Source organism: Anguilla rostrata, chromosome 14, assembly GCF_018555375.3.
Source record: "Anguilla rostrata isolate EN2019 chromosome 14, ASM1855537v3, whole genome shotgun sequence".
Lineage (NCBI taxonomy): Eukaryota > Metazoa > Chordata > Actinopteri > Anguilliformes > Anguillidae > Anguilla > Anguilla rostrata.
In genome coordinates this window covers 28,383,746-28,510,056 of record NC_057946.1, presented here as the reverse complement: position 1 = coordinate 28,510,056, position 126,311 = coordinate 28,383,746, and the positions used below count along the sequence as shown (strand labels likewise).

The 126,311-nt window shown below is 47.6% G+C and overlaps 6 protein-coding genes across 11 annotated transcripts in view; 2 read left to right on the top strand and 4 right to left on the bottom strand.

Annotated features, from left to right (window-relative positions):
* Positions 1-2,945, bottom strand: part of LOC135239702 (myosin regulatory light chain 2, ventricular/cardiac muscle isoform-like) — a 6,503-nt gene extending 3,558 nt beyond the window's left edge. Inside the window, exon 1 of the mRNA XM_064308571.1 lies at positions 2,876-2,945. Within this exon, the coding sequence (XP_064164641.1) occupies positions 2,876-2,878 (3 nt within the window). The 5' untranslated portion in view covers positions 2,879-2,945. The remainder of the gene's footprint in view (positions 1-2,875) is intronic.
* A 4,234-nt stretch (positions 2,946-7,179) lies between these two features.
* Positions 7,180-27,106, top strand: LOC135240196 (myotubularin-related protein 3-like). 4 transcript variants are annotated; one of them, XM_064309563.1, is made up of 21 exons: positions 7,180-7,355; positions 8,641-8,748; positions 12,178-12,250; positions 12,436-12,519; positions 13,076-13,192; positions 14,536-14,618; positions 14,853-15,019; positions 15,539-15,635; positions 15,741-15,854; positions 16,197-16,948; positions 17,342-17,473; positions 17,780-17,891; positions 18,589-18,784; positions 18,926-19,111; positions 19,694-19,864; positions 20,180-20,325; positions 20,663-21,755; positions 22,575-22,679; positions 23,112-23,200; positions 24,104-24,130; positions 25,269-27,106. In XM_064309563.1, exons 3-21 carry the CDS (start codon positions 12,239-12,241, stop codon positions 25,405-25,407), a joined length of 3,822 nt encoding a protein of 1,273 aa, XP_064165633.1. In that variant the 5' UTR covers positions 7,180-7,355; positions 8,641-8,748; positions 12,178-12,238; the 3' UTR covers positions 25,408-27,106. The 4 variants fall into 4 exon arrangements, with proteins under 4 accessions (XP_064165633.1, XP_064165630.1, XP_064165634.1 ...); XM_064309560.1 differs by having other exon boundaries at positions 25,230-27,106; XM_064309564.1 differs by lacking the exon at positions 24,104-24,130.
* On the bottom strand, positions 26,655-94,471 carry LOC135240195 (citron rho-interacting kinase-like). Its single transcript, XM_064309559.1, is given in 44 exon segments — positions 26,655-30,388; positions 32,146-32,470; positions 36,378-36,548; positions 37,156-37,234; positions 37,444-37,524; positions 38,037-38,165; positions 40,297-40,405; positions 40,802-40,894; positions 41,105-41,244; positions 41,442-41,577; positions 42,181-42,261; positions 43,505-43,549; positions 44,913-45,082; positions 45,173-45,277; positions 45,436-45,527; positions 45,656-45,830; positions 46,045-46,182; positions 47,402-47,425; positions 48,186-48,350; positions 49,019-49,253; positions 49,429-49,536; positions 51,640-51,780; positions 52,452-52,556; positions 52,748-52,883; positions 54,183-54,376; positions 54,773-54,970; positions 55,465-55,518; positions 56,056-56,253; positions 60,132-60,306; positions 61,260-61,369; positions 62,663-62,779; positions 63,274-63,369; positions 64,098-64,223; positions 65,048-65,188; positions 65,767-65,820; positions 65,955-66,008; positions 67,184-67,354; positions 70,118-70,237; positions 73,720-73,799; positions 73,802-73,862; positions 74,530-74,635; positions 86,445-86,625; positions 91,338-91,445; positions 94,338-94,471. Coding segments are annotated over 43 exon segments (5,331 nt in total). The 5' UTR covers positions 91,426-91,445; positions 94,338-94,471; the 3' UTR covers positions 26,655-30,364.
* A 10,544-nt stretch (positions 94,472-105,015) lies between these two features.
* On the top strand, positions 105,016-107,881 carry LOC135239930 (myb-related transcription factor, partner of profilin-like). The gene is made up of 2 exons (XM_064308933.1): positions 105,016-105,583; positions 106,413-107,881. The coding sequence occupies exons 1-2, from the start codon at positions 105,016-105,018 to the stop codon at positions 106,931-106,933; spliced, it is 1,089 nt and encodes a 362-aa protein (XP_064165003.1). The 3' UTR covers positions 106,934-107,881.
* A 342-nt stretch (positions 107,882-108,223) lies between these two features.
* LOC135238943 (ras-related protein Rab-35-like) lies at positions 108,224-118,474 on the bottom strand. Of its 2 annotated transcripts, XM_064307136.1 has the most exons (6): positions 118,155-118,471; positions 116,366-116,416; positions 112,700-112,823; positions 112,035-112,159; positions 111,608-111,732; positions 108,224-111,151 (listed from the first exon to the last, which is right to left on the bottom strand). In XM_064307136.1, exons 1-6 carry the CDS (start codon positions 118,204-118,206, stop codon positions 111,023-111,025), a joined length of 606 nt encoding a protein of 201 aa, XP_064163206.1. In that variant the 5' UTR covers positions 118,207-118,471; the 3' UTR covers positions 108,224-111,022. The 2 variants fall into 2 exon arrangements, with proteins under 2 accessions (XP_064163206.1, XP_064163207.1); XM_064307137.1 differs by lacking the exon at positions 116,366-116,416 and having other exon boundaries at positions 118,155-118,474.
* Positions 118,475-122,713: 4,239 nt separating this feature from the next.
* Positions 122,714-126,311, bottom strand: part of LOC135238831 (paxillin-like) — a 34,405-nt gene continuing 30,807 nt past the window's right edge. For both annotated transcript variants that reach the window (XM_064306935.1, XM_064306934.1), the window contains exons 8-11: positions 126,166-126,311; positions 125,494-125,575; positions 124,415-124,563; positions 122,714-123,836 (exon numbers count right to left, since the gene is read on the bottom strand). The exon at positions 126,166-126,311 is cut by the window's right edge and continues 28 nt beyond it. In XM_064306935.1, coding sequence (XP_064163005.1) covers positions 123,570-123,836; positions 124,415-124,563; positions 125,494-125,575; positions 126,166-126,311 — 644 coding nt within the window. In that variant the 3' untranslated portion in view covers positions 122,714-123,569. The remainder of the gene's footprint in view (positions 123,837-124,414; positions 124,564-125,493; positions 125,576-126,165) is intronic.

Below are 126,311 nucleotides of genomic sequence, written 5' to 3'. Positions count from 1 at the left end.
ATAACTATAGGAACAGCGGGCGATTCTGAGCCAGGGAGAGAAAAAGAAAAGAAAATCACCGAGCATCGCTTTGTACAGTCACCCCGCCGTTTCTCCGGTGCTTTAAACGCGACAGCATGGCAATCTCTGCTTCTGTTCGGCTTGCTGACATTCATAATTATGAGGAGACATGTAATACCATGTCAGATTAGTAGTATCAGCCTGTGAACGCATCCCAACGCATATCATAGATACCTTCGTATGACACCCAGCTTTGAAGTCACATCTCAAGCCAAACAAGTCTTCAAAATATAATAGACAATATTTTGGTTAATCCCAGCACGTGTACGATGCTTAAAATAAATATCGGGAAGGAATGCATATTCTCACAGGCTAGTGAGACATTGGACATGGCTTTTTATTTCCAGACGAAACTGTAATCAGCGTTTTGTTGTAAAGACGCTGTTAGATCTGCCATACTGTGTCTCGGTCGGGCTTGGTTGCTAAGATACATTTTGACCCGCGTTTCATGGGGAATTGAATGAAGGCATTGATTGCGCGGAGCCGCGTAGCCTCACACAGATCACACGGGACGCGAAGACAGCGAATGCGGTTTGATGAACTGAAATTCCCTACATTCACCGTCTCTAGACAGCCGCTCCATATCGCCCTGCGGATTAGCCAGCAGCGGTTTAACGTTACAGTGAAAGGTCATTTTACTTTCTGACATTTCGCACGACTCACTTTGGACTCGGGACAGCCTCCTATAAACCCCTTATCATTATTATTAGAAGTATAAGCATAGCTGGAAGTCTGCATATGTGTGTGTGTGGAGGGGGTACTTTTATTCTTTGAATAATTTGATCTGTATCTTTATAGCGCATTTATAATTCTGCATCATCACAAAGTGATGAATTGAGCCAGCAATGTTTTTCTTTCCCGTGAGGTAAACTTCCCAGGGCCAGCTGTGTGAAACCACAGAAATGGAGGAACTAAACAGAGTTAAACAATAAAAGTAATAATATGCCTTATTTAATATAGCTCATGTCATTATTCTGAAAAAGTTAATTTAAAACAATGGTATAAATCACCACATAAAATGTGTTAAATTAATAATACATAATTAACAATTAATTAAGTAAATATGCACTGGATTAAAAAATGCCCAGGTTTATCAGATATGAAATGAAGAAAAAAAGGGACTCTGATGCAGCTTTGCTGAACTCTCAAGTTGCACAGAATGGAAAACAGTAACAGCAAGGAAAAAACCTATGGCTACATTTCAAGTAGAGAGGAATAAAATAGTTATTTTACTGTTTAAAACCAACACACTTCAGCAATAGCCTCTGTCAGGTTTAACCCTCCTGTTCTGTTCATTTTTTAGGTACAGCAAAAATGTTCCCGGGTGATATAAACATACAGGGGGGGTTTGCAAATACATGAAATGAACCAGTTTCATTAGATGTTGTACACTAATTAGCCAGTAAGAAGTTTCATACTGAAAAAATAATTTTAAGTATTTTTCCTAGATTTTCAAACTTTAAAAAGGGTCAATTTGACCCGCAACATAACAGGAGGGTTAAATCACACAAATTAAAGAGGCAGTACTTATTAAGAAGTCAATTTTTTTTTAAGTAAATAAAAAACAACAACCATCTAGTAGAAATATGATGTGGGTTGTGAGACATGGAAAGATATGTGGAAATCCTATAAAACGTCAACACTCTGTCTCTGAGCCTCCTTTCTTCCCTCTGTCTACATGTCTGTCTCTCAGTGTGCATCCACAAGTCCATCAGAATACAACCTCTGTTTGCCTGTGGTCACATGCTCAGCTCTCCACTGAAACTCTCATAAGCACAGCTCTCCATTGAAAAAGGGAAAACTCCACTGCTCCTCTCCAACTCCACTTTTCCTCTCCAAGTCTACTCCTTCTCTCCAACTCCACTGCTCCTCTCCAATCCCACTGCTCCTCTCCAACTCCACTGCTCCTCTCCAGCTCTACTCCTTCTCTCCAACTCCACTGCTCCTCTCCAATTCCACTCCTTCTCTCCAACTCCACTGCTCCTCTCCATCTCCACTGCTACACTCCAATTCTACTCCTTCTCTCCAACTCCACTGCTCCACTCCAATTCTACTGCTCCTCTCTGACTCCATTGCTCCTCTCCAATTCACGCTCTCTCCACTATACTCCTTCTCTCTAACTCACTGCTTCTTCCACTCTCTCCTTCTCTCTAACTCCACTGCTCCTCTCCAACTCTACTTCTCTCTAACTCCACTGCTTCTCTCCACTCTACTCTTCTCTCTAACTCCACTGCTTCTCTCCATCTCTCTCTCTCTAACTCCACTGCTTCTCTCCAACTCTACTCCTTCTCTCCAACTCCACTGCTCCTCTCCATCTCCACTGCTACACTCCAGTTCTACTCCTTCTCTCCAACTCCACTGCTCCACTCCAGTTCTACTGCTCCTCTCTGACTCCATTGCTCCTCTCCAATTCCACTGCTCCTCTCCAACTCTACTCCTTCTCTCTAACTCCACTGCTCCTCTCCAACTCTACTCCTTCTCTCTAACTCCACTGCTCCTCTCCAACTCTACTCCTTCTCTCTAACTCCACTGCTTCTCTCCAACTCTACTCCTTCTCTCTAACTCCACTGCTTCTCTCCAACTCTACTCCTTCTCTCTAACTCCACTGCTTCTCTCCAACTCTACTCCTTCTCTCTAACTCCACTGCTTCTCTCCAGCACATCCCCATCCCCTCATTCCCCCAGCTGTGCCTTTATCACAGAGATTAAAACGAAGCCCTCATCCATGATTCAAACCCGTAACCCTTTTCAACACTGAGGCACTGATGGAGAGTGCCCATCACTGCCCCACCCCCCCCACCACCGCCACCACTCACCATGACTGAAGCTGGAGGCGTGCGTGACTGAGCTGGACTCCCAGAAAAACTATGGGGATTGCGGGGAGCATTGGGGTGTCCTTATGTACTCCCCCACACAGTTACCAGGTGATATAAATAACCCATGCCTTCTTTAGGAAGTGACAGGTAAACACTCCTCGCCCCCCACCACCACACCCCCCACCCAAACTCTGTGCCTCTGGGTTCATTGTCTGTGTAGACTGTGTAGAAAAACAGTGGCAGCCACTGAAGGTTACAGGAACATCACTCTCTCAGCCCCCTCCCCTCCATCCCGTTTCCACCCTGGCCCCCCGCCCCCAAGGGGCCTCAGCCCCGGCTCACTGGCTGAGCTCCTAAAGCAGCCGAAGAATGCTGTTCCCTCCGTTCCCCACCCTGACCCCCCCTGGGTGGCCCTGTCTGAGGCATGTGTAGAGGATGTTATGGCTGTTGGTGGAAAACAAAGTCAGACGGACACCTCAAATTCATGCATACCCATTCCTGCCTTCCTTTGTTTCTGTAATTTGCTCTTGACCATGTTATGGGGAGGAAAAGGTGGAACAGAACTGGTCAATACCGGTCCTTAAGGGCCACAGTGGCTGCAGGACTACTCCTAAGCTTCTTTGAAATAGACACTGTGACACATTTGAGTCAAGGCTCAGTATCCCTGGTGGATCCAGTAAGCAAGTCGGCTAGAAGCTACGCCCTGAATTTTTCACCAGGAATTTAACACCACATCCCCCACGGAACTGGTTATAATTTATTCCAATTAGTAGGAACGTTGCATTCCAGAGATTTTTTGGGTGCCTCGGGGAACAGTGGCTGCTGAGACCGCACTTCTCTGTGAAAGGAAGAAGGAGTCCCATCCCAGGACGGGTGGAGTCACAACCCCTCATTAGAGGTGTGAGAACCCCCGGGACCTGCCATCGGTGGACCACAGCCAAAATAAGAACCAGGGATCTCCTCCAAAATATATCAGCACACCAATGTTCTAAATAGACACAAATACACAAAGGCAGCTTTACCCGTATCGCAGTATTCCGCTGTGTTTGGAAGCTAGCAGAACTCATGCCCAAGTTCAGAGGTTTTGGCGACCAGGCTCTGAGTGCACATTTATAACACACCTGTCCACAGGGGGACAATTAATTGCCACTTTAGGTGTGACATCACAAATATGTGATTAGAATGTTCTTAACCGAACATTCCAGTGCTGATGTAACAATTACTACTGGTAATTGAAAGCAATGGAGCTCTAGAACACCGACTTGCCAAAAAAACATTCCAAAAAGCATACACTTCAAAGGCTTCATTTATTCCATTAATTAATGCTCTGTTCATAGGCCCCCAGGACCATGCCCTGCAGATGGGGCTGTACCCTTCATATGGAGCCCTATATAAAGGACCAGTCATCATGTAGAGCCACATCCTTCATTTGGGGCAACACCTGGCACATGCACAGACAGACACCAACAAATACTGAAGCCTCTGCACTAAGATAGCAAAAGCACCTTTTGGCTACAGCGGTTTTATATGGTCAAGCTTACCACAAGTGCCTTTTATTTAGTAAAGTAAAGTTGGTGCCCGACGTGGGGCTGAACATGTCCGACCCTAATTTAGAATGCCCAATTATCTGAAACTGCGCGTTCACGTTCACATCTGCGATTCTCATCCGAAACACGTGGTCACCAGCTGCCCCTTTTCTCTCCGCAGACTTTAAGCACACAAAGAGTGGAGTCAGAGGAGGACCATTTATATGCGGCTTTGAAGTACAGTCCACAGGACAGGTTGAGAGTGATGAAATGCAGACCCCTCACTGACTGAACCCTCCCACACCCTGGCCAACTGCACCAATATTGCTGATACCACTGTCACAACTACCTGTCACTGCTACCTGCTACTACTGATACAAATTACTAAATCTTATACAAATATACAAGTAATACTGTCTTTGATTACTATAACAGCAAATGCCTACCACTAATATATGATTATAATAAGCTCTCTCTCGCTCGCTCTCTCTCTCTCTCTGTCTCTCTCGCTCTCTCTCTCTCTGTTTAGCTCTTCAGTTCCCCTCTATACCTGCAGCTGGCTCCTCTCTCAGTGTTATTCTGAGTTGAAGACATGAACAGCAGCTGTTCCTGTGAGAGAATAAGTAAGAAAGGCCCAGTACCCACACTGAGATGAAAAACATGTACTAACACACACACACACACACACACACACAAACAAGCGCACATGCGCGCTCACACGCATGCACACACACACAAACACACAAACACGGGCACACGCGTACACGCTCACATGCGTGCACACACACAAACACACGCATATGCGTGCTCACACGCATGCACACACTACACACAACACACCAACACGTGCTAGCTCACACGCATGCACACACACACACACACACACACACACACACACAAACACGCACACAAACATGCGCACACGCTCACACGCATGCACACACACTCATACATACAAATGCTGTGAACGCTGCTGTGCGTGTGGTGATGGATCTTGTGAAGTATTATTTTTCCAAAGTGGTGTGGCAGACATATGATTTTGCCATAAAACTTTAATACCCTTTTTCCCCAAAATTCAAAGTCAAGATGTAACTACTAACTAACTATTATTTAGTATATAAATATTGAGTAGCTCAATATCTAGAAATATACTGTAGACCCACATATAAATGCAATGTACCATTTTCTTTATCTTAAGGAGATTAAATGAACAGATGGCTTGCCATGTCTGTCTTTCTATCTCTCCAGCACTCTCTCTCCCACAGTTTCTCTTCCCAGGAGATGGCGCTCAAAACTAAATCTCAGGAAAGGCCCAGCTAGGGCATTCTGTTTGGAGTTTGCACATTCTGGGCACTCCGGTTTCCTCCCACAGTCGAAAGACATGCAGGTTAGCTCAATTGGAGAGTCTAAATTGCTCCTGTGTGAGTGTGTGAGTGAATGCTGAGTGAGTGCCCTGTGATGGACTGTTGACCTGTCCAGGGTGTATTCCTGCCTCTTGCCCAATGTATTTTTGGGATAGGTTCCAGCACCCGCCTTGACCCTGACCAGGACAAGCGGGTTAGACCATGGATGGATGGGTGGGAGTGTCGGATGCATCCACTCGCATGAACACGTTGCGTTTAACTAATGCCAGCCCTCGTTTATTTTTCCCAATTTAGAAGTGCGATCATATTTTTGTTGGGCTGTCTTAGGTGAATGGAGACCGACACGCTCTGTCCTCTGTACACTCCGGTCCTGACAACTCCTGTCTGTTATTCTCATTTTCCTCAGAATTGTTTGCTTCTGCCACCTAGTGGGCTAAACTGCCAAACACAATGGCACTTAAAGGGAGCATTCACTTTTTCTGTTTATCTTTTTTCTTTTCTTTTCTTTAAAAACAACAACATTTTTTCAGTTAGTGATTTGGATTGGTCCAGTTTGGCATTTATATAGCCTGTCAGCAAACAAAGGGGGAATTTTCCCCCTCCTATTTGTAAAAAGCAGTGCTCCACACATACCAAAAGCTCCACATATCTTTTTCAGTAGCATATACCAAAAAAAGATTTTAGGATATGGTAATACAGAGTCATTTAGATAGGGGACTGGAATTTTGGCAAGGCCCTAGCTGCCAGAAACCCACTCCACCCCACCAGTACTAGACACGCACCAATTAGCAGTCGTCACACATCTGGATCTCTACCCAACCTGTACATCCACAAAATCACGATGATGTTGGCAACAGCTTCATGTAGGGTGGTGAAATTTTGGATGTGTAACTTGACATATATATATATATATACACACACACACACACACACACACACACACACACACACACACACACACATAATATTTGCGGATAGATTTGCACATCTTGCTCTGAGGAAAGTGTGAAAAAATCCACAGATGAATGCAAGTGTTACACACCTACTAGGTGATGCGTTAATGCACATTGATCAAGTCATTGGCAAATGAATGCCCATACACTGTCAAATCGTTTCCCAAAAAATAACTCGTGTCAAGAAATTTAAATAATGACATTTATTAAAATGATTACATTCGTCTGTTCAGGGGAGATTTGTATGTGAGTGCAAAACATATATGTGACCGAGTTATTTTTTATTTTTGAACCAATTTTGCTTGCAAGATTCGAAAAATATGTATGAATCCTGTTTTATGTGTATAGGGTGTTTCGCATTCGTTTCACGTTTGATGAACAGTAATAACTCCAATGTCAAAAGGTTTGGTTTATGCTCGCCTCGTGCGAGTACGTATTTACGCAGCATGTACGTCACGATCCACGTCACGTAAAATCACCAGTGCAGCGACTCAGGGTCGGTGTTCTCGGTTCTACATCTGGACGGGTTGTGAGCTAGAGTACTGGGTTTGGCGGCTTATTCAGTGCATTGTTTGGTGTTTACTGCAAAAAAGACTGCATACCATCGATGGAACCATAGGATTGCTTCGTCTCGAAGGTAAGGTTGAGGTGACTGCTCCGTTAGTGTCCCCTGCATCGGTTTGTTTTGGCTGCGGCCTCCGTCAGGGGTCCGCCCTCCGTCTCGTAACAACAACAAAACAGACAGGGAGCCCGGCACAAGGACCTGTCGGACAGAGCATGGTGGCCAAAGTGGGTTTAGCCACCGAGTTAGCTTTTTCTGTGGACATAATGACAGGGCAAAATATTCACCCTGGTGCCACACGCCCGTCGTCGGACGGAGCTAAACTGCTAACTAACCAAATGTTTTGGTAGCTTAGCTTGTCAAAGTTGTAACATTGAAGAAAAAAAAGAAAGTGAAAACGTCAAAAACTGGCTAGCTAACATAGCTAGCTAACGTTAGCTAGGTATAAGCACGGCAGACCTAGCTTGTTTCCAATGGAAAGCGAGCAAAGGCGGATTGCGAGCAATTTAACAAATGTTCATAATATTATGAAGAGTTAGTTAACATAGCTATACAAACTAAAATATCCTCGTTAAAAATAATCTGACTTAACACGGTTAATTTAGGAAAGTGCTAAGTGTCTAGCTAGATTTACTAGGGTAGTTTGAAAACGTTTTATAACATCGAACTAGCCACTGGCTCGGGGTTATAGCAAAGTTGGCTGACGTTTCCGAATGGATTTGCATAGCTTGCGTGGTAGTTTAATGTAACATTTTGGCACCTGCTTGGCTAGCTATATGCCAACCTGTCAACTTCATGAAACCTAAACTTAGTGAACGAATATGGCTAGAAGATACGTGATTAGGTGGCTAACGCCATGTAGCTAGATTTGAGACATTATGAATTATGTGACATTAAGTTGATAGACGTAGCAATGAGTCGATTTAACTGCACAGATTGGAAGCGCGTTTCAGTGTATGAATGAGCGATGTATTCGGCGCGGTCTGAACCTGGCTGCTGTCCGAATTTCAAGGTTTGTGATAATATCACGAACCTTTACACGGGGGAAACTATTCGGTATTCACCATTATAGAGTGTTTTGATTGTGAACAGAATTCGTTTTTTTGGGGGAAACGCTCAAGTTATTTTGACAACTAGTTGTACAGTAGGTCTTAACGGCCGTACAGCAATAATTTGTTTCCGTATTTGCTGTGTCAAATGAAAATTATTTATCAAGTACTACAAAATAGAAAACGCAAAATGTTTACTAACATCTGGAAAGTCACATTGTGCGAAGCAGTGAGTGAGTGGGTTTATTCTGAAGACGTTTGAAATAGTTTCATTTTCAATAGTTCTGAATTCTTGTCGTTTTTCCCCGCAGATGCCATCACACCGCAGGGACAGACCATGGTGACCAATAAAACAAAGTGAGGCGTTGTGGCAACTCCAGTTTTAGAGGATCAACGTTCTTTCACTTTGCCAGTTGCAGGTATCTTGCCGACAACTTCTGACATAAATAGTTTCTCCTCACTTACACAAGACTGCTAGAAGCATTAATTGATGTGAAGGTCTGTTTTCTTAATATGTATGTATGGTTTTGGTTTGTGTCGAAAGCCTTTTTTGGACAGCATTATTAGCTTGTTTGCACCTCCTACAATGCACTTGCGCTTACTTGCACGGAGTACAGGCTAGTTTCGCGGATGACAAATGTAGAATTAGTTCAAAGCACACTAAAATACACAGTTAATCTGTCACGGAACCGAGTGGCCTAATGTAAATATTAAACAAAACAAACAAACAAAAAAAAACGTTCCTTTGACCTGTTTTGGGGGAATTTCTCGTGATAAGCTGTTTGCCCAAAGCCCTTGTTGTGGCCGCGTGAGTGTCATATGATAGCACGCCTGTTCATTCATTCATTTATTTATTTTTTTTTTACAATTGTAAGACCCTTTTATGGAAAACTCGGGCTACTGCACGTTTTTAAGGGAAAGTAATTAGTTTGAGGTATCATCTGTATGTTTGAATGTCTGTCTGCTGCAGAGGTGGGCTTTTAGAGAACTAAACACCTGTGTGAACTGAATGACCACTGTGCTCTCCTGAGGAGGTAGTGTGCCCTGGAGGGGAAAGGTGGGGGGGACGGGGGGGGGGGTCTGCCTTTACATCTGGATACTATGCTCTGTTATGGGTGAAAATTCACCTGAGAGAGGCTACTTTCTGATGCGCTAGCTGACCCATGTCCCAGACCAAAATGTTGTTACAGTAGGCCTGTCTTGGATCAAAGCTGTGTTTGTGTGGGTGTGTCCTGGAATAGAAGCTGCATTGGTGTGGGGGCGTGTCCTAGATCAAAGCTACGTTTGTGTGGGCGTGTGATGGATCAAAGCTTTGTTCGTGTGGGCGTGTCCTGGATTAAAGCGGTGTTAGAGTGGCTGTGTCCTGGATCAGTTGGTGTGTGTGTGTGTGTAAGGGTGTGATGCGAGGGCGTAAGTGTGCAGTGCGTATTTTGTAGGGTCGGTTGGTACGGATCCCAGGGATCGAGAATTCCGAACACTGCAATCCCAGATCGCATTTCACCTGCCAGAGGGCGTGACCTTTGCCGCAGAGCGCTGTGGTGCCCTAATGCGGCTGGCTGGGGTGGGCACCCTGTGGGCACACTGTGGGCACGCTGGCAGGAGGGTACATGTGGCCAGATGCAGGGGAAGTGCTTTTCTCTGTGTGTGCAGAGTGCCCGCTTCTGTGTGTGTGAATATTTCTCACTTTATTTGATGCATTTTTGGGTGAATCTTTCCTTGTGAACTGTTGTGCCTTTAGTTTTCTGTGTTTGAACGTGCCTGCGTGTGCGTATGTGTGTGTTTTGTGTGCATGTATGTGTGTGCGTGTGTGTTTGTTTGTGTGTGTGTGTGTGCATGCACATGTGTGTGTCTGTGTCTGTGTGTGTGTCTGTCTGTGTGTGTTGGTGGAAGAATATGATGTTTGTGTGTGTGTGTGCATGCACATGTGTGTGTCTGTGTCTGTGTGTGTGTGTGTGTGTCTGTGTGTGTTGGTGGAAGAATATGATGTTCGTGTGCTTCAGATGTAGGTTTGGTGCTCGACTGTGGGAAGAGCTGGTAGCAGTCCGTCACACAGCTGCCACACCATCAGATAATGCTGCAGTTGTATCATGGTGAAGATATGGCACTCGTACACCATGTCCTGTGTGTGTATCAGTGTACAGTGTGTCAAGCTCTGAATTATTTCAGGCTGGAGGCTCCTGGCAGGCCTAGCGTAGGGTCAGCATTTTTTACAAAGTTGCTTGCCGTAAAAAAGTGGAGTGGAGTTAGTCGAGCGTTCTTTGATTCTACATGCTAGACAGTTATCACATCATACCTCCCCAGTCAGTCATCTGATCAGGGAAATGTTTTACAGCAACGTTCCCACACTGTCCCCATGCCCCATTCAGTGTGATTAGAACCACAGACGTTTGCCAGTAGCATATTTTTATAGTGCCGTGCTGTATCCTTACTCTTTAGTCTGTGGGAAGTAGCCTTCATGCACAAAAAGTGCTGTTATATCCTCAACAAAATAAAGATATTGAGAAAGCTGTTATTAATAATGAAGTTATTTGCAGCAGGGGCTGGCTAATAAAAAATGAAGTGTATCAAAACCAGACCTGGGTCAAATACGTATTTGTTTTGGATTCAAATACTTTTTTGCGCTCTATTGATCTTGCCTGGTGTAATTGAGCCTGCCAATATGACCAGAAGGCGGGGTTTGCACTTTCTGAGCTTGTTTCATTGGTTCCAATACACCAGACAAGATCGATAAAGCATAGAAAAGTATTTGAATCTAAAACAAATACGTATTTGACCCAGGTCTGAAAAACAGATGAACTGAACTGAAATGACAGTGTAAGGTTTAAACTTTGTGATGGGAGTTAGTCACACAGTCATTTTTTTAACAGTAGCCTCTGTCATTGCTTGGTGGATTACTTATGTAAACTTGTCCATATAGAGATGCATCTTTCTGCCTGTGTGGAGTTGGCTGAAATGGACGGGTATAATTTTGCTTTCGGTATTTGCTAAGACTTTCTCATCTCAGTCTCAGGACTCCTCCAGTGCTTTTGCACTGCTGCTTTCTTGTGCAAATAATTTGTAACTGACAAGTGTGGGAAAACGGTTAAATTGTGGTCTGGAGGGTGTTTTGTCAAGTCAGGTGTGCAAACTTGCTTGGGGTCAAAAACCATACCCTCACAGCCTCAAGGTGTTCTGGCACTTTCTGAAAAATACGGTTTCTCTGTAGAGCGCACCACAGATCTGATATGCTGTGAGTTTGACTGCAGCTTTTCGGAGTGCTCTGATGCATTGGCTGCTGCTTTGTGCGTCTGCTGAGCCAGGTTTTGGTCTTCGGTTTTTGCTCAATCTTACTGATTATTGTACATTATATATTCTCTGAGAGGTCTCTGCTCCCTTATCAGATTTGGCCTCGTCTAACTTTGGCGTACGCTTTCAAATCAAAGTTCAGCATTAGGGCTTCAGTTGGAAAAGGCTGTTATGGTCAGATGAGATCAAAATTGAATGTGAAACATAGCAACAGCCTTGTTGAAATGATCTGCAGAAAACATCATACATATAGCCATATTTCTTGAGGTTATGTGTGTGTGTGTGTGTGTGTATTATATATATTATATATATATATATATATATATATATATAACCGGTCCTTGTGTGCTCTGTATTAATACCTGGGGCTACCTTGCATAACTGCCGGTGTATTGGTTTCATTTCCTTCACCGTTGACCACTTCGCTTTGTGAGCTGTGAACAGGATGGTGGACAAATTTCATAATTATCATACTTCTATGATCCTCACTTCCCAGAATTCCTTTTTAGAAAATGTCTGAATTCATGTTCATGAGGCCTGTCCTCTCCTCTCTTTCACCACAGATCGTGCCTGAGGCCCAGCGGAGAGGGGTGAGAGGGACATTTCTGCAGGTCACACGCTGCCATGGGGGCCAGGGTAAACCCCCCGACTCGTTACCCCCCCACCCCCCCGACACACCCCGGATTGGTCTGAACGTGTATTAGAAGTGTCGTCTGTTTTTTTTTATTAGCTGTGGCCTGAATGTGTGCGGGACGTGTGTCAGGTGTGCGCTAGACTGCTGCTGATGTGCTAAAGCTAACGCGGTGATCTCTGTGCGGCAGGACGAGGAGGTCTGTCACAGTCCCGCCCGGCCCAAAGGCACCTCTCCCAGGACGCCCCCTGTCCTGGAGGAGGACAGCCTCCAGGTGAGGAGTGCGCTGTGCTGTCCTGCGTCCCCTCCACACAGCTGTCTAAGCATGGTTTTAACACGCTAACGCTGGGGGTCCTCAGTCTTATGTGAAAAGGGCCGGTGTTTGTTTTAGCCCAGCAATACGATGCCTGATTCAACTAATGAACTAATCATGGTTTTCAATCAAGACCTTGATGAGTAGAATCGGGTGTCCTAATACTGGGCGAATCCAAAAACCTTCACCCACACCGGCCTTTCCCCTATAAGATTGGAGACCCCTGTGCTAACATGTCTTTCCCTCCCCCTGGTGGAGACCTGAAGGCCTGGTGGAATGCAAAATGCATTCGCATTTAGATAAGGGCATTTGGCAGGTGCTGTTTTCCAGGGGAACTTACACAGAGTGCATTTTTACATGAAGTGTTTATACAGCTGGATTTTTTTAGTGTAGCGGTTCTGGTTCAGTATTCGAGGGCCCTGCAGAAGTGCCCCAGCCAGGAGAGGAACCTGTGACCTCTGAGTCTCCAGCCCCGGCCCCTAACCCAGCAGGCGCTTGTGTCTGACTCTGATGGCAGGTGCCCTTCCTGGAGCTGCATGGCGAGGTCACGCAGTACGTCGGTCGGGCCGAGGATGCCGTCATCGCCATGTCCAGCTACCGGCTGCACATCAGGTTCAAGGAGTCTGTGGTGAACGTAAGTGTGTGTGCTGGTCCCCAACCCTGTTCCTGGAGTTCTGCCGTCCTGTAGGTTTTCTTGTCAACCCTAATTTGGCAGACCTGATAATTAGCACCTCAGCGAAATCTCTAGCTCCTGAATGAGGTGTGCTTTGTTAAGGTTTTAGTGAAGGCCTACAGGAGTGCAGATCTCCAGGAACAGGGTTGGGACCCATGGTTGTAAATTATTATGTATGTGTATGTTTCTGTGCCCGTGGCGTGAAGGACGTTTCTCTGTGTTCTCTCTGCCCTTCCCCGGTGTGGCTCCACTGCACTTAAGGGAGACAAAATAATTCTCAAAAAGGTCATGAAAAAAAACAACTGTGTCTCCAGATAGCACTGAGATGGTGACCCTGGAGCTGCTCTGCACTTATCTATAGAGCCCTTAAGGGCCAGTCAATCAGAGCTGACCAACGACCATTAGCCAGGATTGCTGTTAGGTGTTGCTGCTAGCTGTTAGTGCTAGCTGTTAGCCAGTAGTGCTGATGCCTGATGAGGACACAGCTAATGATCAATTTTTACTTGCAGTTTGTTGATGGTCCTCTGTTGAAGTGCTGTGGACCAGTGTGTGTTTGTGTGTTTGTGTGCATGTGTGTGTGTTGTGTATGTTGTGTGTCTTATGTGTGTGTCTGCGCGCGCTCACGCCTGCGTGAGTCAATGTGGCTGTGTGTATACCTGTGTTGAGTGTATGAATGTGCGTGTGTGTATGTGAGTGTGCGTGAGTGCTTGAGTGTGTAGGACAGCTGTGATGTAATGAGTAGCATGCTCGTGTTTGTGGCGGGACCCGAAGAGGCAGGAATAGCCTTAGGCGTGGCGGGGGAACCCAGTTGGGTGGTTAGCAAACTCCTGTGGAATCCCAGCGGGCGGCAGGATTACTCGGGCAGATTAGCCGGGTGTAATTAAAATAGTCACGCAGGGTGTGACTGAGAGGGCCTATCACAGCACCAGGAGCAGCGTGGCGAGTGAGGTTCACTTGCTACGCGTTCGCCCTGTCTCTCAGAGTGCGCCGGGCGTGGCCTGTGGGCGTGGCAGGCGTAGATACGGAATTCCTAGATGGGTGCCAGCGTTCATTCACAGGCGCATTACACTGTTCTGTGCTCTTATGAGCCTACTGAATGGAGAAGACACACACACACACATACGCATAAGCACACACAGGATACTTGATGTAACAGGATCCTAGCAGCTCCTGTTCTGGATGAATGGGTTGTCATTTAGATAGTGTTTGAATAATAAATAGACTGACTCTAACCCACAGTGGCAGCCTGGCCCTTGTGTATGACTGGCTGTAGCTCATGGTGGACCTGCACCTCTCTCCCCCAGGTGCCCCTCATGCTGATTGAGAGCGTGGAGGTCCGGGACATGCTCCAGCTCCACATCATCTGCAAGGACTGCAAGGCCATCAGGTGAGGCTTGTGATGTCATCAGGTGTGCTGCAGAGGTAATTGCAGTGCACCAAATATCGGTACAGACCCCGCCTTCCGCCAAACCCCACTTCTACTTCAACTAGATGCCTCCTACTGCTAACAAATCCCTCCCTAAACATTTTGATTCTGGTTGCAGGTGTGGGTGTGTTGTGTGTGTGATTGTGCATGTGTGTATGTGTGCACGCCCTGTTTGAGCTTTGCGTTTCTGCTCAGGTGCCAGTTCTCCAGCGTGGAGCAGTGTCAGGAGTGGGCGAAGAGGCTGACGGGCGTGGTCCGGCCCCCGTCCCGCCTGGAGGACCTCTTTTCCTTCGCCTTCCACACCTGCTGCGAGGACGTCTGCGCAGGGGACATGGATCAGCAGGGAGACACGTGCAGGCCGGGTACGCCATCCAGAGCCTCTCTCCTCCCTTACCCACAATCCTCTCTCACCCGCTCTCCTCTTTCACTCACCCTTACCCCTCTTTACCCACAGTCTGCACTCACCGGTCACTCTCCACCCCCCTTAATCACAGTCCACACTCACTCTCTACCCTCCCTTGCTTACTTTCCTCTTTCGCTTGCCATCCTCCCTTTCACATACTCTTCTCACTCACTCCAGCCCTTTCTCTACTTATTCCTCCAGTCCTTCTCTCCTTGTCTCTCTTTGGTTCCTTGTGATCGGGCTGGGTTTTATTTATGGAAAACCGTGATTCCTAACTGGTCCTAACTGATTTCCTGCCAGGGCCCGGGTCTGACAGTACTGCTCTAGCAGTGAGAGGTTTGCAGCAGGCTTTGCTCAGTGTAAGACCACAGGACCAGGTTGTTTGCACACAGAGTGATTTTAACTTCTTTTTCCTGTGGCTACGGAGTCTTTCAGCGCTCTGGCCATTGGCTAATCTGGCTCTCTTTCTTCCTGCCAGGTGACCATGTGACCTCGCGATTCAGAAATGAAGTGGAGCGGATGGGTTTTGATACTCAGGGCGTCTGGAGGATATCTGAGATCAACAGCAATTACAGGTGACCTGCGCCCCTCTCTCTGCCGCAGCACCCCTCTTTCACTTTTCACCTCTTTCTAATGCCACGCCCCTCTCTCTAACTCCGTGTCCCTCTCTCTCACCGCAGGCTGTGTTCCAGTTATCCGCAGCTGCTGCTGGTTCCAGGCTGGATCACCGATGCTGAGCTGGAGAATGTGGGGGGCTTCCGCTCCTGGAAGAGGTTTCCGACTGTAGTGTACAGGTGTGTGTGTGTGTGGGCCTGCGGGTGTACTTTCATATGTAAAAGTTTTATAGTCGAAGAGCACGACAGGTGCCAGTATGTTGCTGGTTCAGATACCAGGTGGGAAACTGCTGCTGTACTGGCATACCCATGCACTGGCTTACTTAACCACTGTATAAATGAGTACCGTTGTGCAATGCCACCCTGTACATGCTAAGTGCTAATGTAATTAATTGCCTCTTAATGAGGAATTGAGCTGTGCTGCGTATGTAGTTACACTTGAATAGCCTTTATTAAGAGTGACGTGATGGGCCACATCTGACCATGCCTGACCGTATCCGACCATATCCGTCTAACCGGCAGGCACCAGAGCTCGGGGGCGGTGATCGCGCGCTGTGCCCAGCCGGAGGTCAGCTGGTGGGGGTGGCGCAACGCGGACGACGAGCGCCTGGTGCAGTCCATCGCCAAGGCCTGCGCCGCCGACCGCTGGGTGCGCAAGCACGCGGCCAACGGGACTGCCGCGCACCAGCACGGCTACAGGAGCGCGTCGCATGAATGGGCCAATGGGGGTGTCCCTCCCGAACGCACCAATGGGGGTGTCCCTCACCAGCATGGCCACAGGAGCGCCTTGCACGAACAGGCTAACAGGGGTGTCCCTCATGAATGTGCCAACAGGACTGTCCCTCCTGAACGCACCAATGAGGGTATCCCTCATGAACGCGCCAACGAACGCGCCAATGGGGGTGCCCCTCCCGAACGCACCAATGGGAGTATCCCTCATGAACATGCTAACAGGATTGTCCCGCCCGAACAGGCCAATGGGGGTGTCCCTCATGAACGCGCCAACGAACAGGCCAATGGGGGTGTCCCTCATGAATGCACCAATGGGGGTGTCCCTCAGGAATGCGCCAATGGGGGTGTCCTTCACGAATGCGCCAATGGGGGTGTCCCTCTTGAACACAGCAACGAACGCGCCAACGTGGATCTCCCTTACGAATGCACCAACGGGGGTGTCCCTCACGAATGCACCAATGGGACACACGCCAGTGGGAACTTCCCCAACGGGGCCTTCATTGACGAGCACACCAACGGGACATTGTCCCACCGCGAATTCGGTCAGTAAGGCTCACACCCTGCAGGCACATTATACCCGTGAGTGACGCAATAGGTCAACTTGTTGCTAAACTATGCAGCAGTGATTCCCAGCTTTGTTCCTGGAGGTCTAGCGTCCTGTAGGTTTTCATTTCAACCCTTACAAGGCACACCTCATTCAGCAGCTGGAGATGTGGTTGAGCTGCCATTTAGTAAAATCAGGTGTGCCAAATTAGGACAGTAGATCTCCAGGACCAGGGTTGGGAACCACTACTATAGAGCTGGAACTCAACAGTCTTTACAATTTGACATTGAGACCTGTGTTGGTATGGGTTCATGTAATAGTCCTGCAATGGCACGGGTGACCATGAGGTGGTAGCGAAGTGCCCGGCTCACCCCTGAATACTCTGTTCCAGACTCCTCCATAAGCCGGGGATTGGAGGGCGACCTTGTTGATGCTCTCCCTCAGAAGCTGCTGATCCTGGATGCCAGGTCTTACGCGGCTGCTGTGGCCAACCGCGCCAAGGGCGGAGGCTGCGAGTGCCCAGGTAAGCTCACCTGGGGGGAAGTTTCCATGGGAACCTGCCAGAAGGAGGGGGCCTGAATCTACATGTTCCTTCCTTACATGTTTTCACTCGTTACTTGGAAATTGTTATATTTATTTTCTGTGTAATGTCTTCTCTGATTTTGTACCTTTCATTGTAGCTTGCCGTTTTCAACTTTGGAAATATGCACATTCTACGTGTGGCACACCAGTAAAGCAGTTTGAAATGGAGATGCTCATTTTAAAAAGTGATCTCTTCCCCTAACCGACCGTGTGTGTTACAGCGCCCCCTTGTGTCCTGTTCCCCCAGAGTACTACCCCAACTGTGAGGTGATGTTCATGGGGATGGCGAACATTCACTCCATTCGCAAGAGCTTCCAGGCCCTGCGCTTCCTCTGCACACAGATGCCTGACCCTGCTAAGTGAGCCCCACTCTCTCACAATAACCCCACCTACCTCACACACTGACCCCGCGGACCACACAATGTTGTTGGCTGTGTTTGTGTGGCTATTTTTCAGCTGTGTGTGGTGATTCTTTGTACAGCTGGCTGTGCGTGTGTGTGGTGATGCTCTGTACATTTGGCTGTGTGTGTGGTTATTCTCTATACAGCTGGCTGTGTGTGTGGTGATTCTCTGTACAGCTGGCTGTGTGTGTGGTAATCATCTGTACAGCTGGCTGTGTGTGGGGGTTCTCTTTACAGCTGGCTGTGTGGGTGGTTATACGTGGTGATTCTCTGTACAGCTGGCTGTGTGTGGTGATTCTTTGTACAGCTGACTGTGGGTGTGGTGATTCTCTGTACAGCTGACTGTGTGTGTGGTGATTCTCTGTACAGCTGGCTGTGTGTGGTGATACTTTACAGCTGACTGTGGGTGTTTATATGTGGTGATTCTTTGTACAGCTGGCTGTGTGTGTGGTGATTCTCTGCACAGCTGGCTGTGTGTGGTGATTCTTTACAGCTGGCTGTGTGGGTGGTTATATGTGGTGATTCTCTGTACAGCTGACTGTGTGTGGTTATATGTGGTGATTCTCTGTACAGCTGGCTGTGTGGGTGGTTATATGTGGTGATTCTCTGTACAGCTGGCTGTGTGGGTGGTTATATGTGGTGATTCTCTTCACAGCTGGCTGTCTGCGCTGGAGAGTACCCGTTGGCTGCAGCACCTGGCCCTGCTGCTGAAGGCAGCGCTGCTGGTGGTGACCGCGGTGGACCGGGACCGCAGGCCTGTCCTGGTGCACTGCTCCGACGGCTGGGACCGCACCCCTCAGATCGTAGCGCTGTCCAAACTTCTGCTGGACCCATACTACCGCACCATCGAGGTAGGCCTCGCCCCCTGCCTCTGCCTCTGGGTCAAACTGTAGGGAACTTCTGCTGACCTGGTTATGTTGTGGTCTTTCTGACTTGGCTGTGTTGTGGTCTCCCTGACCTGGTTCTGTTGTGGTCTGTGTTTTCTTTTGCAGGGGTTCCAGGTGCTGGTGGAGACTGAGTGGTTGGACTTCGGTCACAAGTTTGGTGACCGCTGCGGTCATGGGGAGAAAGCAGAAGACCTTAATGAACGCTGTCCCGTGTTCCTGCAGTGGCTGGACTGTGTGCACCAGCTGCACCGCCAGTTCCCCTGCTCCTTCCAGTTCAACGAGTCCTTCCTGGTGAGGCCCCGCCCTAGCCCCACCCCTCTACCCTAACCCCACCCCTCCCACCTGACTCTGGCCCCTGCCAGTTGTGCCAGCATTTTTAATACACTTTTAACACTTATAGTAAAGGGGTAGTTCACCCAAAAACAAAATTAAGGTTTCCTCTTTACCCAGAGAATGTGATGAGATATTTTCTGCAGCTCACCCTGATAAAAACAGACCTCGTCTTTGTGTGTCTTCAAAGTGCCAAAAATTTGCATTCGAAAAATTAAACAGTGACATCTATTTCAAAATATAATCCTGTGGTTTCTCACGAACAGCCGCAAAACTTAATTTTTGCACAGTTTCATCAAACTACTACTACTTTTAACCAACTGATGTTGCATGAAATCGTATTTTTTAAAATAACTTATTATTATAAAATATGTTCTCGTTATTATTTATTATTATCAAACATGTTTCCTTCATTACATGTAGTCTCAGCAGGCTGAGTATTCAGGCTTGTCACGTGGGTGAGGCTGACTCGGTCTGCAGGAGAGCGGGGTGTGTGTGAGGCGCGAGGTCTGAGGCGTGCACCTCCCTCTCTCTCCGTCCCAGGTGAAGCTGGTGCAGCACACGTACTCCTGCCTGTTCGGGACGTTCCTGTGCAACAGCGGCAGGGAGCGGGACGAGGCCCGCGTGCAGGCGAGGACGTGCTCCCTGTGGTCGCTGATGCGGCCCGCCAACCGCGCCTTCCAGAACATTCTCTACTCCGCCCACTCCGAGGCCGTACGCTCCCCTCCGCCGCGTCTCTCTGCCCTTTCCCTCTCTCTGTCTCTATGCTTCCCTCTGTCTGTCTGTCTGTCTGTCTGTCGTCCTTTCCTGCTCTCTTTGTCCATTCTTCAGTCCTTTTCACTTTCATTGCTACTGTTTATCTTGGTAAGATTACCATAGTAGCAGTTGTGTGTATGTGTATATTTCCATAAAAGAAGGCTCAGGTGTATCACATATAAATTTGTTTATAGTCCTTTTATACCTGATGTTCTGAGTTGTCATAATTATTTCTGGTCCTGTGTTTTCCGGATGCTTCTCTGGGCCGTGCAGGTGTTGCGGCCGGTGTGTCACGTGCGGAACCTGATGCTGTGGAGCGCGGTGTACCTGCCCAGCTCGCTGCCCACCACGCCCTCCGATGACTCCTGCGCCCCCTACCCGTCGCCCGGCGCCAGCCCTGAGGAGGTGCACCTGGGCCGGTGAGCTTCCGCGGCCGCCCGCAGCGCGGACCAAGGCACACAAGCATTCTGTACCAACAGAGTGCTGCCACAAATTTCATGTCTTTTAGCCTCACCTGAAAATACATTTTATGGTAGTGACCTATGCTGTTGATGAAAGGCATGGTAACAGCATGTGCGCAAGGTGGAACACAAATTTTTGTTTGTAATTTTGATTGGATACAGCCATATTGCTGTCTAATTAACAGCATTGTGACATTGCATATATGTAAATATGCAGTCCAGCTGTTTTTCTCTCCCTGCTGGATATCCAGTCAGTATTAATGTTTTATCTGTTGTTGTTTGTTCTTCCCGGCAGACTTCCAAAGACGAGGTCCTTTGAGAACCTGCCCAGCGAGGCGGGGGGCACCGCTGTCCCAAACCGCCGCTCCAGTGACCCCAACCTGAAGAACAAGCAGCCGGACCCCCGCCACCCCTCCCAGGAGCTCAGCGCCGGGGCGGGGCCCGACGGGGGCGGGGCCGCTGACCCTCAGGGGGCGGGGCAAAGGGGGCGTCGGCCCTCGGTGGAGATGGAAGACGTGCGAGTGGCAGGGGAGGAGCTGAAAGCGGCTGCCAGTGAGGACGAGGGGGTGGGGCCTCCGGTGGAAGGGTGCGCAGAGGAGGCGGAGCTCTCTGTGGCTGTGGGCGTGGCTGAAGGACAGATGGAAAACATTCTACAGGAAGCGACGGAGGAGGATGATGAAGAGGTCACCGCTGAACCCAAGTGCCCATCAGAGCCTTCTGTGGCTCCACCCTCTCCCTTACCAACAGCCCCGCCTTCTCCTCCACCCATGACCCCGCCCACTTATCTACCCTTGGAGGGTTTGGAAGGCCCCGAGTCTCAGCTGTGTGAGCGGCAGGTGGGGGAGGCAGAGCGGGCCCCAGAAACGCCAGTGGCCCCTGAGAGGCCGGGGGACCTGCACGCACTGAGCACCGACACCATAAGGACTTTGACTAACGGGCACGCTGAAATCGCGGAAACCATTACAGAGGAAGGCGGGGTCAGGCCAGCGTCTGTAGAACAATTATCCCCCTGCAGCTCTCCTCCTCCTCCCTGCTGTGAGGCGGAGCCAGAGGAGGGGCGGGGCCTCCACAGGACTCCAGACGGCGTCAAGGGGCCGCCCCTCAGCCCTCCGCCCCACGCTCCTGTCTGTAACGGGGTCCCCCGACAGGACGGGGGCCACGGCCAGCGGAGCCCTCTGCGCCGGCAGGCCTCCCCGACCTCGCCCCCCGGGGCCCCCCCGCGCTGCCCCCAGGACGGGCTGGCCCTGCACAGCGACGCCGTCCAGCTGCGGCTGCGCCAGATGGAGGCGGGGCATCAGCTGCAGGTGCACACGCTCAAGCGCCAGGTCCAGGAGCTGTGGAGCCGCCTGGAGAGCCACCATGGCAACGGTCACCCCGGCGACCAGCAGGTAATGTAGTCACATGGAGGGGTCCTCACCTCTAAGCAGGGCTATTACTGTATATCAGAGTACTTGAGTACATGAAAGGACAAATCGGCTTCTGATCATTTAGAGAAAATTGTAAAATGTCCAAGCCGTACTGACGATACAAAAACAAACATGTATCTTAGCCAGTATGCAGAATGAAATTTTACTTTAAAAATTGTTGACTGACTGACTTTGGTCAAAGAATGTATTGCTTAAAATTGGGAAACTACATTTTTTGAGTCTTACTTTCTTCCTATTTGCTGCCAGGGCCCAGGTCTGACAGTAAGTCTCTGACAGAGGCAGGCTATCCTGAGGCCTGTGCACTGATTATCAATTGATCATCATGTGCAGTTAATTTAATTTTATTAGAAGTTGGGCACACATGCTGCTTTGTAATGTATAGGTTTCATGCATTTAAAATTTTTTTTTTTTTTAATTTGGTCACAAAAAACTTGTCTTCCAGATGTGCAGAAGGTTACTCTTCAAATGAGAGCTTTGTTAGTGTTATACCTGCATGCTGTGGCCGCTGTGTTTCTGCATTATTCAGAGTGCATGCTCAAGTGCCTCACTTAAAGGAAGGAAGGACGGTACACATCCTGTTTTGGGTTCACTTTTTTTTTCTTGTGTCATATCTTAATCTTTTACTGCCTTCCTTTCCCTCTGTCTCCCTCTCTCCCTCTGTCTCTCTCTCCTTTTCTCTCTCTGTCTCTCTCTCTGTCTCTCTCTCCCTCTCTCCCCCCTCTCCTCCTTCCTCCCTCTTTCCCTCCCTCTCTCTCTCTCTCCCTCCCTCTCTGCCCACAGCCCTGCAGTCCAGACTCAGACGGCGGTGCTGATCCTCCCTGTCACGCACACGCAGAGCTCTTGTCTGAGCCCAGCTGGGGACGGCTGGAGCAGCAGGACACAGAGGTGAGGGGCGTGGCCAAGCAGGCCCAGGGGCCTGCTCATTTAGGTATGGGGGAGGGGTTATACAGTGATAGGGCGTGGCAGTGCAGGCCCAGGGGCGTGGTCATTTAGGTGTGGGGGAGGGGTCATACAGTGGTAGGGTGTGGCGTGTGGTTATGGTGATATCTGCAATTCCGTGTAATTTCATTGAAAGATATGCATTATATACATAAATGTATATGATTTTTATATTCCTGATATTCCAATATACATTGGGATATAATCTTTACCTATAAAACGGCGTATATAGCTTTACATTGTTCTACCGTTATTTATTTTTATATATTTATACAAAGCTACGTACATCGCTGACACACGATGATGTCATCCCTGGGTTATGGGCTGTGATTGGCTGAGTGTTGAGTGGGTGGAGTGTGACTCTCTGGTCTTCTGCAGGTGGCCCAGTGGTACCCCGACCGCCTGGCCAGCCACTGCTACGGCTGCGAGGGCCGGTTCTGGCTGGCCAACAGGAAGCACCACTGCAGGTAGACCACCTTCACGTGTGCATTTACAACAGCAGTGCGTGGACATATACAGCTTAATGCTAAAGTATTGCAACAATTGGTTGTTTTTTTATACTAATCAAATACTTCAAATCAAAGAATAGCTCATGTGACTATGAGGCAAAATTTACAATGTCAGCATTTATATGTGTTTTTAAACAGACATTGACTATACTAGAACAATGCCATTCATTGAGTCAAGTATCTGATAATATCATAGTACAGAGGAGTCAAGTTATCTGATAGTTTAGAGGAAAAACAACCAATTTGACACTACTGTCCCAATTCTTGCATTTAACTGAATCTTTCTGTACACCATCTGAAGAATCTGGCTCTTCCTCACTGCCTGCTCTGCGTAGCTCCCGGTCTGGTGCTCTCACGCCTGGGCTATTGCTGTTCCCTTCCTGCTGGTCTCCCTGCATGTGCTGCATAACCCCTGCGGCTCATACAGAACGCAGCCGCATGACATCGTCTCCAGTCTTCCCAAGTGTGCTGATGTCACACCTCCCCTCATCTCACTTCACTGGCCTACTGTTACTGTTCTCATCAAGTCTAACGCTTTGAAGAGTAGCTTTTTTGGAATGTTTTTTCAAAATTTTAAGCCAGTGTTCTAGAACTCCATTGCCTTCAGTTACCAGTAGTGATTGTTAAATCTAATCACACAGCAATGTACACAGTTTACATTTTACATACAGTCCATTTAAATGGCTGGATATTTACCTACCTGCCCTGGGTATGTACCTAATGCCCTACTTACCTAACCCTCAGAGTTACGAGCCCAGTTCCCCAACTAAATTGAAAATAGCCTCTCTTTGATTGTTGTTCCTCTTCCTTCCCTTTCTCTCTTCTTTCTCGTTCACTCGTCTGCCTCTCCCTCTCTCACAGAGGAAAACAGCCTGCTGAAGAAGCCTGGTGAGCCCCCCCCCCCCCAGAGTCACACTTACACTCTCACATGTTTTTATCTCCATATCATTGACCTCATTCTCTCGCCCTTTTTGATGAGATGCGTTTCTATGACTCCCTTCTCCTCCAGACCTGCATGGTGCTCAGGCAGAGATCATTTATGAGAATAGAGATGGTTCACTTCAGGACTCTATCCTGTCCCCATTAAAATGTCCCTTATCACAGAGCATGCATCTGTAATACTGAAGTGGGAATGGTACCTAATTTAATATTAATTAATTTATCCCCGTAAATAGTTATGCTATTGTTCAGTGAAATTATGACAGCTTACCTTGCTTGCCATGTATGCATTTTAGCAGTTTTGTGATTGCGGTTCTTGATCAAATCTCACTTGTCTCTTCATATTAATGAGGGGGGTGGGTGTAACTGGAGTTACTATGGTAATTTTTACCCATTAACCCTCTCACTACCAGTGTACATTTGGGTAGAACTCAAGTAGTAATACTGTATTCGAAATACTGGAACTATTTAGATGTTAGTGAGATTTCAGAATGCTCCTACAGATTCCTGAGAATTTTCCATGAAACATTTGGCAACCAAAAAAATAGTTATGCGAAACAAAAGGTTTGTTCTGAATATTGTTGAAAATGTTTCCTTTAAAAGGGACGGTAATATGCAGGACCTACTGAAGGCTAAACGGTTAAACTGTTTCATAGAATGTGTTAGATAATCCGGAATGAAAACCCACACATTTACTTATGCTCCAAAACAAGATATATTACGTAATTTATTAAATTTTATATTAAACCATGGTAGACAGCATTTCATACCATAGGTCTTCATCAGAACCATTTGATTTCAAGTTGACTACACAGCTACAGCTGACATTAATTTCATAGAGTGTAACTTTTTACATGGTTGAATAAAATATAGATCTTTTTTTTGGAGAATTTGTATGTTTTCATTCTGGATTTTCTGATGTGACCGGAATCCTTTGGTGTGCATGTGTTTATTTTTCTTATATAACGTATCTGACCCAGCTGTGGTTGTTGTCTCTGTAAACACCCCGAGTGTAAAGGCTGTACACTGCCTGGTTCCCCTCTCTCAGGTGCCTGAGCGCTCGCGGTCTCTCTGGTGCCCCCTGCAGGACCTGCGGGAATGTGTTCTGCGCCAGCTGCTGCGAGCAGCGGGTCCCGGCGCCCAGCCGCGCCTGCCAGGCCTGCCGCTCCGCCCTCCCCCCCGTCGACCTGGAGCTGGAGAAGCCAATCACGGCCAGCTCCAACTAGGACCCGCCCACTTTCGCCTTCCTGATCGCGGCCAGTTCCGTCTGGGTCCCGCCTACCCGCTCCTCCAATCATGGCGAGGTTCACCTTGGTCCCGCCTACCCGCTCCTCCAATCACGGCCAAGTTCACCTTGGTCCCGCCTACTCGCTCCTCCAATCGCAGCCAGCTCACCTAGGCCCGTCTCACTGGGAGAATTAGAATGCTGTATGAGGTTATGATGTGTAGACGTGTGTACGTGAGGTGCATTGTATATATCTCATTTTCGCAGTTTAATGTATAATGGCGCGTGTGTGAGAGAGACGCTTTGAGTGGATTTTTAAAGGCGCTAAGTGGACTCACGGTGGATTGGACAGACTGACTTCTCACGGGCTGCAGTGGGTGGGGCTAAACCGAAGCCACACCCAGGGGTGGGGTCAGACACCACTGGGCTCCGCCTCCTTTTTGGATTTTGCTTTCAGTCTTTCAGACGGAACTTCCGAATGCTGAACGGGGGGGGGGGGGGTTTGGGTGGGGGACGTGGAGCACTTAGACTGTAAAGAATAAAAGGCACTTCTGGCCCTAACAGAGTCTGAGTGTTGGTGTCGGGTTGGTGGGCGGCTGTGTTTGTGTGTTGTAATATGACCTGACAGACTTGTTATGTCGGCCTCAGGCTGCTCTGGCGGGATTCGTTTTTTTTGTTTGTTTTTTTTGAGGTTTATGACCACCCACTGAATGTGCAGAGTGCGCCCCCCCCCCCTTAACTACCTAGTTCATCCTGTTGTGCAAGGCATGTGTATGTTTGAATGTTTCATATTTATGATCATATTTCATTTTTGGTTTTGAAACTGTTTTTAAGTCCAAAAATGCAAGAAATATTTCCACATATTAAATACACCTGCTGTGTACATATTTAAATTCATGTTAGATGTAGCTGAAATTGAAAAAAATTTGCCGGCAAATAAATAATCCTAGTGCAAACTCTATTTGGGGTTTGGAAGCCCAATGTGGCAACACTAGCTTCACAGATTTGCCTTTGCAGAATTTTCAGGGAAAAGCTCCTGAGAATCCCACTGGTCCAGGCTCCAGATATGGAGGAGAGATCTGTGATCTTTTCCGTGCGTACTTTTCAGTGTACATTCATACTCTGCTAGGGCACTCACAATTTTCGACCTATTTTTGCCGTTTGGACTGAAAATATCTTTTTTTTTTTTTAACCGGAAGCATATTATAATTCAACCAAATGCAGGACATCCACAAAAGAACAGGGACATTCTATACATGAGGGTAGCTCAGTCATGTTTAATGCAGTCTTAACATTTAGAAAAAAATCAGGAAAAACTACAGTAAATAGCAGTTGTCAAGACATCACCATCTGTTTTTTTTGTTGTCATATATAAGCAGTGAATACAGCAAAGATAGGAAAAGCCAAAAATAAACAATGTAAAGACTAAATAAACATTATGAAAAATAAACGTGACCCCGATGTGGGGATTTTTCTGTGAGGGAAAACTTTTTTAATGAGACTTGCTGTGCAGCTCTGCCATTTCACCAGGACTTTCGGCCATGACTTTTTCACCAAATAATTTTGTGCGTTGTACCTCGAAACTGATCCAAGATCAGGGGCCTTATCTATTGCATTTTTGTACACATACAGTATTTTATTGTAAATTGTGTGTATGATGAAATTCACGTAGGTGTGATGTAAAAAATTTTTTTTTTTTTTTTTAAACATGAAAATGTGCTTGCCTCTAAGCAAGCTCCAGACCATGTGTATAAACTATCCCTTGTGGCTGGTCAGCTGTAATGCAGGTATAATGCTTGCATCACATTTTCAGTTGCAGCTTGTACACGGTAATTGCTAAATAATTTACATGGGGAAAAGGAGACGGGGAAGTCCAGCTTATAAAGCTAACTGAAGGCATTCACTGGAGAGAGAAATTGAGCTTGTTTACGGTCACAAGAGTTCATGGTCACTTGCGATTTTTAGGTGAAACATGCAAATGTCGGACGTATGAATCTTTATTCAAATATACAAACATTATATAAATCATTCTTACTCACAGTACAATAGATTTGAATATAATATCAAATTTAGCATGAAATCCAAGCAAATTCTATAAATGAGGCCCCAGAACCTATATTCATAAAGCATTGCAGAGGAGTATTGCTGATATTTTATTATATATTATGTTTTTTTATAGTTTATTATATGAACGGTAGACCGGTCCTACATCAGCGCTATTGCTCGCGTGCTTAGTGAATACAGGCCCTGATCTTGAATCAGCGCTGCATTATAGCTCAGAATAGATAAGGTTGGATGTGGATACTGGAAAACAGATCCTAGATCAGCACTGCTGTGAATAAGGACCCAGATGGTAAAAAGAAGAGGGTAACGGTCATGTCGAACTGTGGGGGCCCTGGTGCGGAGAACTGCACAGAGTGTGCTAAAGCGATAGGAATACAGCAAGCTGCAGGGGGCGCTGTTGAGTCTTCTGACCTGCTGCAGTGTTTGATGTCGGTGCTGTCACCTTTATTCTTCAAAATAAAACCTCTCAAAAAAATAAATAAACTATTTTGGACATTATATATATCACACAAGCTCTTAGCAAAAAACTTGGTTTAGTTCACAGGAAAGCAGCATTAACGCAGCGCATGTTTGTCTTTTTTTTTTCGTTAGCGGCTAACCGGTTCAGCACCTGGCGCAGGTGAGAAGCACATTGTACCATGACACAGGTGGGCAGCTGGGACTCCGTGCCGTCGCACGGAGGAGAACAACAGCATTCCTTCTGGCGAGAACCGGGACGTGGGATATTCTCAATGGAACAACATTCAGGTCACATGTTAGAAACACTTATTTAATAAAAATAGACACGGCTGGTCACCAGCCTCATACTCCATTTAATCTCTACAAAAACCAGAGTCGAGCTATTTACAGAGGCCATCGCAGAAAGCCACACTGTGGAGGTTTGGCTGAACACTCTGGCCCCAGTGAAGCCTTGCTAGGTAGGTTATGGGGGACAGGGGAGAGGAGAGGGTAGACTACACTCACTGGTCACTTGATTAGGTACGCCTGTCTTGTACTGGGCACCCTTTGCCTCCAGAACAGCCTGAATTCTTGGCAGCATGGATTCAACAAGGTGCTGGAAACGTTCCTCATGAAATTTGGTCCATGCTGACTCGATAGCATCACTCAGTTCCTGCAGATCTTTTTGGTCACACATTCATGCTGCCAATCTCCCGTTCCTCCCGCTCTATTGGATTGAGATCTAGGGACTGTGCAGGCCATTGGCCGAAGTCACTGTCATGCTCACAGATCCAGCTTGAGATGGTGGTTGCTTAGTGACACGGTGCATTCTCCTGCTGGAAGTATCCATTTGAAAAAGGGTAGACTGGTTGTGAAGGGATGCACATGGTCAGCAACAATGCTGAAGTATGCTGTGCCATTCAAATAAAGCTCAATAGGTATTAAGGGGCCTATCATGTGCCAAGAAACCATTCCCCACACCATTACACCACCACCACCACCACCCTGCACTACTGACACAAGGCAGGCTGGATCCATGCTGTTTATGCCAAACTCTGACCCTCATCTGCATCTCTAGAAGTTGATATTTGTAAGACCAGGCAACATTTTTATTGGCCAGCTTTGGTGAACGTGAATCTCCCGGTTCTTAGCTGACAGGAGTGGAACCCTGGCGTGGTCTGCTGCGGTAGCCCATTTTAATTTCCCTCCAAACCACAACCCCCCTCTCTAAAAACACACTAATTGGTTACATTTCTCAGGTGGGAGCAGGGAACTTCCTATATGTTGGTCAGGATAATGTGAGATAACGCGATTCATCAAAATTCTGCCTGATGAAACTGCTACTGAAACACACAGCGGCTTCGAGAGTGGAGGTTGGGTGTGGGTGTGTGTGTGTGTGTGTGTGTGAGAGAGAGAGAGAGAGAGAGAGAGAGAGAGAGAGCGCAGCGAGGACGCACAGCGAAATGCGGTCGTAACAGTGGCCGTAGCGGCGCGTGGAAGGCGGCTCCACCGCGTTGGCATGGCTGCGCTCCGGTCGAGCGCTGAAGGGCTGCGGTCAAAGGGGAGGGGTCAGACGGTCACATGATCCTCTGTTTAGGAGCCTACAAGGAAGTGTGCACTCATCTCCATCCACCAATCACAGCAGACACAGGTGAGGGCAGATCACCAATCACAGCAAAGATTTATAATCTCCAGTCCCCAACACAGTGGTTTTAGTTGTATATAGGGGCTTTCATCTTGGTATTTCAAAGAGCTTACAGTGAAGTGTGGTGGGGAAAACAACCATTACTCGTGTAGCCACATCTAAAGCAGAGAGTTGGAGATTATTAAGCCAATTCAGCTGGGGGTTGAATGGTGAGCGCTTTGTTGGGAATTTGACCAAAACATCATGGAAACCCCCAATTGCTATGGGGTTTCGATTGACCACAGTGAGTCAGGACATTAGTATAATGTCTTATATACGAGACGGCATCTACCAAAGCTCAGTCTTCCTGTCACTGCTCTGGGACATTGGATTTTATTTGGTCCAAAGGGAAGACTGCCCCCTACTGGCCAACTCCTCTTCCAACAGCAACATAGTTTTCCCAGGAGTTGTCCCATCCTAGTGCTAACCCTAACAATAACAGTAGCCCTAACCAAGCCCCATCCTGCTAAGCTTTAGTCCTCAAGCTGGTGCAAGTTTCACAATGATAAGGCTGCTGGTTGAATACTACTCTGAACTCAGACAGACACTGCTGCAGCTGAGAGTGACTTCTGTTTTGTGCAGGCAATGCATTTTTTTCCAGGCACTTCTGCTGGGCTCCTAAAATGAGGCCCGATATTAATCTGACCTCTGACCCACTCTGCTCTAAGAGCAACCCTTGCAGGACCAGAGAAGTGAAGTTCTGTCAGACTAGGGGCGGGACCAGAGGTATGAGTCGTTCCACTGATTGGATGAGGTGATGGAATTGTCACAGTCAGACAGACGATTGATCCCACACCTGCAGGGAGAAAGAGAATGTGACAATAGGGCAATTGGCAGTACGGAGTATTTTTGGAATCCTATAATCCAAAATCCTATGGTAGAATTATTTTTAATTTGTAACAGTTGTAGGTGGGTCCTTGGCCTTCAGGACTCCACTTGACTTTAATGAAAAAATTTGGCAACATTTTTTTAATGATAAAAAAATAATAAATTATGGGATATTGTTAATATAATAGGTAATATAAAATAACTTGACATCCAGTAAATTAAAATGCCTACAGTAAATTTGTATGAAATTCATGTCAATCATAACTCACATTGTGTTAAAGAATCCACCAGAGTGTGATGAAAACAATTGGAAAATATGAAGTGTTCTCAAGTGTACAGAAACAGTTCAACCAAATACCTCCAAACTCATTGGACAACGCTTCATCCTACAGCAAGACAATGACCCCAAACATAATGCTAAAGAGACAAAGGAGTTTTTCAAAGCCAAAAACTGCTAAGTGAATGACTGGCCAAGTCATTTCCATGATCTGAATCCAATTAACATGTTTTTCATATGGTGAAGAGAAAACGTAATGCAACTAGCCATAATGCAAACAAACAGGAGCTGAAGATGGCTGCAGTACAGGCCTAGCAGAGCATCACCAGAGAAGATATTCAGCACCTGGTGATGTCTATGGGTCACAGATTTCAAGCAGTCATTGCATGCAAAGGATTTGGTGAAATGGAAGTGAATAAAAATACCCTTAAATAAAAATAAAGGACACGCAATTCAACCACATGTGAATTGTTTGATTACAAATCTAAAAATGCAGTTAAGGGCCAAATCAAGAAGAAAAATGTCTCTGTCCAAAACATGTAGTCTACTTTGTATGTATATACTGTATATATATTTTTTTTATTTAAAAAAAAAAATTTTTTTTTTAATTTTTAAGAGGGATATTGTAGAATTTAGCAATTCCGTAATTACAAAACACTAGACTAAAATTGTATAGTCATAGTCATTACTTCCACATTAACTTTTACAGGGAAAAGCTGTAGAATGTTCTTTCAAACAAAGCGTGTTAATTTGTCAAACAAGTGCAAGAAAGCGTGACTTGCTTGTCTGTAATGGGAACTCATTTTGAAGGGTATGCAGTAACTTTCTGCCGCATTGCTGGCAAGTCAAAGAAGGGAAGCATCTGGCATGAGGATTTTAAAGACAGCTTCCACTGAAAAGTAAATAGAACATTTCCTTCTTTGCTGCTAAATCAGGCATGTTGTGCATAGCTGTTTACCGTGAATTGTAGTGTAGATTTGCACTAGAAGTGTAGATAGCTTGCACACAACAATGGCTCTCCAGCTCAGTTTGTTACTTGCTACTGTCTTCTGTTACTGACAATATTATCCACAACAATACCTCCATGGGCAACTCAAACGAATAAAGGGCATATTCACACAGAGCATAATATTAGCCCACTAGCGTACACTCAACTGGGTTGACACTGACTGCAGGGAGCTGAACAACAATTTGTTTCCTGTGGTTTATACCTCAGCTAGTTGCCGAAATGGCAGGCCAATGTTAGCCAGTTAACAGGCATGCAAGAAGTCTCTAAGTTGTATGTCATGTTAGCTTGCTGGAGAGATGCAGGATGGATATCTGCATGCAAATAAATCTTGAATCTTAGCAGCCTGTTAGTTAGCCTCTGTAGAAATTTAGTCTGCAACCTTCAGAAATTTAGCTGTCCCTCGCTCGCACCCCAACTCCCACTCCCACCCCCCCCGCACCTTGTTGACGGGCGTGAGCGGCGTGCGGACGGATCCCGTGTGGAGACGGGGCCGATCCTCGAAAATCCTCCCGGGGGAGCGGTCCCGGCGGCTCTCCATGGCCCGGCCCGGGGACTTGTCGTGCTCGAGCGGGCGGGCGGGGGACTTGTCGCGGTCCAGCGGCCGCGCGGGGGACTTGTCGCGGCGGAATTCGGTGCGTCCCTCGCGGTAGCGGTGCGGCGTGCTGGGGTCCCGGTGCAGCCCGCCGTCCAGGGAGCCGGGGCTGGAGGCCAGCCGCTTGGAGATGTGCTCGGTGTAGCTGGGCGGGCCCCGCTTGGTGGGGCTGCTACGGAGACCGGCACAAGGGGCGGGGTCAGGGGCGGAGCTTGCACAGTTTCAATAAAGTGATTATATGTATTCATTAAAGCCTATTTTTTTTACCATTGCAACAAGGCACTAGACAAAGTTTAGTTAAAAAAAAATTTTTTTTTAGCAAAGGTAAAGAAAAAGAAAACAAAAAACCCAGAACCTAAACTGGGAATAGTCAAGAAACTCCTGGCATGTGAGGAAATTTAATTCAAACAAACAAATTCAAACACTGTGTCCATCATTTCTCTGAATAAAACCAGAGAATTTGAAATACCTGGAGAAAGGTGCTTTGGTAGGCCTTGGTGGCCCTGGTAAACTCTGTCTCTCTCTCTCTCTGTGTGCGTTTTAAATTGCTGCTCTATCACACAGCTCCAGCTACAGAACTGGGACGCGATACTTCTTCATGTGCCGCCATAATGGGTGGACCAATGTGCTGTCAATCACCGAATTCCCTTAACTAATCCAAAGCTCACAGGCCTTTTCTCTCCAACAGGAAAAGGGTACAGATTCAAAGCATTAACTCACTGACTCATGCAGAGTTCGTAAAGACTCATTACCCCAGTTCTTTTCAACTAGCCAGTTTGATCTCCTCTCTTTTAAATGTAATTTTCAGGCCGACTCCTCAGATCAAACACACTATCACTCATCTTCACATCAAAAACAGGGAAAGAGGAGGACAGAAGGATGAAATGGATCAGCGGAAAAAGTCTTGCGCTGCTCTCCCACTCATAATAGTGACATAATCATGCTAATGCAGGTTCCTACATGAGAACTACGTAAAATCTTCAAAAGCCTCCATTACACTTTGTACCGACATTCACAAACTTTTCAAATGAGCTACAGCTAGTGGATAAAAATTAAAACAGCAGCATTCCAACTTTCGACGATTCTGACGGTTGCATGATAGTGCGTAACGCACTTTCCTGGAATGGTTGGAGTGCACTCATACCCTTGGAAGGCAAGGTGAATGTCTTAATCTTCACTGCGTGTTAAAGATGCATTATCCTGCCGAGAGGGGTCTCTTCCAGCATGACAAAGCTCCGGTCCGCAGAGCGTGAGCAGAAGTCCGGTGGTTTGAGACAGTGACCATATCTACATGTCAGCTGGACGTGCTGCTGTAGGTCACCAGATCCAATCCAAGTCCAATCAAGCATTGGAGCCAAAGCATAGTCATTATTAAGAATCAAGTTTATGAGTTACAAAATATTACGGAGAAAAACTTCCCGTTTATAAGTTACAGTTTTGGCCTATTCCCTCACTATAAAAAGACTAATTTTTTATTGCCAGGCTGTACTGCCAGCGTGTGGTGGCTCAGCACCCCGTTGAATAACATTGATAGACTTCTGCTGAACGAGAGGACCAATGGGTGCAGTGTTTATATATAGACACGCCCACAATGAGACACGCCCACAGAACCCGGGCAACAGCTGTATCTAATCATGGGAGTATGAGGCATGGTGACACCAAAAGTGTGTGGAGCTACAGTATGTTCAGCTGTCAATCACCCACTTGTTTGAACCAAACAAAAGGTTTTGCTCTCCACAATAAAACACAATGATTAGTTCAAACGAGTGAATTAATAGCTATATATGACAGCATCACCCATTTTTGGTGTCATATACAGTACTGTGCAAAAGTCTTAGGCACCTGTAAAAAAAAAAAATGCTGTACAGCTAAGATGCTTTCAAAAATAATGAAATGAAAGGTCATAAATATCGAAAAAATAATATAATGTGCAGTAAATAGTTAAAAACTAAATAAAATCAGTGTTTGGTGTGACCACCCTTCGCCTTTAAAACTACATCAATTCTCACAGGTACACTGTCCGGCAGTTTTATAAGAAAATCGGCTGGTAGGTTGTTCCAAGCATTTTGGAGAACTTGTCACAGTTCTTCTGCAGATTTTGACAGTTTCGCTTGCTTCTGGCTCTCCAGGTAATCCCAAAGCTCTACTCTGAAAAGTAGTCTATTACTTAAAATATTACAAAAATGTATCTGTAAAATTTAATTTTTTGGAAAATTAATGTTTGGAAAACTCAAATTTGCTCTTTTCTACTGACACTAATGCAGAAACCAAAAAATAAACATCTAAGACCAAATATATACTATATATTATATTTATAAATCTAGGGTGCCTAAGATTTTTGCACAGTACTGTATATCTAATGTTCCCATCACCAGCTGTATCTGTATCTCCACCCTATCAGTACAGAGAACTAACACCGTGTTCTAGCTGAAGTTCACACTCTCCCAGTCAAACAGCAGGTGGTGCCGTTGGGACGGTAAAATTCTAAGCTGTCTGCTAATCAGGAGTCTGAGAGTGAAACAGATTAGCACAACTTTATTTATTTCACACCTCACATTTCAACAATCAACACAAGCCCAATAAAACTGCCGTTCCTCACACATCTCTCCCCACCCTCCTCAGCGGGGATTATGACAAATGAAAAATGGGCTCCACTTCCTGCAAAGGACAAACACATCATTAAACCCTCTGAATCTCTCCAAGGCATAGAACTCTTTCTGATGAAACGCAGTCCTTGTGCCGTACCCAGCGATACACCACTCCTGTGATCGCACCCCAGTCTCGTGTCTAACGCACCCCTCACACCTGCGAACACACCCAAATTCCTGTGAGCAACACCCTTGTTCCTGTGTGTAACGCCCTTGCTCCTGTGTGTAACGCCCTTGCTCCCGTGCGTAACGCCCTTGCTCCTGTGCGTAACGCCCTTGTTCCTGTGAGTAACACACCCCAGGCTGAGGTTGCCGCGGTGGCAGAGAAGACTACGCTCTGAATTCAACCAAACATCGACTTCACCCCACCACACTAGGGGTCCGCATCCTGACCCGAGCACAATTTTGTCCGGCCTATTTTTAGCTCTGTGATGTCAGGTCAGATCAGGTACAGGCCCACAGACCTTTTTCACGTAAGCGCTGCCAACCTGGAAGTTTACTAATGTTAGCATAGCAACAATAATGATTAGCCGTTAATAATGACTGACAACAAAGGCACGAAGCTTCCAGGTTTCGTTATGCTCGACTAGCAAATTAGAACAGCCATATTTGAGAGCACAGGAGTAGGAAACTTATTAACCTCTTTTTCAACAGAAGGAACAATGGCACTAAAGCAAGCTGACTTGCCTGTTCTGATGGACACAAACTGATGGACATTAAAATATAAATGATTCCTCTATTTTACAAGCATACTTTATGCAAGCACATACTGAAATAACAAGGAGATCGTTCCTGTTTTAAAAAGCATGAAGGCTCAAATATGGATATTTTAATTAGCTAGCTGAGCATTGGTACACTACAAAAACTAGAAGCTTTACTTATTGCCATCGTTGGCAATCATTGTTAACAGCTAGTGGACGTTTAGAGTGTTGTTGGCTTGTTATTTCAACCACCGGGCTGTATCTGGTTTAAGATTCAAATTTGACTAGTGTTTGTCGGGCTGGTACGGGTCGGGCTGGGACGGGTCGGGTTTGATTTAGGCGAGCTCAGTCCTCATTTCCGGCCCCATGCAGACCTCTACACCACACTCACTACAGCCCCCAAAACCGAGAGAGGAAGACAGGAACAGAAGAGAGGGAAAAGAAGAGAGAGAGCAATAGAGGAAGAGTGAGTGTGAGAGAGAGCAGGGCTCTACACTAGCATTTTTTCCAAGGGGCATGTGTGCTCCAAAAATTTAGAACTGCATCCCAATTAGTAGATGTGCACGAAAATGATCTTTCCAGTCAGCACACGTCAGTTTTCGGAAGCACTGTGGAGCCCTGGAGAACAGGAGATAAGAGAGCGGAGGAGAGCAGGAGGAGTGCGCGAGGAGGCAGGGAGGAGCCGAAGGAGACGGACGGCGTGCGCCCAGCAGAGGGCGCTCCCGCTCACCTCCTGCCGGAGGAGGTCCGGTGCAGCTCGGACTCCCGCACCAGGTTGCCCTTGCAGCAGATGACCCGCAGCTTGTTCTGGTAGGAGGAGGCCAGGTACACCGCCCCCGAGGAGATGGCGGGGCCAAGGTAGCGCGGGCTGGGGATGTCCAGGTGAACGTGGGCCGGGGGGCTGGAGGACCACAGGGGAGACGGGAGAGGAGGAGGAGGAGGAGGGGGTCAGCTCAACGCTGAGCACAAACATGAACACTCACACGCTACAGGTCACCTGCAGTGCGACATCAATCAGAGGACCTGCGGCATCGCGCGCTACAGGCTAACTGTGTCATTATCTTCCCAAATCCTCCTCAGGGTTTGTCTCCACGGTAACACCGATGCTCATCTGGCCCCAGAGTATGGGCTCCTCTGTGTAAGGGTTAGTGTGAGTGCCGATTGGGTAAATGAGAACTGACTGTGGCTGCAGTGCGCATCGTGTGGGCTCACAGGCCGGGGGGGAGAAGGCACGCACTCATCTGAATTTCAATTCCACAGCTTCGGAACCCCAGCCATATTTTTTTCCCCTCGTCACCATGGCAACCAGAGGCGGCAATGCTCCGCCGGGCAGGGCTCGGCGCGGATGCGAGTCGCCCAGGGAGGGATCTCTCGGTGCGTTGCCATGGTGACAGTTACCCCCTTCCTCTGTCAATCACCACGCCCCTCCTACTTCAAGGAATATGCCCCTCCTTCTCCAAGGAATAGGCCCCTCCTCAGCCAATACTGGGCCCGTTAGACTGTCTTACCCCAGAGCACCGTGCGGCTGGATCTCAATGATGTCCAGAGAGTTGAAGTACGTCACAAACAGGTACGGCTCTCTGTAGGCTGCAGGAGAACAGAGGACCGTTACTAAACCCTCACACCATTACAGCAGTGCACCACCGCACTACTGCACACCTTTAAACTACTGTGTAGAGGAGAGAGAGAGCAGGAGAGAGAAAGAGAGAGGAAGCCAGATAGAGAGATTGAGCAAAGAGAGAGAAAGAGAGAAGCGAGTATAAGCGAGAGAGATGGAGAGTGTTGTTGTTTCTCACCGAAGGACAGAGGCAGGCGACTCCATTTAATGTCCTCGCTGCGGCTGCGGCGTCCGTACGCGTCCACAAACAGGCCGAACTCTGAGCACAGGGACACACCACACACCCCACAGCTCAACTGCACCGCACACCTGACCACGTCCAGCTCGTACTATCAACAGCACAGCATGAGGCAGGCTCCACACGCGCGCCAGATGGTCAACTCCCTGCTCTGAACATTAAAAGTTCTGTCTGCATCATCGAAGTGAAACATTCCAATACTTATGCATATTATGAATAATCATGAGGGGAGTGGCCAGCAACAGCACCGGTGGCCAGTGGAAGCTCTGTCACTCAGGCACAGCTCTTCATACATATTCATAAACCGAAAACTCATGGCCATATGCTTAGCGCAGAAAATGTGTGTAATAATCATTTAATCGAGCCCTGTTTTTGTACAGCACCGTTTACAAGCAAGTTGTGTCACAGCATTTCACAGCTGGCCTGCTAGTTCTCTGGCTGTAGCTCAGGAAACGGACAGCGGGGGGCTCGGACGCTGGGGATGCTGAGGCGGTTTTTGCGGCGCGCGTGAGAGCAGAGGGGGCGGGGCTTACCGTGGAAGCACAGCATGTACTCGTCCTTCTGGGGGGCGCTGTTGACCTGCATGATGGAGATGGGGAAGCTGTGGGTCGCCGCGGCGAAGACGGCCGAGGCCAGCGTCACGTCGCCCTTGTCCAGGAACTCTGACCGGCAGGAGAGAGAGAGAGAGAGAGAGAGAGAGGGAAGGAGGGGGGAAGGAGAGAGGGAGAGAGAGAGAGGGAAGGGGGGAAGGAGAGAGGGAGAGAGAGAGATAAAGAGAGAGAGGGAAGGAGGGAGGAAGGAGAGAGGGAGAGAGAGAGAGAGAGGGAGAGGGGGGAGAGAGAGAGGGAGGGAAGAAGGGAGGGAGAGAGAAAGAGGGAGGGAGGGAGAGAGAGAGAGGGAGAGGGGGGAGAGAGAGAGAGAGAGGGGGAAGGAGGGGGGAAGGAGAGAGGGAGAGAGAGGGAAGGAGGGGAAGGAGAGAGGAGAGAGAGAGAGGAGAGAGAGAGAGGGAGGGAGGGAGAGAGAGAGAGAGAGGCGGGGGAGGGGGGGTGAGTCATTAATTACCTGCATCTGGCTGGGGGTATTCGAGGAGAGCTTTGGGTACCACTGTACTCTAAAAATGACAGCAGGTTTCAGTAGAATCCAAAATGGGGCAGACTGACACCTGAGAAATTAAATTTAACATCGCTAATGTTCTGCATGTGGGAAATAGCCATGTAAGGCAGGAGTATTTTATGGAAGGAGCAAAATTATGCATTTAATTTGAGAGATGTGCAAGTCGTTAACTGAAGTCTATCAGGACCTAGAAGTCAATCATCTTGTGACAGTAAGAACGAGCCAACAGGATGCTGGGAAACACAGCAGAAGTATTTAGTGTACTTCAAAGAGACCTTATTGATGTTACACAAAATGTATTTTTCACACACATAGAGTACTTAGGACACCACACACACTGCAAAAAACGATAACAGGTTTTTAGGAAAGTGAAAAAAGGTCAGTAAAAGTAATTTCAGGTAGGAAAAGTTCTGAGGAAAGACTTGAGATGCTTAATCTCTTCAGGCTCAGAGCGGAGGGTTTGATTGAGGTTTTTCAGCTCCGAACAGGATTAATGAAGCAGATCGAGCCGATTAGCGGAGACCCAGAATGAGTTCTGGCGGCGGAGCGCTGCCATCTGTCTGTGACTGGCTGATCCGTGCCGTCGTCTGATTGGTTGGTGCAAGTCAATGACAGTGTTAGAAAAAACAAACACGCCATAAAACTAGCGCTAGGCGCCGGGTCACAGGTAACGAGCGATAGGAACGCAAAGACCCGCACACCCGCTTGATGCTCCAAAAAACAAAAAACAATATAATTGTATTTATTTATTTAGTCATAAGAGCGGTTAACGTTAACCTCACCGGTCATCATCAGAACGCTGGTTACTATTCAGATGTGTCCGTTTAAAACTCTCCGTCTCCCATGGATACGCCCCTCCCACGTAAACGGCAAGGGAGGTGCAGAAGCCATGCCACGATGTGGTACAATGCATGGTAATAATACATATAACACAATAAATATAAACAGTTCTATCTCCCAACAAACCACCTTTGAGACAGTCCACAAAAATCGCGCCATGTTCTCATAAGTATTCCTTCTTTGGGAAACATGCCCAAACATACTCGTGTCAATTCAAACAACTCACATAAAAGGCATAATATCAAATTCTTCATCAAGTCCCCATGGGGTTAAGTATGTAAAAATACATATCCAAAAACATTCCGTCCAAGAGAATAATTTTGTCTTTATCGTATCCATGTGGGCAATAGCCAAAACTGAGGCTGTTCATTTTTCGACACATAACCACCCCAGTTCTCGCCTTAGATATTTGGGCACAGAAAAAATTAACATTCTATGCAGGGGAACAAAGACCGATGTGCTCCAAACATTAACCGGTCTAATGGCGAAATAAATACAATTATTCGTCTTTGTGGAGCATTGAGGAAGTGTTCGAGTCATTGGCTGACAGCACAGAGTAGCTCTGCCCACAGCTGAGATTCATAAGGGCTCTCTCTCCCTCCACAGGCTTGGGTTTGCTTTCTTAGCCTCCTCCTACGAGCCAATGCAGAGCTTCCTCACCATGAACCCGCCATGGATGAGAAGCTAATCGAACATGACAAATGTGACAGTTCCACTGGGAAAGACGCATTTAGCTACTCAGAAACACACCTCAGCGTTTTCTAACTCAGACATTCGGCGTGATGGAACTAGAGAGGGAAACCCTCAGCGGGACCACGGGGCCCGTCACTGTGCCGTTACCTTCCAGGATGTACTGCTTCATCTCGATCTGGTAGAACTTGTTGGTGCCGATGATGATGCTGTACCCTGTGAAGTGGATGCAGCTGCAGGGCTCCGACGTCTCGATCTCCTGAGAGAGGGGGGTGGAGTCACAGGGTCAACTGGGGATTGGTGAAGTCACGTGTCATTAGAAGAAGGGGTGGAGTCACAGGTCATCATGAGAGGTCGGGGCTGCAGGATCATTAGGGGAGGGGGGTGGAGTCACATGTCAGTAAGGGAGGGGCAGAGTCACAGGTCATTAAGGTAGGGATGGAGACACGGGGTAATTAGGAGGGGCTGGAGTCACCACATGGGGCATTAAGAGAAGGGCGGGGTCACTGGATAAGGGTGAATTTACAGGATGTTTTAGAGAGGGGTGGAGACGTACAGTCAGAGTGACAGCCCTTCAGGTGAGGTGTGAGGCGAGCTCACGGTCATGCTGAATCCTTTAACGGTTAGGGACGAAGACTGAGGAGCGGCGGCTGACCTTTCTGATGCAGAACTTGTTGAGGCTGTCGTTGTAGCGCAGGATGATGATCTTATTGTGCAGCGCGGCACAGATGCAGGCCCCGCCCTCGATCTGCAGGGGGAGCGGAGGGGGGAGGAGGGGGGGGGGGGTATGCAAAACCACAAGACAATGTATGAGCACCTTCTTCAGGGGGATTTTCCACAAATGCCCTCAGGAATTGAGGAATTAATTTACAACAAACACTTTTGCCAGGGGAGTTCATTTATTTTCTGAGACAAATTGGGATTTTCTGGCGGTGCGTAAGAAGCCGAGGCAGCCCACCTTGCCCGCAGCGAAGAGGTGGCAGCCCTTGACGGTCTCGAAGATGAAGGGACAGAGCTCAGACTGGGCCGGGAGGTGAGACTGGGCCAGACACTGCTTCACTTTCTTAATCTCAATCATACACAGCGCCCTCTCTCCGCCTGGAGGACTCAACGCAAGCCGCAAGTCAAGTTGAGCACAGGCACACAATCGCACACAAGCACTAATGCACACACACATGTACACATACATCTAGAACTGCTTGATAAGAAAACTGGTGGACTGAAGTGAGCTACAGTAACAGAATGCACCTTCTGGTGTGTGTGGAATGGGTTGAAACCATGGTAACGGGACTGACCAGTGATCATGAGCAGGCAGCCGTGGTCCTTCAGAATTTGGATCTGGAACACTGAGCCCAGACCTGGCAGGTGCAGCAGAGAGTTCTTTATCACATTCAGAGCATACAGACCCTCCTCTGCACCAACCAGCACTATCTGTGAGAGAAGAGTGAGAGAGAGAGGGAGAGAGAGAGGGAGGGGAAGAGCGAAAGAGAGAGAGATAGGCAGGGGAGGGAAAAAGAGAGAGGGAGAGGGAGCAGGGGGGGAAATAAAGGAAGAGAGAGAGAGAGGGAGAGGCAGGGAGGGAGAGGGAGCGAGAGAGAGAGGCAGGGAGGGAGAGAGAGAGGTGGGGGAGAGAGGGGGAGAGAGAGAGAGGGAGAGGGAGCAGAGGAAGGGAAAGAAAGGGAGAAAGGGAGGGAGAGGGAGAGAGAGAGAGAGAGAGCAGAGGGAGGGAAAGAAGAGGATAATGTAAGCTTTGTGCCTTACCTAGTCTGTATGCACACTCTTTACCAGAGAAAACTACAATATAGGCTGTTGTAATTACAGAAGTTACATTAGAGTTAATTACAGTTAGTGGTAAGGTTGTTTGGTTTACCTGGTCTGTTAGGGGTAAGGTGTGTGGTTTACCTGGTCGGTTAGTGGAGTGGTAAGGTGTGTGGTTTACCTGGTCTGTTAGCTGTAAGGTGTGTGGTTGCCTGGTCTGTTAGTGGTAAGGTGTGTGGTTTACCTGGTCTGTTAGGGGTAAGGTGTGTGGTTTACCTGGTCTGTTAGGGGTAAGGTGCAGTTTATGTCCAGCCGGTCCTCTCCCTCCAGTTTCAGCAGTGAGTTGCCCAGCAGTTTCTGTGAGGAGGGAGGAACGGTAGATGAGGTAGTTTTGGCACCAAAAAGACAAGCCCCACCCCTTTTCCTAAAACCAGCCCTCTGTACAGGGCAGGGGCGAATGCCAAGCATGCTGGGAATGTTCTGTAAAGTGTGGATGGGCAATGGGACTCCTAAACGGTTGGAAGGTCCTAGGTTCGAATCCCTGGTTCAACACTGCTGTGGTGACAGGTTTCTAAGCACGTTCCAACAGTGACAGAATTTCATCAGGAATTGTCAAGGATCCAGATGATGGAAAAAAAGTAAAGTACACTCTTCTCAGTGCTGCAAGGTATACATTCACATTGCACAGAAAAGCCTTTCTACTGACAGAAGAACACCCTAAAACAGCAGTCTGGTCCAACCTAAGACTAATGACATCATCCCTAACAACCACGAATTCTAGCAACGGTAAAGGAGAGTTCTTTGATCTGGGGAGCCTTACAGAATTAGAACACCAGTTAAACTTGCACGCATAATCCTTGTCTCCATGGAGACGCCTCTCTGGTGCCTAGCTGGACAACAACAACAACATCGATATCAACATCAATCACCAAAGGACCAAATGACCACACCCACAAGAGCTGTGACAGAGCGAGGTGGGGGACGCTGAACAGGAATGAGAAGGGGGGGGGGGGGTGGGGGGTGGGGGGCAGGCTGGCTAGGTCCTGCAGCTGCAAAGAGGGGCGTGGCAGGGCCATGGCAGTGCACTACATGGATGAATGATGCTCAGGGATACATGCAAGTGACAGGGGATGAGGATGCATCGATGTGTGTCTGTGTGCGTTTGTATGTGTGCATACCTGTCTGTATATATGTGTATGTGCGTGTGTGTATCTGTGTGTGTATGTGTTAGTATGTGTGTGTATGTGTTTATGTATTTGTGTGCATGTATCTGTGTGTTTGCTTGCATTCGTGTGCATGTGCGTGTTTGTGTATATCTGTGTGCGTATGTGTTTGCATGTGTGTGTGTTTGTGCCTGCGCGTGTGTGTGTGCATATATGTGTGTGTGTGTGAGTGTGTATCTGTGTGTATGTGTTTGCGCGTGTGTGTTTGTGTATGTGTGCATATATGTGTGCGTGTGTGTTTGTGTATGTGTGCATATATGTGTGTGTGTGTGCGCGCTGCAAGCATGCGTTTCCCGTGGGCGTACAGCAGGCCTGCCGTTGCCATGGTGACGGGGGGGTGGGAAGGGAATGGGCCGAGCAGCAGACAGCCTCATTACCTGGACCAGGGGGGACAGAGTCTTCTGCCTTTTGGAGACAGCAGCCTACAGTATGAGCACAGCAACACCCAATACAGGACAGCGGAGGGGCGAACCCACCCCGAAATACACAGGCCCAGTGGAAACACAGAGTGAGAGAGAGAGAGAGCACGGAGAAGCGCCAAGAGGAGACAGAGGAGAGAGGGAGAGGGAGAGAGAGAGACTATTACCAACAGAGCCAGACACACAGTCCTTTCGCCTGGACAGACGATTCTCTCTCTGCTGTGACAGGGTCGAAACTGGGGCCGTGTGAAAGTCACGCATCCCATAATTTAGTTTTTTTTTTATTTTTTTTTTTTAAAACCTCAACACATGAAACCCAAAGCATAATAATGAATCACAGAACGGTGGTGGTGAGTCCACAGAAAGGATGCCACGTGACAGTGCAAAAACGTAAAATGGAAACCTAAACCAGGAACTAAAGACAAAATGATGAAAACACACTTTTCAAACAGTTACTTTCACTGCACTGAAGAGGCAATAAAGACGTTTATTTCTTTAAACGTATCTATTGCCACTGCCAGGTCATGAGCTTAACTAAGCACCGTTATCCAGTGACTGAGTAGAGGACAGATTTATAACACAAGCATTTAACTGTGCTGCACCTTCAAGGTTTTCCCAGAGTGAACTCCCTCCCCCTAAGTAGGTTATTTGGAAGGTATGGAATGTTAAGACAGTGTTCTAGAACTCCATTGCTTTCAATTACCAGCAGTCATTGTTACATCGGCATTAGAATGTTCAGTTAAGAACATTCTAATCACATATTTGATTGTGATCTCGCACCTTCAAGGGTTGAGGATAACTGTACTCCTAAAATAGAAGTGTCAAATCAATGTCTTAATGTTTTAGTAAAAATGGAAATGTTTACTACATTTTAACACCTCTAGCTGCCGTTGTGGCAGGGAGTGAAGTACTGTGAACTTGTAATTAAAAACACAAATGTTTACATGTTTAAAAAAAATAAATAAATAAAATGAAAAAGTAACTACATGAAAAATAGGGGTAAAAAGAAATAACTAAGGAATACAATATTTCACAGTATTTTGTGCAGATCCACATCATTGCCGTGCTTTATGCATATGTTAATGTGCAGTATGTGCATCTGCTTTGAAACAAAGACTCATGTGGCACTGCTTTATGACTAAACTTGAAACCAGCTAAGAAAACTGAAATGCTTACACGTCAAAACCCCAACACTACAGGTTCAAATGTTGTAATATTAAAAGAAGTGTTAAAATGTCCATAAACTGCATGTGAAAGCCGCGTATTGAAAGGTCCTCCTCTGACTCCACTCTATGCGAGCTTAGCTGTAGTCTGCGGTGTTTTTCCAGGGCGCTCTTCAGCACTCTGGGTTTAGCTCTCCACTCACTGCGTCAGCCTCCGCCTTCTCTCGCGAGCCCCGCCCCCCGGCAACCACCGACTCCAGCACGGCAACCCAGCGCTGTTTGTCCGGGAAGCTCGGAGCCATGAAGTACAACGCCTGGCCCGGCCAGTAGGAGGCGTGGGAATGCGACTCCAGCTTCAGCACGTAGGGGATATCTACCGCGAGGATAGACATCCTCAAGTGAGAAGTGGGGGACATCGCACACATACTACACAGCGATTGGGGGAAGGCGGGAAGGGGCTCACCTGACTTGGCGGTGTTGATGAGCTCGGACGCCCCGACCGCACCATGCACCGTCACGTCCCCGTCAGGCGGGCACAGCTCGATCTCCTCCTGCGGCCTGGCCGAGTCTGAAACACAGAGCTGCTGTCACAGTGCTGCAGGACACGGGCCCTGGCAGAAAAAACAAACACACCTGCAACAAACTGAAGTCAGAACGCTTCGACTGAACAGACGATCAGTCGGAATGCTTTTCAATAGCACAAAAGGAGTCGCAGGACGTCCGAACCTTCTCTGGGCTCCGTCTCGTAAATGGACACCTTGGTCCCGTCCAGAACCACGTACTTTCTCTCCCATCCCTGCTGGCCTCGTTTCCCATTCCTACGAGAAAGTATTATCACGCACACAGTATGACATCATATATACACAGGTCCCTCTTCTCTAGCCCCACCCACTGCCTTACTCTACCGCTCTACATTAGCCTGGCCCCGCCCTGCGCTCCGACCCACCTGGGCTGCTTCATCCAGCCCTCCAGCCTGACGTGCCCGCTGGCCTCTTTGGGCTGCTGGGTGGGGGAGCTGGGCTTGTCCCGGGACAGCCCTTCTCCAAAGCTGTACTCCGCAGGCAGGCCGCAGGTGGAGGGGAGACAGGGGGAGCATTTTGGATGGCACAGAGCTTGGCACTCTAAAGCCGGAAGAGAGAGAAGGAGAGGAGAGGAAGAGGGAGAGACAGAGATGAGCACCTTCAGTGGGATTTCTCATAAAGGCTCTGAGAACAAGGAATTAACCCCGACAGACTCGTGCACCAGAAACGGCGCCAGGCTATAATGCCCAGAATTCCACCCTAAAAATGCCTGTGGGGGGCGGAGCCAGCAGGGCGCTGCACTGGGGTCACCTACCCAGACAGGTGGCCGCCTGCCGGCCGAAATGCACGGTGTCCAGGCACACGGCACACTTAGCCGCCCGCATGTTGAGCCCCACGGTGAAGCGGTGCGGAGTGCTGTGGTGACTCCTGTCCTTCCCCCGCCAGCTAAACTCTGTACAGAGAGAGAGGGGGAGGGAGGGGGGTAGAGAGAGAGACACAGAGAGAGAGGTAGAGAGGGAGGGTGATATAGAAAGAGAGTGAGAAAGAGAGAGATAGAGAAGAAGGGAGGGTGGGAGGGAGTTAAAGAGAGAGGAAGAGGGATGGAAAGAGAGAGGGGGAGAGAAGTAGAGAGGGAGGAAGAGAGAAGGAGTGACAGAGGGAGAGAGGCAGGGAGGGAAGGAGAGAGAAAGAAAGGGAGAGGGAGAAAGAGTGGGAGGGAACAAGCGAGAGGGAGGGATGAGAGAGTAAGAAGCAGAAGGAGAGGAGGAGGGGAAAGGGACACAAAAGAGGAGGGAAGGGGGAGAGAGAAAAGTAGAACAGTATCACTCACAGCTACGCTTGCACGCTGTCTCCAAACACAAACCATCCCCGCTCGTTATTGCCGGGGGCAACCCAAAATCAAGACAAAACATTTAAAAATGCAAACAGGCAGGGAGTGAGCACAGGCTGAACCCCATCGCACACGGGACGGCACACAAGAGGAGAGTGTCCCACTGCCGTACGGGACCATTTTCAACGGAGGGGAAAATTGAGCGTCATGCAGAAGCATCAGGCAGCACTGTGTCCCCATCGGCAGGATGCAGAGCCCCTTTAAACCTCTAAACAAACAGACAGGACACAGAGCTTCCTGTGACGTCTATGTCATGCGACCACACAGAAGTGATTTGATTGGTGGTTGATGGTATGGGACACGGGTTTGGCGAACTTCCTCAACCTCACACTCAAAAGTCAAACCTCTGTTCATATTTTGGCTCTTATTATTTTACTCATCTGATGTTGAGGTATTGTCTGCAGTGTTTCAGGTCAGGTCTCAAGGGCCTCACATGCTATTGGCCAGCAGACCGAGTGCTAACCAATAAGAGTGCTCAAAGTACTGAGGAAAGGATTGTGGCTTTTAGTTTTACAGGGCTGGCATTGCATTAAAATGGCTGCCTGCTTCTGCATTGGAGTAACTGCTTATTATTATGCTTCAGTAGAGCGAATACCCTTCCATACAGAGTATTTTGTAATGGGTCAGAGCTTCATGAACCTGTCCAATCACCTGAGGAGGGGGAAGAGAGGAGATGGAAAGCTATGGCCTGTCACAGCTAGGGGGCGTGGCAGGGCATGGCACAGGCGTGGCAGGGGTGGGGAAGGATGCAGCAGGGGTGCGCTTGGGTGGACAAACTTACTTTCAAAAGTGACCCTCCTCTTCTCTGCAGGGAGTAAAAAAAGAGAGAGAGACACAGAGTTCTAAGGCACGAGAGAGAAAGAGAGAGAGAGAGGGAAGGAGGCGTGTACTGGGAGAGGAGAGAAGCTCGAGGGACTCATGCCACTGACAGTGGGACCACAGTGGAGGACCACTTAGGGGAAACGGCATAGACTGATTGACTGACTGACTGACAGACCGACAGACAGACAGACTGACAGGTGGAACAGAGACAAGCTCTCGGGCATCAGAAAGGGGCGTGTACAAATCCATCCATGTTCAGCTATCTGGAGTGAAACCATTAAAGATAGTCTTGTAGTCTTTGCAGGAGGCTAATGGGCAGGTGTGAGGGGGGGTGAGGGGCAGGTGTGCAGAGGGGGGTAAGGGGTAAGTGTGCAGGAGCTTTATGGAACAAGTGCTGGAGGGAAGGGACAGGTGTGGGGGGGTAAAGGGCAGGTGTGAGAGGGGGTTAAGGGCAGGTGTGCAGGAGGGGTAAGGGGAAGATGGGAGGGGGGTAAGAGGCAGATGTGAGGGGGGTTAAGGGGCAGGTGTGCAGGAGGGGTAAGGGAAGATGTGAGGGGGGGGTAAAGGGCAGGTCTGTGGGGGAGGGGTAAGAGGCAAATATGAGGGGGGGTAAGGGGCAGGTGTGCAGAAAGCCTTCATTCAGCTACATGTTTACATGTTTAAATTAGGGAGGAGAGTACCAGTGAGTGGCTGGGGGTGTGTTAGAGGGGCTGTCAGGTTTCCCACGATGCACCCTGACTCACCCTCGGGCGTGGCGACGTCCTTGCGGCGGGCGGAGCTGGAGGGGGCGAGGAGGCCCCCGGGGCTGGCCTGCCGCTCGGGGGACCTGATGGAGGACGCGAGGGCCTGCGAGCGGGCCAGGGCCGGGGTGGAGGGGCCGCTGTGCTCCTGCGCTTTGAAGTGCACCACTGGGGAGGGACAGAGCGGGGGAGGGGGGGGTCAGACGACCCCCACTCCCCCCCACACCTACACCATGTCCTCAGGGACACGGCACAGCGGGTGAAGACCCAGGCTTCACGCATCACAGAACCACAGAGCTCAGAAGCACAGCTGCTACGTATAAGTCAAAGATACTCCGCTATGAAGCAGTACGGCTTTCACATGCAGAGGACAACGCCTCTATTCATTGTGTCCGCCATACGCACAACCTTTGACCTTCAGCAAGGCCACTAAGTGCATTTCGTGGCAAAGCCTGTCCATTACGATTTACCCGTTAATGCTAGCTTGCCTGCCCACAGGAATGTGTACCTGTAAATATAAACCTGATGATCTTATTAGATTGGATGGGAAATGTCATTTCCACACACAGGGTTTATTGATGGGAGGGTGCCATGACCAAATAGCCAGAAATTACATATGATGACCTTGCGAGTTATTTTGTCTACAACTCAGGGTGCTATGCTAAACAACAAAAGCAGCGATGCAGCAGTAAAATCGGTAGTGTTGCTATCGGCTATCTAACTACAATCCAGGTCCTGCCAGCGATGTTTCGGGTTTTCATTCCACTCAAACTTATTCACGAAAGTTTGTTAGAATGTCCAGAGCCTCACCGTCCCCTGCACCCCCACCCACTCACCGTCCCCCCTCAGAGAGCGCAGTTCCATGCGTAGCTTCTGCAGCGCCTCCTCCAGCTCGGACGACCTCGCGCGTTCCTTGTCCAGAGCCGCCATCATGTCGCTGTACTGCAGGGGTACCGGGGTGGCCGCTGAGGACTGAGGGCTCCCCATTCCTCCACCCGAGCCTGCGGCCCCGCCCGTGGCCACTCCCGCACCGACGCCCACCAGGTCCTCCCGACGACGCCCAAAAATGCTCTGCAACCAAAAAAAAAACAGAATAAATCGACCAAATAAGCAGTCTGCAGACTTGTATGTACATGCAAGTTTTTACGCATTTTTTACTGTGTGTGTTTGCGTTTCAGTGAGTATGCCCTGAACAGTGACAGTGAGAAGCGCTGCATTCTGGGAAATGTAGTACTGCAGTTCTCACCTTTTTCTTCTTACTGGGCTGGTCAGCTTTGGCCTGCAGGAAGTCAATGAGCTTGGTCTGCTGGGAGATAGTGCCCTCCATCTTCACCTTCTCATGGGAGTACACCGCCTGCAGGGGGCGGCAGAGAGTGAGCGAGCACAATGGATCCTCAACACCAGGGGCGTCCAATCTTACCCAATAAGGGCTGGTGTGGGTCCAGGTTTTTGTTATAGCCCAACACTAAGACACCTAATTCTACTCATCAAGGTCTTGACTGAACAATATTATTAGTTAATTAGTTGAATCATGTGTCAGTGGACCAACCAAAATGTGCACCCACATTCGCATACGAGTAGTGATTGTTACATTTGCATTTGAATGTTCAGTTAAGAACATTCTAATCACACATCTGTGATCGTCCACTTTGTTCTGAGTAAACTACATCCCTGTGTTATCTGCCTCAAGACAAATCACTGATGCTCCAATAACTAGACTGATGGGGGCATTGCACTGCATTATCAACAGCTTGTATAGGCTCACCAGATCTTCTTAGTTCTGTCTGCCTAACATTAAAACCGAACATTCCAATTTGACAGATCTTGTGGTTGTGGCAGATCGATTAAGGGTCACGGCCAAATACAACACGGCAGTGACAGAGGTTCCGTCCTGTAATATATCACAGTGAACTCCCGTTACAAACCGGAACCTCCTGCAGTTAAGAAGCAGAGATGGAAGGAACGCGAGAGCTGTGTATCTGGTGAGTGTAGAGCATCTGTGCTATGACTCAGTCGTCACATGGCCTGCCCAGTACTAGCCACACAGACAGAAAAATTCATGAATGAATCCGGGACTCTTTCCTGTCTGCAGGGACCGAGGTGTTCTGTCTCTCACTGAAGGGTTTCCCAGGCTTCACACAGCCAGGCTTACAGCATTAATACACCACGAGGCATTACTAAAAGCCACTGCAAAAAAAAGAAAAGAGTAGAAATATTTCTAAAAATGTAAAAAATGAACAAACGCCTTCTAGTGTGACACACTGGATGAGCAGTCGTTCAAGGATAAAGGACACTATTTCGGCATTCAGCGATTCGCATCTCCGACATTAATCCCCCGAGCTCCTGCCAGCAGTCACAGCATTCCTTTCCTGCAGAGGGGAATGTGGCAGGATTCATTTCCCGCTCTCAGCTGAGCGCTAATTAAAACCGTGTTCCAGCAAATTCCCATGGATTCCAGAACAAGAGCTGAGCGCTCAGCCACTGCAGAACCAGCACACACCTACACCCACACACACTCACACACACACTCACCCACACACACACACTCACACACACACACACACACACTCACCCACACACTCACCCACACACACACACACCCACACCCACACCCACACACACACTCACACTCACACACACACACAAAGAAACACATACACACACATGCAGCCACCCACACACACACACACACACAAAGAAACACATACACACACATGCAGCCACCCACACACACACACAGCCACCCACAAACACACACACAGCCTCACACACACACACACACACACACACACAATCAAACTACATACTATTGGCTTCTAATAGCCCGCTTGAGATGCCATTATGTGCTCAATTACTCAGGCAATTTGCTTACATTCTAGAGCTAATTCAGACCTTCACTCAAGTGTGATTATGTGGAAATGCATTCCTGGTGGGGGAAAAAACAATCCTTGTATTCATTTATCAGTTCATTATTCATGACACCAATAAACTGCACGTCATCCGCATGCACATACATACAAATATGTGCTGCTGTCTTATGCAAGAATGTGTGTGTGTGCATCATGCGTGCAAGTGTGTGAGCAGTCGTGTGTATGTGTGTGAGCTTGTGTAAGCACTCGTGTGTATGTGTGTGCACAAGCTTGTGTAAGCACACCTTTGTGTGTATGTGTGTGTGTGAGTGTGTGTGACACACACCTGCATGTTCTCCAGCTGGTACTCCAGGTCTGTGCGCATGTGTGAGTGAGCGTGTGTGAGCGTCTGTGTGTGTGTGTGTGTGTGTGAGTGTGTGTGACACACACCTGCATGTTCTCCAGCTGGTACTCCAGGTCTGTGCGCGTGTGTGAGTGAGCGTGTGTGAGCGTCTGTGTGTGAGTGTGTGTGTGAGTGAGCGTGTGTGAGCGTCTGTGTGTGTGTGTGTGTGTGTGTGTGTGTGTGTGTGAGTGTGTGTGACACACACCTGCATGTTCTCCAGTTGGTACTCCAGGTCTGTACGCTCGGTCTTCAGCAGGTCTGTCTGGTCCAGGGCGTCCTGCAGGCCCTGTGTCAGGCGAAAGATGTGCTGCTTCTGCGCGTCCATCTGCTGCTGCAGCTTCGCTTGCTGTGTGAGCAAGGGACAGGTTAACTGTGCTGTGCTGTGTGTGTGTGTGTGTGTGTGTGTGTGTGTGTGTGCGTGTGCATGTGCATGTGCTAATGTGGGCATGTATTACTATCTTTGTGAGAAGCAAATGTCCCCACAAGGATAGAAAGATGAGGAAAATTACACAAGGTGGGGACCTTTTGCTGGTCCCCACAAGTTCAAGAGGCTGTTTTAGGATTAGGACTTAGGGTTAGGGTTACAATTAGGTTAAGGTTAGGGTTAAGGTTAGGCATGTAGTGGTTGGGGTTAGGGTTAGGGTTAAAGGTTACGGAATGAATGTAAGTCAATGGGAAGTCCTCACAAGTATAGCAATATGAACATGTGTGAGTAGGTGTGTGGGTGTGTGTGTGGATGCGTGTGTGCGGTGTGTGTGTGTTAGTAAGTGTGTGAGTGTGTGTGTGTGTGTGTGTGTGTGAGAGAGGGTGTGTTAGTGAGTGTGTGTTTGTGTGTGTGTGAGAGAGAGGGTGTGTTAGTGAGTGTGTGTGTGTGTGTGTGTGTGCGTGTGTGAGAGAGAGGGTGTGTTAGTGAGTGTGTGTGTGTGTGTGTGTGTGAGAGAGAGGGTGTGTTAGTGAGTGTGTGTGTGTGTGTGAGAGAGAGGGTGTGTTAGTGAGTGTGTGTGTGTGTGTGAGTACCTCCTCCAGCAGTCTCTGTTTGAGCTCTCTCTCTGTCTCCAGCTTGTGCTGCAGGCTGCGGGCGTTCATCTCCAGCATGGCGTGCCTCTTCTCCAGGTCATTCAGCTGAGGGGGGAAGCGGGGGGTGTGGGGTTAGTGGACTGTGCGGGAGTGGTCTGTGCCTGTCATGTCATGTCATATGAGGGTCTGTCCTCACAGTATCAGACAGACAGACAGACTCACTGTATCAGACAGACAGAAAGACAGACATACAGACTCACCATATCAGACAGACAGACTGGTACAGACAGACTCACTGTATCAGACAGACTCTCAGCCTTCAGTTTCTGGTCCTTCAAGGCCTGCTGCAGAGCCATGATCTCTGCCTTGTGCTCCCGCACTGCTAGCTCCACCGCCTGGCGAGACTCGGAATTGCGCTGGTCCGCGCGTAGCCTGTATACACACATACACGCGTGATGAGGGATGGGACAGTCAGAGTGTATGATGTGATCGTTGTCAAAAAATAGGAAGGGGCAGTACCATTTGCAGCATGATATGCCAAATAACCTCAGCCAATGGAAAGGCTCCAAACAGTCTCCCACATAACCTTAGTCTATGGCAAGCCTTCATACAATCTATTACACAACCTCGACCAATGGCAAGACTTCATACACTCTACCACACAACCTCAGTCTATGGCAATGCGATGAGCTTTTCTCTTTTCATGGTAGGACAGAAAACATTTTTTGGATCCGGGAAAAATGTTCCTGCTTGTTTCTATTGATTACCATCAACAGAAATGAATTAGCATGAGCCTTTGGTGCCTAAACGGGATTGTGTGTGAACTCGATGAATTGTGCAGCGCTCCTAGAGAACGGATCTCAGAGCTCGTCGGTTATCACATTTCCGGTCGGCGGCAGCCATCTGGCCGAGGCGCCGCTGGGGGAAGGTGCCAAACGGGACAGGGCTGAACGGAATCACCTGACTCCGCTTCCCTTCCAGTCCTTACAGCCGCGCGGTCTTATATAACAGGGCACCGTGTGTGTGTGTTTGTGTGTGTGTGTGTGTGGTGTGTGCGTGCGTGGGTGTGTGCTGTGTGTGTGTGGTGTGTGTGGTGTGTGTTGTGTGTGTGTGTGGGTGTGGTGGGTGTGTGTTGTGTGTGTGTGTGTGTGTGTGTGTGTGCGTGTGTGTATGTGTGTGTGTGTGTGTGTGTGTGTGGGGGTGTGCGTGGGTGTGTGTGTGTGTGTGTCTGTGTGTGTGCGTGGGTGTGTGTGGGTGTGTGTGTGTGTGTGTGTGGGTGTGCGTGGGTGTGTGTATGTGTGTTTGTGTGTGGGTGTGTGGGTGTGTGTGTGTGCGTGGGTGTGTGTTTGTGTGTGTGTGTGCGTGTGCGCGTGGGTGTGTGTTTGTGCGTGTGTGTGTGCGCGCGCGCATGTGTGTCTGCATGTGCAGACAGATGTGTGCGAGTCTGCATTCGTTGTTTGGAGCATGAATAAGTGTACTGTATGTAAAAATACTGACACTAGATTCATCATGGTCTCAATTCACACTTTGGAGCGTGGATATTTAAAATGTTTATACATTTTTATTTATTTATTATTTATTAAGAAACCCATCAGTTCATTGGATCTTTTTTCCTTCTGTCTTTCTCCAGAAAACCTGAGGGTATGAACCAAACAAGCAATCAAAGTTAAAGTTGAACCCTGGATTTGGGGAGACCGTTGCGCCCCATGTATGTACAGACGTGTGCGTGACCTGTTCTGCTTCTCCGTGTCCAGCAGCCGCTGCGTGTCGCGCGTCCTCCTCTCCGCCTCGTTCTTGTCGTCCTCCAGCGCTCCCCTCCAGGTCTCCCAGTGCCGCTCCTTCTCCAGGAGCTCCTCGTTCAGCGTCTCCAGCTCCAGCACCTGCTCCTCCAGCATGGAGCACGTGGTCTTCAGCGTCTCAATGTTCTGCAGGGAGACCGGGGTCAGGAGCAAGGCCAGGGCCCAGGGGGGCGGAGCCAGGGCACGAGAGTGAAACTGTGTATGGGGGGCGGGGTTCATACATGGGGGCGGAGCCAGGGCATGAGGGTGAAACTGTGTATGGGGGCGGGGTTCATACTTGGGGGCGGAGCCAGGGCATGAGGGTGAAACTGTGTATGGGGGGGGGTTCATACATGGGGGTGGAGCCAGGGCATGAGGGTGAAACTGTGTATGGGGGGGGGTTCCTACTTGGGGGCGGAGCCAGTGCAGGAGGGTTCAATTGTGTGTGGTGGGTGGGGTTCATACATGGGGGTGGAGCCAGGGCATGAGGGTGAAACTGTGTACGGGGGGCGGGGTTCATACATGGGGGTGGAGCCAGGGCACCTGTTTCTGGTTGTTGAGGTGCATCTCGCGGTCGGCCACCTCCCTCCGGAGGCGGTCCACCTCCTGGCTGAGCTGCAGGCGGTCCTCCCTCTCGTCCGACAGCTCGTCCAGCTGCTTGGACAGGTAGAAGTTCTGCTGGTTCAGCTCAGCGTTCTCCTCGGACAGCTGCGTGAGCTGGTCCTCCAGATCGGTGATAACCTGGGGGGGGGGGGGGGGGGAGATATAAAATTAGGTGCTGCAGTGTACTTAACCTTCAAGGTGACACACGCAGAGGTGCCATGCTAGGGCTGGATGAAATGCCGCTAGTATAATTATCAAATCATTCTTTTGTCCTTTTTTCTTTAATCAAACCTGATATGGTAGTAAACGCCCAGGTATCATAGTCTACGTGAAATGCTTCCAAGAAACATCACCACATATCTATTTGGTGTTGATAAGACAGCCAATCAGCAGCAAGGCTTGACAAAAGCACATCACATGATCACATGGAAGTGTACAAACTTGCTGTTGACTGGCTGTCTTATAAACACCCGGTAGACAACAGCGGTGATGTTCCCCCAGAAGAATCTCACGTGACCTCCGAAGTTTGGATGTTCACTCACCTGCAGTGCACCTGTAACAGTAAGAATGGGGCAGAGGGCAGGGGTCAGGAGGTAGGGGTCAAAGGGCAGGGGTCAGAGGGCAACACTTACAGAGCAGCTGTCCCTGAGCGCATCAAACTTCCGCTGAATCTCGTCCCTGTGAGCCTGCGAGACAGAGAACACGGTCATTACACCACCACAGCACTATACACCACCAGTATATGTCTCATCAGTGCAGTGCTGTGGTACAGGGGTAAAATCGTGTGGGAGGCAGTGCAGTATAATGGGTAAGGAACTGGTAAGCCTAAAACTGTAGCCTAAAAGTCACAGGTTCGAGTCCGGGGTGGGACACTGCCGTTGTACCCTTGAGCACGGTATTTAACCTGCACTGCTTTAGTATATATCAAGCTGTATAAATGGAAAGATGTATGTAAAAGGTTGTGTGAGTCGCTCTGGATAAAAACATCTGCTGAATGCCTGTAATGTAATGTAATGTACTGTAATGTAATGAGGTGTAATGTAATGTAGTGTAATGTAATGTAATGTACTGTAATGTAATGAGGTGTAATGTAATGTAGTGTAATGTAATGTAGTGTAATGTAATGTGATGTAATGTAATGAGGTGTAATGTAATGTAGTGTAATGTAATGAAATGTGATGTAATGTGATGTGATGTATGGGGGTACAGGGGCGTAGTCTCACCCTCAGCGCGGTGATCTCCTCCTCGGCCTCGGTGGTGGTCTCCTCCAGCTCGGTCTTGGCCTGCTGCAGCTGAGCTTCCAGGGCGCTGCGCGCGGCCTGCAGCCCGCTGATCTGCGCCTCCCTCTCCTGCAGCGACAGCGTCAGCTCCGTCACCTGCCGCTTGATCTCCAGCTTCTGCTCCTCGTGCTCCAGGCCCATCTGATAGGGAGAGAGGGGTCACATGACCATGTAGTGCAGAAGTTAGGGGGCCACATGATAATTGAGGTAGAAGAAAGGGGTGGTGGGGGGGGGGGGGGTCATCGGACTGTGAGCTGGGGGAGCACAACAGCCCCTTGAATCACCTGGGGCCCCTAAGGGAACTGGAGAGGAATGATATTGATCAGCAGAACGAGCTAAAGACCCAGGTGGTCTGGGCCTGGCTAGCAGGAACAGTGCTGCAGCCTCACTAAGGCCCAGCAGGGGGGCACTGTAGCTGCAGCAAATTGGGAGAGAGGAGAAAACTCCTTTTCCTCTGCACACCTCTCCCATCTCATAGTCAACTCAGATCCTTGCAATTCTGTTTGGTGGTTAGTTTTAAGAAAAAGAAAAAAACAGTGTCAGCATTCTGGAGAGGGAGTGTTTGTTTGGTTCGTAATTACATTTTATAGAATTCTGGGCTCATCAACAGTCCTGATGTGTTTAGTTTTTTAGCAGTGGTGGTGCGCTTGTGTTAGCAGTACTGGTGTGTGTTAGCTGTGGTGGTGCGTTTGTGTTAGCAGTACTGGTGTGTGTTAGCAGTGGCGGTGCGTTTGTGTTAGCAGTACTGGTGTGTGTTAGCTGTGGCGGTGCGTTTGTGTTAGCAGTACTGGTGTGTGTTAGCTGTGGTTGTGTGTTTGTGTTAGCAGTACTGGTGTGTGTTAGCTGTGGTGGTGCGTTTGTGTTAGCAGTACTGGTGTGTGTTAGCAGTGGTGGTGCGTTTGTGTTAGCAGTACTGGTGTGCGTTAGCTGTGGTTGTGTGTTTGTGTTAGCAGTACTGGTGTGTGTTAGCCATAGCTGGCTGCGGGCATAAACAGTCTCAGCTATCCGTGGGCCACACAATTCAGATTTTACGTTTTCTATTTTTTGAAAGACATTTTAATTGTTCCGAGGGCACGAAAAGCCATTTAAATGCTTTTGTTTTTGTGCTGGTTTGTGTGTTTGTATTAACAGTACTTGTGTGTGTTAGCTGTGGTTGTGTGTTTGTATTAGCAGTGCTAGTGTGTGTTAGCTGTGGTTGTGTGTTTGTATTAGCAGTACTTGTGTGTGTTAGCTGTGGTTGTGTGTTTGTATTAGCAGTGCTTGTGTGTGTTAGCTGTGGTTGTGTGTTTGTATTAGCAGTGCTTGTGTGTGTTAGCTGTGGTTGTGTGTTTGTATTAGCGGCGTGTGTGTGTGTGTGTTAGCAGTGGTTGTGTGTTTGTATTAGTGGCGTGTGTGTGTTAGCAGTGGTTGTGTGTTTGTATTAGCGGTGCTTGTGTGCATCTTATCTCTGCGGGTGTGCATGTGCGCTGTAGTGCGCTAACGCTTGTTGATTATTTTACTTGGTTGCCATGTGACCACGGGGGGTTGAGCTCTCAGCGTTTCCTCTTTGAGACTAAGTGCCTTAAAATACAGCGTGTCTCGGGAATTTGATTATAGATCCACTTAGTATAACCAGGCCTCTTTCTTTGGGTATTCATTATAGCAGTCAATTCCTGTTTCTACAGAATTCTGCATGTGGGATTTCTGCTGAATTTTGCTCAAAATATATCCATGAATGAATGAATGGCACCACATTTTAATTCCATGGAGCATACTGTAGCATAGCAACAATGAAGAGTTATGATCAGACTAACTGCTATATTAATTCCATAAAAATATATTTTTAGTAAGCGGAGCTCTTTGTTAGCCTGGTGTTCGCTACCATGCAACAACTCCCTGGTTTACAATATCCACACCAATTTAAGGGCAACTGAAGTGTGCTCTAGGGCAGTATTGCCCAGAAGGAGATGTTATCTGTTTTCATGAATTCTGGCTTTTCTCGTAGAAGATTATTGCTCACCGCCAGGGCCCAGGTCTGACATATCTGTAAGGTGTTATATTGGTTTGTATAAACACTTACTACAGTCAGTAGTGTGAAAGTCATACACACACTTATATTGAAGCTGTTAAACGAGACTCTAGACTAGAGCTTAGGATGCTACAACAAAATGTTACAGGCAGAATGATCCTAAAATAAACGGCATCTATTTCTGGAGCTCAAATGATTGCCAGTTTTACACATTGGGGGTCCAGGCGCTAAGGAGCGCAGTCGGGCCACAGCCAGTGTATGTAGCTTTAAGCACAGCCCTCTGCAGCTCTGGGGCGCTGGGCTGAAGCACAGCCCTCTGCAGCTCTGCAGCGCCGGGCTAAAGCACAGCTTCTGCTAATGACAGATCCGGACTCCAGGAGCGCGGCTTTGCTGATGTACTTCAGATACGTCTGTGATACCTGCCAGTCAAAAGAACTCTCGTTCACACTCTCCTGGATTATCCTCTCTCTCTCTCTCTCTCTCTCTCTCTCTCTCTCTCTCTCTCTCTCTCTCTCTCTCTCTCTCTCTCTCTCTCTCTCTCTCTCTCTCTCTCTCTCTCCCCCAAAACACACTTTCATTTCCCAAGTATGAAATAAAATGTGGAACACTGCCATATTGTTTCGCACACAAACACGCGCAGGAGAACATGGCAACAATAATTACAATAACATGTGTTATGCAAAGCGGGTACAGGGAAATAAGACTGATAACTAACAGCATAAATATTCAGCAGCGGTTAATGCTGTTCTTTGTAGTGTCTGTAGTCACTATTTGGTGCACACAGTGTCCCCTGCACGTCCCCCACGCCGTGGCACGGGGCCACATCTCCGCCTCGGGCCCTCTCTGCTTTCAGGGTGATCGCGGAACCGGTTCCGCTCGGTTCCGCCCGGTCACCCAGGTCCGCCCGCGTCGGCCCGTTCCATTGGCCAGACCGCGATCGCAGAGGCGGTGTTCGGCCAGGATCTCCCCCCCGGCCTTCCCATTATTTTAATAATGATAAGGTCTTACGCCAATGCGCATTTTCTGTCCGGGGCCGATAACATTCTTGTTTGTTGTGTGCCAGTGTTTGCACCCCTGTGGTCTAGATAAGAGTTTTTGATGTGTCATTGACTCCAACTGGAAGTGTTGCAGTGCTATCCCAAATGTGCTGTTGTTCTGCTCAGTGATTGTCATGGATAACTGGCTGAGTGGACTCTTTTCTGGGTTCTTCTCTTAGTAAAGGAGGACCTTATAATGGACTGAGTTTGGATCTCTGTGTTTCAAGTGAACTTCATTTGTGTATTTTAATTTTTTTATGCCTTTCCCCCCATTTTCGCCTCAATTTGGAAATGTCCAATCATACACAGCTGTGTGCATGGTGCAGTCTCTGCAGCCGATGTGGGAGAGTGTGGAGAAGCATGCGCTCTCTCTCCATTTCCATGTGATGTCACCAGCTGCTTCTTTAAACATCGCAGCCCACAAGCCAAGCGTGTACAGCCATGAGCCGGAGGAAGACACTTCATGTGCAGCATCAGCAAGCAGACCGCAAGGCTTCGATGGACCAGTGGGGGTCACTAGAGAGCGGTGAGATATATACAGATACGGGGCTGTCTGATCCCTCCCTAGCCCTAGGCGAATGTATCACCAATCACGCATTGCCCTGTGGGCCTATCAGTCACAGCTGGCACTGGCATAGTCAGAACTCGATCCCAGGACACGGGGCACACACACAATCACAGTGCCTTCACAGGAAGAGCCAACCAGTAGCCCCGAAACCCAGCATGCGTTGTTTGATGTTCTTCTTCTTCCTTCCCTCTCACCCCTCTGCACGTATCCCCCCTGCTATCTCTCTTCCCCTCTACTGTCCTCCCTCCTCTCTCTCTCCTCCCCCCCTTCAACACCTCCCCTCTCTCCCTCCTCTTTCTTTCTCTCTCTGTCCCTTCCTCCTCCCCCCCCTTCACCCCCTTCATCCCCTACCCTCACCCCTGTCCCTCCCTCTCTCTCTCCCTCCCTCCCTCCCTCTCTCTCTCACCTCTCTCAGCCGGGTCTCCAGCTCCAGCAGCCTGCTCTTCTTGCCCTGCTCCTGCTGGCTCATCTTCTCCAGGTGCTCCTCCAGCTTGGCGTTCTGGGCCTCCAGCTTCCCCGCCTGAGACTCCAGGTAGAACTTCTGCTGCCGCAGCTCAGAGATCATCTCCTCCTGGGCTTTCCTGTGGGGGGAGGGGGGGGGGCAATGTCAACCCGAGCACCAGAGCCAGCTTACTGCTAGACCAGTGTGGTTGTGTGGTTGTGGTGTGTGCGGTTGTGTGGCTGTAGTGTGTGAGGCTGCGTGGCTGTGGTGTGTGTGGTTGCGTGGCTGTGCTGTATGAGGTTGTGTGGCTGTGCTGTGTGCGGTTGTGTGGCTGTAGTGTGTGAGGTTGTGTGCCTGTGCTGTGTGCGGTTGTGCGGCTGTAGTGTGTGAGGTTGTGTGCCTGTGCTGTGTGCGGTTGTGTGGCTGTAGTGTGTGAGGTTGTGTGCCTGTGCTGTGTGCGGTTGTGCGGCTGTAGTGTGTGAGGTTGTGTGCCTGTGCTGTGTGCGGTTGTGTGGCTGTAGTGTGTGAGGTTGTGTGTCTGTGGTGCATGAGGTTGCGTGGCTGTGGTGTGTAGCCCTGGGGCGTGTAGCTGTGCAATTCTCTCATGTGTGGTTGTGTGTGGAGTGCAATTTTGCAGTGCAGATGTGTACTGGCTGTATGTAGTAAGGCACAAAATGGCAATGGGCCACAACCTCAATATTAATTAAATTATAAGCGGTTTATAATTATTATAAAAAAACAAAAACAAGACAGCAGGGGTTCTATTAAACTTGGTGAGGATTTAGGCAGTATCACAGAGAGATGGTCTTTTAGTGTAATTTGTTTTATAGTCATCATTGTCTTCAATTTTATTTTACTGTTTACAGAATAGCACAGTGTGTGCAATTTTCCTGCCAGAATCTCCCAGCATGTTCCTCTGGGTGTAATCTCCCAGCACTGATCTGGGATCACAAGTACACACACACACACACACACACAAACACACACACACACACTCTCTTACTCACACACACACACACACACACACACACACAAACATGTTACTCTGGGTGTAATCTCACAGCACTGATCTGGGGTCAGCAGTGCACTCACATGTTCCTCTGGGTGTAGATGCTGCTGTTGGCCGCCAGCTTGTTGGCCTCAGAGAGCTCGGCGATCCTCTGCTCCATGCTTTTCATCTTAGAGTCCATGGCGTTGATGGTCTGGAGGGGAGACACAGCCACACGCTGGGATCAAAGGCCAAATGCACACCTGGAACATTTTAACTCTGTTGCCACTATAGTGTGAAAGCACTGCTGCAGGTCCCTGGGAATGTGCAATGAAATGAAAAACGCTCAATTGTATTAAATTATTTTGTTGTGCACTGCAGGAATTTACTGATTACTAAAAGTTCAAAAGTTTTTTTCCCTGAGTTATACACTGCCCAAGAAAATACTCCCTCCCAATGCCTCAGTGGTATGATGCCACCCTGTAGGCCATAGTGGGTAATGGCATGGTCAGGATACAGTGCTAGACCATAGGCACACATCACCACATTGAAAACCAGTTGTGTTTCACAAGGTGAGCTGCCAGACAACCACTTTCTTTTAAAATTTACTAAAAACACAAAAGCATAATTCCACCTCTGGACATTTTTGATAAAGTGGTTGAGGGGTCACAGGAAAGGAGCTTGTTCATAAACCGGCCTGTGGGGTTTTAGAAAGTCTGGGAAACACCTGCAGTGCATTGAATGGTGCAGAGCTGTCCCACTGGGACCCAGGACCGTGCCATACGGCTAAAACCTCAGCCAGTCCCATTAAGCCAGACAAACCAGGGTTTTTAAAGCCCTTCTCCACACCAGGGTCCCGGTAATTACCTAAGCCTCTGCACAGCCTCCGCAGCAATCGATTCTCTCAAAACAACCCCAGTCCCACAGGCACTAAGAGCATTTGCGTCATGGCCTAAAACCAACACTTCTTTTTATTTTTTACAAAGCTTCCAGCTCAGACGGACGCAGTGAACTCTGCACTCCGCTGTGTGAGAGAGTTACAGGTTTCACAGGCTTCTGGGGACGTGGCATATAGGCTTCCTCATCTCAGGAAAATGTGCAAGCCTGTTCCCTGGAAACCTGTCTGCTGCTTTAAGCCTCTGTCCTCTTACTGCGGGGCCCATGTATCCAGAACTTTACAAGGCAGACAGAGAGGAAAACTTCCATGTCACCCTAACCAAACTAAGCTCAGCCAACCCAGGCTGAAAATGAGACTGACCCAAACAGAGAACCAAACTGACCCAAACCGAGCCAAACTGGGCTAAAAGTCAGGATGAAAGTCAAACTGAGGCAAGCTGAACGAAACCAGGCTGAAATGAGCCAAATTCACCCTACTGGGCTAAAGTGGGCTGAAATCAAACTAAGCCAATCTGGGCTGAAATGAGTCAAACTGAGCTAAACAGGGAGCCAAACTGAACCAAACCGGTCTGGGCCGGACTGGGCCGGTCTGGGCCGGACTGGGCCCCACCGCTTTGTGCTCGCCAAGCAGCTTGCTCTTCTCCCGCGCTTCCTCTTCCTGTTCGGCCCGTTTGGACTCCAGAATCTCTTTGTCAGCCATGTCCTCTTTCATCTGAGCCTCCAGAACCTGGGGGAACCAGAACCAGAACCAGAACCAGAGGTCAAACCCTCCACCCAAATCTCTCTTCCAAAACCACCCACACAACACCCTCCCACACATAGCTCTCTCTCCCAATAAACCTCCTTCTGTGCTCTCTCATAACAGGAGTGTTCGAGTGTTTGTGCGTGTGTGTGTGTGTGTTCATATAGTGTTTGAGTGTGTTATAGCATGCATGCATATGAGTGCGTGTGAGGGTACATAGTGTTTGAGTGTGTTTATAGCATGCATGCATGTATGTGTGTGTGTGGGTGTGTGAATGTTCATATAGTGTTTGAGTGTGTTATAGCATGCATGCATATGAGTGTGTGTGAGGGTACATAGTGTTTGAGTGTGTTTATAGCATGCATGCATATGTGTGTGTGTGAGGGTACATAGTGTTTGAGTGTGTTTATAGCACGCATGCGTGCATGTGTGTGTGTGCGAGTGTACATAGTTTTTGAGTGTGTGAAATGTGAGTTCACCTTGAGCTTATCTTCATACATTCTCTCCTTCTGCACCAGATGAGCCTCCATCCTCTGAGCAGTGGCCTGAGTTTCCCGCAGGTTCTCCTCCAACTCCTATACACACGCACACGCACACGCACACACACGCACACAGGCGCAGACACACGCACACACAAACAGGCGCAGACACACACAGGCACACACACACACACATACACACATAGGCAGACAGGCACACACACACACATGCACACACACACACACACACACACACACATACACACATAGGCACACAGGCACACAGGCACACACACACATGCACACACACACACACACACACACACATAGGCACACAGGCACACACATAATTCTTTGTAGACTAAGGATGACCAATGTCTAATCATAGTCCATATGGTTAATGTCAATTGGAGTCAAAAAAAGAAACCGCCAGCTGGAGTCAGATATATAAATTAAGGTGATATTTGCTCAATCTCATTCCTGAGTCATACTGAAAAGGCTACGCACCATCCTTCACTGCTCAGACACTTTGGTGAGCTAGAGTGCAATACTACCATTACACTCACCCATACACACCCACAGTAGGTGTGTGTTTGTGTGCTTGGTTCATACCGTGGTTCATTTGGGTGTGTGGGGGTGGTCCCCAGCACCCCCACACTGAGCTGTGCCCAGCCTGGGACCGAGGTGGGAGGGGCGTGTCCCCAGCACCCCCACACTGAGCTATGCCCAGCCTGGGAGCGAGGTGGGAGGGACTTAAGGACAGGGGGTGGAGCGGGGGCGGGGAGGGGGAGTGGCCTCAGACGGCCTCATCCCTCCTCTCTCACCATGATCTTCTCGGCCATCTGCTGGATCTGCTGGGACTTGGTCTGGATGTCGTCCTTCAGCTTGTTCTCCCGCCGCTCCACCATCTCCAGCCGCTTCACCTGGTTCTCCAGGGACTTCCGGCCCTCCTGCACACGCATGCGCACACGCGTGCACGCGCACATGCACATGTACACGCACAGCCGCACAGGGGCATGTCCGCACAACAGACGCAGAAAACACATAAAATAAACACAAAGCTTAATTTATTACAGAGCTGATTAAAATGCTGAGTGAACAGCTCAAGTAAGAAGCAGACATGACAGGAATAGGTACTACTGTATTGCTGAACAGGGGAGCTGACTGCACTGTAGGACAGGGCAGAGGGACTTTGCGTAGGGACAGTGTGTAATTATGGTGGACAATATGTAGGGACAGTGTGTAGCTCTATGGTAGAGTGTGCTGGTACAATGAGTACCTCTATGGTAGAGTGTGCTGGTGCAGTGTGTAGCTCTATGGTAGAGTGTGCTGGTGCAGTGTGTAGCTCTATGGTAGAGTGTGCTGGCGCAGTGTGTAGCTCTATGGTAGAGTGTGCTGGTGCAGTGTGTAGCTCTATGGTCGTGTGCTGGTGCAGTGTGTAACTATGTAGGTAGGATGAGCTCAGGCAGTGGAGCACTGGTCTCTCAGGCGGTGCAGTGTGTGAATCCTTGGTAGAGGCTTCCAGTGCGTACAGATCTTTGGATGCGTGTCTGCTGCAGCTGTGGGTACTCTTAGGCTGGAGAAGGAGCGAATGCCAAACTCACTAGACGCGTGGTGGCTGCAGGTGTAAACTCTATGGTAGTGTGAGCTAATGCCGTGTGTAACTCTATGGTAGCGTGTGCTGGTGCAGTGTGTAACTCTATGGTAGCGTGTGCTGATGCAGTGTGTAACTCTATGGTAGCGTGTGCTGAACTCAGTCGGGGGCATGGCGCACCTCGGTCTCTCTCAGGCGGCGGCGCAGGGTGTCGCTGGGGTCGGCCTTGTTCCGCAGCCTCTCCAGCTCGCGCTCCAGCCGCTCTTTGGACTGCCGGATGTTCTGCAGCAGCTCCGTGGCGTCCGAGCTCGCTTTCACCGCCTTACCGCCATCGCGGGGGAAAGGACAGACGAGCAAACACAACACGAGCGGCTGCATCTCAGACGCAGGGAGGCTGCGGAGTTAAACTCCAGGCCCGGAACACGCTCACGCCCCCCCCCCCCCCCCCCACCCACCCACTTGTTGCCTGGCTGCAGACCATGGATATTATAATGCGACGTGCGCACGGAGCTCTGCACTCACTTTCTCAGAATGTGGCTGCGCTAACGAGCTACTAACGAGCCGCTGGAGGAGGACTCATTTGGAGTACCTTTCCCACAGACACCTGGCCATGATGACATCATAATGACATCACAGATGAAGGAACGGGGCAGGAGAAGAGAGAAGAGGGCTCTATTCACACCAGGTTCGCAAAAAATAAATGAAGCCATATTCTCTTCTAATCAATGATGTCACACACTCCACTGGCTGTATTGAGAATTTGATTGATCCTCTATTGTGCGTTTCTGTGAAGAGCTTTCAGCTTGCTTCAGCTTGCTGATATTCATGTGTATCAACTGTAAGTGGTCCCTAAGAGACAAATGAAATAAACAGAAGTAAATATCACGCTCGTGTCTTACCTTGGCCAGCTTCTCCTGCAGCTCCTGTATTTTTGCTTGTTGTTCAGCATTGGTCTGAAACACAGTGTGGGTTAGGGTTAGCACAACACCATCAACCAAAAGCTGCTGAGCATGCATGCATGCACGCACGCACAAACACACATGCACATGCACAAACACACACACACACAGTGATTAAACACACTTACCTTCTCCAGCTTACATAGCAGCTCCTCCACTTCTGCCTTGCCCTGCTCCTTAGCCTACAGGAAGAATACAACCATGAACACACTGACCAGAATACAACCATGAACACACTGACCAGAACACAACTACAAACACAGACCAGAACACAACCACAAACACAGACCAGAACACAACCACAAACACAGACCAAAACACAACTACAAACACACTGACCAGAATGCAACTGTGAACACACTGACCAGAATACAACCATTAACACACTGACCATAACACAATCATTAACACACTGACCAGAACACAACCACAAACACAGACCAGAACACAACCACAAACACTGACCAGAACACAACCATGAACACACTGACCAGAACACAATCCTTAACACACTAACCCAAATGGGACCATGAACACACTGAACAGAATACAACCATGAACACACTGACCAGAATGCAACCGTGAACACACTGACCAGAATGCAACCCGTGAACACACTGACCAGAATACAACCATTAACACACTGACCAGAACACAACCACAAACACAGACCAGAACACAACCACAAACACAGACCAGAACACAACCACAAACACTGACCGGAACACAACCATTTAAAGACACACCCAAACACAACCGGAAACACAAAACTGACCATGAAACACAACAGACAAAACACACTGACCAGAACACAGCCACCACACTGGCTGAGGGCAAACCATGAAATTATACCCCTGACTTAGAAGCTACAAAGACAGCAGAACAAACATGCAAGAGCCTTAAAATCCACCCATCTTGAGGTAATATATATATCATAAGCTCCAGAGAGCAAAGGTGGACTTAAGCCTCACACCAGAATGGAAGGAGGACATCAGCGCCTGACCTCATTTAACCAGGAATAAAAAGGGAGATTCTGATCTTCTGCTACAAACAGACATGCCGACTGCACACATAAACAACCAATAAACCTGATTTATTTACCCCTATAAGTTAGTAATACTTAACCCTTTATGACTGAGACCACTCACACACACCCCCACACCCACACCCGGCAGGACACCCACCTTCTGTATGCGGTTCTGGTACTCCACTGCCTTCCTCTACACCCACCCCCACTCCACCCACACCCGGCAGGACCACCACCTTCTGGATGCAGTGCTGGTACTCCACAGCCTTCCTCAACACCGAACCCCCCCCCCCCCCCCACCCCCAAACCCACACCTGGTAGGACACCCACCTTCTGGATGCGGTGCTGGTACTCCACAGCCTTCCTCTTCAGCTCCTCACTGGTCTGGCGCGAATCTCGCAGCTCCACCTCGTACAGGTCGCTACGGCGACGGGCGGCAGACAGGTCCTCCTCCAGCTGCCTGATGACCACCTGCATCTCCTCCAGCTGGGCGTGGTACTCCTGTGGGCGGGGATTAGAGGTGGGCGGGGTCATTCTACAACTGGGTGTGGTACTCCTGTGGGTGGGGTTATTCTACAGCTGGGTGTGGTACTCCTGTGGGTTTATCTACAGCTGGGTGGGATGTGGGGGGTATTCTACAGCTGGGTGTGGTACTCCTGTGGGTGGGGTTATTCTACAGCTGGGTGTGGTACTCCTGTGGGCGGGGTTATTCTACAGCTGGGTGTGGTACTCTGGGCGGGGTTATTCTACAGCTGGGTGTGGTACTCCTGTGGGCGGGGTTATTCTACAGCTGGGTGTGGTACTCCTGTGGGCGGGGTTATTCTACAGCTGGGTGTGGTACTCCTGTGGGCGGGGTTATTCTACAGCTGGGTGTGGTACTCCTGTGGGCGGGGTTATTCTAAAGCTGGGTGTGGTACTCCTGTGTAGGGGTTTATTCTACAGCTGGGTGTGTACTCCTGTGGCGGTTATCTAAGCTGGGTGTGGTACTCCTGTGGGCGGAGTTATTCTACAGCTGGGTGTGGTACTCCTGTGGGCGGGGTTATTCTACAGCTGGGTGTGGTACTCCTGTGGGCGGGGTTATTCTACAGCTGGGTGTGGTACTCCTGTGTGGGGATTAGAGGTGGGCGGTGTTACATGCACTCCGTAAAGGACACTTCCCCTTACACTGGATGACTTCCAAAATGCACATATTTACACATTATCAATTTATACAGCTGCAAGAAGGTCAGGTTTAGTGACACAATCTCGCTACAGTCCTTCGCTACCCCCACTCAGGAGTTCAGAGCCATCAGGACTGCTCTGTCACCAATTCATCACATATGTGCTCATTCCCCATATTACCGCACTTGCAGTGCTCATCGCTTCCAATACAACGTACAGTAGTGCAAAAGACACCACTTTTAATCCGCACTGAACCTTGCAGGATATGGTTGAAGAGAACTGGCATCAAGCTGCAGCGGGATGTATCTCAGTGTAGCGGGTGTAGCTTGGCTAATTACCTAGCGAGCACAGTGAGGTGCAGACACGCTAAAGCCTTGTGGCAGGTTACCGTGACCTGCTGGCGACGCAACCCTCAAATAACAACGCTACCCTTAGCTAGGCGCGATTTCACCTTTACCGGACTGGTAACACGTTCGTCTTCAGAGCGAGCGAGAGGCGCAGTTTCAGATATCACCTCAGGCGAGCGCTTCTCACTCGTTACGTCTGTACGCTACGAGCCTGCCATGTGCAGAACGCTCTGAGCATGGGATATGGTCATCTGCATGTTACAAAAAGGCGTGTGTGTGTACGCTTCCCTGAGCTACATGCCAAGACATTTCTGCTCAAAACAAAAAAACAATTTCCTAACATAACACTGTTTCTAGAGAAGAGCAACGGGGAAAAAAAGGGCAGGAGAGAATGAAAGAGTGAGAGAGGAGAGTGAGGGGAGGGACACTGATACAGGAGGCGTGAGAAAAAGGAACTAATAATGAAAGAGAGTGATGGGGATAGAGGGGGGAAGAAAGAAGAAGAGCAGAAGAGAAGGCAAAAGAAGAGAGATCTGTCCAGCTTGCAGAGTTTCTGTATTTTTCTCCTCTCAAGTAAAGTTTGCAGTAGACCTCAGCAGCCGGATGTCAATCACTCACAGTCCAGGGTCTATGGCTCCGCCCACCGTTCAGCAATGTCTGTGCCATTTAACCAACTAAAACTCACTCCATCATTAACTGCTCACCTCTTAAGGACACTTCATTTAAGCTGTCAATCAACAGCAGGAAATGGGAGGGGCTTTCACTGCACCTCGCAACAAAATGAAACAAGTTTGTTCTGAATACTGGTGAAAACTCTTAAATTGGTCAACAATCTTCAGGAATTTTATTTTAGTCTAAAGGTGTATTTGACTCCCGCGAAGGTGGCCAGTGCCATTTCCTGAGACTCAGGGATCTGAATCAATCACACAGGCAGCATACGTGATTGGCTCAGGCCAAGCTGTGATTGACAGTTGGTGGACGTGCCCACCATGGGAGTTCTCCCGTACTCTGTGTGCGACCTTGGCACGGCCGGGCCGAGGCGGACCAAAACGGGGGGTGGCAGTCGCCATGGCGAGGGTTTGCAATTAATCGAATTAATCTCTCTCAATTAAGTTTGGATTAGAGTTCCTGGCATGACAAACCATGTCCCTCAGGGTGACACCACCAACTCTCGCCCTCAGACAAGGGCAGCTATTTTTGGCTGGGTGAGTCGCATGCATTTAGGACAGTCACAGAGGTGACGACAGCATTAAATTAAGTTACAGGCATAAGTAACAGACGCAAAAGCACCATTAAAACAAGCTGCCGCTGTTACAGCAATGTTAAAGTCATGGATGTTACGTCAGCATTAAAATGAGTCACAGAGAGTGAGGTAATTACAGCAGTTAGCCCCCATAATTAATTCTTCTCATTAATTACTAGCTACTGTAAACAGATGCGCTTTTCCCAGGTGCCACATTCATAATCATGTTTCACATATCACCCATGATGCATTTGGTCAGAAGGGGTAATATAGGGGCTATTAGAGACTCGGGGGGGCAGAGAGGGTCAGTAGGGGTGTAATAAAGGCTTAGGTGGTCAGTAGGGGATGTAAAAGCGGTTTAAGCAGTCAGTAGGGGTGTAATAACAGCTTAGGGGGTCAGTATGGGTGTAATAAAGACTTAGGGGGTCAGTAGGGGTGTAATAAAGGCTCAGGGGGTCAGTAGGGGTGTAATAACAGCTTAGGGGGTCAGTATGGGTGTCATAAGAACCCTACCTGCTCCTTGATCTCCTGCAGCTTGCTGCTCTGCTCTCGTATGTCATGAAGAAGCTGTAAGGCCTTATCATCCTCCTCAGAAACCTCCATCCGAGCCTGCTCCAAACTGCGCTTCAGGCTCTACACACAGAGAAGCATACACCAACACCAGGGTTATTACAGTTCCCAACTTTTAATTCATTTTTGTTTTTATTTAGTTTTCCATTTTGATTTCAATTTCAGTTTAGTTTTAGTTAATAGAGTGGGTTTTGCTAGTTTTAGCTAGTGTTTCTGGAAAGACGTAGTATGTACTAAGTAGCAGGTAGTAGGGATGATGCCGAAAACAAATACCATATTTGGCAGTACTCGGATAATGTGTTCTCCCCAAATGTTTTCTCCTCGCGAATTTGACCATATTATTCAGATTCTGATCTATTTTCCCATCTCCTTGATGCATTTAACTCAAAAGTATGGATTAAGAAGTATGCACTAGGTAGTATTCACTAAGTAGTATGTACAAAGTAGTATGACTTAGGTAGTATGTACTAGTTTGTATGTACTAAGAAGTAGCATGTACTATGTAGTATGTATGAAGTAGTTTGCATTAATTAGTATGTACTAGGTAGTATGAAAGTATTATGAGATTCCCTCACTTCAGACCACTAGTCACTAACTACTTAATACTCACTACCTAGTGCATATTACTGAGCACCTACAACTTAGTACGTACTACCTAGTACATATTGAGTGTATGTCCTATGTAGTATGCACTAACTAGTACCTAGTACCATGTAGTGCATGTTAAATGGTAGGTACTAAGTAGAATGCCTTATGTAGTGTGTACTACGGATGAGGAAGATACCACTATATGTATTTGTATCTATTTGTTTAACCAAAAAATTATTTGTATTTGGGTAAAAACCCAAAGTGGTAATTTTATTTTAAAGCTATGTTTAACAAACAGTGACTTATATGTTATATAGCCATAACAGGCTTTTATAATACTTCTGTAAACAAACAGTCAAGCTTTTGTTGAGGGACACTGAAGTCTAAATGCTTCAGCGCTGAGTGTGTCATTAGCCAGCAACCAGTTCCTGTAATGTTTTAACTCTGAAAAGGTCGCATTATTTTTTACTACGTAGCCAACTACCGCTAAGCTGATGGCCAGCAGCGTCAGACGTATCCAAGATTATAGCACTGATTTCTGCACCAGCAGTGACCTAATTACATAAAGATTACGTTTGTATTTCTAAATTATAGCGGTTTTGTCATTTAGTCTAAGGGGAAAATGCATCGAGGCATATTACAGGAACACTGAGAAAAGTCCTAAAACGTGCATGACAAAACACAAAATGGAAAAGTAGTTAAATAAATACAAAGTGCAATATTTTTTAAAAAGTAATTTCTTTGGTCACTCAGTACACTCCTCCCTCCCTTCTCCTGGGAGTGCGCTTTCTATGCACAGTCGCTCTCAATTCCACAGAGAACGCACAGATCTGGTGGTTTGCTGAAAACGCGCACACAAAAATCTGTTATATTTCAGGCAGTTGTTGTGTAGCTATTCTGTTCGGTTTATATAAAGTCTCAGTTTCAGAGAAGACTCGAAAATATGTAGGTGGCATTATAAGCCTATCGTTTCTATAACTACAGCGTCCACAAGTATTCATCCATACCAAATTGTTGAATAGAGCGCCGAAATAGACAGTAAAAGCACTTGTTGTTGTCTATTCTGTGCCGGGGAAATTTGTGAAGAAAATGGCACAGACTGGCACATTTCTTCACCGAGTCGATTTTTTCGAATTTAAAGCCTAAATATTTCGGAATGTCGTAGAAGGATGAGGATATAGCATGTATGGCATTGGAGTAATTTATATTATAAAGTCTCCAAAGCACAATGGCCATCGTTCTGGCCTATCTAGTGTTAAAGGAAACTCTCACTCGCTTCTGTCCGCAGTTTTGTTTCTCATTGAGAAACTTTGTGCCGATTTCTAAGCGAATCCCATCAAAGAGATGGGAAAATAGATCCAAATTCGAATAATATTGGTCAAATTCTGGAGGAGAAAACATTATTTGAGTGTTGCCAAATATGGTATTTGTATATGGCACTATCTCTAATACACAGACAGACAGACAGACAGACACACAGACAGACAGACAGACACACAGACACACAGACACACAGATGTATAGACAGTTACACAGACGCGCAGACAGACACACAGACGCACTGACACACAGACACTCACGCTGCAATCGGTGATGTAGGTGGCAGTTACACAGACGCGCAGACAGACGCGCAGACGCGCTGACACACACACACTCACGCTGCACTCGGTGATGTAGGTGGCAGTTACACAGACGCGCAGACAGACGCGCAGACGCGCTGACACACACACACTCACGCTGCACTCGGTGATGTAGGTGGCAGTTACACAGACGCGCAGACAGACGCGCAGACGCGCTGACAGACGCGCTGACACACACACACTCACGCTGCACTCGGTGATGTAGGTGGCAGTTACACAGATGCACAGACAGACGCACAGACGCGCTGACACACACACACTCACGCTGCACTCGGTGATGTAGGTGGCAGTTACACAGACGCGCTGACACACACACACTCACGCTGCACTCGGTGATGTAGGTGGCAGTACACAACTGCGCACCGGTGAGTAGTGCAGCCAGACGCGCAGACAGACGCAGCGCGCTGACACACACACACTCACGCTGCACTCGTGATGTAGGTGGCAGTCTGACACACACACATCACGCTGCACTCGGTGATGTAGTGCCAGACCGCTGACACACACACACTCACGCTGCACTCGGTGATGTAGGTGGCAGCAAGACGCTGTGACACACACACACTCACGCTGCACTCGGTGATGTAGGTGGCAGTTACACAGACGCGCAGACAGACGCACAGACGCGCGGACACACACACACTCACGCTGCACTCGGTGATGTAGGTGGCCAGGTCCTGTGACACACACACACTCACGCTGCACTCGGTGATGTAGGTGGCCAGGTCCTGTGACACACACACACTCACGCTGCACTCGGTGATGTAGGTGGCCAGGTCCTGTGACACACACACACTCACGCTGCACTCGGTGATGTAGGTGGCCAGGTCCTGTGACACACACACACTCACGCTGCACTCGGTGATGTAGGTGGCCAGGTCCTGTGACACACACACACTCACGCTGCACTCGGTGATGTAGGTGGCCAGGTCCTGTGACACACACACACTCACGCTGCACTCGGTGATGTAGGTGGCCAGGTCCTGTGACACACACACACTCACGCTGCACTCGGTGATGTAGGTGGCCAGGTCCTGTGACACACACACACTCACGCTGCACTCGGTGATGTAGGTGGCCAGGTCCTGTGACACACACACACTCACGCTGCACTCGGTGATGTAGGTGGCCAGGTCCTGTGACACACACACACTCACGCTGCACTCGGTGATGTAGGTGGCCAGGTCCTGTGACACACACACACTCACGCTGCACTCGGTGATGTAGGTGGCAGTTACACAGACGCGCAGACACACACACACTCACGCTGCACTCGGTGATGTAGGTGGCCAGGTCCTGTGACACACACACACTCACGCTGCACTCGGTGATGTAGGTGGCCAGGTCCTGCTCCAGGATGGTCCTCTGTGTCTCTGAGGCCTTCAGCTCCACATCTTCTGCTGCAGCACCGTCTCCAGGTCAGACATCTTACGCTGGAATTTGGATATCTCCTGCTCCATCTGCCAGGCACAAACTGACCTGAGAACAGCTTCAGCGCTCACCCAACAAAAGGGACACGGCAGAGAGGCACCATCTACAGCAGGACCACACCCTCTGACCAGTAATACCCCCTAAATTAGCCAATGCCCTCCACTCCGCCACACCCTTTAAATTACTGATCTGTGGTACCACAAAGTGGTATGCAAATCCCTGTATTGCCCTCTTGGTATTGGACAGCAGATTTACAGGGTTAAAAAGAAGTCAGGAAAAACTCAGGGCCCTAATTATGATAATTCTCATGATTGTCATCAGCAGTAACAACAGTAGTGTCACACTGCTGTGCCTCTCATCATTCTCAACATTGCTTTGCTGTCAGAACCACAATCTGCGTAATGTATGACAGCCATTTTGCGTCAGGATGTTCACTACCTACATAATGTATGACAGCCATTTTGCGTCAGGATGTTCACTACCTACATAATGTATGACGGCCATTTTGTGCCAGGATGTTCATCACACGATAAGATGATAGACTGCAGATTTGGTAGGACACCATAGTCTCTCCGATTATATCCCCAACAGGTTTTTTACAGTGAGGGAGTCTGAACATCTCATCTGACAAACAACACCTCCTACAGCACTGTATTCCTATCCTAGCCCAGCACACAGCGACCGCAGCCTTCCTACCTTGTGACATTTATCTTGCGTTTCTTGTAGTTCTTTGCTTCGGATGTGAAGCTGTTTTTCCATGGAGGTGCTCTCGGCTGAGGTGCAGAGGCCAGTGGCCCCTGATCTGAGGCCAGAGGAAGAGACAGACATCACAATAATTTGGCCCTTACTTACGCACTTATCCGGAGCAGCAAATGGCAGTGGAGAGAAAAAAAATGCTATATCGCCAAAAAGGCACAGAGGCCATTTAACAGTCACTAAGGGTAATATTAACCGAACAAACAACAAAGCCTATGTACATTATCCAAAAGTAAATTCATAGGGAAAAAAAAAAAGAATGGATATCTAAAAGGGGTCAGGGGAGCCATGGAGTATTCTGAAGTCTTCAGTCTGCATTGGGGGATGGATAGGGTTGGTAATGTTGTGACTGCAATGGAAAGCTCATTCACCCACAGGCAAGGGGGTGGGGTTGGGGGGGCGGGGCAAACCAGACAGGAGACTTGGAAGCGCAGTCACTCGGGGGGGGGGGGGGGGTTAGGGTTAGGGTTAGGGGGGGGGGAGCAGACACCCAGAGGTAGCAGAGCACGGAGCTGTGGTAGGTATGGAGGGTCCGATGATCATTTGAAGATACGACTGGCCGGTCCCTATAGCTGCCTGATAGGCGAGCACCAAGGCGCTGACACTGACGGATGGAGACGAGGAGAAGAGTCTTACGCACTGCAGAACCCACCCTCTCAAATCATAACTCGGAAAAAACATTTTCCATCATCACGGCCCCACGTCAAAGCATCGTTTAAACGTGCTGACACCAGCGTATCGAGGAGGTTTTCATTTAGAGGCAGAGACAGACTCTGGCCTGGACCCAGCGTTCCGCACCGCTCCACTGTCCTCAGGGAAGGATCCTCCAGCTAGCTCCCAGCAGCTCTGGGGGGTTTTCGCCATTTTGTACTCCTGGATAACAGCCGCAGGGCGTGTGCGCCTCAGGTCGCACCGAAACCGCAGATGTTAGTTTCAAAGCGGTGCAGGTGTTCCCCCGAGCAGATTCAACACCCCGTGTTCCGCCTGCTGTGGGGACGCCGGGTGGAACTCACCCCCCCCCCCAGGGGTCACCCCTCCGGGGAAACCGGAAACACACTCCATCTCTCCCCATGTCCCTCTCTCCCTCTCGTCCCTTCGCTATCCTACCCCGTTTCTCCCGCTCAGTTCAGCCGTACGAAGCCAGTTAGCAGGAAGCAGGACGCAGGACGCCACGCTAGATTTATGCAGGTAAACACATCGGCGGCACACGTGCTAATAAGAGCGCGATTAGAGGAGAAGCCGCAGAGAGCCCATTCGCCGGCACGCGAGCGGCTCAGCGCGAGTCCCTCCAGCTGCACCGCGAGGCTGCGTGTCCCTCCAGCGCGAGTCCCTCCAGCTGCACCGCGCGGCTGCGCGTTCCTCCAGCTGCGCGTCCCTCCAGCGCGAGTCCCTCCAGCTGCGCGTCCTCAGCGAACGCGCGGCGGCGTCCTCCCGCTGCACGCGGCGGCTCAGCGCAGTCCCTCTGCGCGTACCGCTGCCGGCGCTGCGCGTCCCTCCAGCTGCACCGCGCGGCTGCGCGTCCCTCCAGCTGCACCGCGCGGCTGCGCGTCCCTCCAGCTGCACCGCGCGGCTGCGCGTCCCTCCAGCTGCACCGCGCGGCTGCGCGTCCCTCCAGCTGCACCGCGCGGCTGCGCGTCCCTCCAGCTGCACCGCGCGGCTGCGCGTCCTCCAGCCGCGCGCTGCGCGTCCTCCAGCTGCACCGCGCGCGCGCCAGCTGCGGCTCCCTCCAGCTGCACCGCGCTGCGGCATCGCGCGGTCCCTCCAGCTGCACCGCGCGGCTGCGCGTCCGGCTGCGCGTCCGGCTGCTGACGGCCCGCGTGGGTTTGTCCTCCCAGCATTACTGATACCTTCTCATTATCTGTCATGTTTCCCCAAACTGGGCAGGACGGTGTGGTGGGTGCACCGTTAAAGAAGATTTCCGGTTTCCCAGGGAGCATGTCTCACTTTTATGTAACCAGAAGCGAACGTCTATCTCCGCCTCTCTGCTATCCGGGGGTTAGCTCACAGAAGCCTGCTCTCTCCCCCCCCCCCAGCTCGCCAGGTTTGCCTGCGACGGCCTTTTTTTTCACCGGGCCGGCCTGCGACAGCCGTCGACGGCCGGGCACTCTGCTGCCGGGGCCCTTTTCTGGTTAAGGCCCGATAGCGCTCCAGAGTCCTCCGGCACTCTCCGCTGAAAAGGGAGGGAAAGGGTTTGAAGTGCGAGCGAGAGAACGAGCCGCGAGAAGAAGAAAAGCCGTCGACCGTCGCCAGAGAGATACGGAGGCAGCTAATTAAATATAAAGAGACGGAGAGAAAGGGGGAGAGGGGAGGGGGGGCGGGGGGGGGGGGGGGTGGGCGAGCAGAGGAGTGACACCGCTGAGCTTCAAAGCCTTTCAGTGCAGACGCAGAAGTCTCCCTAAAGCCAGTCAGCCAGAAACGGCCCCCAAAAGCTTTTCTTTTCTCTCTCTCTCTCTCTCGGGGTCAATGAGGGACAGGGCGTCACTGCCAAAACCGGCTCATCGTGCCCTAACAGGACGTCTGCTCCGTCACCCCCGGCGACAGAGACACGGCGTGGGAACTGAGCTGAAAAGTCACGGTTATCGGGCTTTGAAAGTCTGCCCCCCCCCCCCCACAATGACAGGGAGGGCTTAAACTCTGCAGAGGTTTTTGAGGGATCCCTGCAGACCTGGAGGGTGTGGGGGGGGGGGGGGGGGGGTGAAAGTGCTGACATACAGACAGTTATGGGCGCTTTAGCAGAACTCCGCGCTGAGCGGCTTTCAAAGGCATTTAGATCCAGATGGCAGCAGTGGTTTTTACATACTGCGGCATCATCTCTGAGCACAGTCATTTCACAGCTTGCTATGCGGGGACGGCAAAGCAATATTTTCACAAAGAAAACAAGGCATACGTTATATTTCCATTAAAATTTCAATGAAAGGATCAATTCCATTTTTTATTTATTTTTAATCTCCTCTTGATTGTTTCCCCAAGTTTTGGCTGCGTGTGTTTTGAAAAATATAGCATTAGCGGTGATGGAGGAAGTTACAATAATGTGACGTACAATTGCGATAAGAAACTCCAGATTGCAGCACATGCCTGTGTGCACAATATCCTGAATGATATCTCTGCAAGACAAAAATTCAGGCTAACCGGCATATCTTCTGTCAAATCATACATTGTCAGCTCTTAACCCGTACAGTTACAAATATGTGATTAAAATTAACTGAACATGCTGATTAACAATCACTACTGGTAACAGAAAGAAATGGATTTCTAGAACACTAACTTGAAATAAATAAAAAAAAAACATTCCAAAAAAAGCTACTCTTCAAAGATCCAATTGTAGAGTTCCACATTAGCCCTTGCGATTATGACATCATAATGGGATATCAAGCAGGAGTTCCACCTGCAGTGGGGCTCCTAAATCCTCAGTTTCCCATCAGGCAACAGGGAAAAAAAACACATCAGAGATTCCCAACCCCTCTCCTGCTCCTTCACCCTCTATGTCTCTCTCTCTCTCTCTGACTCATGTTTGGTCTGTTCCAACATTACCATTCACCTCACAGTCGCCCAACATTCTGCAGTGTGCAAGCTGCTGCCCAAATCTATATTTTACTAAAGTGCAGACAGTGCACTGCAATGGCCTTTCTATCAAATTAGTCACTCCCAGTCTTCAAATAAAGCTTATTCAGAGAGACGGCCAACAAACCTCGACCCGTCAATCAGCTCCTGCTTTGCATCACCATTGCAGTTGGCCACTTAGCAATTATGAATTTTTTTTCTGAGCCTTTACATTTCAAATGCAGAAAGAAAACGGAGCGAAAGCATGCGGGCAGTTGATTCACGAGAGCGTTCCCGTTCCAATCCTCAAGGCTCAACGCTCCACACTCTAATTACCGCCCTCACGAGCCTCGCTTCAGAAGGAAAAAAAACACTTCACATAAAGTGCAGTAAGAATGTCAAAGTGAAATCTGGCGTGAGCGACCATGTGCCACACGTCGTGCAGGGCGGTCAGCCAGCCGGCGTGTTCGGGGTCCACGGTCGTGTCCCGGACCGAGCCGGGGTGGGGGAGAACACCCGGACCGAGCCGGGGTGGGGGAGAACACCCGGACCGAGCCAGGACTGGAGCAATTATCCCCAATCTATTAGAACACATTCAGCTACAGAGTCTGTTACAAAACAATCTATTCTCATTCCTCCCTCCCTCCTTCACAACCCCCCCCTTCCCTCTCTGCTTCTCTCTCTCTATCCTCTTCACTGCCCCCCTCCTGCCCTTTTTCCTTGTCTTTCAAAGCCCTCCTTCCCTCTGTCTCCCCTTCCCTCTCTCTCACTCCTCCAGTACCTCACTCCCTACCTCCTCTCTCATCCTTGCCCCTCCCCATCTCTCTCTCTAACCCGTATCCCTCCCAAAAGTAAAGACGTGATATTAAGATGCCTTGGGAATTAATATTGGCAGAGTGCCTGCTTCCTCCCCCCCTCCCCCCCTCAGGAAATGCAACAGGTCACCTGAAGGAGGCGGTAGCACATCCTCCGTGGGCTCTACCTCAGGTGAGCCTAAACCCTGACCCTTGACCCCTGACTGCTTCCCGCATGGTCAGAGGTGATCCATCCCTGTATGCAGTCACAGAGGGTTATATAGTGACATCATCTCCTCCCCCCAATATGAGTCAGACTGCATATTCCTTCCAACTCACTTTAAAAATATTAACACGGTTTCTCCATGCCTGATCTTGTTATCAGTAAAGCCATTTTCTAAGTTTGTCCTTTGTAGTTTGTGCAGGGGATTTAGATCTGCCATACGTTTGCCTTTTATCTGTAGTCTTTCTGGAAAAAAAACGCTTTCAGTCTTAAGTTCTGTAAAACAACCAGTAAGCACATAAACCAGGACTCTTGGGGGTTGCGGATGGGATGGAGTATTCAACACAGGCCCTGGTGTTTAGTATGTGAGTAAGTGAGCGAGTGAGTGAGTGTGCGAATATGTGAGCAAGCGAGTAAATGTGTGAGTGAGTAAGCAAGCCAAAAAGGGACTGTGAGCATGTAGGTGAGTTAGTGAGTAAGAGAGTGAGGGGGTGGGACTTCCTTGTTTCCATGGCTGCACAGTCACCATCAGTGATGCACCGTTCTCAGCCGAAGCCTTCGGTGGGAGAGTCAGTCATAATCAAAGGACCTTAAAATACCAACATTAAGATCAACCAGTTGCATACTGGCCAGCTCACAGCCTATCAGCCAATCACATACTGGCCAGGGCACAGCCAATCAGCCAGTCACAGACCAGCCAGTTCACAGCCAATCAGCCAGTCATAGACCAGCCAGCTCACAGCCTCAGCCAGTCACAGACCAGACAGCTCACAGCCAATCAGCCAGTCATTAACTCAAATACTTCATCGCTCTCTAAAAAAAACAAAAAACCTGTCACCTTGAAGACATTCAGTAACACCAGCGTTTACTGCAGCCCTGAGTTTGTGAGTCAAAAGAGACAGACGAGGCGTGAATGAGAAATAAATGAGACATAAAAACCGCGGACAGGAATAGCATCGGGGCAGAATCTTTACACATCCTTACTCCCGGCTGCTCGGTCATGAATATTCATGAGAGAAAAAAATGACTCTGGGGCTGAAGAGGGGGCGGGCGGTGGTGGGGGTACAGGTGCCATATCGATCACAGCTGGTCTCCAAGACTGCGGGGGCTGAAGAGCCAGGCAACAGGGGAGAAAGATCCCCCCCCTCCCCGGAACGCTGGACCAGGTACAGCGCACATCGGCTAGAATCAGGGCTGGCAGCGAGAATGGGAACGGTCAGAGGAAATCGAAAAACGAATCCCCTCTCTCTCTCTCTCAGACAATCTGGACGTAAGGTGACCATCCGAAGACAAAATGGCCATCGTGCACCGCCGAGGCAGAGGCCAGGCATAGCTGCAGTAAAAACCCAAAGTATTATGGGTAATATTTCTGATTTCACAAAATTATACTGTACTTGCCTAAAGCATGATGGGTAATGGCACTGCATTCATAAAATGATAATCTATGCAAAAGCATCATGGTTAATACTCCTGCTTTTCAGGAAATGCGTTATCGATCAAGTTACTAATGCCCCTTCTCCCTTCACGCATGCATGAAGTCTTGTTGAATTCAGATTTGATTGTTTGTAAAATAGTTCAGCAGAAAGCTTGATACAGTGGTCAGCTAGCAGGACACCTACCTTACCAGACCATATAAATGTTAAATTCATTTTCTAATCCAATGCGCTGGAATACAGAGCCAAATCAACTAAAACTGTGTCACTGTCCAAATACTTATGGACTGCACTGTATTTCTGCATAATAAAAAGACAACAATGAGAACTGTTAGTACCCGCTGCTGCTGCCTCCCACTCACAATGCCTCACTCAGCACACTGGCTATTTCAGGCAGCACCGAACACACACACACACACACACACACACACTCCAACAAACACACACACACACACACACGCTCCAACACACACACACACACACACACACACACACACACACACGCTCCAACACACACATACACACACGCTCCAACAAACACACACACGCACACAGACTTCAACAAACACAGACACGCACACACGCTACAACAAAAACACACGCACACACACATACACACACACACACACACACACACACTCCAACACACACACACACACACACACACGCTCCAACACACACACACACTCCAACAAACACACACGCTCCAAAAAACACACACACTCCAAGAAATACACATATGCATGCATGCTGACACGAACATTTGCGCACATGAGTGCACACACACACAGTGCATAGTGCCATGGGCCGAGAAACTGGCAACTGCAGCTATTCAAAGTCCTAATTCAAACTGGTCAATCAATCAATCAATCAATCAGTAATCTGTATGTAACATAACACTCTTAAAAAATTACAGAGCTCAGTCTGTATAATGAGATTGATTACTGTGCCACACCACACACAGCGTAGATATTTTGCAAACAATAAAAATTACTTCCCCATTCCTCTGACAAACAACTCCTCTCACAAACAACAAAAATTGCTAAAAAAAAAAAAAATTTTTTAAAGTGAAAATAGGTGAATGTTTCCTCTCATTCCCAACAAGGTCACCGCAGTTAAATCTGAAGAGAAAATCTATTTCACCTATTCCAACGGATGAGAAAATGAAGTTTCCCAAGGCTCACACAGGTGGCGGTGATGTCAGACGGTAGAGAGAGAGAGAGAGAAAAGGGGGAGTGAGAGAGAGAGAGAGAGAGAGAGAAAGGGGAGTGAGAGAGAGAGAGAGAAGGGGAAGTGAGAGAGAGAGAGAGAGAGAGAGAAAAGGGGGAGTGAGAGAGAGAGAGAGAGAGAGAAAAGGGGGAGTGAGAGAGAGAGAGAGAGAGAGAGAAAGGGGAGTGAGAGAGAGAGAGAGAGAGAAGGGGGAGTGAGGTGAGACATTACACCTCCTTAGATAAAGTCTCCTCATGCTGCCTCCATCGCTTAATTTAGCTCATTTAATGCTGTGTGTCAGCCTGCCAGCCATGGCATGTTTCTGAATTGCCTACCAAGTACGCCGTCCCCAGATAGAGAAACACATTTCCCTTCATCTGATAATGGGTGCATGAAGTTTTTTTAAATTTATTTTCCTGACTGTACGCTGTCTATAAATGTATCTGTGCTTTGCCAATATGGAAACAGAATGAGAGAGAGAGAGAGAGACATAATGAAAGAAGTGAAAGAGTTGGAGAAACAGAAAGATGGAGGATCGGGGAGAGAGTGAGAGAGCGTGGAGGAGGGCATCTGCTTGTTGCTGCCTCCTCTGAGGAGAAGCCAGTGCTGAACTCCTGCCCACACCCTCACATGCACAGTACAGAGTCTTTAAATGTGTTTAAAAATTCACAACGTAGGTGTTCAGACTTAAGACGCGCAAGAGTTCTGGATCAATACCCACAGTGCTGTAACGCAAGCGATGCAGACATAAGGTTACGGTTTCACCTGTTGCTCAGGAGGATTCTCAAACCTGAAATCCAGATTCTGCCTCACCGGGAAGCTGTTTTTCCCCCGACACACACAAATGAAGAGTATTGACTAATGGGGGGGACATTTTGCCATTTTCTCTAATCGATCACAAGCGGATCCGTGCTTATGTTTACTCGAGCACTCTCGTTTTGTTTATACATTTCATTTTCTTGCCTGACCTGCAACAGACCTGCTTAAAAGCATCACAAAGTATTTTCAGTGCAACAAGGCTCATTTATATGAGAAAAGCTTGTTTTGAACCGTTACCAAGCATGGCTCTGGGAAGGATTGGAGGATAGGCCATACATGCTTTAACCCATCACTATGCCTATTTATTTTTGAAACACGCAAAACAAAACAAAAAAAAGATTTCCAATTTTCCAATTACATTTCTTCCTAAACATTTAGCCCTTGAAGGTGTAAGATCACAAACATGCGATAAGAACATTTTAATGCTGATGTAACAATCATTGCTGGTAATTGCAAGCAATGGAGTTCTAGAACACTAGAGTACTAGAACACTGATTTTGAACAGATTTCAAAATCAGTGTTAACAGATATTACGTGTGACAGGTGTAAATGTTTAACAGAAATGGCTAGTGTAACAGATATGACAGGCGTAACAGATGAGAGAGATGTAGCAGGTGTAACAGGTTTAAAACATACAACACCTGCAGCAGGAAAGCTATGGTGGATGTGACAGACCTGATTTATTGACAGTTAGACTTGAAACGGGTGAAATACTCCACAGATGGAAATGTAGTGTTAAAGTTGCCATATTTCACTTTAACGTAGACAAATAATTCTTCAAAAATACGACAGGGATTTGCAGAAACCTGCAGAAATATTGCTTTTCCTCAACAAAAAAAAAAACTATGAATTTGTAATTTCAAATATATTTTACTGTCCGTGTTGTGTTTATGTCTGTCTTGAGACATCAGATGCTGCTTTTACTGCTTCCAACAAATGCTCCGGAGCCAACAGCACGCCCATCTTTTTCTCACGAATAAAATGCACCGCCGGTTGCCAGTTAGAGTTACAGGGAAGAAATGGCCGACACTGCTGGCCAGCGCACAGCTCCACCACGGACCCAGCTAAGCACGACCAACCCCTGACTGGCCTCACTGGCCTCTCCGGAAGAGCAGCCTTCGAGCTGCATAAACAATGAAGAACGCTAACGTTAGCCGTCAAGCTATCCTCCTATCATAGCTAACGTTAGCCTGCATGCACATCGAACAGCACAGCACACAGCTAGCCCACGTGAGACTAACCCTGTCACTAGAAATCTATGCAGCTAATGCATTGGTTTAACATTGAAAAGTTGCTACACAAACATATCATTCACCACTGGTCCGATGCAAGACTCAACGCTCATTTTGGATGCTACAATAGCCAGCCCGTTGTGCTACGTTCAGCGCCGTACCGCGCGCAAAGACACAGATCGCAAAAAACCTGGTAACCACTCGCAGGGGCGGAGTTTCGACGGACAGCAAATAGCGAACCAGTGTCAGGTTCTGGGTTGGCAGTTCTCCCTTGTGGAAACAAGATGCAGTTTCAAATAACCTATTACTCCTCTAAAGGTACAACAGCAGTAAGAGATGTGACAGGAGTAACAGGTGTGAGATATTATGAGTGACGGGCAGGGCAGATGTGAGAGATGTAATGAGATTGGCAGTGCATCAGTTCTGAACGCTGAGAAGGCTGCGAGAGTCTGTGAAAGATCCGGAAGCCCTTCCAGCCTTGTCAATCATCGATGCAGCCAATCACGAGTTACATCAGACCGGCCAATCAAATGTCATATCAGAGCTGCAAATTACACGGTGCACCCACAGCATAACGTTAGGGCTTTGCATTTCTACATTCTGTTTCTATTATTACCGCCTAACATTCCCTCTATTTAAAAGTTCATTGATCCGTTTGCTACGTTTCGTAACACTCCTCAGGGGACGTTTGGCGGGAATGTCATTAGCTCCCTTAGGTTGGTGGCGGGGTAACGTATCGTAGAGTTAAAATACGTACTTGGTCACAGCAAAAAGGCCACACACAATTGGCCTTATAGGCACCATGCCTGCAATGTTTAACAACCCACTTAAGTCCTAAAATGTTCAAGCAATATTCTAGTGCACTTGAATATGCCCTTCCTCACACACAGATGCTCAATAACAATCCAAACACTCGTCACGAAGAAACCCAATCACACCCAAGCATTACTCACACACAATACTTAGTTATACCCACAACCTTCCTCAGACATAGACATACAATCACGTCCTCTAACTTAGAATGCTCCCTCCAGATCACATCAACCAAGCCGTTGACTGCAGGCACGTTCCCCCCCTGCCACACACACACACACACACACACACACACAGTAAAGGGAAATCCCCTAAAGCCTTTCAGGGCTCAGAGATCATATGGAGACTAATGCAGTATATTAGCCACTTATGTGGAGAGACAGGCAGGGAGGGAGAGAGAGAGGGATGGAGAGAGAGAGAGCAGCTGGGCAGAGAGAAGACAGAAAGGGGGAGAGAGAGAGAGAGAGAAAAATCAAAAAATGAAATGGAAAGACAGGGTGCAAAAGGAGAGAGAGAGAGAGAGAGAGAGAATAAGCACTGCTATTATTATATGTATTGCTCGATGCCTTCCTTGGCTAATGCTCTGAGGATAAGAAATGCAGCCAATGAGAGAACTCCATCACTTAATCACCCCCATTGAACATGGATCTGACTGTAGATAAACACATAAATGGACATATGCACACACATATATACATGCATGCAACTGCACATTAGAAAGCCACACACATGCACACACACACACACACACACACGCACACACACATTCACACACAAGCACAAGCAAACAAACACATACACACATAAATAAACATGACAGAGAGGGAGAGCGAGTGAGAGAAAAACAAGAGAGATGTAGGGGGGAGAGGGAGAGAGAGAGGACATGCGGAATTCTGGTTTCCATAGAAATAGATTCTTTCCCTGGATCTGGGATGATCCTGTTTAATCTTTTAACAGTTTTCTTTAGTCTCTTTCATTCTGAAGATCAGCCTTGTTCTGCACTGACAGCCACCTGCGCAAAGTGCTCACTGCACATCTGCCCGAGACACTACACAACACGCACACACACACACACACACACAGACGCACATACACTCACAAACACACACTCACGCACACTCACGACACACTCACGCACACACATACACACGCAATCACACGCACACACAAACACACGCACGCACGCACACACGCGCAAACACACTCGCACACACAAACACATACACACACACACACGCACATGCACACGCACACGCACACGCACACGAAAACAGGAGGGAGCTCTTACTCAGTAGCCTGGTTTCTGTCCCATTCATTCGAATTGACTACATTTATGTGAATAACAGCAACAGGAATGACATCATCACAACATTCAGCGCAACACCAGAGCAGAAACTGAACGTCGTGGATCAACAGGGGAGAGGGACAGGGGGGCAAGACAGACAGACAGAGAGAAAGAGAGAGAAACGGAGAGAGACAGAGAGATAAACAGACAGAGCATGATTCTCACGGTAAGCAGGCAGATATGTGGAGACAGCTCGCCAGATTCACTGTGCTCTCCGCTCCCCTCTCACACCCCTCAGGACTGAGGGAACCCCCCCCCCCCCCAAACACAAACAAACACACACACACACACACACACACACAAGCACACACGCAAACACGCACACGCACCCACACATGCACGCACACATGCACACGTACACGCACACGCACACACACACACACGTATAAACAGGCACATGTGCACATGAACCAGGTGGTGGTTTTTGGTTCTGGTTCTGCTACTCACTCAGATGTGTCCAGAGCCCAGCTGTGAAGCCACCCTACAGAGGGCAGGTCGTCGCTGCGGAAACCCAGCGGTGGGGGGTGTTCTGGCGATGCGGGCGCCGGCTGAGACGGGGGCTTCTCATGCTCCTCCAAATTAGCGGTGTCATCTTCAGTGCAGAGCGCGGGAACAAATGGAGGGAACGCTAAGAGGAGAGGGGAGAGGGAGAGGAAGAGATGAGGAGAGGGAGAGGGAGGGAGAGAGAGAGAGGGAAAGAGAGGGGGAGAGAAAGAGATAAGCAGTGAATGAGGAGGGAGAAAAAGAGAAAGGGAGAGAGAAGGAGCAATGAGATTTTAGCACAGCAAAGCCCTGTTCCCTCTCTCAAATACACACACTGCCTCTCTGATTCTCTCTCTCCCTCCCTCCCTCCCTCCCTCCCTCCCTCCCTCCCTCCCTCCCTCCCTCCCTCCCTCTCTCTCTCTCCGCTGCAGTAGATCCATCCAATAACTGAGTCACTGCCTATGCTCCACACTGTACCCCAACACCATCTAATACACTGCACCCAAACACTACACCCCAGCCCCATCTAATACACTGCACCCAAACACTACACCCCAACACCATATAATACACTGCACCCCAAACACTACACCCCAACACCATATAATACACTGCACCCAAACACTACACCCCAACACCATCTAATACACTGCAGCCCAAATCTACACCCCAACACCATCTAATACACTGCATCCAAACACTACACCCTGCCACCATCTAATACACTGCACCCAAACACTACACCCCAACACCATGTAACACACTGCATCAAAACACTACAACCCAACACCATCTAATACACTGCACCCAAACACTACATCCCAACACCATCTCATACACTGCATCTAAACTCTACACCCCAGCATCATCTAATACACTACACCCCAACACCATCTAATACACTGCACCTAAACTCTACAACCCAACATCATCTAATACACTACACCCCAACACCATCTAATACACTGCACCTAAACTCTACACCCCAACATCACCTAATACACTACACCCCAACACCATCTAATACACTACACCAAAACATTGTACCCAAACACCAAAACCACATAGTACATTAACCCTTCGTGTACATGCTGGTTTTTGTTTTAACCACAGTTGAAACCACAGAATTTTAATAAGCAGTTAATTTTTCTTAATTAGGTGCTTTTCATGATTAGAGGAATTAATTACCCTCTTTAATTACCGTAAGCCACATTACGTCAGAAATTGCAATGCATGTCATGAAGAATAAAATTCCCATTGTGCTTATTGTGCTGTATTGCAAACAATTACATAGAAAGAGGTCAGTTTTTTTAAACTGACAAAATTAAAGACTGAGGTGAATTAATAGGCTCCTAATTAGGCCGCTGAACACATTTTAGTTTTTTCATAAATTTTCCCGTAAACCTATTAACACAATATAGGTTTGGCTTGTTATCATGTTATTTGTCTTTGAATTCTCTATTATCCACCAAAAGGTTTGTTTTAGTGGCCAGGTGTCTACACTTCCACCAGTCAGGAGCCTGTTAATTCACCCTAGTCTTTGATTAGTTAAAAAGTTCCTTTAACCTCTTTATGTAATCCTTTATGTAATTGTCCCCTTCATTACTCCATCAGCCAATTAACCAAAGTTAATCAGTAATTAGATTCAGCTGATTGAACACAGCCAGCTTGATTGCAGCCAGCCCTGTTGAATCTAAACCTCACTCATACTGAACCTTACCATCAGAGTGAAGTAGTCACCACAAAGTTTCTACACGCACACTGTGCCACACTCAGAAAAGAGGAAAAAAAATTGTGGAAATACATCAATCCAGAAAGGGTTACAAAGCCATCTCTAAGGCTCGGGGACTCCACCAAACCACGAGAGCCATTATCCCAAAATGAAAAACACTTGGGACAGTGGTGAATCTTCCCAGGAGTGGCCGATCTGTCAAAATTTCTTGAAGGGCACAGGCAACAAGAAATCTCTCTTCAACTCTCTTCTGGCTGGACTACCGGCATCTGCCATCAAACCCCTGCAACTCATTCAGAATGCTGCAGCTCGTCTGGTCTTTAACCTCCCCAGACACTCCCCTGCTCACTACCCTCCACTGGCTGCCTGTTATAGCTCGCATCAAATTTAAAACATTGGTCCTAGCATACCAGGCAGTCAAGGGATCAGCCCCAGCATACCTCTACAAGATCTTCAAACCCTACATGCCAGCCAGACCCCTCCGTTCCGCTACCTCAGGATGCCTGGCACCTCCCCCTCTTCGCACCTGTGCTTCCCGAACACGTCTCCTGTCTGTTCTGGCCCCACGATGGTAGAATGACCTCCCCGTGGAGGTCAGAACAGCTGAGACACTGACCCACGTCAAGTGACGACTGAAGACTCACCTCTTCAGGCTGCACCTCTCCCCATCCCTCCCTACCTCCCTGTAATCTCTAAATTGACTGTAAGCTTAGGGTTGTAACTAGGTAGCTGTTTCGTAGGTGCCTAGTTAATGCACTAATAACTACTGCTTGTAATTTTTGCATAGACTGCGTTGTTGCTGTTCTCATTTGTGTTAGTGTTAATCAGTTTAACCTTCAGGGTCCAAGTTGAACTATGCGGTTGTTCCCTGCACTTGGAACGGTACTTCTCTCTAGGGTTTTCAACACACTTGTTCCTTGTTGTGGTTATACACTTTGTTGTACGTCGCTCTGGATAAGAGCGTCTGCCAAATGCCTGTAATGTAATGTAATGTAATGTCCTCCAGGAACTCACAAAAGATCCCATAAGAACAACCAAAGAACGGCAGGCCTCTCGAGCCTCAGCTAAGTTCAGTGTCCATGCCGCCACAATAAGACAGAAACTGGGTAAAAAGTGAAACTTTTTGGACAACACGTCCTATTATGTCTGGCATAAAGCAAATACAGCATTTCACAGTAAGAACATAATACCAGCAGTCAAACATGGTGGTGGTTGTGTGATGGAGTGGGGATGCTTTGCTGCCTCTGGACCTGGACGACTAGCCATTACTGAATGAACCATAACTTCTTCTCTGTACCAGAACATTCTTAAGGAGACTGCTCAGTCATCTGTCTGTGAGCTGAAGCTGAAGCATAATTGTGTTAAGCAGCAAGGCAATGATTTAAAACATAAAAGAAAGTCCACATCTGAATCGCAGAAAATAAACTAAATTAAAGTTTTGGAGTGGCTTAGTCAACGTTCTGATTTGAACCTAATAGAGATACTGTGGCAGGACCAGAAACTAGCAGTTAATGCTCAAAAACCTACCAATGTGAAAGATGTATCAAACTGTAGGAAGCGTATGTTTGCAATAATTGCTACTAAAGTTGGTGCAACCAGTTACCAAGTTTAAGTGGGCAATTACTTCTTTACATTGGGGATATGGGTGTTTGACAACTTTTTTTCATTAAATAAATGAAATAAAAATAAAATAAAATAAATAAAAATTCAAAAACCATTCAGTGAAAAATATGCAATAACAGAGGAAATCAGGAATCAAATACCTTTCCATGGCACTGTAGCTATTTCTGACATAATGCGGCTTAAGAGGGTAAATAATCCCATAAACATAAAAAGCACCCAATCAAAAAGATTTTACAGCAAAAAAGGTTCAATTTTGGGACTGTGGTTTAAACAAAAACCTGCATATACAGTGGGCCCCCCAGGACTGAGGTTGAAATATCTAAAGGAAATATGCAGAACCTCACTCTCTAACAGCTCACTCTATCTACCTCTCGCAGTCTCAACTAACACCATGCGGAGGTGCTACTACTGGGCCAGACAGTATGGAGTCATTGGACACGGGTTTGAATCCTAAATCCAGGCATTGCAGCTGTACTTTCAAGCAAAAAGCTCACCTCTATACATCACATTTAGGCATTCAGCAGAGGCTCTCATCCAGAGTGAATCACATAAACATATGCATAGGCATCATATAAAAGACTAAAAGATTATTATTATCATTATTACTATTTTATGATAGACACGTGACTGAAGTAACGATTCCTGAACGGGTAATGTTTCATGGCGACTCATGAATCTTCAGAATAGGCATATTTGAAGATTAATTTCCTCTTATTTTTAATGAACTGTCAAAACAAACCTCCATTATGATAATTACTTCATGTCAATTTGGCACATGAAAAAACCTCAATTAAGATTTCACGAAGAGTTCTCCCCCAAGTGTATTAAACACAGTCGAACCCAGAGAGGAGCTTCCTGGTTTAGTAAACAAACTCTTGCCTGCTTATTAATGATATCAGATAAATACGTGAAATTTCCCCCCCAAGTCATATGACTGCAAAATGTTAAACACACTTGCCTACCAGTTCTCCTCTGTGCAGTTTAGCGTTTAAGGTATATAAATATAAACATGAAGCAGCCAGCCAGGTCGCAGAGACGCATGCACAAAAGCAGACATTGTTCTGAAGTGATATTATTTCACTGTGGCTGATTAACCATCTCCTTGCTGGGTTGCCATGGTGACAGAGTTATATCTGGGTTCCGGAACACACGTGGCCTGTGTGTCTGCAATCGTGCCTGCGTCCCTTCAGACAACTTTATGACCATTGACAACAACAAAAAAGAGAATAAATCTGTGGCCTACATCGTGTGCAGCAAAGACTTTTTTAAAAAAATTTTTTACTTCATTCACTGTTTCATCGATGTCTTTATTCACTTCATTTCTCCTCCTACTTGTACAAGAAGAAACTGTTTCCAAAGCAGTCTTGCAATTGAGCTTGCAAGCTAAAGGTTTTGACAAAAGAGCAGAGGCCATACCAAGATACAGTTGTCCACGCTGGGGTGTGCTTTCGGTGAGTGTCTGACATTGGCACGCAGAGTGAGATTGCAGGGGTAGCTCTTACCCAAAGGGGTGAAAGGATCCTCTCTCTTCCTCCAAGGATAAGCACTTCCCCCCAGGTCCACATCTTCAGCAAGCCGAGGGGAATCCATCCTTATCCCGTCAGCGTCAACTGCCACATAGATCAAAATGGAGAGGCTTTGCAGATGCTCTCTCTCTCACTACCAGTGCTACTGCAGCTCTTCCAACCAAATCCACCTCGTTCCTTCTCCATGTGTCCTTAATCCCCTGAGTTCCTGTGAAGGTAAATCTTAAAGGTGCAGCATACAATCACATTCTAAATGATTCTGTGCTTCCCCAACAGTTTGGGGAAGGCCCTTTCCTGTTTCAGCATGACAATGCCCCCAGGCACACAGCGAGGTACATATAGAAATGGTTTTGTTGAGAACGGTGTGGAAGAACTTGGCTGGCCTGCACAGAGCCCTGATCTCAACCCCATCCAACACCTTGGGGATCAGTTGGAAAGCCAACTGTGAGCCAGGCCTTGTGACCCAATCAATACCCGACCTCACTAATGCTCTTCTGGCTGAATGGAAACAAATCCATGCAGCAATGCTCCAACATCTAGTATAAAGCCTTCCCAGAAAAGTGGAGGTTGTTATAGCAGCAAAAGGTGGACCACCTTCATATTAATACCCATAATTTTGGATGAGATGTTGGATGTCATGTGTCTACAAACTTTTGGCCATGTAGTGTACTTACAGGTGTGTGTCTGCGTACATGCGTGTGTGTGCATGTGTGTGCGTGCATGTTTTTTCAGTCAATATGGATGATGAATCCTGTACTCCCACTTAATGTCTTAAAAGTCTAATTTGCTTGCTTGGGTTTAGCCGTAATCTGCCCACAAATCGGCGGTTGAGGGAGAAAACTGCCTGTTCCGGAAAGAGCTGCCATTCCCCACCATCTGGTACACGAGTGCGACACTAAATTCACTCTCTACTTCACGCCAGACAACAAGGCGCATGACTGGCTCTCTCTCTCTAACCGTAACCTGAACTCAAATGGTCAAAGCAGAACAGCAGAAATGCGAACACGTGCATTACACGTTGAGAAAAACGTTGTCAGCTGTGGCACGGAGGTGCAGTGAACAGCGATATCACTTGACAGCGTGAAGGTACGGAGCTTGAATCCCAATCAAGGGCCTTTCTGTGTGGTCTCTGCATGTTCTCCTCAGGTCTGCAGGGGTTTCCACCCACACTCCAAAGACATGCAGGAGGCAAAATGGAGACTCTAAATTGACCTTAAGTAACGATGAGTGAGTGAATGGTGTGTGTGATAGATTGGTCCCGGGTATATTCGCCCACAGCACACTGGGATAGGCTCCTGCACCCCAGCTCACCTGTGGGGTTAGTGAGAGAACAGCTCACCTGGGGGGTTAGTGACAGGACAGCTCAACTGTGCACATTATCTGATACACCCAGCTGACACAGAGTATTTGGCCAGTACCAGCACAACCAGGCAAAACACACACACAAAACAAACAAAACACATACTAATAAAACACACACAAACAAAATGCAATCAAAACACATATATACACAAACACCATTTACAACACACAACATATGCTGTGTGTTCAAAAATGCATGTGCACAACAAAGCCACACAAAACACCATGCCAAACATTATGTTTCAGTCTTTCAGTTAGTGTTTAACTTTGTCAGTGTCTAAGGGCAAATCCATAGCTAGCCTATTTATTACAGCTCTTCAAAGGGCACTGAGAATCTGTTACCAGGAAAATAGCAGGATCACTCTCCATGTACAGTCAAACAGTCTGTTCAGACTTAATGGAGTGCTTTTATTTAAATTCACGCTTACACGCAGGACATCGCTTTCGCCGAAGCCCGGGTTATATCTGGAACATGTAAATAAGTCATGTTAAAACGAATGAATATTCAGCATAGTTTCTCCTGGGTCTGAACGTATTTATAGAGCAGTGGAGTGGTAGAACATGCCCTCTCTCAGTATCATTCATATGAACATCTCCTATACATTAATTCTGCGTCGACCTCTCTCCGATGAGCAGCCTGGATGAACGCCCGCCAAGTGCGCCTGCACGGCGTAACAATCCGTCAAGAGGGGTGTCACCCGCGTGCGAGCGACGGAGCTCCTCGATAGCAACTCAACAACAGCTCTCAGTGTATGGGCCTGCTGCTCACTGCCTGTCGTAACAGCTGAGCAGACCTGGAAACCAATCCAGATGGGCCGATTTTTGACGTTAAGGCAAAATATACGCTGTATATTTAGGCAAAAATGAATGCAAGCTCGTTTTTTTAACCTTATCACAAGAAGAAGCCTACTGAAAGCAACTTTTCTGTAAACGTAGTATGGACTTAGGCAACATGATAAAGGCGTTTGGTTAGCAACAACTGAACTACGATTAGCAATTCAGAGTAAAGAAAACTGTCGCTCCAATTGACATCAAATGTGACTGAAGAATGCTTTGGTTTTGCATGTAAACAAATTCAACATGTTCCCTAAATAAACGCCTGTGGTATCTGGACTAGTCACTCGTATTTTACAAATCAACAGCAAATATTTTAAAGCAGGATGGTTGTCCATATAAGCATGCCACCGCCTTCAAACAGCGGAAAAGGGGCACCGTCTGCTCAGATTGCTGCTAGAAAGCTAACTGACACTTAAAAGATTTCTCAAACTTCATACAATACAACACGTTTGTGTTCATACAATACAATTCGTTCGTTGTATTGCGCAGGCAATACAAAATTTTGTGAATATAAATTTCACCACTCTATGTAAAGCCGTCGTGGGTTTAAAAAAAAAAAGTTTTTCATTCTCAGACTGCCTACAAGTGCACTTGGTAGTTTGTTGTTCTAGTTTGTTAGTTCGGGAGCGAAAAGTAATTGGATGTCCGTCCTCCTTAGTTACTACCGTTTAGAACACACATGGACTGACATGTGTGGTCCCAGCCCCTTTATGGAATGACAGACACTAAGTCAGGGAAAGTCGAAACATGAAACAAACACAGGACAGCTAAACTTACCACCTAGAATGCTGCACACGTGCAGCGACTACTTGTCATTCGAAGCGAGGCGAAACCATGTGGAGTGTGTGTGGTGGGGGTGCCCTTTTCAACGTGGATGCCCCAGTGGGATGCCCTCTTTTTAATGGCGAAATATTATGATGATGAAAAAAAGGCGTGATGCAAGGGGGAAGAACAACATCCAGGAGGCCACTTTCTGAGCGACAGGTCACAGATCCGTGTACCTTTAAGGGTTTTGTGTTCGATTCTGGTCTACTTGTGAAAACACTCGCTATGCGCAATGCCATGATTATGAATCAAAAACGAGTTGCTTGACAGATCAGAGCGAGCAAATGTGCATGCTAGTTCGTGCGCAAAATTTGCGGAAACGCTCGAGTACAATGCCTACTTCCATGTATATATGTTTATGGCCTACTTCCACAACTTGTATGCACGCGCGTACGTTAGCTACAGAAGGAGTGCAGCAAGTTTCTCCACAACGACGTGCAGAGGCCTCCCGATTAAGAACACACAGCCACATAATGGTAACGTTACCTAGCAACAAGGTATTGTGAGTCGTTCAGCCTAAAGCTCAGAGACCAATTTTGTGATTCCTTACAGCTGAACACCTCGCTCAAAGGGAGAACAGGGAGAGGTGCAATTAAAAAATTGATAGTGAAACCAATACATTTATTTTATTTTATTTTTACCATTCTTTTCGGGCACTCTCCACCAAGAGACAAACGTAACATTGTGAGGATGCTCAATGCACTGAGCGACCAAATGATCAAAGCACTCTCTCAAGACAGAACAGACATGATTGGGGGGGGGGGTTGTTAAGAGACTAGTTGCCATGCTGGATTGTGTCATTCATATTCATAAAGATCACAGATTAAATACACAATAATAAGTGGATTTATGAGCATGCTTTCTCATGTAAGAACCTTACTATATAAAATTATGGTTATGTTGTTTTCTACGAGTAGGTGACGTGATTCTCTGGTTCTGATTTATGGTGCAGACTCCCCCCCCCCCCCGCCCCCCACAGGAACTTAAATAGGTGATCGTGATCACAGAGCTGTGCGATATGAACAACAAAGGGAGGTGATTGAACATCAGCTCAGCCCTCCCCAAGCCATGGATGTGACTCAGACCAAAACACATGCCATATTTTAACACACAATGATGTGTTAAGGCCTCTCTGGAGATGTCCTGTCGTCTCATATGGTACTACATTATGATCCGTCAGATCTCGCACGCGAAAAGGAATGAATCAATGCTCCGGCTTTTCAGCTTCAATCGAGCAAAGCGGTTCCTCCAGCCGAACGTTTAGTAAAATTCACAGGAGACCCCGGGGTTCAGCGCTCACGTTCCTGAAGGACCGTTTCTGCTCCAGCTTTAAAAGCTAGCGTATGCTAACGCCGGGGCACTCCTCTGTTGGACCACAGCAAAAATAATAAAACAATAAATAAAATCACCAAGGATACAGGCAAAGTCTTCAGCTGCGGGTCATGAGCTTTTAATTTGAAAAAAAAAAAAGTCAGCTCATGCAAATGATTGCGTAAATGAGCCAGGAGCAGAAACTGGGCACGGACTCCTGAAACAGATGGGGCCTCAGCGTGTCCCTGCTGTCCATGATGGCTCCATATGTGAACAAGCTCGGGGGTCGGAGGTCAAACAGAAAACAACTGACCAATCCATGTGAGGGGTCACGGTCACAGATGTGAGTGGGGGGGGGGGGGGGGGGGGGACCAGGAGGGGTGCTACCAGTGTGGCATTTCTGCCTCTATACCTAGACAGATGCTGTCACATCTGCTCCCAGTGGCTATAATTGATTTTAAGGTCCTTTACATGTTTATAAAGCTCTAAATGTTTTGCGTCTACTTACGTTTCTGTTTACCTATTATTTTATGCCCCGACTCTGGGCCTTAGATGACCCACTGCTAGTTTGCTCAGTGTACCGAAGGTTATATAAAAAAGAACAAAAAAAACAGTGGGACATTTGCCTATTTTTATGCACCTTAGCTGTGGACCAACCTTCCAAAAAATATTAGACACAGGCTTTGTCAGCAATTTAAAAAAGCAGCTGAAAAGAATCCTTTTTTCTCTTGCTTTTAACTTAAAGCTCTATCCAGCTATTATTGCTTTTAGTCCTGTTCAGTCTTGCTTTTCTGCCCTGTTTTTTGCATTGTGTTTATTTTATTAATTTTTCTCGTACAGTATTATACATAGTTTGTCTACGTCTACATATTTGAATTTGCTTTTTTTTTATTATTTAGAGTCACTTGAAGTGAAATAACCCTTCAATCCCCAACATTCATCAGTGTAAACCCAACGGATCATCAGAAATGCTCTAAAGTAAAAGTACCTAAAATATCATTCATCAAACACCAAACTGTCTGGACCAATCAAAAACACACAATAAATCTGAAATAATATAACCCCCAACCCTCCAACCCCCCAGCCCTAGAAAAGAGATCCCTTTTAAGTTAGTAAGCAAAAAACACATTGTGGTTTCATTCGGCTGCAAGTTTTATTCTTTTTTTTCCCCTGGCGTTCCTTTCCCTTGCTTCAAGGAGGGGATCCCCAAAATGCCCAGACGAAATATGGCAGACATACCAAGTGGCTTTGGGCTCTGATTTATGAAAGGGGAGCAATTACATTCCCTCGCCGCCTCATTTTTCCTCCCTCTCACCCAGAGGGTGAAATGATGCAGCTTCCAGCAAGAAGGGGATCCCACAATGCAACGCTTCACATGAAGAACAGAGGACATGGCCGCTCAGTTCTGTTTTTGGATTGTTCCTCATTGATCCTCCCTTGCACAGTGCCTGCTAAGTTCACTTGCTGCGCGTCACAAATTTCGTCATAAGACAGGTCATGCGAGGGAAGAGAGCGAGGGAGGGGAATGCATTAAAGCATATCTGAATGCAACCAGTGAGCGTGTGCAGTGTCTGAACACTACACCTAGCCAGAAAGCCTGTGGTCTGTAAAACAGCACAGAAATGACAACAGGGGTCCTTTGTCTGAACCACCACTTGAACCTGGTCCTCACCTGGACATCGGTCAACCTATGACACGGGCAACCATTGATCTGGTGCCGCAACTGATGCAACAGATCCCCGAAAATATGAAAGCGTAAATTCCCTCGACCCAGCGAGGAGAAGGGGCGTAAGAGCAGGCTACGGCGCCCTCTGCTGGAAAGAGGGGACAGGCACAGGGGAGAAGGCCAAGCTCACCGAGAGAGCTTTAACGAACACAACATGGTCTGAGTGGAAGCAGTCGCTCAGGGGACAGTCTGTGACCTAGCCATCTGAGAGACATGACCTTTGAACCCCAGCCTGTGCTGGCAGTGTCGACTCACTGAGAGACGACACTTCCACTCTCTCGTGGAAACAGACACTCTGTCATGCTCACGTACACAAACTCTCTCACACACTCCCCAGGGCTCTGAGCCAAATGGGCCTCTCACCAGGAAGGGGGGTGGGGGGGAGTCGCCGTCCTGGGAGGGGTGGGCTGGAGCTGGGGGACCCCAGGGCTGGAGTTTAGGGCTAGTCTTCCACCCCTCCTAAATTTACACCACCTGCATGGGCTGCAATCAGAGACAAGCGCAGCAAGAGCGTGGATCCCCAGCACTCACACAGCATGCAGCTGCCCCTGGCTCAAAGGCTCCTGAGGAGTTCTACCCATAAGCCCCAGCTTTCTTATTCATGCTGATGAATACGTCGCTTTAAATGAATCCACCCCTCCTAGTTGAAATAATACCCACGTTCCCCATCTGACAGGTTGTGGCAGTGTTTTTTTTCCTGCTATTTATAATTCTTAACTCTGTGCTACTTTGAAAACTGGCTTCAGATTTGATTTATTTGAAGTGCTTGTTCTTAGCTTTTACACATCCTGACAAAAAGCAGTCAGTTTATTCTTGCCTGGGGCATATAGTAGTTTTTCACTTGAGTTTTCTGACTGTTTATCAATCCTAGTTATTAATTCAGGTAAAGTGGTAATAGTGGGGATTTTATTATTCATGAAAATTATTATTATTATTATTATTATTAATGAAAGTGATCCTCAGCATTCCTGTCTATAACTGAATCTATTGGCACTGATCAACATGTACATCAGTCTGCACACTGCCGTAACCATACTTTAGATTTTGTCTTAATCTATGACACAGGAAATAGGAAACATATCAGTCATGCTTCACAAGCCGGTCTTATCAGACCATATTTCACTACTTTCAGGGACAGGTTTGGGTGGCTGACCGTAGAGTCTGTGGTAGACCGAGCTGTCAGTGCTGTCATTAGACAATGCAGGACATCTCAGCGTTAGGTTGAGCAAGTCATGGTCTGGTGGCGGCTGTCTCAGGCACCTCTGTCTCTCCTGCTCAGCTCTCCAACGTATCTGAGCCGCCTGATTGGTTATATTTCTCTCCTCTTTTCCCCACATCGGGCACCTGCCTGGAGCAGCAGCCATAAGACTGGCTGAGCTCCCTCCCCCAGGCACAGTTAGTTCAGCTCCAGCTCCACACCGCCTGCCCCCTGCCTGACAGCGCCACCCACTGGCCTTCCAGCCCCTCTCCCGTCATGACCAGAGTCATCCTTTCCCGGCATCAATCACGCATTCTCACTGGCATTTATGCACGGTCATTTCCCCGTTTATTACACCTGTGTTATGTAATCGGCCTTTTTCAAGTAACCAATGCCAGCCAATGGCAGAAGGGCTTCCCCCTCTGAGTCAGGTTCCGATCAAGACTCTTAGCCAGGGAGTTTTCCCCTTGCCACTGTCACCCCAGGCATGCTTTTGGGGGGTTTGGGCCCAGATCTCTGGAAAGCTGCTTTGTCACACTCACACAAACACACACAGACACACACACACACAGGGCCATATGCGTACAGGAGGGACTACATCATTTGTGGATGCACTGTATTTCAACTTTAAACACTTTAAAGGCTTTTATAGCAAAGAGGCAGATATGGAATTTGTTGCTTTTGTTTCACAGATGAAACACATTGTCATTAAAATGCTCCAAATAGAGGAATATTAAAGTCTGTATTATTTTTCCCAGGGTTTCTTGCTTTTTTCCCGCCTGTGCTTCCAGCAAGTTCTCCACAGTTCTGCGTCTCATAAGGCTGGGCACTGATGATTGGGCTGTCCAATCCATTTAGTGTAGATCTGTTGATCTGTGCTGCACCTGAACCGAAGCATCTGCTGGGCTCAGATTGTGTGTCAAGATGCACAGGTATTGTGTAACTGATGTGAGTCTCCTGAGCCGAAAGGTTCTCCTGTCTCACAACCTTCTGCCTCAGTTAAACACAGATCCAAGGGTCAGCATGACATAACTTCTTCTCAAACTACATGGGCAACAACACCCATCTATCTATAGACCTGATTTAATTCACAAAAGCATTCATTCCAAATCCACTTGTAACCAATTCTATCACTTAATCATTTTTAAAGCCCCATCATCTTTTGACGTAATATGTTTTGTTTTATGGTTGACGCTGGCTATCAATCAGACTAGCAACCAATGAAATTCGTTAACGTCAGATTGCAGCTGTACTAAATTAAGGGAAATTTATTTGTGTTTCCATGGAGATGTTTTGCGAGGAAGCAGTCAATGTATGCAGTTATTTTCGCAGTGCAAAGCTGCTATCCTGGTCGGTCAGTGGTTCTCAGCGGCCCCAGGGCCGCATGCGTCAAATTAGCATAATCGGCCAGATTAGCACAAAAATAGAAACCCAGGTATATTCCCATTATTTCCAAATAAATAAATAAATAAATAACAGAAAGAGTGTTTTTTCATTTTGATTCATTAGTTATAGAGGCTTTATCAGTTTATAAATCGGGCCGCCCACTTATGCAAATTAAGCTGCGGGCCGCTGGTTGAGAACCACTGCACAGTAGTTGGAGAAACAATGCAAAATGGCGCTGTCAAAGAGAAAAATCTGGCAGGAACATAGACAGTTTCAAGAGAGGTGGACTGTGGATTATTTTTTTGTGGAGGACGACGGCAATGCAACTTGTCTGATATGTAGGGAGAAAGTTGCCGTCCTGAAAAAATACAACCTCGAGCGGCATTACGCGACTAAGCACGCCGAGCATTATTCCAAATATCACGGCGATGAAAGAGAAAAGACGGCTTCCCAGCTCAGAAAGTTGCTAGTGTTTCAGCAAAACCTGTCTCTCAAACGGAGAAAGGAGTCCGAGGCAGCGGTTTTAGCGAGTTACGCGGTGAGTGAGATGATAGCCAAAGCCGGCAAGCCGTACAAAGACGGTGAATTTATAAAAGCTTGCATGCTGAAGGTTTCTGAGATTGTGTGTCCGGAACAGATGAGCATATTCAGCAGCATCAGTCTGTCCGCGAACACTGTAGCAGAGCGCATTGCGGAGCTTGCCGACGATATCGACCAACAGCTCGGCGAGAAAGGCAAGGCATTCAGCGCGTACTCTGTGGCACTCGCTGCAAGTGCAGATGTGGGTGTGAACGCGCCGCTAGCAATCTTTGTTAGAGGTGTCAGCGATAATTTTGACATCACCGAAGAATTGCTGAGCTTGAGTACAGCGCGTGGTCGCACAACGACAAACGACATCTTTTGTCACCTGTCCGATGTAATTGAACGCGCTGGGCTACCGTGGCACGCATTGGCAGGTATCACTACAGACGGCGTACCGGCAATGATGGAGGAGGATAACGGGTTGGTGGCACGTGTACGGCGGAAGGTGCGAGAGGAGAATGGAGACCAACTAGTTGCATTGCACGCTTTCATCAGTCAGCAGCAGATACTGTGCAGCAAATGCATCAAGTTCGAAAATGTGATGTCAGTCGTTTTGAAATGCGTCAGTTATATTCGGTCCAGGGGTTTACAGCATCGTCAGTTCCGCGCATTTTTGGACGAAATTGAGTCAAACTACGGCGATCTGCAGCACTTCAACGAGCTGCGCTGGCTCAGTAGGGGTACCATTTTAAATAGATTTTTTGAGTTAAGAATCGTAGTGCAGAGATTCATGGAGGAGATTCATTTGTCAGTGGCTGAATTCGAAGATCCCAAATGGGTGATGGATCTTGCATTCTTGGTTGACATCACGCATGAGCTGAATATCTTAAGTCTGAAGCTGCAGGCTCCCGGTCAGACGGTAACTGCGATGTGTGACTGCGTGCGGGCGTTCACTACCAAACTGAAGTTGTGGGAGAGTCAGCTTTCTCAAAACAAGTTCGCGCATTTCCCAGCGTGCAAATCTCTCCTGGAGCAAAAGGACTCCGACGCGCAGTTCTGTGGCCCCGAATACGCCGCAGTCCTTAAACTGCTTCTCGATGAGTTTGATCGGCGCTTCGCCGACTTCAGGAGGCACAGAGACGCTTTGCAGCTGTTCGCAGACCCGTTCTCTGTGGACGTGGAAACGGCCCCAAGCCATCTGCAGATGGAACTCATTGACTTGCAGTGCAACACTGCACTAAAGAATGCTTTCAGGGAAGCGCAGGAAGATATCGCGCCCTTCCTCCGACAGATAAAACCATCCTTCCCAGAACTTTGCAAAAGCTTCCAGAGAACCATGTGCCTGTTCGGTAGTACTTACATGTACGATAAACTTTTTTCCACCCTGAATTTAAACAAGTCCAAGCAGCGGACAAGGCTGACCGATTCTCACCTCTCTGCAATCCTCAAGGTTTCAACCGCCGAATCACTGAAGCCGAACATCAACAGACTTTCTGAGCTGAAACGTTGCCAGTTTTCTGGAAAACGCTAAAATATTAATAACGCTTGTAAAAATTAATTCCCATTTGTGAAAGTGTTCTTTCCCCTAAGAATCACCGTCTCTCCCCCACCACTTGGTGAATGAAATTTTTGTTAATGATGGCCGAAGACACTGAGTTTACGTTCACATAATATTATATAATTTATATCAATTATAATACAATTAAAATAGCCTTATGAAAAACACAAGGAAGTCACCACTGTGTATCAAACAGTCTATTTCAATGATAAAATCTTGCATTAAAAACAAAAACTGATGTCTGATGCAGCAGTGAATTTTTGAATATTTCTTTGGAAACAATGGTGGGAAAACCAGTATGTTGGTCTTATGGATCTTTGAGACAAGTTTGTTGTGAGAAGGGACATCTACTGACATTGTTTTCAAATCTGTTGGTCAAGTGCAGACATTATGATTGTAATAATAATTGCAAATGCAACTGATGAATTCGCCACCAAACTTGCTTTTGTAATTGTTGGGTGACACCCTATAGCAAAACGGCAACTTCCATATGAATCAGCCAAGTGGTTAAGAACTCAGTAATATATGAGTAAATATAACACAATACAAAGTGTTGGCCAATTCAAGATGGCACCAACCCATGAAGCACATACATATGTTCCTAATGAGGCATTTTGTCATTGTAGGAAGATTTACATCTAAGCAAAGGAACGGTGATTTGGTTGGATTTGACTAGAACTTTAGGGCTCGAGCTTTGATCTAACTGTTAATGTGCATACCTTGATTCATAACTTCATGTCCGCTTTTTAAATTATTAGCATTTTTGTGATAAACCATGCCCACTGTAAATTCATGAGATCATCTTTTGACATAACTACTTTACTTGGACCCCTAACAATAAAGCTATTAAAATGTTCAAATCAATGTAGACTAATTTTACATGCAAAATAATATTAAAAAATACACACACAAGTTGAATAGTGAGCGTGAACCCTGATTCAAAATGGTAGCTAGTCGTGCTTTTTGTACTTTACGTATGAACTTCATGATAATGGAGATCCAATGCTCCCGTACGAGGACTGCACGATTAATGATCATGAGTCATAACTATCAGTAAAAAGTGTCAAATTAGCATGCTGGACCGAACAACAAATATTTCTAATTATAAATAAACAGATTTCAACATCAGAACTTGATGCAGTTTCTTACCATTTGTGCTTTTTTGTTTGCGCTTCTCCCAGTCAACGCGTTAACTGCGATTGACGTCACCTTGTTCTCAGACAGGACAGTGGATTGTGCCAGCTCGTGAAATCAATAGTACCGAACACCCTCATTTGAGTACAGCGGTTTTAAGTTAAGATAAATTCTGTATAGAGCTCAGGGAAGCAACAATTTAATGTCCTCGTATGAGGGCACATGGTCTCAGGAGGGATGGTAAGACTCTCTAAAATACCCTTAATCAATCAAAAACATAGGCATCGTTAAAACTGAATTGTGAACCGTCCTTTTAATTGGTCGGAATCTTGCCTTGTCTTTCGCCATCGGGCAAAATTATCTTCCTGCTGCGTCCTGGATTTCAGAACCGCCGGTATGGGACAGCGACTGTATTGAGCACGTGACCGCAGCATGAAAACCCTCTTCAAGATGTGACAAGGGGCTTGGGGAACGTTACGTAACATCTACTGATGTTAACTGTAGCCTAATTAGCAAATTGTAGGCCTACTACACGAGGTCTCATACATTTTGCTAATAACGTTAGGTAAATGTGGAGGACTCTACATTTACGAAATACTGAAATAAACAAAAGCCTCTCGAAACCAGTGATATTTAACCTGTATGTTTCTAATTAGGCCTACAGTGTCACAACTCCCAATTCAAGGCCAGATAACCATCACGATGAATGGCTATTTAGACGCACTGTTAGGCTATCTATACATCTATACATGATTATTGTTTGAATCATACTAAGTGAACGAATAATATGTTAATCAGTTAATTTGTTGTTTTTAATAAATCCGAAAATTACAAACAATACCATGAAGCAAAACCAGACACGTTTTCTTCCCAAATCATTTTTAGTTTTATGAACTTGTCGGGTAGCCTACACATCTGGGCTACTACTTCCAAAAAACAAACAAACAAAACAAAAACGTTGTGTACACAATGTAAATGTTAAATAAGCTTTAGGCATTTCTATGTATTATTCCTCGGCGCATCCCTCGTAAAATCTATGTGCGTTCAAATCAGACCTATCCTGGTATATTTTTTCCCAGTTTGTTAGAGCGCAGAAAAGGCTGGGGTTTAGAATTACAGGGTTGCCATGGAGAATCTTGATCACAAGGTACTGGGCCGCCTACTGAAAACACCACGCTCTTAACGCTGGCAACCAGCACCGAGAGTGCAGTCTTAGTTATGTTAATGAGGTGGAGCGCGAACCGCAAGACTTCGGCGGTAAAAGGAGGGGCTCAACAATGGCCAGATCAGAGTCCGTCCAATCAGCGTGCTCACTGGGCTGTCCTTTTTGTCTGTGATGGCAGCGGATAGGAAAGTAGCTCCGGGTGGAAAATTTACCACTGTCTTAATAAAACAAAGAGCAAAACCGTAGCGTTTTCATAGAAATAGCCTAGCGATATTGAGGAAAAATATTTTTACTGGGAAAAGGTAGATACATGGGATGTTCAGATTTTCCTTTTGCTAAATAAAGAGTTTTTATTTCATTATATTTATTTATTTTTTACTAATGTGTTTAAGCCATTGCTGATCAAAGCAGGCTCTGTATGAGTTTATTATTATTACGTGTTTAGCTTGTTTTTTCTCTCCAGCAGCATTAGTCAGTGGCAGGGTGTAGTTCTGAGGCTGCAGGCCCCCGAGGTTCAGAGAGGGGAAGGTAGAGCGGTCACGGCGAGGATCTGAGGCGCGGCGTTTGACCTGGGTCTGGCGGCGCACCGCGAGGAAGGGGCGGGCAGGCGGGGGCACGTCGCGGCGGGCGATGGAAGCGCCGGCGTCGGGGGCGGCGGGGCAGCGGGCGCGCCTGCGGAAGCCCAAGTTCACGCCGGACCAGATCCGGGTGCTGATGGAGTGCGTGGTGGAGCACCGGGCGGTGCTGTACGGCGAGGAGATGGGCCCGGTGTCCGTGCGCAAGCGCGTCTGGCAGGAGGTGACGCAGGCCGTCAACCGCGTCAGCCACACGCAGCGCAGCAAGAGCGAGGTGCAGAAGCGCTGGCAGGACGAGCGCCGCCGCATCCGCCACCGCGCCCACGACCTGTGGAGGGCGCTGGCCGAGACCGGCGTGCCCATGGGCCACCTCACCCCGCTGGAGGAGGCCGTCCTGTCCACCTTCGACGAGGCCGCCGGGAAGGACCCTCTGGAGGCGGGGTCCGGGGCGGGGGCGGTGTCGAGGGTAGGGGCGGGGGTGGGGTTAGGGGCAGCTCCGCCCCCTCAAGCTGCCCTCCCCCAGCAGCCCCTGCTGGAGGACCTGCGTGCGTCCCAGCAGCCCAGCCCTGCCCCCAGCCAGCTCACCTCCATACCAGTGGTCTGTCTGCAGGACATCAAGCTGGGTAAGTCACTCCCCTCCTCACCAGGGAACATCACAGCATGATATCACCTACCTACTGCATAGCCACACCACCCCGACCCACCCCACCAGCACACAACACAAAACTCACCTTCCCCTCATGCAACACACCACCCACCACAGCACACACACACTCTACGCATGGCCACACCTACCCACAGCAACACAAACATCTACGCATGATCCCCACCACTAACCCACCCACAAACACACACTCTACTGCATGATGCCACACCTACCACAGCAAACAACATCTACGCTGACCACACCTACCCACAGCAAACACACATCACGCATGATCCCCACCTAAACCCACACCACCACACAACATACCTACTGCATGTCACACCTACCCACAGCAACACACATCTACTGCATGATCACACCTACCCACAGCAAACACACATCTACTGCATGATCACACCTACCCACAGCAAACACACATCTACAGCATGATCACACCTACCCACAGCAAACACACATCTACAGCATGATCACACCTACCCACAGCAAACACACATCTACTGCATGACCACACCTACATACAGCATTACCAAACACATCTATTGTGTACATAACCCACTAAACACTAACTCTCATGAGTACCTCCCACAAGCAAAAACAAAAACAGTAATGCTTTCAAAAAAAGTCTACATATCACAAATGCTACTTTTATTTTTGGTCATAAAAAGTGTGTGATTAACCGCAGGTGTGTTAATGGATGCAGTTTTCCTGCTTTGTTATTGGAGCCAGTGACCGGGGTGTAAATGACTGAAGTTGGTAAATCAGATGTTACGTGCCTCGTCCCTCAGAGCCTGTCGAGACAGTGAGCCCAGCAGGGGGCGGTAGCGGGCCCCAGGACTGGAAATTTGAGTGGACGGTGGAAGAGGCGTCGGTGGCGTCCCCGCAGGCTAACTCCGCCCCCACGGCCCCCAAAGCGCCGCAGCCGACCCCCCCGCAGTCCCCGCCTGAGACCGCGGCGCTCCGCGCCTCCCCGGCCAATCGGACGGGAGCCTGCGTGACCTGGCCGCGCGGGAGGAGGCTCGGACCCTGGCGGCAGCGGCAGCGGCGGCGGCGGGCTCCGGACGTGCCCGGCTGCGCAGGCCTGACCGCCTGCCTGCGCAGGGTGGCGTCCGGCACGGCGGGGCTCCGGCGGGAGCTGCGCGCGCTCTCCGACAGCGTGCTGACGCTCCGCGGCGAGCTCCGCGCCCTCGCGGGGGCCGTGTCTGCCGTCGCCGGCGTCCTGCAGGGTCGCCACGGCCACCAGAGCACCGAGCGCCATCCCGCCGGCGACTCCGGCCAGGCTGCTGTCGATAGCAGTACACCGCCCTGATGGAGACGTTGCTAACGGCAACACAGGAAGTGCTCGGGAACAGAAAGAAAGGAACAGGCACCAACCGGCGACACAGCAGAGTTTCTAAATCGCCCACCGTTCCCTGGGAAGGCGATACCTCCTCCTTATTGGGGGAGCTCCCTGCAGCGTTTGGTGACTTATTCAGCATTTCTTTTACAAATTACAGCTCTCTTCCATTTGCCTTCATGCACATTAAGACAAATTAGTGAAGGATTTCTGTAACTGCTGACTTAAAAAGCAGTTCAGCTTTTCATTTGCCAAATAATTTGACTGTAATTTGCATTGTCAATGCTTTTCATGCTAATGGTAACACAGTTACTGCGTCAGCCAATGGGAGATGGAGATAGAGGAGAGAGAATCGCGACAGTGTCGTGCTAGCCAATCAGATTTTGGCTTGTGCTGGAAGCTTAGACAGTTTTCACCTTGTTCTAAAAAACAAACAAAATGTGCCTTTTATGTTTGTTTTTTAGAAGTCCTGCTGGCTGCCAGAAGAGCTGCATCACTGCAGACACCTACCGCTAACAGCACACATGGGAGCAAAGTCCACCTCAATTTAGGCATTTCAGGAAATTAAAACTCAATTAAAATATTAAAAAATTAAAATTCTCTTAATTATTTTAAAAACTTGGAATTGAATTACAATGAATTTCCTGAATTGAATTTGGCAGCCCTAGAAGAAAAGATGATTTCAAAGGGTCGTTCTTTAGAATCTACTCAGTGACCCTTTTTAAGGGATAAATTTAAGGGATGAGGATACTTTAGGTCCTGGTCATGCAGTCGGATTAGTAAAGGATTTCGGCTCAGCAGTCTGCTTAATGTTACCAACCACAAACTGTACTGTGACGACTTGTACCCTTCAGGGTTTCGCATTTTTTAGCAGCATAAACAAACTGAGCGGTCTTAAAGAAAATAAATGAAAAACAAGCGATGCACAATGCCGAGGATGTTGTTCTTTGAGAGTGAACTGCATGCCAGTGGCAGGAATCATTTGCATCTTGAGGCTGCATGAGATTCAAAACGTAAACTGGAGGGAGAAATAATACCTTTTTAATGCATTAGCAGACCAGGTAGGTAGCTTACTTTGCTGTGCCAACACATTACAAGACCAGCTAGGTAGCCTATTTAGCTATTCTAATGCATTACCAGACCTGGTAGGTAGCCTATTTAGCTGTGCTAATACATTACCAGACCAGGCCAGCGTCCCTCACCCGTGTCCTGGGTGTTCACATCCCATCCACATTCACCTCCAGAGAACCTCAGAATCAAATGTTAATTATTTGAAAATATTTATTACAGTAGCCATTTCCCCCCCTTAAGTTTGCAAGCAGAATTACACCTTAGTGGTCACCACATTTTGGGATATAAAGACGACACATTAACCCCGCGTCACCCTTGAGTAAGTAAATCAGCTGCGTCCGATGAATCAGAGAGCGATTTTTCAACCGTATTTGAGCATTCTGCCTCATTTGCATGGACCGAAGGTCTCTTCCCCCTTCCACAGCACACTGAAATCCACCAGTACAGATTTGACCCCATTTTGTGACGCGTCAGCATTCATAGTCACCGATTCGGTTAAAAACATCACTGCCCCCAGTCACCTCAGTGAACAACAAATACCTTCAGTCAGCCTCAACACTCGAGGAAGCGAACAGCGCTACATGGTGGATTTAGTGCGTGGGAAGAAGCCAGTCACTGAGCCGTCACTTTGGCTCAATTAGCAGTTTGGTGGCCGTTTGTGAGTGGGGGTGGGATGACACTACATTTGCAATGTAAAGCAAAACCACCAATGAAAACTAAAGGCCCCCCCCTCCCCATGCAAACACATACAGACATAATTGCATGTTTGCGGAAAACTCCTCTCTGTATGCGTCCATTAAATTTACACAAATGTACAAAAATATCAGTGTATGCGTACAAATACGTATATTAATACGACAACCGAGGCTTTATGGAGCGATTTCACCAGACACTTAACCTATGGCACGACACTTTTTTTGGCAGGAACTGGTAGGACATTTCCCCACCTGGTTCCTATATTATATAAAATGGTTCCTGATTATATAAAATAATATTCTTTTAATATCGACTGCTTTAAGTAGTAAATTTCAGTGGCAACCAATCGTGGTTTCACCTTCTAAAAACCTGCACACATCAAAATGGTTCCCCTCCTCTATCAGATCAGTGTGCTTTTTCACCAGGGCGATAGGTGCAGTCTGAAGCTGTAGCTTGCATCAGCTTGTTGGATCAAATAGGCAGTTAGGCAAATGACATAATTAAGCACTGCAGCTGGCATGAGGCCTTGTGAAACAGACGCTCGCTGTGCGCCCGACGCAGACGCACACAGACTGACAGACACACGTTCTTCTCCTTCCCGTACAGCCCTCTCTCAGTCTCACGGAGCATGCACATCACACGCCAGCTGACCCCCTCAACCCTTTAAGGTGCAAGATCACAACTATGCGATTAGAATGTTCTTACCTGAACATTCTAATGCTGATGTCACAATTACTGCTGGTAAATGAAAGCAATGTTTCTAGAACACTGACTTAAAATTTTGGGGGAAAAAAAAAAAAACATTCCAAAATAAACCTACTCTTCAAAGGGTTAAAACGCACAATTGTACCCTGAGCTCAGAGAGGCGGGGCATGGATGTGGGCGAGGCCCAGGGTTTACAGTCGACCCGCCCATGGGGTGTCACACGGCCAACGGAATCAAGCTTCAGGACACACGCCCTGCTTTTATGTGTGTTTTTATTTTGCTTGAGTACGCAACTCTATATATTCTCAATAATCTTTTCAGTCACCAAACAGCATCCCACATACCCACCCACCCACCCACCCCCCACACACACACACACACACACCTGAGGGTAAACTATGATTAAAATTACGATGATACCCGAACCTTTCTGGTAAAGCCCAATAAGCTGTGTAGCACACTCCAAGCCAGATGTAAGGAGGAGGAGGGCAGTCTCGTCCCCTGTGCATGTCAGAGGGTCATGATCCTGAGACCATGGCAGGGGGGCGGAGTCTGAACACAGAGCACGTGGGGTTTATTTATATCGGATGGCACGCTGAGCAAGAGGGCCGGGGCGTCCCGTCTGGCCCCAGGGTAGAACTGAGGAGAACGCAGAACCCAAAAATGTGAACCAGGGTGAAAACCAACGCAATGACGACCCAAGACAACTGATATATGGGGGGGGGGATGATGAGACGTGCACACAGAATTCCACATATCATTTTTCAGTTATTTAACCACCATTAATCACCATACAGTGTTAGTACAAAAATAATGCTAGTTCTTTTTTTTTTTTAAAAACCCTTTTTCTCCCATCCTTTCCTCCACGTGTGACCGGTGGAACCGGCGAGCGCCGTTTCCACGGCAACGGGAACAGCAAACCCCCCAGATTCCGGCGCTGGCTGCGCTGGATGCGATGTACAGGCGATGGCGGTACACTGACGATAAAACGCGCGGCAGTTCTTACCCACTGGAGTCCTTGTGGGATTGACAGGTAAGACATGGAGCCGGCCATCTGGCCACTCAGACAGACTCACTGGCTAAAATTCTCAATTCATCTTTTTTTGTTTGTTTTGTATTATAATCAACAATGGTTCAGATTGATTAAAAAAAAAAGCAAAAGTTCATGATCTGAAGGATGTAGGTGTGCTCCCCCCACAACAACAAAACTGGAAAAAGGGGCGTCCATATTCACCCGACTCATCAATGTCCAGAGTCATGTGGAATGAGATGGAGTCTTCAAAGATTGAAAATATATATATATTTATATATTTCTCTAAATCTGAGCTTTATGCTGGCAGTCAGGGTCCTGATCCCTTCCGTCACAGAAAAGGACCAGCTTACCAAACAAATAAAACTCCTCCCACACCCAATAAAATCTGTACATGTCCGAAACAGACCTCACTCCACCGTTTCTGCGTGACGCTTTTATCAGTTTCGCCGAGTCAGCTGGAGTCTCGTTGTGCACGTTTCGCGGTTGTTTTCGATTGGCTCGGTCGGTGCCCCTCCGCCCGCGGTCCGTGCGACGTTCGTCTGCGGCGCGTTCGTTCGCTAGCAGCACTTCTTCTTTCGTTTGCTGTTCTTGTTCAGCTTAACCACGTCGCCCTCATGCTGATGCTGCTGTTTGGCCACCACCTCCTTCCGCAACTTCAGGACCAGCTCCGTGATACAGTTAAACATCTGCAGGACAGGCAGGCAGGCAGGCACGCACACACACACACACACACACACACACGTGCACAAGACAGGCACGCATGCACGCACACGCACGCAAACAGATGCACAAGACAGGCACGCACGCAAAGCAAGCTACCGTTATTGTTTTTTTCATGTGAACTGCAGAGCTAGTAGAGCAATATATATGCAACCATTCAGCAGGTCTATGTGTGAGATTAAAAACTCAAGATACCCTGTCTAGGTTCTAGGCAAGCGATGCACTAAAATGTTTTTTAAATCAGCAGTTATGAAGTATGATTAGCAGAGACAGCCAAAGTTCCCGTATAAAAGCTTAAATTTTCGTCGCCCCATTCCATCACTCCCCCGAGCCCAACACCCCTCCCTTCATCCTGCCTCTGGCCCCTCCCACCCTAGGCTCCTCCCCTAAGACCCAGGCCCTCATCCCCAGGCCAAACCCACATCCTCCACGTTGATGTTCTCCTTGGCGCTGGTCTCGAACAGGCTGATTCCCATCTGCTCGGCGAACTTCTGCGCGTCGTTGGTCTCCACCACTTTCGAACCCGGGTCGTCGTTCTTGTTCCCCACTGAGAGGGCACACGAGAAGGTCACTTTTTTCACTCTAACATGCAACGCACCGGATCAGGACAGAACAGAGTAAAAGCAGAATGCCATGGAGCTTAAGTGGCTTCACGCTCCAAATCAAAAAGAAAGTCTTGAGTTCATAAACTAAATGGACAGCGACAGACATGCAATATTGAGCACGCACACTGTTCATCTGCCACATAAGCAACACATCAGGTCACGTGACACAGCTCCTGCATGGGAAAGAGGGAAACGCACAACTGAAACTCGACCAGGAACCCGGCCAAGAAGTCACGGGCCTCACCTAATATTCGGCACACGTCATCGCAGTTCTGGTTGATCTCGTGGAGCCAGCGCTTCACGTTAACGAAGGACTCCGCGCTGGTGACATCATACACCACGATCACACCGTGAGTGCCTCGGTAATACCTGGAGAGGGAGGCACAGCACAACCAATCACAATCAACCCGCATTCCGCAGGTCAAACCCCCCCCAACCAATCAATCAGCCTTCAGCCAGTCAAAAGCCCAAACTAATCGCAGTCAGCATGCAATCAATTTGTGTGCGCATGTGTGTGTGTAGGTCCAAAACATGTCTTTTGATAACCTTCTAGCATTTTAACCTAGCATTTTGCCTACTAACAACTTAAACTCAAACTCCCATAAGCAGGTGCCCAGTCGCCATGACAGCGTGGATGATCAGACCTCACAAAGTCAGTGAAATTTCTTCTGCATGCTGGTGACTGAATACAGGTAGACAGCATTAACATTTCTACTGTGATCTCTCAAGAAAATTAAATAACCCTGAAGTAACAGTGACAACTTAAAGACACCGAATATGGTACCCTCTGCTGAAGCTCATGTGGAAGTGATGGTGCAGAATCACTCCTCTGTGTGTGTCTGTGCGTGTGTGCAGGGAGCGTCACGTGTGTGTACACACGCACATATGACGCTCCCTGCAAGTACTCACGTTGAGGTGATGGTGCGGAATCTCTCCTGTCCTGCCGTGTCCCAAATCTGCAGCTTCACTTTCTCCCCGTTAATCTCAACGGTCCGGATCTTGAAGTCAACCCCAATCGTGGTGATGTAGCTACCTGTTGACCGACAGACACACACACACACACACACACACAGACGCACACACAGACACACATTGAATGGCCAAGCTGACACCACACCTTATAAAAGCAGCTCATGTTCTAGTTCAATCTAATGGAATGTGCAGGAGTCATAATTCTGAATTCAGCCTTCAAGAACAAATCACTCAAACTTGTGGAACAGGTGAGCAGCACCCCACCTGACCCTACCAGGGAACCTGCTCCAAGCGAATAAGAAATATCAGATGTCTGCATGTGTGGTTAAAAGATTTTCAAATAAATAAAATTAATAAATAAATTAAAGCCGCAAGCGGCGTTGGGAGGGGTCCAAGCATTGGCACTATCGCACCCCCTATGGAGCGATTTTTAACCCTCCTATTATGTTCAAATGAACTAACAACTTCTATGTTTGGGGTCAATTTGACCCCAGCAATATAAACCTTCAGAAAATAATTGTAACTGAAAGTGTTACCAAAGTTTCTCTCTCAGCTACTTCAGGCCTTTCTAGTGACCATCTTAATACCCCAGTAAATAAAACAAGACTCCCCCCATCCTCCCCTTATACATCAAGTATTGATTTTATATGACTATTGCAAAATATGCAAATGGCTGTACAATCTCATTCATTGACCTAAAATGGAAAACAAAGTATGTTTTGGTGTTTGCAGGGCTTTATGTTGGTATTAAGTGCTCATTAAAAAAGAAAAATAACATTTGGAAAGAAACACACCTTTTATTATCAAGCATAGTAATATTTTATGTTTGGGGTCAATTTGACCGCAGGAAAAAATATTTAAAATGTCAAACATTTCAAATGTTTAGGTTCAGAAAACACTTCAGAACATCAATAAGTTACATATGACAGTTATTCAATAATGATGAAACACCAATAAAAAGTAAATTAATCACCAGAATTGAGTTTAGATAAAAAATGAACATAACCACTCAACTAGGTACCCGTGGGTATCAATTCTTCATTCAGACGAGATAGGTGCAAGTTTGTCACGCTCCTGTCGACCCTGCCTTATTTCCCTGTCATCAAAGCGTATAATGTGGGAGAAAACATGAAATGTCTCCAGAGACATTGTGGCTGGAAAAATTGCCCTACCAGTGTCAGCATTCCAAAGGTTTGCTGTTGCTTCACCTTATGACTTGTACACTCCTGCCAAAATAAGCAACCCAATATAGGATTGCTAGTGGGTCACATCCAGCTCTTTCCAATTGTCACCATACACATGCCTCCCCTCTAAGTTTGTCATCTCAAGAATATCCTTCTGCATTTATGGTGTTATGAAGAGTTCAAATGCAGACTTTATGTCTTGTACATGACTGCTAGCATATCTGGTGGGGCCTGGAACCATTTTGATGATATTAGCAGCACTAAGTCTACCCTGCCTTTCAACTGGGGATCCGAACCATAGTAGTTCTCCATTTTTGGAAGTAAACATGTCAGTTCTTGGTGGCTGAGAGATGACAGGGGTGTTTCTTGGTGGTTGAGAGGCCAGAGGAAGGTTTCTTGGTGGTTGAGAGATGACAGGAGGATCTTTTGGTGGTTGAGAGATGACAGGACGGTTTATTGGGGGTTGAGAACAAAAGGAGGGTCAGAATGTGGTATCACAAAGGCTTCATTCTCATCATCAGAGGAGGATGCCACATAGTCAGGGTCCTCCTCAACATTATCCTCTGGTCTCAGACATATCCTCATCTAAATCACTTTCACCCTCCAAGATCTGTGACAGAACCTCAGTAGCAGAAAATATACACCTCTGTCTGGTGGTCACTGTCAAAATCTTTAGTTGAGGCACAAATGCAAAGAGAAATGGTTTAGAGGGCTGTGTGTGCAGCCCATATTATAAGTTTGCCCCCGCCTCCATGTTGCGAGAATGATCAGAGATCTCGAGGGAACTATGTTTTCTCCTCACAAACAAGCATGCTCTCTCTCTCTCTCTCCCTCTCGCTCGCTCGCTCCCTCCGTCTCTCTCACTCTCTCTCTCTCTCTCACACACCCACAAATTCATGTGAAAGTGCCCTCAGCCAACACAACAAAAACAAGATCAAAATGATGGTTTTATATATCAATAGAGACCCCAACAACACCGATGCGTACAACATGTGTAAAGGACACTGAAAATAATTTTTTCTGTTAATTTCATGTTTGCCATGTTTTCCCCATAAAGTTAGGAAAAGTCATGAAATATCTAGCTGAAAAGAATATGGAAACCATATTTTTAGAGACAGTAAACACTGAATGGGGTCAATTTGACCCCAAACATAATAGGAGGGTTAAATGGTTTTGTCCTCATGATCATATACCTTCACCCAACATATCTACTGCATCGCCATGGATGTCTCCTAGCCGCCAGGCGTAAAGGCCTTTACTATGTCATAACACTAAAGGCTGTTTTATACTTCTGCATAGTACACGTAAAAATGGGTCTGTGTAGGGGTTGTGTGCAATGTGCAGCATGTGCGGTTGCAGACCACGGCCGCGTTGAAGACGCAGACCTCCTCAAGTAATTAAAAGCGCGTAGTTAGTAACCAGTGCCAAAGAGTAACGGGCACTGGTTACTAACTACGCGCTTTTAATTAGTACCATTCCAAGTGCAGGGAACAACTGCATAGTTCAACTTGGACCCTGTAGGTTAAACTGATTAACACTAACACAAACAAGAACAGCAACAATGCGGTCTATGCAAAAATACAAGCAATAGTCAAGACGAGTGCATTAACTAAGTTACCTTACAGCTACCTAGTTACAACCCTAAGCTTACGTCAATTTAGAGATTAAATTGAGAATACGATTTCTCTCAGCATAATGACGGATTTAAAGACTAAACAAACTCACCAGATACTGTCTTCAAATGGATCCATGCCAAAGAAAAGTAATTATTCATCCTCTCAAAAAGCTTCTTTTAACAAACTTTTAGTAGCCTAGCATGCACTCTGGCTGGCACTGTCTTCCATTGCTTCCCCGACGTTCAGACCCTCCCCTCACTGATAAAAACTAGACCCTACGGTGTCGGATTACTTGCGTCGCCATGGATGTCTTCTAGCCGCTTACCGTAAAGGAGTTTACTAGTGTCGTAACACTTTAGATTTGGAGCTACAGCTCTTCCGCACCCCAACTAATAAAAAAGTCCAAATGGCGGGCAAACAATATGGGAACATAGGTGGTCCCAATAGCAAAGTTGTAGAGAACATTCAGATGCATCGTTCGATGAAGTTTTGTGTTGATCTGACTTATGGTGTGGGAGTTATGACCTTTTAAACATGACCCTTTGTTATAGCGCCACCATCTGGCCGACATTGGTGATTTGTAGTGCCTGAGTAGCGGGGGGCCATAGGAACCCACCTACCAAATTTGGTTGGTCTACAACTTATGGTTGCTGAGCCTCAGACACTGTTAGCGGAGAAAGTTTCCACGCCTCAACTAAAAAGTCAAAATGGCAGGCAAACAATATGGCGGACATAGGTGGTCCCAATACAATAGGGTTCCACCAGCTTCGCTGCTTGGACCCCTAATAAAAGAGAAATCCTACCTGAAAATGTGTTGTCTGCAAAGCGCAGTAGCAAACTACTTTTTCCAACACCTAGGAAAGAGAGAGAGAGAGAGAGAGAGAGGGAAAGAAAGATAATGGGGGAAAGAGAGAAAATGGTAGAATGTGAGAGGGAGAGGAAGAGAGTCATTAAATTACTGAAAACAATGCAAACAAATCTGCAGATCTTGCAGGAGAATTTCAATTTGCAGGAGTCGTACTGTCTGATCTGGGGCCCGGCAGTAACTGCAAATTACATAAATAAAACTGTGACTTTCCAGAAAAGGTCCAACCCTCAAGAAATCAGACTTGAGGTGACAACAAACGCACAACATAACTACACATTTCTCTTGACTCTCCTCTGCACAGCTAGTCTCTGTGCTAACTCTCCTCTCTATAGCTAATATATCTCATCTCATTACATCTGGTCTCTATGTAAGGACCTTTATACCTCTAGCCTCCACACACTCTCCTTTGTACAGAATCCCTAATCACTCCTTACAGCTAGTCTCTGTACAGTCTGTTGTGCGGGTTGTTAAGTTAATGACAGGCAAGTTCATTTAGAAAACTACTGGTAAACACAGTCTATTGGATTTCTTTTCAAATGCCTACAACCACCCACAGATCTCAAGCAGACGAGATGTAGTCGACAGAAATGTAACACGTTAAGAATAACGACACTTTACTCATCACCATCGAAACACAGACGAGGCGGAACTGACTGGTAGCTCGGTCATTAAGTTGTAAATACAGACCACAAGAACACATACAAACAATCCTGAAACTAAACTGAACTTTGGGGAAACAATCAGACATCGACGCTCTGGTAAATCCCTATAATAAAGCCACAACCATAAAACAACAAAGAAACCGAAACAACGGCTTTATGGCTCTTGATTCATTTCTGAGAAGTGCTGTAACTTCTTGTATCAGTTTGAAGAACGATGCTTTCTCTAGCCAAATTAGCAAAATACATTAACAGCAGATTACATCCACATAGCCACCATAGCTAACTAAATTAACTTCACTTCAAACTCATGTAACGTCGACAAACTAGCCAGCTAACTTAGCTAGCTAGGTCTGCTTGTTGCTCATTATCTCGTAAAACCAGGTAACTGCTCATTTTGTGTCCTCGCTAGCTATGACAGCTCATGATACCAAAATACTCTGGCTGCCGTCTTTTAAACAAAAATCCTTAAAAACTCTAGCGCTCAGATTAAATTAGCTAAATTACTGAAGTCGAGGAGCCATTTAGCTAGCTAAACAAAAACCCCAATGTTGTTGGGGTGATTGCTAGCGGGCGTGCTTGGGATTCCGATTAGGTAGCGGCTAGCACGGATAGCAAGGCTAGCCATCCATCTATCTTCCATTTGATGGATAAATACTCAAACTATGAATGTAACGTTAAAGAAGATAACTTGATTTGGTATCTGGTGACTGTCGCACTAGGACAACATTGTGGGCTTGTACCAACCGAAAATTGACTGTTGCGTAGTGTACATCATGTTGCTAACGCTACAGCAACTTTTCATACCCGGCGGGGAAACTACGCACGGCCTGGCTTTAAAGTAGTTTGTAGTGACCTGCCCAAGCCATACGCCCTAGTGATGGTACACGCAGCCTAGATTCCTCGTTTGTCGCTGGCTTATTTATCATGTGTTGGTTCCCCAGCTAGCAAACGAAATTAATCCAAATCACAAATATTGCAGTTCCAGCGCGCCAACTGACCCTTTTATTCACGACAAAGCGGGCGAGGCCCGTTTCCCGTCACACATCCTCGGTCTTTCCTTACCACTGTCGCCGATGATAAGAAGCTTGAAGAGGTAATCGTAGTCCCTGGCCATGCCGGCAGCTGGTAGCTACTCCTCGCCTTTTCCGTGTGTAGCTCTCCCCTCCTTCTGTGATCACTGTCCCAACAGCTGGCCCGGACTATGCCACCCTCCTCCCTTTAAGAGAAAGCCGTCTTACTCCTGGAGTCCGATTGCTTCCCCCGAACCGAAAAGCTTTTTCTTCGGGATTAGGCAGCCTGGCATACCCAACTACACAGCCTCGTTCACTGAAGTTCAGACACCCAACCCTCCACTATGTTGTAACCTGTATCCCAGTGCGCAGCCGCAACGAAACGCACATTGCAATGACACTTCATTCTTATCACCACAGATGGCGGTATATATTAAGACAATTGTATGTGGTATAGTAACGTTTGTGTTCAAACCTATTTTTATACGGTCTATAGTTCAAACTACATCCTAAAAAAGACGGCACCAGCCTAAATTTTATTCATGCATCTTCTTCTTCTTCTTCTTCTTCTGCTTCCCTTTTAATTGTAATGAAATACACGTTAAACTCATTGATCATATACAACACGCACTTAAAAGTTGTTCATCAAGATAATAAATATGATCCCCAAGTCCTGGGTTTCTTGTTCAGGTGACAGATGAAAACCTCCACCATTTAATTAGAACACTGGACAGTGACTGGTCTTTAAACTAATCAGCGGTGTGAATGTGTACGCGCGATGCAAGTGGTCTAGTTGTGGTCATCCGTGGGCTAGGTGCAGACCCTGTGTAGGTCATTTTGGGGGCCCCCGTTTCTCACTGAAGGACCGCAGTCCCAACTCCAGGCAAAGCCATGCCCAGGAGCCAGAGCCTCTCGGGGGTTCTCGGCCCAAAGTTGGTGCTTCGGCTCTGCCCCGTTCCAAACACAGCTGTGATCACATCAGGCCTAAAATTACGATCATATTCAAGGGCTGCCAAAATGTAATGAGAACTTTCTATAGTGGAAACGGGACTGAATGAACCTCCAGGTGCAGTGCATTGCAGGTAGGGTGAGGGAAAGGGGCGATTGTGTGTGGCCTTTATATTTGTGGCCAAATACATACTTTAACTCTACAATATGTTACCAACCTAATGGAGCCAATGACATTCCCACAAAATGTCACCAAAGTGGTGTTGCAAAACAAATAAAACTGTTTAGTGAACTTCCTGCTTAAAAGATGGAACATTCCGAAAAAAGTAACAAAACATGCTGTCTATTGCATAAACCCTACATTTTGGTGATAAGGGTCATCGGCCAGCATCCAATGAAAAATTAACCTTTCAATGATGCAACGGGCCAACAGGAAGCAGCTGTTTTTAACGCAAGAGAATATCACAATTTTCACAGCTCATTGTAAAGGCCAAGCAACCTTTTTAATAAACCAAACAAGGCTAAAAAACTACAAATGAAACGGCATAAATAAGCAGAACACACTGAAAGATTACAAGAATTGAATTTATTAGCATGATCACGTGAAATTAAACACCTCAGCATTCAGGATTCACAAAAAAAGGTCTGCTTCACCAGTTCAGTGGATGATTATGACCCAGATAATGTCATTATGCAAAAAAAGAAAAGCAGAAAAAAGAAATGAGTGAAAGAATAGAGCAGTCCTCTGCAGTCCCTTTTGGTTAAATAAAAAAAAAATGTGTTAGACGCAAACCTGGTCTCCATGGAAACAGGCATCAGCTACAGACCTTGAAGGCCCAGAGAGTGAACCAAGGCACTGGATGGGAGTAAAAACAGTAGAAGTCCCAGAAATGCCCAAGCACATCACAGTACTGCAGGAGAGTGCAGAAATTGAGGGCTGTGTGTTCTTTCTGTTTAGCACTCATTCACAAGAGTAGCACACCTGTACTACCTAGCCAAACTGTAAACACACCCTGCTGTCATGGCCTACGTTCACACGTGGAGCTTCACCTGATTCACACAGGAGTGGAGTAACTCTCCCCCTACCCACCAACCCCCACACATCTACATACACTTCCAGTGGATGCAGAAAGAACCAATGAAAACCCAGAGCATCAGCCTGCCCTCTTATGACATCATAATGGTAACACCACTCTGCTTTCAGCAGGAAGAGGACAGTCCAACTGCACACAGAACAAGACATCACATTCAAATTTGGCACAAGCACTGATCTTGCTTTTTAAAATTAATGAAATTAAAACAAAATTAATAGCATATTTACAGGCTCAAACTTGCCAAAAGTTTTTTTTAATTGCATCATCATAACAATCCGCCTCAAACTGAAGCAAACGATTTGATACGATCACTTTGAATGATTCGGATATGCAGCAAAAACCTTCCTAAAAGGTCACTTTAAGCAATAAACACATTAATTAAAAACATTTAAAATGGAGGCTCAGTTGTTTTCTTATTAAAATAGATTTCTTAGAGCTGCTTTTCTGCAGTGGTCTTGTGAGCATGCGTGTGTGTGTGTGTGTGTGTGTGTGTGTGCATGAACATATGTGTACGTTGCATACATATTTGTGTTAGCTTGCATGTGTGTGGATGCATGTCTGATTTTACTGCAAGTGTTGGTGTAAGTTTGAGAATCATGGGTGTTTGTCTCACCATGATGCACAAGGCATTTGTTCTGATATTAAAACCGCAACCTGTATGTCCTACTTAATGATTTTAGAAAAATTTGCAAGTCAAAATGAAAAATCTTGTCAGCACTTAGCTACCTTTATAAAATGTATGAAGTATTTGAACAAGTACAGTCTCCATAAAAAAGCTTCAATTCAATATTTAAGATCATCAAAACAAGTTACATATTTGTGAATGAAGGCAACTAATACAGCAAACATTAAAAAATTAAAATACTAAAATAAAAATGCACATCTTGGTTAAAAAAAACAGCAGTTTTGAGAAAGCTCCAGCTTTTAATCTGTTGCCTCGGAGATGGGGGACAGTTAAATACTTTTCAGTGATGTCACAGACATCTCCGTGGCAACAGTCCCAGGTCGCATTAGTTAATTGAGAGAAATCTTTAATGGAGTGTTTCTATGCTAAATGTTCAAAAGTTATTTTTAAGCATACACAACATAATCACCAAGCAAAACTATCTTCTGTAAGGTTTTCAGAAAAAAAAAACTGCATTCATAGTCACGCAAAACTGTTCCGGTTGCTGTTGAAACCAAAAGAAAGGAAAGCTATCAACAAAAGGTGTTTCCAAAACACTTTCCCCCAAAAAATAAAAACAAAACAAACAAAAAAACAAAAAATCAGGCCATGTCTGAAACAGCTTCCTCACCTACTGCGGAGTACACTGGATGAGATGGTTGTTAAGTAGGTGAAATTTTCTCTGAATGTCATGTACTTAAAATCCCAAGATGATATACTTTTTTTTCGGGGTTTCACCAAATATATTCAAGAGCACACTTTTCAGGAAGTACTTTTTACTAACGTTACTTACTTTTAGGAAAACCCACAAAACTGTGTGGGAGATCCACAGAGTGTTCGGGGGGGGGGGGGGGGTGTCCCATAAATCAGAGAGGAAGAGGTGGGGCCTTTTTACTACAAGGGAGAACACTTCCACAGTACCGCTGGAAAATAGTATGGAGGATATGCTTACCATACTTCCCTTCGTGTAGTAAAAATATGCAATGAACAGTATGTTCAGTAGACGGTACATCAGTACAATACTTGTAGTTAGAAAGCTGTTTTAGACATGGCCCTAATTCACCTACCGAGCCACACCCACCCTAATGTCACACCCACGCCACACTCTGAGGCTCAGTGTGGGGCTCTGGTTCTTTATAGGGAATAGCTCAATGTGAGGTGTGCTAACTGAGTGTGCGTGCATGCGTGTGTGTCTGTGTGTGTGTGTCATATATAAACTACACTAGATATAAGAATTTTTAAAATACCAGAGTGTAAAAGTGACAGGATGAGGAAAAACTAGTTTTTTTTAAATCTACGAATTCCTTGAACATGAAAATGTCCATAATTTCCATAGGAAAAGCTCTATTTATATTAGCAAAATATTACCCTGATATATTGATCATACCAAGCCGTAAAATCGTAAAACGTACCCTTATGGCATTCGTGTGAATCAGACAGAGAGACAGAGAGAGGTTCGAGTCTGAATCTTCCATAAGAGGAAGAGACTAAGGTGTAAAAAATAGTGGTATAGTTGGTATAGAAGAGCATTCTTGTATGCATGTGCATGTATGCGTGTGCGCGCGCATATGAACGTGCATGCGCATGTCTGTATGCGTGTCTGTGTATAAAAGTTCACACTAGGGCCTGTGCAGCCTGCTTCACAGATGCAGCAACAACATTACTGACCCACGCATGGACTCAGCTCCACCCAAATTCAACATTGCAACCTCCCGCGGGACAGCGTCTCACCCCTAACACGCCTTAACACTTCTCCGCTAACAGCCACACCGTGCCTCAGCACTTCTCCTCTAACAGCAACAGCACACCTGTACACGTTTCTAACAACAACACTGCACCTTAACACTTCTCTGCAAACAGCTACACCAAGCCCTAACACTTCTCCTCAAACAACACCACGCTTTAACACTTCTTTTCTAACAGTAACGCCATGCCTTAACACTTCTTCTCAAACAACAACACCACACCTTAACGCTTATCCTTAAATAGCCACAACAAGGGCCGTCAGTGTTGCATCGTGGGGGAGGCTAGGTTAAAGACAGCACAGACAGAGGTGAGCTGTTCACACAAAGACACACACATACCCCACAAACAGCCAATGCGCATACTCCTGTCAACATAAAATAAGACACACATTTCCCCCTTCCCACTGCCAAAGGCTAAACTAAATGAATATTTTTTTTTTAAACATGCTGTCTCCAAGCTTTCTTTAAGAATCCTGCTTTGACAAGCCTGCCCTGAAATGCAGCGACCCCACAGATTCCTGCCCAACACCAGGCAACCAGCAGAGGGTGCTGTGGAATCCTCATTCACAAAAAAACAAAAAACTCAACCTGTGATTTAGTTAAAATCGACCCATCTCGGTAGAGACATGCAAACACACACAATCTATCTCACACAGATGTACACACATACATGCGGGCAGGCCCACACTCACACAGTCACACAGACACACACTGACACACTCTCTCACTGACACACACACTCACACACTTACACCTGCACACACACTCACACATAGAAACAGAGTGGATGCATGCTGAAACCCACACACACACACACACGCGCATTCACAGTCACACTCACACACTCACACATGCACACACACAGTCACACACACTGACACACTCTCACACTCTCACACACTGACACACACACGCATACACGCGCACACACACACACACTCACACATACTCACACTTATACACACACACACACACACACTCTCTCTCTCTCTCTCTCTCTCTCTCTCTCTCTCTCCCTAGCTGAAGAGCTTGACGAAGCAGCTCTGGCAGTAGGGCTTGTCGTTCTGCTCCTTGAAGGTGCCCTTGTTGAGCTGCTTGAGGCAGAAGGCGCAGACGAAGTGCTCGGGGTGGAACTTCTTGGCCATGGCGGTGATGCAGCGGCCGGTGATGGGCTTCTGGCAGCCGGAGCAGAGCGAGCCGCGGCGCTCGTGGTAGTGCACCTCGCAGTAGGGCTGCCCGTCGTGCTCGAAGAAGCTGCCGTTCACAAAGGGGGTGAAGCACTCCTGCGCAGGGCGAGAGAGCGAGAGAGAGAGGGAGGGGGGGAGACAGAGAGGGAGAGGGGGAAGAGAGAAGAAGAGATAGAGAGAGAGGGGGAGGAGAGAGAAGAGAGAGGGGAGGGGGAGACAGAGAGGGAAAGAGAGAGAGAGGGGGAGAGAGAAAGAAGAGATAGAGAGAGGGGGGGAGGGAGAGAAAGAGAGAGGGAGAGAGAAAGAGAGAGGGGGAGGGAGAGAAAGAGAGAGGGGGGAGAGGGAGAGAGAGAGGGAGGAGAGAGAGAGAGGTGAGATAAAGTCTACACAACTGTGTCCTGAAAGCCTGTGTCTACATGTATACACACGCATACACACACTCACACTCACACTCACACACTCACACACACACACACTCACACACACACACACTACCACACACACACACTCACACACACACACACTCACACTCACACTCACACACACACACACACACACACACACACACTACCACACACACACACTCACACAGACACACACTCACACTCACACTCACACACACACACACACTCACACACACACACTCACACTCACACACTCACACACACTCTCACCCTGCAGACGAAGCACTCGGGGTGCCAGAGTGAGTTGAGGGCGGAGATGTAGTTCTCCAGGATGGCACGGACACAGCCGCCACATTTGGGCGCAAACATGTCAAAGTAATCCTTCCGGCAGTACGCCTTGCCGTCCTTCTCATGGAAACCTGCAGAGGGCAGCACAGAGCACAGCACTCACATCGCATTGAGTCTTCAGGTAACCGGCAAAATAAAGGAAACACTCCTGTAAACAAGGAATACAAAATAAATTGAAAGCAGGCGCTTGCACAAAGGTGTAGTTCCTGAGTTAACCAATAATTTTATATCCCAGCATGCTTTTGGTTGTGTATAGAAATACTGGGCATGCCCAGGTGCCCATTATTTTGGCTACCATGCCTAGAAGAACAGATCTCAGGGACTGTGAAAGGGGGTGGTTGTTGGGGCATGTTTGGCTGGAGCTTCAGTGACTAAGCCTGCGGTTTCACAAGGAATACTGTTGAAGGAGAGGCTGGCGTGGAAGTCTGAGGGAAAGGCATCGTCGTCTAGGGGCTGCTGTGGTTCAAAGCCCACATTCCTCAACCGTGATATTGGTTCAAGAAGCAAGACAAAGCTGGTGAACGAATTTGAACCCGCTGACTGCAAATATCAATTTAGAGCATGAGCAGGTGGTTTCACCAAGAACAGACTGTTGAAGACTTCACACAAAGGCATACGATGTTTGGCGTTTCCTTTATTTTGGCAGTTACCAGTACTTCCTATGATAGTGCATATATTTGATGTGTAACATGGGGAAGAGCTAGACAGCTGGTATTTGAGGGAAAGACGGCTGTACCAGGCAGGCTCAGGGCAAACAATCCGAATAACACAACTGTGGATGATCAAGAGCACTGTTTAAATCCCTGTTTGTCTCTGCTGTTTATGAAGTACCATCAGGGGAAAAACACGACGGAGATCGGTGAATTGTGTGTAATTATTAATTTGAACATCCTGTGTATGAATACCTTTTGTTCTAAGAACCTGACTAGGCAATAGAGAACCTGGCACAATGGAGACCACTTTTCAGGAAGGAGATTTTGGGAAGAGAGAGAGAAACTCACCCTCCGGGCCGAAGAACGCCCCACACTGTGCGCAGAAGAAGTGGTCCGGGTGCCAAGTCTTGTCCAGAGCTGTCACCACTTTCTGCAGACAGACAGTCAGACGGACGGATGGTCAGTGACCTCTGACCCTCAGCACAAGCTCACACGCAGACACTGATACACTCAGGAGTAATGAGAGGAATGCTGGTCTGTCTTTGAGGGTGTAATTCATGGGACTGAGCAGCGGGGGGTAGCAGTAGTCCAACAGAGGCTGTGTTGATTCCTCAGCTGAAAGTCTAGTCCCGCCCACTTCCACTGAACACGGAGGGGCCTCCCAGCAGTTACAGTTTTGCTTGAGACTGTGTGCGTGTGCATGTCTGTGTGTGTGTGTGTGTGAGTGTGTGCGTGTGTGTGTGTCTGTGTGTGTGTGTGTGTGTGCGTGTCTGTGTGTGTGTGTGTGTGTGTGTGCGTGTGCATGTCTCTGTGTGTGTGTGTGTGTGTGTGTGTGTGCGTGTCTGTGTGTGTGTGTGCATGTCTCTGTGTGTGTGTGTGTGCGTGTGCGTGTCTGTGTGTGTGCGTGTCTGTGTATGTGTGTATGTGTGTGCGTGTCTGTGTATGTGTGTGTGTGTGTGCGTGTCTGTGTGTGTGTGTGTGTGTGTGCGTGTGTGCGCACGCATGCGTGTGCATACTCACGTCCAGTATAGGCCCATTGCAGTAGTGGCAGCGTGGGGAGTACAAGTTGTGGTAGTCCTTCTCACAGTATGGCTGCCCGTCGCGCTCAAAGAAATTGCGAGAGCCGATCTCCTCCTGGCAGTGTGTGCACACAAAATGCTCCGGGT

Coding starts and splice junctions, on each gene's coding strand:
- LOC135240196 (XM_064309560.1), top strand. Junction 17,892..18,588: donor CAGATGCCTGACCCTGCTAA/GTGAGCCCCACT, acceptor TTCTCTTCACAG/CTGGCTGTCTGCGCTGGAGA. Junction 23,201..24,103: donor AACAGGAAGCACCACTGCAG/GTAGACCACCTT, acceptor CCTCTCTCACAG/AGGAAAACAGCCTGCTGAAG.
- LOC135239930 (XM_064308933.1), top strand. CDS start 105,016: ATGGAAGCGCCGGCGTCGGGGGCGGCGGGGCAGCGGGCGCGCCTGCGG. Junction 105,584..106,412: donor TCTGCAGGACATCAAGCTGG/GTAAGTCACTCC, acceptor CTCGTCCCTCAG/AGCCTGTCGAGACAGTGAGC.
- LOC135238943 (XM_064307136.1), bottom strand. CDS start 118,206: ATGGCCAGGGACTACGATTACCTCTTCAAGCTTCTTATCATCGGCGAC. Junction 116,417..118,154: donor TCTTATCATCGGCGACAGTG/GTAAGGAAAGAC, acceptor TCTCTTTCCTAG/GTGTTGGAAAAAGTAGTTTG. Junction 111,733..112,034: donor TGACGTGTGCCGAATATTAG/GTGAGGCCCGTG, acceptor GTGCCCTCTCAG/TGGGGAACAAGAACGACGAC.